The sequence below is a fragment of the Sorex fumeus genome, unplaced genomic scaffold (genome assembly GCF_029834395.1).
Source record: "Sorex fumeus unplaced genomic scaffold, SorFum_2.1 ptg000011l, whole genome shotgun sequence".
NCBI lineage: Eukaryota > Metazoa > Chordata > Mammalia > Eulipotyphla > Soricidae > Sorex > Sorex fumeus.
This window is the reverse complement of record NW_026606068.1, coordinates 4,902,221-5,025,534: the sequence shown is the minus strand read 5'-3', so window position 1 is coordinate 5,025,534 and position 123,314 is coordinate 4,902,221. Positions and strand designations below refer to the sequence as shown.

General features: G+C 60.0%; 2 protein-coding genes across 2 annotated transcripts; one reads left to right on the top strand and one right to left on the bottom strand.

The window, feature by feature from the left end:
• Positions 1–8,648: 8,648 nt before the first annotated feature.
• Positions 8,649–17,146, bottom strand: DFFA (DNA fragmentation factor subunit alpha). Its single transcript, XM_056110990.1, has 6 exons — positions 16,956–17,146; positions 14,236–14,397; positions 12,995–13,137; positions 9,686–9,875; positions 9,449–9,594; positions 8,649–8,939 (listed from the first exon to the last, which is right to left on the bottom strand). Exons 1-6 carry the CDS (start codon positions 17,089–17,091, stop codon positions 8,727–8,729), a joined length of 990 nt encoding a protein of 329 aa, XP_055966965.1. The 5' UTR covers positions 17,092–17,146; the 3' UTR covers positions 8,649–8,726.
• Positions 17,147–20,346: 3,200 nt separating this feature from the next.
• PEX14 (peroxisomal biogenesis factor 14) lies at positions 20,347–120,965 on the top strand. Its single transcript, XM_056110988.1, has 9 exons — positions 20,347–20,451; positions 33,039–33,086; positions 60,661–60,745; positions 106,779–106,895; positions 116,139–116,224; positions 117,815–117,917; positions 118,820–118,917; positions 120,024–120,115; positions 120,413–120,965. The coding sequence occupies exons 1-9, from the start codon at positions 20,392–20,394 to the stop codon at positions 120,837–120,839; spliced, it is 1,116 nt and encodes a 371-aa protein (XP_055966963.1). The 5' UTR covers positions 20,347–20,391; the 3' UTR covers positions 120,840–120,965.
• Positions 120,966–123,314: the final 2,349 nt, after the last annotated feature.

Sequence of the window (123,314 nt, the reverse complement as noted above, 5' to 3'; positions counted from 1 at the left end):
GACGAGGCTGTACTCATCTCGTCCTTAGAACTGGCAGAACGTGTGTCTTATTTGACACATTTGTGTTTCTGGGTGTGTGTGTGTGTGTGTGTGTGTGTGTGTGTGGTCTGTCTGTGACCTACACCAGAGGTATTTGAACTACACCTGACAAGTGCTCAGGGCTTGCTTACTCCTGGTTCTGTGTTCAGGGATCACTCCTGATGGGGCACAGAGAACCCATGTAATGCCAGGGGTCAGACCCAGGCTGACGGTGCGAGACAGCGTGCTTCCCACCGGCTGCCATCTTTCTGGCCCATCTGCTGTGTGGTTGGCCCCCTGCTCGCATCAAACGTGCAGGTTTTGCCAGCACGTGGTTCCCGAGTTGCTGCGTGGCGCCCAGGCACGTAGGAGTCAGCCCTCTCCGCATCCTGAATGGTCATGGTTTTTGGGGAGGGGTGGGGACCTTGGTGACAACGCCCCTTGATACTCGGCCTGGTGGTTCCGCTCTATGGCCTGACGATGTGGCGCGGGGGTTGGACTCGGGAGCATGTGCGCCTGGCACTCCGGCCCTCAGAGCGCTGTCAGTGCCCTCGTGATGCGGAAAACTCCGAAGGAATGTCCCCTCTCCCCGCTCCATGGGCCAGTCAGAACCAGGTTTACTCGGGCTATCTCAGGGGACACCTGTCACTCAGCCTCTGTGAGTCTGGCTTTGGTGACAGAGAGCATGGGTCCAGGTCTCTGTGGAGGCCTGGCACCAGCCTGGAATGTTCCGCCTGTTGGCCATTTAAGTAGGTGTCAGCCATCCAAAGAAGCTGGCGTCTCTGCAGTGACTCCGGCCCACGCAGCGTGGGCTGCCGATGCTCGGGGGTTACTCCTGGCTCATGCACTCAGGAATTGCTCCTGGCGGTGCTCACGGGACCATATGGAGTGCTGGGAATCGAACCTGTGTCGGCCATGTTGGCTGCATGCAAGGTAAACGCCCTAACCCACTGTGCTATCACTCCAGCCCCTATTTTTTAGTTTTTAATCACAGCGGGTAGGGATTTGCCTTGCACGTGTCCGACCCGGGTTCAATTCCTCCATCCCTCTTGGAGAGCCTGGCAAGCTACCGAGTGTATCCTGCCCGCACGGCAGAGCCTGGCAAGCTTCCTGTGGCGTATTCGCTAATGCCAAAAACAGCAACAACAAGTCTCACAATGGAGACGTTACTGGTGCCCGCTTGAGCAAATTGATGAACAACGGGAGGAGAGTGCTGTAGTGCTGATTTTTTTGTGTTTTGGGGTCATACCTAGTGATGCTTAGGGATAAGTCCTGACTCTCCATTCAGGAATTACTCCTAGCGGTGCTCGGAGGACTCTCTAGGATGCCAGGGATCGAACTCATGTCAGCCGCATGCAAGGCAAACGCGCCCCACACTGTACTATCGCTCTGGCCCCTCAATACATCTTCTCAAGCAGGACAGAGAGTACAGGGAGTAAGGCACGTGGCTGGCCCTGGTTCTCACATCTCAGCCTGCGGGCACTCTCTCCACACCCCACGGGAACATTCCTCCTCTGACTCTAGCCCACTGTGACAGTGGCCAGTGCCTGGGCAGGCCACACCCGGCAGTGCTCCTTGAGACCAATCCTGGTGGGGCTCAGGGGACCACACAGGCCGCTGGGAATGGAACCTGGGTTGGCTGCACGCCAGGCAAGTGCCTTACCTTAGTGGACCCCTCCCAATGGTACCGAGGACCTCTGGGGCTGTACCTTGTGGTGCCTGGGGGGACCGTGGGGCGCTGGAGGTTGGCCTCAGGGCCTCAGGAATGAAGGCAGTGCTCCAGCCCTCAGAGCTGTGTCCCAGTTCCCGCCTAGTAAAGCCACTGGGGTGTGTGGCTACTGGGGCAGCCTGGTCAGTAGCCTGCTGGTCAGTAGGTCAGGGCGGCCTACTTTGCCTTCGACTACAGGGCTGTGATGGGGAGCACAGGGCCAGGGGCACTCCCCTGCCAGGTGGCTTGTCCCGCAACATTGCCTCTGGTTCATTCTGCCCAGGGGTCTCCACACTCAGCCTTCTGACTCCCCGTCCCAGACTTACCCGCTCTTATTAGGTTCAATCACATGTGCTTGTTCCCCGGCCTCCTGCCTGCTGCCGGCGAGGAGGAAGCGGTTCTTGAGAATCACCCCGAAATCCAGCCGGCCCGCCCCGCGCCCGCCTGCCCTGCTCACGCGTCAGCGCAGGTTCATTCTGGTCCAGCTGCTTTTGTGCCAACTGGGGTGGCTGCGTCACCGCTTGGAGTGTGCGGAGAAAGAGGGGTTGTGCCCTGAGTCGGGAAAGTACAAAAAGGCCCAGCTGTGGCCCGTGCGGTGCAGACACCCACGCCCACAGAACGCTTGGCTCCCGCACCTGAGCTGGGGTGCAAGGCCAGGCAGCCCCCAGGATGCCTCTGCCACTGGCCCTCGGGGTGTCACTGCTGCTGCTGCTGCAGATCTCGGGGGTCTGTCCCAGAAGTGGAGCCTCCACAGCCCCCGCGGCGTGGTGAGTAGCCGGCCGCACAGTGGCCCGCTCTTGGCCCTGCGCGGACCCCCGCAGCCCCCTGCAGCCAGGGTCCCAAGCAGACCACGGGACTGGGTGACGGGGCTCGAGGAGGCTCCACCAAGAGGAAGTTTGCTAAAAGGCTGGAGACCCCCGGGAGAGGAGCACCCCCCCACCCCCCAGCTAGTGTGAGGCACCCTTGGCCTGGCAGGGCCCTCACGCCCACCCCTGGGACCCGAACCCTTAACTGCTGAGGCTGCCTGGCAACAGGCTCGGGTCTCCGATGCACCTTCCTACGGCCAACCTTCCATTTCCTTTCTTGTTTGTTTTTGGGCCACATCTGGCAGTGCTTAGGGCTGAGTCCCGGCTCTGCACTCAGGGAGCACTCCCGGCGGGGTCCAGCGCTCAGGGCTGAGTCCTGGCTCTGCACTCGGGGATCACTCCCGGCGGTGTGAGTGCTTAGGGCTGAGTTCTGATCACTCCCAGCAGGGTGCAGTGCTCAGGGCTGAGTTCTGATCACTCCCGGCGGGATGAGTCCTTCTCACTCCCAGTGGGTGCAGGGAGCGTTCTGTGGTACTGGGGGTTAAGAACCTGGATCTGCTGCGTGCCAGGCAAGCGCCTCACCCCTGCACCTTACAGCCCCATTGTCTTTTTTCTTTTTTTTCATTTTGAAAATGTTCCAAGAAGGAGTGCATGAGGTTGACCGTTAAAACTGGATTTTTCTCTGAAATGACTTCTGTGTTCCCACCACCCCCACCCCGAGGGTTCTCATCTTCTCTCTTTGATCTAAGATAGTGGGGGTGACCCAGAGAGGCCCTGCGGGACTCAGGGGCTTGTCCCGCATGTGACCCGTGGCCGACTCTGGCCCAGCCCATTGCCCCATGGTGCCCGGGCAAGACTGGGGGTAGTGCTATAGGCCCAGGGTTGGGGCAACGGCATGTCCTCGAACCCCAGGAATTGCCAGAAGGGCTCCCTCAGGCCTCCTCAGCACCTTTTGGGGACCCCGCAATAAACACGAAAGGAATTTATAATTTTGCTGGGGACTTCAGTGGGTTTGAAGCTGAGCTCTGGCCCCTGAACACCGCCAGGGGTCACTCGTGAGCACAGGGCTGGGAGTAGTCCCTGAGCACTGCTTGCTGGCCCCCAAGCAAAAATAAAACAACAGGGCCAGGGAGAAGCTCAGAGGGCACACAGCGATTTCCACAGCAGGGACCGTGCATGAGGGTGAATGGCGAGTTTCATTTTTCCGTGAAATGAAGCAACTGTGGAACCCCACTTGGGAGTAACCCCTGAGCACCCCCTGGTCTGACCCCCACCCCACCCCCAAAAAAGGTCCAATTTATCTCCATTTTGTATATGCATGTGTATGTACGTGTATCTGTGTGTATATGTATGTGTCTGAGTACATGTGTGTATGTGTGCTGTGTATCCATGTGTGTATATGTATTTGTGTGTTTTGTGTGCGCACACATGTGTATGTGTGTGTGTATTTGTGTGTGTGCATGCATGTATTTGTCTCATGAACGTAATTGTAAATGAGAGGAAAAGCTAAAATTTGGGGCCCCAGAAACAGAACAGTGGCCAAGGCACTTGTCTTGCACACGCCAACACTGATTCTTTTCCTTCCTTCCTTCCTTCCTTTCTTTCTTTCTTTCTTTCTTTCTTTCTTTCTTTCTTTCTTTTCTTTCTTTCTCTTCCTTCCTTCCTTCCTTCCTTCCTTCCTTCCTTCCTTCCTCCCTCCCTCCCTCCCTCCCTCCCTTCCTTCCTTCCTTTCTCTTTCAGCTTTTTGGGTCACACCCAGCGATGCTCAGAGGTTACTCCTGGCTCTGCATTCAGGGATGACTCCTGGCAGTGCTCGAGGGTGCTGGGGATTAGACCTGGGTCAGTCATCGTGCAAGGCAAACCCCCTCCCCGCTGTACTGTGGCTTCAGCCCCAACCCTGGAACTTTTCCCCGGCATCCCATGTGGTCCTCTCAGCTTCCCTAGAAGTGATCACTGAGTGCAGAGCCAGGAAGAAGCCCAGAGCACGGCTGGTATGGACCCCCAAATAAAATGCCAATCACAATAATCATAATTTTAAAAAAGCTAGAATTTTGGGCTGGATTGATGTATAGTGGGTTGGACACTTGCCTTGCATGCAGCTGACCAGGGTTCAATCCCCAGCATCCTATATGGTGCCCCGAGCATCATCAGGAGTGATCCTTGAGTGCAGAACCCGGAGTAACCCCTGAGCATTCTGGTTGTGCCCCGAAAAGCAGTAAATAACAGAAAGCTGGAATCTGGAGGGTGATAGTCCTGGCCCGTGAGGGGTCGTGCATCTGTGTGACGTGGCTCCCTTCACCCTGGGCAGCCTTGACCGCTGAATAAGGTCATGCCACGTGGAGCCGTGGGCCCCTTCGGTCTGCTCCCCGCCCTGAGGTTCCGCTCTGAGCTGTGTGGGGGGTGACCCGGCCCGACCCCTCTAAGGTCATCTTAGAGCAGCCAAAGCAGTTTCAGACAAAACCCTGCCAAGGGGCTGGAGCGATGGTGCAGTGGGAGGGCGTTGGCCTGGCACGGGGTCCACCCCTGGGTGCCATCCCCACATCCCATACGGTCCCCCCGGTCAGGAGTAAGCCCTGAGCACTGCCGGGTGTGACCCAAAACAAACAGAACGCCAAAATAGAGACACACCCTGGAGTTTAAAAACTGGGAGAAAAATAGAGTAATTGGAGCCAGCAAGATAGAAATGTGGGGTTGGCACCTACCTTGCACACGGCCAGCCCGGGGTCAATCTCCAGCACCCCAGGAGGTCCCCTGGAGGCATCTCTAAGTGCAGAGTCAGGAGTAGCCCCTGAGCATAGCTGGGTGTGACCCCCAAACAACACAAACACACACACACATGCACACTCATACACAGGCACACACATGCATACACGCAGACACATTCACACTCACACAACACACACACACATGCATACTATACGCACACACATTCACACAACACACACACATGCACACAGACACACATGCACACACAGACACTAATACGCACACACGTGTACAGCACATTCAAACACAACACACATGTACATGCACACATTCACAACACTCACGCAAACATACATGCACACACACACACAAATACACAACACACACGCACATGCTCATTGGGAAGTGGATAGCTCAACGATTGGATAGTTAAAGCACATGAATAATTCTTGTAATCTTCCCTGGCAGACTACCGTTAAGTATTCCTTTCTCTCCGGAAAATGAAACACCCGTTGCCCTTGCCTCTTGCTTCCCCCTAAGAGGAAAGGCCGGAGTGTGTGGTGTGGCCCCAGAGTCCACCCATGGTGGGGCAGGGGCCCCCTGCAGTCCCGCTGTCTGGCTGTCCCTTTGTAGTGGACCAGGATGTCCCCAGTCAGCCCCAGGGTCGGGGTCAGCCCCTCGCTGCGCCTCGGGGTCAGGGTCTGCGTCCGGACACCCCCAGCCCTTGTCCCTGCCCCAGGAAAATGGTGTTTTTGTCTGGTTTTGTTGTCTAGGCCACCGAGTCGTGGCCGACTCCTAGCTCCCCGTCAGGGATCACTGAAGCGGGATCGACCCCAGGTCCCCCTGCGTGAGGCCAGGTCCATCGGCTGGTTCTTTCCAGCCCTGAGGAAAGGTTCTTTGGGGTTTGTTTCTGGGGGTCTGGTGGCTCCTAGCTCTGACTCGACAGCTGCATTTGGGGGACACAGAATCCAGTGCGGGCATCTCGCTGGCGTGCCACAAGTACTTTTCCCTGACCTTGAGTTCCCAACGTCCACGTCGCGTCTTCCTGACAAACCCGGGGTCTCCCCAAGCCCCCAACAGCCTCGGCTTCTGAGAAATCCCTTCAGGGACCACCAGGCTAGGGCAGTGCTTGAGGGTCGGTCACCGGAGCGCCAGCAGTGAGATTCACGGGGAGTCCACGGGTGACCCGCCTCTCAGTGTCCGACTGGGGCAGCCTGGTGCGAGGCCCCTTCTCTGCACACTCGCTTCTTCCCAAGTCGGGTATTTGGGGTATCACGTGACTGCAGGAAGGAACTGTCGCTGGGGCTTTTAGAGAATGAAGAATAACGTTTTATAAGAAAAGAGAAGGAAATGGTGCAGGGGGGCCCTGGGCCAGAAACTTGGGGTCTGCCTCGCCCCCCGTGCCAGGCACATGCCCTGCCAATCGAGACACCTCCCCACACCCCCCACCCTGTCCCCAGTGTGTCTAATTTTGTTGTAGTTGCTATTTGGTTTTGGGACCACACCCAGAGATGCTCAGGGCTTACTCCTGGCGCTGCAATCAGGAATTACTCCTGGCGGTGCTTAGGGGACCATATGGGATGCTGGGGGTCGAACCCGGGTCTGCTGTGTGCAAGGCAAACGCCCTCCCTGCTGTAATATCACTCCAGCCCGTTGTTCTCTGGACCACACCCGGTGGTACTCGGCTCTGGTTGGGGATGGTTGGCCACGTTCGAGCCCAGTGCTGCAACCCCCCAACCCCCACTTCTCTCCCTTCCCTCAGAGAATCTCTTAACAGCTTTTTAAAACTCCAACCAAGTCAGTGATTACTACTCTCCCCCTGCAGAGACCAATACTGGGCATGACAAAACCTGGAGATCAAGTTTGTAAGAAACAGATTTGTGAAGCTGTAACTCTCAGCTCTGTCCCGGGAGTCCTATCGCATGGAAATCAATTTAATGACCTTTTTCCCCCCCTGCTGCTGGAGCATATTAGAAAGCTGGAAAGAATTTCACAGTGATAACAGATATAATTTTCAAAATACAGAGTTAGATATTAGAAATGGTGAATTAGATTCTCCGAACGTCCCTGTGGTCTACAAGCTTAATATGTGCCTTTTAACAAACAAAACGTTCATTTAGTAGAGAAACAAATTTGTGGCTATAATCACTATTGTGACTTTCTCTACAATTATTGTTAGAATTCTGCAGGATTTCTGTTTTCTTGTTGGGGCCTAATCTGACGGTGTTCAGGGCCCCATACATGGTGTTAAGAATGAAAGCAGATAATGGGATCCGTGGTGGTGGAAAATGGGCACTGGTGGAGGGATGGGTACTTGATCATTGTATAATTGAAACCCAAGCACAAAAATTTGTAAATCTACAACTGTACCTCGTGGTGTTTCACTAATAAAAATTAAAAAAAAAAGAATGAAAGCAGGGTCCGATGTGTGCACGAAAAACACTGCACCGCATGAATGGTATCTCTGGCCTCTCTAAGTCTATCTTTATTTTTTGGCTTTTGGGTTTTTACCTACACCTGATGGTGTTCAGAGACTACTCACGGCTCTGTGCTCAGGAGTGACGCCTGGTCATGCTGGTCCCAGGTCAGCCGTTTGCAAGGCTAGTGCCCTACCCTCTACCCTCTCCAGCTCTGAAATGATTTTTAAAATTATAATTATTATTTGGCTTTTGGGGCCACACCCGGAGATGCTCAGGGGTTCCTCCTGGCTCTGCACTCAGGAATTACGCCTGGCGGGACTCAGGGGACCATATGGGATGCCGGGGATCAAATCCGGGTTGGCCACTGCAAGGCAAGCACCCTCCCTGCTGTACATCGTTCTGGCCCCATCCGGCTCTGAAGTTGTCTTGAAAACAAGGGGAGTGAGGGCCAAGGACCCTCTCAGCAGGCTGGAGTGTGGGCTTTGCACGTCGGAGGCTGGCGTTCGATCCCCGGCACTTCACAGTCCCCCCATCACCAGAGAGTGACCCCCAACCACTGAGCCGAAAGTAGCCCCTTCTGCATACGGCCAGGTGAGGGCCAGGAACCAAGAGGGAAACAAAATCAAACTAAAAACCAAGGAGACCCAGTGTAAAAGGGACAATGATTTTGTTGTTCATTTTTGGGCCATACCTGGTGGTGCCTGGCTTTACCCTGGCTCTCCACTCGGGCATCACCCCTGGCAGTGCTCGGGGGACCCTCTGGGGTGCCGGGGATGGAACCCGGGTCAGCCGCGTGCAAGGCCAGCACCCTCCCTGCCTTGCTATCTCTCATGCCCCCACCGTGATCTCCAAGCATGGGGGCATGTGTGCCCGGAGAATGGGGGAAGGGCTGACAAGAAGCAGGTACGGGGGGCTCAGCTCTCCGGGGGGGCTTCCCAGAGGCCCCACCAGCAGGACAGGGGTGGGAGACAGGTGCACCGTGCTTCAGGAGCTAAAACAAGGCAGAAATGATTTATTGATAACAAAAAGCGAGGTGACTGGGCTTGCAGGGGCTCCTCCCCATTGGAGCTAGGTGGGGTCCGGCCGGGCACGCTTGGGGTCCTGCGGCTGGCCAGGGGGCGGGTCCCGCCGGGCAGAGACGCTCCTGAGGGCGTGCAGGGTCTGCAGCTGCTGCAGGCGCTCGTCCAGCTCCCGGGCACAGGCCTGCTGTACCGCCTCCGTCTCCTCCACTGCCCAGCGCAGGGCCGTGGCCAGCACGCGGGGGTCTTCTTTGGTGACCAGCTGCGGTGGGAGGGAGGGGCCTTGAGGTCTCTACGCAGTCCCCGGCTCTCCGGGGAACAGGAATGCGCAGTCCGTCCTGTGGCGCTCAGGCCCCCTGCGTGGAAACTCCAGGCTGGACGAGTGAGCCATCACCTCGGGCAAAGGCCCTGGGGTGGACAGGTCTGCCGGGAGGAGTCTCCGGCCCCCCAGAGCGGACACAACCAAGCCCGGGAGCAGCCCCGGGTCAAGATTCTGTCTGGGTCTGTCCCGCGACAGCACAAGACCAGGTCTGGGGCGTCCTCCATGTGCCGGCGGGCCCGGGGCCCCGCTAGACACTGAGGTGGACGGTCAGCAAAGCTGCTTGGCTTCAGGCTGGCTGTCCACAGTTAGGGCCTTGGGAAGATAACGGGCAAGTGGGCAGCGAGGCAAGGGGCTGTGCAGGGGCCAGCTCGCCTCTGTGGGGGGGGGGGGTCCCCCTCCCTCGGGGTGCGGTCCTTCTCTGTAGCTCAGGGCCCCGGGTTTTCGCCCACCTCCAGGTCCTGGCTGGACAAGCTCAGCTCCGGGGCCGCCTTCTCCCGCAGGGTGGTCAGCAGCTGGCCGGGGAGGGCAGATCCGGGCCGGCTCTCGGGGCGCGCACCCACGTCCACCGTGTCCACCTCCTCGGCGCCTCTGGGCTCTGCAGAATGGATTGCGGGGTGCTCAGGACCCGGACCTGGTCGGCTGGGGTGCGGGCGCCCCTAGGGCGGGCGGAGGGTGGGCCGGCCTACCTGAGGGCGGGTCCAGCACGCAGCCCTCCCTCTGCAGCGCCTGCAGGTACAGCTCCAGCAGCTGCCGGGACTGGCGCGCCTCCTCCCTCTGGTCCAGCGCCTGCTGCAGCGCCTCCTGCAGGCCGCGCGCCGACGCGCAGCTCTGGCTCAGCTCCTGCGCCAGGTCGGAGCAGGGGGCGTCGATGAGCACCTGCGGACGGGCCAGACCCTCAGCGGCGGGTGGGACTCGGACCCCAGCGCACCCACACGGCCCTGGGTCGGATCATTAGTACAGCGGGGGACGCACTGGCCTTGCACGCGGCCGAGCCGGGTTCGATCCCCCGCATCCCATAGGGTCCCCCAAGCACCACCAGGAGTAAGTCCTGAGTGCAGAACCAGGAGTCAGCCCCGAACAGCTCCAGGTATGGCCCAAAAACAAAAGCAAAAACCCAGAAAGGAAATTAAAAAAAAAAAAGCAATAAGGGAAATGACGCCTTGGTGTCCTGGACAGGAGGGAGAAAGGGAGGTGAGACATTTGCCTTACACAGCGGTGACAGCCATGAGCCTGGTTCAAATCCCGGCACCCCCTATGGCCCCTGAGTCCCGCCAGAAGTGATCTCTGAGCACCACCATGCTAGGGTCCAAAACAAGAACACCAAACCCAACCCTGCAAACCCTGCATGGACAAGGAGGCGGCACAATCACTTATACAACAAATAAAGATGAGGCTGTTTGAATGAGGCGATGCTCGGGACTTTCTCTTGGCTCTGGGCTCAGGAGTCATTCCCAGTGGTGCTCGGGGGAGGGGGTGGGTGCCCTACGGGATACCAGGGATCAAACCCAGGTCAGCCACGTGCAAGGCAAGCGCCCTTGTTTGGATGAGGCGGTTTCAAACCAAAAATTTTCTAATAATTGTTTTGTGTTTGGGGGTCCGCGCTGGGGCGTGCTTGCGGGTGGCTCCCTGCAGTGGTCCAGTGGTGGCAGTGGTGGCAGCGGGCTGACCTGGGCTCTGGCACAGCCGCGTTCCACCCTCCCACCTGGTGCCAGAGATTTCTTCCCTGGGCAGGGCCACGCCTGGTGGTGCTCAGGGATTTCCTCCTGGCTCTGCACTCAGGGAATCACTCCTGGCAGGACTGGGGGGACCATATGGGGTGCCGGGGGTTGAACCCGGGTGGGCTGCGTGCAAGGCCAACACCCGAACTGCTCTAGCTTCATTCCAGACCCTCTAATGATTTTCCTTTCGGTGTCCGGGCCACACCTTGTGGTGCTCAGGGCTGACTTCTGGCTCTGTGCTCAGGAATCACTGCTGGAGGGGCCCTGGGGACCCCGTGGGGTTGGGGTCTAACTGCCCCCCGAGGGAACTGCCTCAACCTCCGCACTAGTTCTTTGGTTCCATGTTCATATATGTGGGTATAGCAATGATTTATGACTTGAGAAGTCATAAATTTAGACGTCATAAATTTATAAATTTTTAAGCAGCACGAATGTAGGCGTTTCACTGAGATGCGACTGGCATCGGTTTTAGCAAGCAACAAAGCAACTGATGCTTGGACATCCTGAGAGACGCTCCCGGGGCCTGGGCCAGCCCCTTCTGCAGAGTCAGCATTTCTTTGTCGTGTGATGCAAACTACATTTTTTTTGCTTTGAGGACAGACCTGACGGTGCTCAGGGGTTACTCCTGGCTCTGTGCTCAGGAATCACTCCTGGCGGGGCTTGGGGGATTGAACCTGGGTTGGCTGAGTGCAAGGCAAGTGCCCTCCCTGTAGTGGTCTCTCTCCCGCCCCTCGTGATGAAAACTTTAAAGATCTGCTGCTAGCAGCTTCTAAATATGCAGTGTAGGGGCTGGAGAGATAGCACCGCGGGTAGGGCGTTTGCCTTGCACGTGGCTGACCCGGGTTCGATTCCCAGCATCCCATATGGTCCCCTGAGCACCGCCAGGAGTAAGTCCTGAGTGCAGAGCCAGGAGCAACCCCTGAGCATCGCCAGGTGTGACCCAAAAAGCAAAAAAAAATATATATATATATATGTATATATATGCAGTGTAGTTATCATCGGTCTTAAGCTGTACATTATACCATCTATTTCTATTTCTTAAATGTATTGTTTTGTGGGGTCCACTCTGGGCCCTGCTCAGGGCATACGCTGGCTGTGCGTTCGGGGATCCCTCCCGGCGGGGTGTGGGCGCCTGTGTGGAGAGCCGAGGATCAAATGACTCGGCCTGGCCTCAGCAATGCAAGGGCCTGACCTGCTGTACTATTATTTCTCTGGCCCCTATTTTAAATTTTAATGATTTTTTTTTTTTTGCAGTGCCAGGAAATGAACCTAGGACACCTATTTCTGAAATAATTATAAATCATATTCAGCTCAGCTTTTAAAGAGCATGTGTAGTTAATGTAAGGAGACCTTACTCACTATATCCTAAACCTGCGAGAAGGGTCATTCTGAAACCCGCCCCTTGGCATATGCGGCACGAGGTTAAAAATACTCGGGAAGGGAAGATCAGGGGTGGAGACTCTTCGCACGGTGATTCTAAACTTAGTCGCGCACTGGAGCTGCTCTGGGCAGAAGAGAAACGACAAGAGTGAGAGCCTGCATTGCCGCAGCGTTTGTTTCGTAACAGCGAAAAAACGGCGGCGGAGCCCCGGCGAGGGGAAATGAAGACCACGGGTGGCTTGGTTGGGTTTGTTCGGCCACATCGGTGGTGCTCAGGGGCTGTTTCCACCTCAGTGCTCAGGGTTGCTCCCACTTCAGTGCTCGAGGGCTGCTCCCACCTCAGTGCTCGGGGCTGCTCCCACCTCAGTTCTTGGGGATGCTGCTGGCAGTGCCGGGGGACGCGGTGGTGCCGCAGATCAAACCTGGACCTCCCACATGCAACGCCTGTGCTTGACCATTTGAGTCACTTCTCCAACCCGAGGAGGGAACTTCCGATTTAATTAATTAAACGATCGCCATACCTGGCGATACTCAGGACATACTCCTGGCTCTGCACTCAGGCATCACTCTTGGCGGTGCTCGGGGGACCATACGGGATGCCGGGATTCAAACCCGGGTGGGTCGCGTGTAAGGCAAACGCCCTCCCCACTGAACCATCGCTCCAGCCCCAGGTCACCTAATTCTTTGGCTTTCTGGGCCACACCTGGGGATGCTCAGGGGTTACTCCTGGCTCTGCACTCAGGAGTTAGTACTGGCGGTGCTCAGCGGACCATACGGGGAGCCGGGGATTGAACTCCGGTCGGCCACGTGCAAAGCAAGCCCCTAGCCACTGTCCTCTCTCGGACCCCCAGGCAGCTTGTGCGGGTGCGAGGGCAACAGAGGGGCGCGGGAGCCCACCTGAAGATCTTCCTCGGACAGGAGGATGATGCTGGAGAGATCGTCCTTCAGCTGCCGGGCCACGCTCTTCCACTTCGCGCCGACCCCACTGTCCGTTTCGTCAGCGTCAAAGGACTCCTGGGAGATCCAGGCCGTGCCTCCATCTGCGACGGGAAATGCAGTCACGGGGGGCGGGCAGCCCAGCAGCCCCCCTCTTCCTCCCTGCATACACGCCCCCACACGCCCTCCCTCCCACTGACACAGGAAATGACTGCAGGGTGAGAGAAGCACCTTTCCTGGAGGTTTTTTTTTTTTTAAACTTTAGGCGAATTTTATTGTACATAAACTGTGCCACCTGGAGAACTTTTTGGTTTGTTTTTATTTTGGGACCACATCTGGCAATGCTCAGGGGTTACTCCTGGCTCTGTGCTCAGCCATATACTCCTGGCAGTGCTCAGGGATTCTGAGCCTTCTGGGACTCGACCCTGGGCCCACTGTTCTCTCTGAAGGATTCTCAGGCTGAACCAAAGCCCCTGTTTTGAAACTCTGGATTCCTCTGGGGAGGGAAGCCATGGAGCCTCAGGACAGGGGCAGGGCCTTGGCCCTGCACAACCCAACCCCCCACCCCCTTCGCCAGACCCTGGTGAGACCCCTTGAACCCTCGAAGGTCTCCCAATCCCCCCAGAGGTGATCCCTGACCACAGAGCCAGGAGCAAACTCCTGAGCCCCACTGGGCGTAGCCCCAAAGCGATGTCAGGACACCCCCTAAGCCCCTCCTGGGTGTGTGAGAGACCAAGAGCTTCCCTCAGTGGTTCTCCACCGGGGCTGATGTGTCCCCGGGAACATCTGTGCTCTTGGCTGACACGGCTGCGGGGGTGCCACTGGCATCCATGGGGCATGCGGTGCTCCCTGCTCTGCACGCGTGGGCAAGCGGAGAAGCCGGTTCCCCGGTGCTCTGTGCTCTCATCCCGCCCACGCCAGGAGCCGGGGGAGGGCTGGCCTCAGCCCACAGAGGCCGGGTGGTGCTGGCCTAGGTCCCCTGACAGGTCAGGGCTTGACTCCCACCCACAGACCCGCCTCCCCACCTCCCTGCCTTTCAGTCTGGGAGCTCTTGGGGGAATGGGGCCTGTTTCTCCTTCACTGTCCCCCAAACTTGGCACCACTCCTGGCCACCAGAAGGCCTTCCGCGAGCCTGTGCCAGCCCGGTGCTTAACAGGGCGCTGGGCCGTGACGGAGGCGATGCCCATGTCGCCGTTTCTTACCTGAATTGCTGTACGTCCACTTCTCGTCACCGACCAGCGCCACAAACTTCGTGTTGGAGGGCAGGCACAGGAAGTAATCGTCGTCGTCCACGATGGTGCCATCTTCTGCCAGAACCAGGCTGACGGGCGCCAGGGACTTGTCAATGGCCAGAATGTCGCAGGCTGAGAGGGAGTAAACAGGTGACAAGTGACAAGCGTCCGTAAAGAAGTGACATCTGCTCCTGCCTCACGCTTTTCAACATGCACTCCCTCAGAGCCCAGCGTGATTCGTGGCAGCTAAGATCAGCCCCTGCGCCCGGCACTAGAGGCTCACGGGCTGCGAACCACGTGCCTGGCTGATCTGGGCTCGTAGCAACCACTGTAAGAAGGCCCTGTTTGTTATTCGCGCTCGGCAGGTGTCAAACCCTGGGCTCGGAGAGGTTCAGTGACAGGTCCCAGGTCACAGAGTCAGTGGCAGAACTGGCTCCTGGGTGTAACTGTCTCCCAGTTACACCCACAATGGAAGGTACTGATTGGGTCTTTGCTCGAATGAACAACAAATCAAAGTCTGATTTTATCCCTGGGAACAAGTGATCTCAACGGGAATCTTAAATTCTCATGTCATGGGCCAGGGCGATAGGACAGTGGGTAGGAAACTTGTCTTTTTTTTTTTTATTATTTGCTTTTTGGGTCACACCTGGCGATGCTCAGGGGTTCCTCCTGGCTCTGCACTCAGGAATCGCTCCTGGTGGTACTTCGGGGGACCATATGGGATGCCAGGGATCGAACCTGGGTCACCCGCATGCAAGGAAAACGCTGTCCTATCGCTCCAGCCCCTGGAGGATATTGCTATCGGCAGCTTTGCAGCACCTTTACGGTCAGTGGGAAGAGGCTTTCTCGGGGCTGCCCAGGTCATCTCTGTCTGCAGAGCTAGCGGGACGAGACGGAGCAGAGGCAGCCGGGGACTGAGTAGTTGGGGCGGGGCTGACTCCCTGTCAGGGCTCAGGAGACTGTGGGGTGCTGCTGGTTCCTCCTGTACCTGAGCTCTGCCCTCTAAACTCTCTCTGGCCCAGGCCTGGGAATGTTACTCCGCTGGAACCGCGGTGCCCAGCGTGATTCACCAGCGTGGGGTGATTCATTGCTTTCGATCGCGGACTCTGTGAGACTCTGGCCTTGTCCTGGGGTTATCCTCGTTCTCTTTAAACGCGGGGCCTTTTCTCTCTCCCCTTTAAAAAAATTTTTTTTTCTTTTCAAATTCTGGGCTACCTCCGGCGCTGCTCTGGGATCACTCCTGGAGGTGCTCTGGGGAGCCAGCCACCTGGGGTGCTGGGGATGGAAGCCGGGTCTGTGGCATCAAAGCAAGTGCTTCACCTCGGTACTATCTCTGGGGCCCCAGCTCGCTCTCTCTCTCTCTCCTCTTTTAATCGTTTCTTAAAAGACTTAAAAAAGAAATTTCTGGGGTTGGAGAGATAGCACAGCAGGTAGGGCGTTTGCCTTGCACGCGGCCGACCTGGGTTCGATTCCCGGCATCCCATATGGTTCCCCCAAGCACCGCCAGGAGTAATTCCTGAGTGCAGAGCCAGGAATAACCCCTGAGCATCGCTGGATGTGACCCAAAAAGAAAAAAAAAAGAAATTTCTTGGGGTAGGGGGAGATCCCTGCTGGTGGTGCCCTATGGTGATCAGGGGGCCCTGCACACAAATACTGGCTCCAGCCTGTCCCGAGCTCCAACCCCAAGCCACTAGCTGCAGAACCCACAGGTATGGGCGGGGCTCAGAAGGCGCCTTGGTGACTCCCCACCTCGGGTCCCTAGGCCCCTGTGGCTGCCCAGCCCTCACAGCGGGGCTCCCCCAGCTCCCCCCAGCCGGGCTGGGGGGCGGGGGGCGCCGGATCCCTGGAGTGGCAGGCCGGGCCCCCCTGCAGGGAAGGGTCCCTTCCCGGCTCTCCGGAAAGGAAGAACAAGGAACTGCAGATCGCTCTGCCCACCGGTCAGCGCTGCCCCCACCTCCACGCGCGTCCAGCAGCCTCGGGCGCGTCTCCTGCGCCGCCCAGCCGAGCCCCCGGCCAAAGCCCAGACGCTGACCCCGCGCCAGCATCTCGATCCCGCTGCACCCTGACCCTGACCCTGACCCTGACCCCCGACCCCCCGCGCTCCGACCCAGCGCCTACACCCCGCTGCACCCCGACCCCGCACCTAGACCCCGCTGCACCCCGACCCCGCTGCACCCCGACCCCGACCCCGCGCCTAGACCCCGCTGAACCCCGACCCCGACCCCGCACCTAGACCCCGCTGAACCCTGACCCCTGACCCCGCACCTAGACCCCGCTGAACCCCGACCCCGACCACGAGCCTAGACCCCGCTGCACCCTGACCCCGACCCCGTGCCTAGACCCCGCTGCACCCTGACCCCGACCCCGCGCCTAGACCCCGCTGCACCCCGACCCCGCTGCACCCCGACCCCGACCCCACGCCTAGACCCCGCTGCACCCCGACCCCGCGCCTAGACCCCGCTGCACCCCGACCCCGACCCCGCGCCTAGACCCCGCTGCACCCCGACCCCGACCCCGCGCCTAGACCCCGCTGAACCCCGACCCCGACCACGAGCCTAGACCCCGCTGCACCCTGACCCCGAGCCCCGGACCCCGCGCCCCGCGCCCGACTCCGACCTAGACCTCAGCCCCGACCCCGCGCCCCGACCCCGACCCCGCCCCAGCCCCCTCCCCAGCCCCGCCCCGCCAACCCTTGCTCTTCAGCTCCTCCAGGCACGAGGCCGCCACGCCGTGCTGCTCGCGGCTGTGGTTGCGAAGCAGCAGACACGGCTTCAGCGGCCGCAGCTCGCCGGCCTCGGGGGTCCCGGCGTCCCCCGCCGCCTCCATCCTCTCCCGGGTGGGACGCGACCCAGTCCGGAAAGTCGAGCGCGAGCCTCCGCGCACGGCATGCCGGGAGACGTAGTTCTCCGCGCGCGCGGCCGAGGCGCCTGGGAGACGTAGTTCTGCCGGCTGTCGGTCACGTGGGGCCCCGCAGAGCCTGCCGGGAGTTGTAGTTTCTGGGCTCCAGGCCCGCTCCCCGACCGTCTGGCGGCTGCTCCCCCCAGAGGTGCTCCGGGGCAGGTGCAGGAAGGAGGATGGAGCCGGGACCAGGGTCAGATCCAAGCCTCGGGTGCTCCAACCGCTTTGGGCCGTCTGCTCAGGCGTATGTGTCTCCTTCTTTCTTTCTTGGCTTATGTTTAGGACGTCAATCCTCTTAAAAAATGAAATTCTCGGGGCTGGAGCGATAGCACAGCGGGTAGGGCGTTTGCCTTGCACGCGGCCGACCCGAGTTCGATTCCCAGCATCCCATATGGTCCCCTGAGCACTGCCAGGGGTAATTCCTGAGTGTGAAGCCAGGAGTAAACTCTGTGCATTGCCGGGTGTGACCCAAAAAGCAAAAAATAAATAAATAAATAAAATAAAATTCTAGGGAGTTGCTTTGAGTTCCAAAGGCCACGCGTGCATTGTCCTTTGAGTTGTTAGAGCACGCCTGTTACAGAAGACGCTCAATTTCGATACTGAAATAAAACTGTCGCTGCCCTGTGTTCATTGATTTTCCCATTCCAAACTGAGTAAGATATCCTAACCTTCAGACTAATTGGAAGGAGGTCAATTAAAAATATTGATGAGAGCCGTTTCCAGTCTTGCACACAAAGAAGCATTAGATAAGGGCACGTTTCCACTCCTGGATTCCGTGTTTCAGCTGTGTGTGTGTGTGTGTGTGGTGGGGGGGAACCTCAGGAAAAAAGCTCCGATAAGTAGATTACACATTAAGCCCTCAAATCATGAGAAAGGGCGGGGAGGGGGTGGGGGACACCAACCACATCACTGAGACTGTCCAGATGCTGCTGACCCTATATCTGTCCTTCTTCTTATACTGCTCCTTGGGAAAAGTGTGACCTCCCGCCGCCCAAAACCAAAACCGGAGCCAATCAACAAAACCTAACATCTAGGATCAAAATAAGAAAAGAACCAAATTGGCTCTTCATTTAAAAGCAGGGATTTTATGCAAACAAGAAATAGCAGTTATATTCACTCAGGGACAATCCTCTCTTGTTTCGGAAAGAAATCAGATTATCCCTACTTAAGAAAAGTGCAGACAATTAAAGTCGCGTTTGGTAGGAGAGAGTGCTCATTGAAGCAACCCTTAGGAGTCTCCTTCTTCCCACACCCGTTGGTGTTCAGGTCTCACTCCAGGCTCTGTGCTCAGGGATCACTCGGAGGACCACGTGAGGGTGGCGGGGATGGACCCTGGGTCAGCCGTGAGAAAGGCCAGCACCTACCCTCTGAACTATGTCTCTGGCCCCAGGATCTAACCAGTTCTTCAGTGGAATTTCATAGTTATAAAAAAATCTAACAACTCCATGGTACAAAGTAATGATGTTCACCTAAGCTCCGACTCCCTGCAACCCCAATAATTCTGGACCCCAATAGTTTTATGCCTGTGATGGTGTGTGTGTGTGTGTGTGTGTGTGTGTGTGTGTCTGTCTGTCTGTCTGCTTGGGCAGCAGGCATTGAGTCCTGGATCTTTCTTTTTTAAATAAAATTTAAGTTTTTATTTTTTTAATGTGCATAAACTATTTTATTTTATTCATATATATATATATAGAGAGAGAGAGAGAGAGAGGGAGAGATACTTTAAGAGTCCTGGATCTTTTCATTTCTACTCGCCTATCAGTGTTCCTGGCAAACCAGTAGTCCCTCAACGTCCTGCTCTGTACCCAAACTTACTCATTTTCATGTTTCTTCACTCAGAATTGTGCGGTGCCCCGGGTACTGTGAGGGTGGGCAGAGCTCTGCACTCAATGCCACCCGGCCCACCGGCTCCCCTTGGGGGGCAGAGGCCAGAGGGAGACCTGCGAGGACCGGGTCCCAGCCGGTCCGCGCGCCCCGCCCCGCGCGCCCCTGTCCCGCCCCGCGCGCCCCCCGTCCTCGCTCTGCGCGCCCCCGTTTCCGCCCCGCGCTCTCCCGCCCAGCCCCACGCGTCCCCGTCCCGCCCCGCGCGCCCCCGTTCCCACCCCGCGCGCTCCCGTTCCGCCCCGCGCGCTCCCGTTCTCGCTCCGCGCGCCCCCGTTCTCGCTCTGCGCGCCCCCGTTTCCACCCCGCGCGCTCCCGCCCAGCCCCGCGCGCCCCCCTTCTCGCTCTGCGCGCCCCGTTTCCGCCCCGCGCGCTCCCGCCCAGCCCCGCGCATCCCCGTCCCGCCCCGCGCGCCCCCGTTCTCGCTCTGTGCGCCCCTGTTTCAGTACCGGGTGCTCCCGTCCTCGCTCTGCGCGCCCCCGTTTCCGCCCCGCGCGCTCCCGCCCAGCCCCGCGCGTCCCCGTTCTCGCACCGCGCGAGCCCCCGTTTCCGCCCCGCGCGCTCCCGTTCCCGCTCCGCGCGCCCCCTTCTCGCTCTGCGCGCCCCCGTTTCCGCCCCGCGCGCTCCCGCCCAGCCCCGCGCGTCCCCGTCCCGCCCCCCCATTCCCACCCCGCGCGCTCCCGTTCTCGCTCCGCTCGCCCCCGTTCTCGCTCTGCGCGCCCCCGTTTCCGCCCCGCGCGCTCCCGTTCCCGCTCCGCGCGCCCCCTTCTCGCTCTGCGCGCCCCCCGTTTCCGCCCGCGCGCTCCCGCCCAGCTCCGCGCGTCCCCGTCCCGCCCCGCTTGCCCCCATTCCCACCCCGCGCGCTCCCGTTCCGCCCCGCGTGTCCCCGTTCCTGCCCCGCGCGCCCCCGTTCTCGCTCCGCGCGCGCCCGCCCAGCCCCGCGTATCCCCATTCCCACCCCGCGCGCTCCCGTTCTCGCCCCGCGCGCCCCCGTTTCCGCCCGCGCGCTCCCGCCCAGCCCCGCGCGTCCCCGTCCCGCCCCGCTTGCCCCCATTCCCACACCGCGCGCTCCCGTTCCGCCCCGCGCGTCCCCGTTCCTGCCCCGCGCGCCCCCGTTCTCGCTCCGCGCGCGCCCGCCCAGCCCCGCGTATCCCCATTCCCACCCCGCGCGCTCCCGTTCTCGCCCCGCGCGCCCCCGTTTCGGCCCCGCGCGCTCCCGCCCCGCTCCGCGCGTCCCCGCCCCTCGCCCCGCCCCGCCCCGCCCCCGATCGACGCGCTCGGCCGCGGCTGCTCCGGCCTGGCGGGCGGGCGGGCGGGCGGGCGCGCGGGCCTCGGCCGAGCCGCGCGGCGATGGACTGGCCGGGCCTGGCGAAGATGGCGTCCTCGGAGCAGGCCGAGCAGCCGAGCCAGGTACGGGAGCGGGACCGGCCCTCGGGGCGGGGGGCGCCGGGCGGGGGCTGCGCGCCGGCCCCGCCCGCCCCGCCCGCGCCGCCGGCCCCGCCCCGGGCCCCGCCGGGACCCCCAGCCCGGGCGCGGGCCGGGCGGCGGGCGGGGCGGGGGGAGGGGCCGGCCGGGCCGGGCCCCGCGCCCCGCCGCAACGGCCGCGTCCGGCGCCCGGGGTGGGGGGCTCGGGGCGGGGGGGGGGGCTGGCCGGACCCCGCGCCCCGGCCCCGTCGCCGCAGTCGCCGGCCGGGGCCGGACGCTGCCCAGGCCCCGCGCCGCCGGCCCGGACTGCCCGGCCCGGTTCGCCTCTGCCCTCCTTTCGGAACCGCGCGGGGCAGCGGTTGCGTCAGAGCCCGCGGGCCGCCGGCGAGACCAGCCGGACCGCGGCCCCCGGCCCGGACCCCCGCAGCTGTCACTCAGCTCCCGGCCCCGGCCCCCGAGCACCGCGGGCCGAGTCCCCGCCGCGGCCGCGTGGGTCGGCGCGGCGCGACCTGCTGCTCGCCGGGGGCTGCGGGGCTGGGGCTGGGGCTGGGGGTGGGGGGCGGCCCGGCCCCGCGCCCGGACCCGCTGCTGCGGAGCACGCGACCACCCTCTGCCTGCCGAGGGGCCCACCCAGACCACCGCGCCGCCGGGCCGCCTGGCGCTGCTCGGACCCGTCCCGCCCCGCCCCGCCCCGCTGATGGGGAGTTGATGGGGACACGGCTCGGGGGACCCCGGGAGTGCCCCCCCGCCCGCCCCACAGCACAGAGCCTGCAGGCGAGTCCCCGCCCCCCACCCAGCATCCCGCGTTGCGCCCCCCAAACATCGTGCTGCTGCGCTGCGGTTTCAGGGCTGTTCCAAGGAGTTAACTTGCTGTAAACATTCGCACGTGACCAAGACTTTCTTTTATTTTTTTTTGCTTTTTGGGTCACACCCGGCGATGCTCAGGGGTCGCTCCTGGCTCTGCACTCAGGACTTACTCCTGGCGGTGCTCGGGGGACCATATGGGATGCTGGGAGTCGAACCCGGGTCGGCCGCGTGCAAGGCAAACGCCCTACCCGCTGTGCTATCGCTCCAGCCCCAAGACTTTTTTCTTAAGTCCTTCTATACCATCTTTAATGGATGGACTTTCTCTTTTTTTTGGGGGGGGGGAGGGAGGAATACTTTTATTATTTATTTTGAGTTTTAGGGACCACTTTTTTTTTTTTTTTGCTTTTTGGGTCACACCCTGCGATGCTCAGGGGTTACTCCTGGCTCATGCACTCAGGAGTTACTGCTGGTGGTGCTTGGGGGACCATATGGGATGCTGGGAATCGAACCTGGGTCCATTGCCCTCCCCGCTGTGCTATCGCTCCAACCCCATGAGGGACCACTCTTAGCTGTGCTCAGGGCTCAGTCCTGGCTGTCCTTGGGGACCCCGTGCGGTGCTGGGATGGAACCAGATTCAAGGTGCCCCAAGCACCTTGCCCTCTGCACTCTCTCTGGGCCCAGGATTAGGACAAGATCAAAGTTGTCGAGCTGAAACTGGTGATACGCACGGCGATCAGTTCAAATAATACCAGAACAGCAGGCCCAGAGAGGGCACAGGATCGTGAAGACTAGGCTCAGGGCCAGAGGATGGTTTGGCCACTTGCCTTGCCTGGCTTCAGGCCCCAGCACCACGGTGGTCCCCAAGTACCACCAGGAGGGACCCCTGAGCCCCGCTGGGTGTGGCCCTCCAACATCCAAGGCAAAAAACAGAGAAAAAACACTGAAGACTTCCAACAAAACCTATCTAGACCTTCAGTTCTCCTTCCCACTACTTGGCGTAGCCTTCTAGAAAGATCCCAGGCATCTGCTTGAGAGATGTGTGCCAGTGTAGAGAGAATCCTTTCCCTCCCAGAACATTTTTATTGGGGGATGGAGAGGTAGTACTGTGGGGAGGGTACTTGCCCAGCATGTGGCTGATCTGGGCTCAATCCCTGGCACCCCAGAGGGTTCCCCAAGCCCCATCAGGAGTAATTCCTGAGCTCCACTGGCTATTCCTCCCGTCCCCCCCCCAAAAAAAAACCCCTCAATTTTGTTTTCTCATTGAAGTAATGTTGACTTTTAAGACTGTGTGTGTGTGTGTGTGTGTGTGTGTGTGTGTATGTGTGTATAGCACTGTATCACGGTCCTCCCGTTGTTCATCAGTTTGCTCAAGCGGGCACCAGTAACGTCTCTATTGTGAGGCTTGTTGTTACTGTTTTTGGCATATCGACTATGCCACGGGGAGCGTGCCAGGCTCTGCCGTGCGGGCGGGATACTGTCGGTAGCTTGCCGGGCTCTCTGAGAGGGGGCGGAGGAATCGAACCCAGGTTGGCTGCGTGCGAGGCAAATGCCCTACCCGCTGTGCTATTGCTCCAGCCCGTGTGTGTGTGTGTGTGTGTGTGTGTGTGTGTGTGTGTGTATGTACTATATTATTTGTTTTTGGTGCTCAGGGATCCCTTCTGGCCGTGTCCGGGGACTGTGTGGGCCGCCAGAGACCCAAGCCGGATCATTCACATTGAGAGCAAACGTCCTACCCCTGGACTCTCTCTGCGCCCCGCCCCCCCCCCCCCCATATGTCTTAGGAATACGATTTCAGTTTCAGGCTGTTACTCCCCTGTCCCCACTTCCACCATCGCCACCCCCCAGCCCGCCACCTCCCCAGCGCGGCAGTCTGGAGCGAGGCTTCCCTCTGCCTCCGCGCCCTGCTGTGGTTCCTTGCCCCACGCCCCCACCGCGAGGTCTCCCGTGGCGTCGTTCCCTTCCGCCTCACTCGGCCCTTCCCACTGAGTGAAGGGAAGGGTCCGTTCTGCCGAGGCCGTGTGCAGTTCCTTGCGTTTGCCTGGTGTTGGTTGGGGCCACACCTGCTTGCCCGTGGCGCCGTGCTCAGGGCTTTCTTGCCAGTGCTGGGGGGGTGGGTGCAGGCTCGACCTGACGGGGGGGGGGGGGCAGCCACGTACGAGGCACGCGCCTCATGCCTGGGCGTCGGGGGGCTTCTCCTAGCTCTGTGCCTGCTGGGTGAGGGGCCTTGGTGCTTGGGAGACCCCCGCGGTCTGGGGACCAAACCAGGCCTCCCACCTGCGTATGTTCTCTGCGGAGTGCGATAGGGGTGCTTCTGCATCTGGGCTGTCGTGAAGGGTGCCGCGGAGAATATTGGGGCGAGGGGGGCGCTTTTCATCGGCTGACACCCCGCAGCCCACTGCTCTTCCTTCTGTTGTTTTTGTTTTTTGGGGGGGTGACACCCAGCAATGCTCAGGGCTTACGCCTGGCTCTGCACTCGGGAATTATTCCTGCTGGATTTTGGGGACCACAGGGGATGCCTGGGGAGGCCGGGGGTCGAACTCATGTTGGCCGCTCGCAGGGCAGACGCCCTCCCCACTGTGCTGTCGCTCCGGCCCCCCACCTGTTCTTGTTCCGCTGTCGTTTCCTTGAAACGTGCAGGAACGCTGAATGCTACTGAATGTTCATCCTGCTTGTTCCTGGGCTTTCCAGGTTTCCTGAAGACACTGACAGTCTCCCTGTGGTCTGTTCGCCTTGGGCCACACCTGGCTGTGCTCAGGGTTTCCTCCTTCCTCCTGGCTCTGCACTCAGGGACCCCTTCTGGTGGGGCTCGGGGGACCCTCTGGGGTGCCGGGGATCGAACCCGAGCCAGCCGCGTGCACGATCAGCGCCCTCCCCGCCGTGCTGCCTTCCCGCCCCAGCACTGGCGGTTTCTCAATGGCGCTGTTTCAGCCCAGTCATCCGCGTCCTTGGCGGAAATTCAATCAGTTGCCTCCTGTCTTGCCTGTGCTCATCCCGCAGTGCAGTGCGACTCACCTCTGAGCAGAGATTTGCCGGGACCGGACTGGGTCGGGTGGTAGGAATGGGGGTGTCACCGTGCCCACGTGGGCACGGGGGAGAGGGTGAGCGCTCGTGCCCCCTCGCTCACTCCGTGGGGCATGTCCCCCCTCCGCTCGGACACTCACTGACCCGAGAGGGCTGGGCACGGAGATCCCTGGTGGAGAGGCCTCTGGGTCCCGGAAGTACCCAGCTGTCCCGTCACCCGGAGATGGCAGGGACCTGCAGACCCCGGGCACCCAGTGCTGTCCTTCGTCAGCCTCTAGGCTGCAAAGATCCTGAACCTGTAAAGGAGTTGTGGACCGGAGAGAGTACGACGGATTAGGTGCTTGCCTTGTTGGCAGCCAACCGGGTTCCATCCCGGGCACCCCTGAGCACCGCCAGGAGTCATCCCCGAGTGCAGAGCAAGCCCTGAGCACGGTTGGGTGAGGCCCCTTCCCCTGCCCGTTGGAAAAAAATAACACAGATAGTGCTGGAGATGTATTCAATATGCCAGACACAGTAACAACAAGTCTCACAGTGGAGACATTGCTGGGCCCGCTCGAGCAAATCGATGAACAACGGGAGGACAGTGACAGTGGCAGTGCTGGAGAGAGAGTAAGGGGTTAAGCTGCTGGCCTTGCATGCCGTCCACCCAGGTTTGACCCCTGGCACCACACACACAGTCCCCTGAGCACTGCTAAGTATAGTCAGCCCACTCCTACCCCAGTAATAATAATAATTCCGAGAGCTCCTACTCTCCTGTGCAGTACCCATAGAAGCCTCCCAGGGGCTGGAAATGTGGCTCAGTGGTCAGGCATCTGCGTGAGACAGCCCAGGGCTCAGTCCCCAGTGCTGGAGGGAAGCCCAGGAGATGGTGTCCAGCTGCTCCTGCCGGGCTCCTGGGGCGTGGGGAGAACTGGGTCAGTGTCCTACACGGCGTGGGGCTCAGGAGCAGCCCCCAGCCCACCCCTCCCTGTTTCCTACATTTCTTTGATGTTATCCCCATGTTTCTAGTGTGTGACAGATTGGATGGCAGATTTTGAACTTCATGCCCGGCTATCCTGGGATTTCCTTTGTTCGTTTGTTTAGTTTGTTTTGAAGCCCCACCCAGCAGTGCTCAGGGGCTGACTCCTGGCTCTGCACGCAGGAATCACTCCTGGTGGAGTTCGGGGGACCCTCTGGGTGCCGGGGATTGAACCCGGTCAGCTGTGTGCAAGGCAAACGCCCGGCCTGCTGTAACGTTTTTAAAAGTGTCTTTGGGTTGAGTATCTTGGTGAGCCAAACAGCACTGTTGGCACCCGGAACTTCACTGTGGGGTGCCAGCGGGTGTGTTGCGGTCAGTCGAATGGGCCTTGAGGCGAGTGCCTGTGTCCAGGTGGCCGACCCCTTCAGGAGCCGGACGGGTTCGGCTTCTTTGACTCTCCCTTGCTCTGCTTCCCGTAAATCCCGGCTGGCCTCCGGGCCCCGCACTGCTTTCTCTCACTCTAAATCATGCTCGTCGGTGAGAATGATTTAGGAATGAATTCATCGTATATGATTCTGTGTCTCGCTTCTCGAACTGAGGATACGTGGGAGATTCATCTCGAGTGTCTTTTGCACCCGTGATTTATTATTTATTGTTAATGCTTAGTTTTTTTTTTTTTTAATTCTGTTTTGTTTTGTTTTCTCTCTTGGGCCACACAGGGGACGCTCAGGGTTCCTCCTGGCTCTGCACTCAGGAGTCCCTCCCGGGGGCGCTCTGGGGGCCACATGGGATGTCCTGGATCGAACCCAGGCCAGCCGCGTGCAAGGCAAACGTCCTCCCCCTACCCGGACCATCGCTCCTGCCCAGGAGCTCAGCCTCTGTTTGTGTGGCTGTCCCACCCTTCGCAGGCCAGGGGAGGACGTTTTGTCCTTCAGTGCTGCAGGCACAGTGGCCATACCGGCACGGTTCCTGCGCGTGGGTTGGGGGCCGGGCAGGGTGGACCCTGTCCCGCAGCTCCGCTGGCCACGGCGGGAAGGTCCTGCCCCTCCTGGGGCGAGGCTGAGGGTCTTGGTGGCCGCTCACTCGCTCTTGTAGAGATTTTGGTTCGAGCCACACCCCGCGGTGCTCGGGGAGCACTCCTGGCAGGGCTGCGTGCTGGGGATTGGGCCCTTGGGTGCTCGGGTCCCTGGAGAAGCAGGTCTGATTACTGCGCGTGGCTTATTCGTGTTTCCGCCCGGCACAGAGCGGCCTGGTTCTCGCGGTCAGGCTCACACCTGTTCAGTTTTCTCTCTCAAAGTTTGATGATTTATTTTGCACGTCATCGTAGCTTTGAATTTTAATGTTTTGTTTTATTCTTACCGCATTTTGGTTTTGGGGTACACCTGCTGGTGTTCAGGAGCTGCCCCTCGCTTGGGATGTGGCAGGTTGATCCTGCTGGTGGTTGTACAGGGTACTGAACTATGTGGTACTGGGTGCTGAACTATATGGTATTGGGTACTGAAGTATGTGGTACCGGGTACTGAGCCATGTGGTACTAGGTACTGAACCGTGAGGTACTGAGTACTGAACTGTGCAGTCCTGGGTACTGAGCCGTGCGCTACCGGGTACTGAGCCATGTAGTACCGGATACTGAGTCATGTGATACCAGGTATTGAGCCATCTGGTATTGGGTACTGAACCATGCGGTACTGGGTACTGAGCCATGTGGTACTGGGTTTGAGCCTGGGCCTCCTGCAGAGCACGTGCTATCTGTTGTTTTATTTGACTGTTTCTGGGGTGCGAGGGTGGGACCCAGGCCTCACGCGTGCAAGGCTTATGCCCTTGTGAGTGTTCATTAATGATGGGCTTGGGGGCCGCCCGACAGTGCTCAGGGTCTGCTCTTGGCCCGGAGGTGGGGGCCCCCCGCCGTGCAGTGCCACCCCTCGACCCTGCTCCGGAACGTTCTCCTCTCGCTCACCTGCTGCTGGGGCTGGCCTGGCAGTGCCCAGGGAGCGTGTGGGGCCAGGACGGGCCTGGGGCTCACTCAGGGCTGTGTAGCCCCAACCCGCTGTCTGATGCCACGGAGAGGCAAAGTGGGGTTTGCCCGTCACCAGGGTCTGTAATTCACTTGCAATTCTAATAGCTTTTTTTTTCTTTTTGGGTCACAGCCGGCGATGCTCAGGGCTTACTCCTGGCTCTGCACTCAGGAGTCACTCCTGGTGGTGCTGGGGGACCATACGGGATGCTGGGAATCGAACCCGGCTCGGCTGCGTGCAAGGCAAACTCTCTACCCACTGTGCTATGGCTCCAGCCCCTCTAATAGCTTTTTAAAAAACAGATTTCCTGGGGCCAGAGAGCTAGTACCATGGCCAGGGCACTTGCCTCGCACCAGCCATCCGGGGTTCGAGCCCCTGCACTGCCCAGAGTGATCCCTGAGCACAGAGCCGGGAGTAAGCCCCCAGCTCTGATAGGCACGCCCCCACCAAAACAAAAAAAGAAAGAATTTCTTAAGATTTCTCTAGATAGTTGTGTCACCTGCAAATAAAGAGCTTTAATTCTTCCTCTCCAGTGTTTATGCAGTTCTTTTTCTTTCTCATTTTATTGCAGTGTCTAGGATTTCCAGTTCGAAGGGATAATGAGGGTGGATTTTTCTGCCGAAGTCCTGAACTTAGGGAAGAAGCGTTGTCTTTCCTCTCAAAAGGCTTCTTGCGTCTCCCGTCTCCCTCTCTGTCTTCCCCTCTCTCCCTCTCCCTCATTCCCTCTCTCTGACCCTCTCTCCCTCGCCCCCTCTGTCTCTCTGTCTGTCTCTCTTTCTGTCCCTGTTGATTTTCTTTTATTGGGTTTTGTGCCACACTTGGAGGTGCTCAGGGCTGACTCCTGGCACTGTGCTCGGGGATCACTCCTGGTGGTGTCTAGGGGACCGTAAGGGGTGCCGGGATCGACCTGGGTCAGGCGCCTTACCCTGTCCCCCAGGCCCTGGGGAGTCAATCCTGACTCCTTCCTCCTCCTCTGTTGTGTTGATATAGTGATTTTTGTTGATTGATTTTTATTGTATTTTATTTTTTTCTTTTTGGGTCACACCGGGCGATGCACAGGGGTTACTCCTGGCTCTGCACTCAGGAATTACTCCTGGCGGTGCTCGGGGGACCACATGGGATGCTGGAATCGAACCCGGGTTGGCTGCATGCAAGGCCAATGCCCTACTCTCTGTGCTGTCGCTCCAGACCCTGTTGATTGATTTTTTTTCCTTCAAATTTTAAGCCTATCTTGCATTTGTTGAAGAAACTTCAGTGGTATTATCTTTGATGTGTGATGTTCTGTTCATTTATATATTGCAAGATTTGCTTTTTTTTTTTCAATATTTGTTGAGGAATTTTGCATTTATGTGTGAGGGAAATTGATTTACAGTCTTTCTTGTTCGTGCCTTTTGGCCGTGCCTGGTTGGTGTTTGGGGACCACACGGGGCTCCGGCCGGGGACCCGCTCATGGTGGTCTTACCTGCCGACTCTCTCTTCAGCCCCCGATTCACGGCATTTTTTAGTGTGTGTTTATGAAATCTTAGTATAGTTTTGGTGCCAAGGTAATGTTGGTTTCGTAGTGACTTACCTTCTGTTATTTCCTTCTGAGATAGTTGAGGCCTGGCAGCTTATTTTTCCATCTGAATTCTTTTTAAGTATTTTAAAATCAAGTCTTCATTATGTATTAAAAGAAATATATGGCAGAAAATAAATATTAGGGGTAAAGGCGCACGACTGACCCCAGTTCAGTCCCCGGCACCCCGTAGGGTCCCCTGAGCACTTCCAGGAGAGATCCCTGAGCTCCAGGCCAGGAGTCAGCCCTCAGCATGCCCGGTGGGCTCAGCTCTCCCCCGACCCTCCCCAGTTAAAAGGCTCTTAACTAGCTTCAGTTTTTCTGGGGCTAGTTTTGGTAATTAATTCCTTATTATTTCAGTAACAACAAGTCTCACAATGGAGTCGTTACTGGCGCCCGCTCGAGCAAATCGATGAACAACGGGAGGACAGTGCTACAGACAGTGCAGTGCTAATTGGAAATTTGTGTCTTCTCTTTTTTTTGGGGGGAGGGGGGTCACCCCCGGCGATGTACAGGGATAACTCCTGGCTCTGCGCTCAGGAATTACCCCTGGCGGTGCTCAGGGGACCCTATGGGATGCTGGGAATCGAACCCGGGTCGGCCACGTGCAAGGCAAATGCCCTACCCGCTGTGCTATCGCTCCAGCCCCGTGTCTTCTCTTCTTAAGTTATTATTATTAGGTTTTGGGTCACACTTGGTGATGCTCAGGGGTTAGTTACTCCTGGCTCTGCACTCAGGAATTACTCCTGGCGGTGCTTGGGGGACCCTATGGGATGCTGGGAATCGAACCCGGGTCAGCCATGCGCAAGGCAAACACCCTCCCTGCTGGACTATCACCCTGCCCCATCATCTTCTGCTGTTTTAGCTAGAAGAGTGTGAGTATTAAAATCCTTTTCAGACGAGCAGTCTCTAACCTGTTGGCTTGTTCAGAACCGGTCGCTGCCTTCTCGTTTCCTGGGGTCCCACACCCCCAGAGGGGGCTCCCGTTCTTCAGCTCATAGTAGCTTCTGAGTTCCCCGGGATCTCTTCTTCAACCCATGTGTAGAAGGTTCTAGTTTAAATTTCAGACATTCATGATTTTATTTTTCCTGGCGCTTTTTCTCGTGTCGTCGGTTCGAGCTCATCGGGGTCAGAAAACGCGCTGTGTATGACTTGGGTCTTTAGTTTTTATTTTTTTTTGGAGGGGTCACACCTAGTGGTACTCAGGGGCTCCTCCGACACGGTGCTTGACGGTTGTGGCCAGTGGTGGCCAGGGCACCGAGGTGTCCGGGACGCGCGAAGCCTGTCTCCGGGGTCCTGAGTTCAGGCCTGTTTAACTGGAGGGCCGGAGAGACGGTTCAGCTGGCCGAGGAGTGTCGGTGTTGGAGGCCCACTTGGCCGGCCAGCACCACACAGCCCCCCGAGCATGCTGGGAGTCGCCCGAGCACAGAGCCAGGAGTAGTACCAGGCGCCGCTGGGGGTGGCCCCCGACGGAAACATTGGCGACCTGTTGTTCTTTGGGGCCACACCCGGAAGTGCTCAGGGCTGCTGACTCCTGGCTCTGTGCTCCGAGATCCCTCCTGGAGGGGCTCAGGGACCCCGTGGCGTGCCGGGGATCGAACCTGGGCCGGCTGCGTGCAGCCCAGCGTCCAGCCTGCTCACTGCTCCGGCCCCCTAACGCGCAACTTCAGAGGCTCCAGAGGGGACTTGGAGGGGCAACCCTGAGCGTCCTCGGGACTGTCGTGACTTCCTGGCGGCAGCTGTCACTGTGCAGGTGACCCGAGGGGTTCTGGGTGCCCGGGAGGCCCCGGGGTTTGTTCTCTCTCGGGACGTCCGTCGGGGGCGAAGGCCTGACTTGGGGGCAGCCACTGTCGTCCCTCACTCTCCTGCGCGCCCCTCTCCCGTCACTTTGGAGCATGCCGGTGGCTGTGGGCTGGCCTGGTGCCCGTCGGCTCAGGTTCCCCTGGGCCGTCACGAAAGGGCCTGGGTGCCCGGCCCTCAGTGCCTCGGTCCGTCCCTCGGGTCATTTTCAGGCGTTTCTGGTGGGGGTTAAAGGAGGAGCGAGCAGGGGAGGGGCTCATGCAGGGAGATGAAGGACGGCGTCTGCCGCCCGGGACCCCACAGCCTGGCCACCGTGAGCCCAAGTCCAAGGTGGGGAGGTTCCTGTGTCTTCCGTCACTGCTGCAGCCTCCCCGGCCCAGGACCTGCGCCCCCCTCCTCACTTTCCTCTTTACCACTCTGCCCCTTCAGTGCCCAATGCAGTTCTCCCCGGCACCCCCACCTCACTCTCCCCTAGAACCACTGTGCCCCTTTAGCACCTGATGCAGTTCTTCACGGCCCATACCTGAGCCCCCCACCTTGCTCCCCCCTCTGCCGCTCTGTCCCTTCAGCGCCTGGTACAGTTCTCCCCGCCCCATGATCTGCGCCCCCCCCCCCCGCCCTCGCTCTCCCCTCTACCACTCTGCCCCTTCAGCACCTGATGCAGTTCTCCCTGGCTGTTACCTGCGCTCCCCTCCCTTCTTCGCTCTCCTTTCTATTGTTCTGCCCCTTCAACACCCGATGCAGTTCTCCTTGGCCCATGACCTGCACCCCCCCCCCCCATCCCCGCCTTGCTCTCCCCTCTACTGCTCTGCCCCTTCAGCGCCCGATGCAGCTCTATGCGGCAGGGATGCGGATTCTGGCGTGTGAGGTTTGTAATTGAGCGGAAATCAATCAGACTGTGGCAGGCGTGAGTCCAGATGGACTCCTGGACTCGGTTCCGGAACAGAAGAGGCCAGTGACGTGGGTCAGAGAGTGTGTGTGTGTGTGTGTGTGTGTGTGCGTGCGCGCGTGCACACGTGGGCCCTTGACCCCGTGCTGGGGGTCAGGGAAGGGAGCCTGTCCTCATGCGCCCCAACTGGGCGCCCGGCGGGGAGGGGAGGGGAGGGAGCGGTCCCCCACCCCATCAGAGGCCAGGCTGCCCAGATCTGGGCTGCACCCCAGTCTCTGACTGGGGGTGGGGACAGGCCATCTCTCCTTCAGGGCTGTGAGGGTGCTGGTCGCTGTTCTGTGGGCCCGGAGGGCACCTTTGGGTGCGTGTGGCCTTCGGGAAGGCGGGGACCTGCCTGGCAGGGTCCGAGAGGGCGGCCGGCTGTCTGGGTCGCCGTGAGCTGGGGCGGGCAGGAGGTGGGTCAGCCTGCCTGGCCTTTGGAGTCTGCTGTGTATTTTGGTGGCTGTGCAGAGCTGACGGGGGAGGTGTGCGGGCACGGGGACACCGAGTCAGATGGCAGAGGCGGCCGAGGAGCGCCAAGAGGTAGGGCCAGGGCCCAGGGCAGTGGCAGGGTCAGGAGCCGTGGGTGGGGGCAGGAAGACGAGGACACGTGGGCCCGTCCCTGCCACTCCGCCCCCGTGTCCTGGCACGTGGACGAGGTCTCCAGGCGGCACTTCCCGGCCCCTCTGGCAGGTCCTTGCCGGCGAGAGGAAATCCTCCGGATGCCTTTTGGGGGAGAGTTTGTGCCGCGCCTGGCAGGGCTCGGGGCTGACTCCTGGCTCTGTGCTCAGGAATCCCTCCTGCTGGGCTCGGGGACCTTGGGGGGGCGGGGATGGAACCGGGCTGGCCGCCTGTGAGGCCAGCGCCCTCCCCGCTGTGCCTGCTCCAGCTCACCTGGCAGGCTGTGGACACTGCCCCCCCCGCCCCCCCTCCCCCGCGTTTCTGCCGAGCTGAGCCCGTCTGGACAGTATCTGCCGATAATTGCCAATTGACTTGAACACACCGCCTGTAAACTAATCCCGCTCCAGACCCTGCCCTGCTCTCGGGGGTGTCTGCAAGTGGCCCCCGGCTCTGCCTACTTTGTCCTTCTCTAAACCCTGGGGTGAAGGCCAGTGTGCTGGGGTCCAGTGGGGACCCGAGGGGAAGAGAGGCACTGACGCTGGCTTATTCCCAGGGAGGATTTGAGGAAACGCCTGGGCCTGGCCCCCTTCGCCACTGTCCCGGGTGACCAGAGGGACCCTTCTCTGCTAATTCAGTTCCTGACCAGAGGCTCGTGGGAGGCAGAGTATGGGCAGACGGCGCCCCCTGGTGGCGATTCCTGGCAGCGCGTTGGTCCGTCCCGGTTCCCATGCAGCTCAGTGGTCAGGCCTGGGGGGGGGTTCCTGTCCAGTCCCCATCCCTCCCCCCCCCTGCGGGCAGGGACAGGTCTGTAACGGGCAGGGCAGTGGGCACCGTGGGCTCACTGTTGTCTCTGTTTCCCCCCTGCAGCCCAGCTCTCCGCCGGGAGCTGAGACCGTGCTGCCCCGGGAGCCACTGGTAAGTGCCTGCGTCCGCGTGGTGGGAGGCGCTGGAGGGGGTGGACAGTCCCTCGCTTCTATCGGGTGCGGCGGGAGACCCTCCTCTGGTTGGAGCCGGGCGCCCTGCCCCATAGCCGCGGCCCTTTGGCCAGGGCCCAGAGCGGGGCCAGGGCCCAGAGTGGGCATGTGACGTCCCCCTGGCCTACGGGCCTGCCCTGAGGGGTCCCTGCCCTGCTCTCTGCTCCTTGCCCAACCCCTGCCCACGGCCCCTCGCCCGGCCCCTTGCCCGGCCCGTGCCCTGCCCACGGCTCCTCTTCCGGCCCCTGCCCTGTCCACTACTCCAGGCACCCCCTGCTTTCCAGGCCTCCGAAGGCCCTGCTGGTGTGACGGGTGGCTTGTACTACACTGCCTCTCGGGCGGTGCAGTTTTCCTGGCTCTGTGCGGGTTCTCCAGGTCCACCAGTTTCCTGGGCGCCAGAGAGGATGTGTGTGCCCGGGTGGAGCCGGGGTGAACCAGGTGGCACCCCCAGACTTTCTTGGGCACAGGCCTGGGGGCGCCGGCTGAGCTGCAGTGACCTGTCCTGCGCCCCCTCCCTTCCCCGCCGGCCACAGTGCCTCTTTCCTGCGCCCGGCCCCCATCCCTGCTTTCCTCTGGGCGTGGCTGGGTAGGGACCGAGAGCTGCTTTGCTCCCATGGCCCAGGGGCGTCAGGGGTCGGGTCCGCAGGCTGAGGTTGGGGAGACCCTGGGGCTCCAGGACCGCGTCCCTCCTGCAGACGCTCCGCAGACAGCCAAACCCTGCTGGGCGCTCTGGGCCCTGGACGCGCACTCCCCACCCCCGGGCAGGGCTTTTGTTTCCTGCTTTTCTGGGAGGCCCCGAGCAGTCCGCAGAGCTCACAGCCCCGAGTTCAGGCTCATTCTCTCCAGGCGAACTCTACAATTACCTTATATTTAATTAATATTTTCCCCCTCTTTACGTACTTGCTGCATAATTGCTCAGAGGAAAGAAAGCACATAGCAGCGATTTATATATATATAAAAAAACACAATAATTAAAAAAAAAAACCCGAAATAAACTCCCATCTCATTTGGGCTGATCCTACGAGTTGGGTAATTAGGGCCCTATTAAAAGGTAGACCCTTTCTCCTACCCCTCTTTTTTTTTTTATTAATTTTTTTATATTAAACTCCCACAGTCTCGCAGTCAGGCCCTTATTGCTTTTGGCCGAGTCTTGGCGGCGTTCTGATTAAACGAGGGTACCAGCCGCGCGGCGTGGCCTGGGAGGCGCCGGTCGCTGGGGGCCCGTGGGGCCTCGTGGGGGCTTGCAAGGGGGTGGGCCGGGGGTCCACCTGGGCTGCTGGAGTCGGGAGTGGGGCCCCCATCCCCACAGTTCAGCGGCCCCCGCCTTCCGCCAGGCGAACACTCAGGACCGTGCAGGGAGGACACAAAGCTGTCATCCCCGCGGTGCGGGGGCCGGGGAGGCCGTGAGCACCGTGATGGCGAGCGCAGCCCCCAGTGTGTGATCTCAGCCAGGCGTCCTGGTCCTGCCGGTCAGGGGCAGGGTTGCCCGGTCAGTGGTGTCAGAGCCTGGATTTCCAGGGCTGCAGGGAGAGTGGGCACAAGCGTGTATGTGTGTGTGTGTGTGTGTGTGTGTGTGCCTGCGCGCGCGTACTTACGTGTGTGCATATGTGTGTATGTGTGTGTGCATGTGTGTGCATGCGTGCATTTCTGTGTGCATGTACACATGTGCGTGCGTGTATTTGTGTGTGCGTGTGTGCATGTGTGTACGTGTGTGTATATGTGCGTGTGTGTATATGTGCACGTGTGTGTGTGTGCGTGCCACACTGGGTGATGGTGTGTGTGGAATGGAGCCCAGTCTGCGGAACTCGCGTCCCGGTGGTGGCCCCCTCCCAGTCCGCTGAGGGCCGGTTCCCTGTGAAGCCCCTTCCCGGGAGCTGCGTCTGCGCTGAGGGTGCCGGCCGGTCCTGCGCTGTCCCCCAAAGTGTACAGTCGCTTTGGTCTCCCTGGCACCGCGGAAGAGGCCTGCCTGGTCTGGGGATGGGCACCCGCTTTCCTGCTCAACCTGAGAGACTGTCCCCGGGGTTCTGCGTGGCCACAGGTGAAACTCTAGTGAGTGGGGGTGCACTGATGGTGCCAAGTCAGGGCGCCCCCGATCGGAGAGGGTAGGAAACGAGGTCGGAGGGGGCCTCCTGGTGCTGGGGGCAGGGCGTGTCAGCAGTGTGTGTGTGTGTGTGTGTGTGTGTGTGTGTTTTACTCTCGGGCCCCCAGATCCGACCCAGCACCCCTGACTGTGTGTGTCTGGTTGTGTGTCTCGGCCTCATGTGGGGGCTGGTCCCCTTGGCCTGGTTCCACGGCTGCTCCCTTTCCTTCTTCCCAGCTCACTGAACCTCGCCCTGCGCCCCGCCCCCCCCCCCAGGACTTTAGAAGCTTCTAGAAGCCTCTCTGCCCCGTGGGGCTCTGCTCCAGCTCACAGAGACGCCCTGCCCTGCCCTCGTGGGGGCGACGTCTGCTCCGGCCCTGCCTCTCTGGGCGACAGGACCCTCGGGTTGCCTCCAGCGTGATTCTGAGGGCTGGGTGTGTGGCAGCCCCCGCTCCCTGCCCTCGGCTCGGCAGAGCCAGTTTCCTCCTCAGCCCTGGGCCCCACGGCCACCCGTGGAAGGGGTGTGGTGGCCTGGTTTCTCCCCGCTCCCTGTGTCTCTGTGTTCGTGTGTGTGCATATGTGCGTGTGTGTGTCCTTGGCTCTGAACCTCAGCACTGTCTCTGGCTCCTCTGGGCCATCAGGGTTCGGGGAAAAGCCTCTCCGTGCCCGCAGATCCTGGCTGTGTCCCAGTGTCCCCTGGACCCCCCTGTTCTGCGGCCCTCCCTGGGCTTCTTGCCCTGGCTGGACTTAGCCGCTGTCTGCAGCGCCCGAGCCCAAGACCCTGCTGTGTGTCCGACCTCCGTCCTTTGTGCCGTGGCTGGAGGGTCCCCCAGGGAAGTGCCTGGGGTGCTTCTGTTATTACCGGACCTTGGGGGACGCCCTGGGGCTCACAGAGGCTGTTGAGAGGCGCTCGCTGGCCCTTGCAGGTGATGCCTCACACCAGCATGTCCCGGCGCGGGCACGGGCGTGGCAGAGCGTCTCGGCACTTTGGGTTTGGTTTCTGGTCTTGAGCGGCACCCGGGTGCTCGGGGCTTCCTCTCGGCTCTCTGCTCCTGCTGGTGCCGGGGGTGGGGGTGGGGGTGGGGTGGCAGGCCTGCGGGGCGCTGGGGATCAAATCTGGCGGGCTGCACGCAGAGCCGGCCCGTGCCCGCTGTCCTGTCATTCGGGTCCTGAGCACCCGGGATGCAAACCTGAGGGTTTGTCTGGGGTCCACGTGGTGTGGCTCAGGCCTTACTCCCGGCTCTGTGCTCAGGGATCACCTGCAAGGCGAGACATGTGTGCCCCCACCGAGGCCAGAGGCTTCTCGTAGTCTCTGCAGCACGCGCACGACAGAGCAAGCCTCGCTGGGGTTTCAGGAAACCGGCCTCTGTTTTTCTCTCACAAGAACTGAACGTGGCCCGTCTCGGGAGTGGTGAGCAGCGCCAGTGGCTCCCCTGGATGGACGTTGTGGGCGGAGCCAGGTCTGTGGCAGCTGAGACCCCAGCACTGCCCCGACCCCGGCTCATCCTGGGCTGCACGGGGTCGACTTTCTGGGCAGAAGAACCCCGGCCTGCTCTTGCCCTGCTTGCAATTGGGGGCTCACCCCAGTGGCGCTCGGGGGGAACTCTCAATTCGGTGCTCGGGGGACTCAGTGTGGTGCTCGGGGGACTCTCAGTCTGGTGCTCGGGGGACTCTCAGTCTGGTGCTCGGGGGACTCTCAGTCTGGTGCTCGGGGGACTCTCAGTCTGGTGCTTGGGTGACTCTCAGTACAGTGCTCGCGGTCGCTCCTGACTCCCCTCACAGCCGCTACTGGGAACCTTGGAGCTGGATCTGAGTGTGACAGGGAGCCCGAGGGCTCCTGCCTGGCGGAACCCTGCTGTCCTCCCTCCCCCGTCCGTCCCCTGCTGGGAGGCTCCTGGGGTGGTGACAGCTGGCGCTGTCCCTGGGGCCCACTCGGGCCCCCTGCCGCTTCCTGCCGCCGCCCTGCCCAGACTGGGGGGCCAGGCGGGGCCCGGAGTCTTTTCCTCTTCCAGGTAGATGAGGAGGTTGTTTTCTCAGTTCTAAGGTATCCTTTTACAAATAATTATTAGATGAATCGAAACTCCTGGGAGTAATAATTAGGGAAATGGAATTTGAAACAGTGTTTCAGCTTTGTTTACACTCGGGCTCCTGGCTCTCCCGGCCCTACTTTGCCTTGCCCGAGTTCCTGTCACCCGGCCGTGTCCTCCCTGGGGGGGAAGGAGTGAGCGCGGGCTTGTCCCCCGCCCCCGTGTCCTTTCTCGCCCTTCGCCGCGCAGGGGACCCCGGCGACCTCACCGGGGTGTCGGCCGCTGAGCGTTGTCCTCGCTCCCTCAGCCCAAAAGGGTCCTTTCAAGTGTGACCCTGGGGGGGCAGGTCCAGGCGACCTCCTCGTGGCCTGCTGCCCGACCGAGCCAGGCCCGCACTGGCCCCCGACCTCCTCTCTGCTGCTCCCAGGGACGGGCGGGTGGCGTCCAGCCTGACACCCAGAGTCCGTGGGGCGGGGCTGCTCCCTCGTGGCCTCCGTGTTGGTGGCTCTCCTCCTGCCTCTCCGTGTGTGTCACGTGGATGGCCGGGCCACGTTCCCCACAGCTGCTCACGAAGGCCTTTCTCTGCTTCCCCTGCACGTGGCCTGCGTGTGGCCTGAGTGTGGCCCTTGGCGTGGCCTCTGTGACCTGTGCGTGGCCTGTGTGTGTGGGGGGGCCTGGGTGGAGGGGCGCCAGTGTCCCTCCTGCTCTGGCCTTGCAGGGCGCTGTTCGCTGTTCAGGCGGGTCCTGCGAGCTGTTCCGTTTTCCCATCAGAAATGGGCTTCGCAGAGAGGGGACAGGGAAGGGGCCCCTGAGCCATCCTCCCCCTCCCCGCCTCCCTGCCCCGTTTCCTTGGCCCCGTGCATCCTCTGAGAGTCATTTCACCCGTGTGGGGTGGAAGCTCAGTGAAGCTGCCTTCTTGGGCCGGCGTGTGCGGTTCTGGGGACCCACCACGGGCCCGCACAAGCCCTTCCAAGCCTGCTGCCCTGCGCCACACCCTGGGTCCTGAACGCGGGTTTCTCTTGTGGTTTGGGGGCAACACCGGCAGGCTCCGAGGCTACTCCCGGCCCGGTGCTCGGAGGGCCGGCGTGGGCCGGGGGAGACTGCGGCCTCCACATCAGAGCTGGCGCCCCGCCCTCCGGGCTTTCGGTGCCAAGCGCAGGGCTCGAGCAGACGCCCCGGGAGGCGCCTGACTTGGGGTGCACGGCCCTCCCTCCGCGCAGAGGAGCCGGGCACTGGGCCAGCCGTGCCCCCTCTGCTGCCCCCGTGCCAGCCCCAGAGGTGGCCGGTTTGGCCCGCCATGTGCACTTGCCAAGTTCCATGTGTTGTTTCTGTTAGAAGGTATCTGAGCGGGCGCCAAGCGGCCCGGCCGTTAGGGTCTGTCAGTAGCCGCGGGGGTCCGGGAGGACGGGCCCGAGTGCCGTGGCTGTCCACCCGCTGGGTCGCAGTGAGAAGCCAGCCAGGCCGGGCAAGGAGGAAGACGGGTCGGGGGGCGGCGGCAGCACCCCAGGCGGGGGCCCTCGCCTGCCTGAGAAGTCGGACGGGTGTGTTCGGGGTGGGGCGTGCGTCGGAACCACGTCTGGGAACTGTGGTCTCGGCCCACGCTCAAAGAGCAGCTCTTGGCGCGACATCAGAAGCCCGGCAAATGGCTGTGCGTTTATGGTCTGGTCGGTGCGGAATGCGGGGGGACGGCGAGCAGGCCCCAGTTTTAATGATTCCCTGCCTTAACCGACTTTTCGATTAGCTGACCAATTACCAGCTCTGATTAATAGGCCACGAGGGCGTCCTGCGGCCCCAGGGCTGGCCTCCGGGTCGCCGTGTTTCTGTCATCTTGCTTGATTCCATCCACCCGGGGGGGGGTGCGTTCCCGGGCCTTGGTGTCCCCGGGGCTGGCGAGGGGGACCCGGAGCGGACTGGCCCTGCCAGGCCGGCCCCGCACAGGCGACGGGCAGTTGGGGCCTGGGCCGCGTGTTCTCCGGGCTGCTGGAGACTTGTGTTGGCCTCATCGCCGGTGGGAAGGCATCTGTGAGTTCAGCACAGGTGACGGGACCCCCGGTGCCCGCATGAGGGTGACGTGGACCCCTCACCACTGCCTGCCGGGGATGGAGACGGGATGATGGGATGCTCGTCTCGGGTGCTCTGCCGCCGGCCGCCTCCAGGGGGCAGCCGCGGCTCACGCTTCCAGCCCTGCTGGAGGGGCGCCTGCCTCTGCGCTTCCCAGGGGCCCCAGCCCCGCGCACCCCTCCCCTGCTACCCCCTCCCGCAGGACCCGCCTCCTGCACCCCCTGGGCTCTGCCTCGCTCTGCCCAGGCGCTTTGAAGACGCAGGAGCTGTTTGAAGCCCTTTATTTTCTGGCCTTCCCACGGGCGCCATCAGCCCCCTGTGCAGTGGACGGGCCCTTTCCCGCGTGGTCCCTCGCCGTCCCTCCCCACCAGCCCCCTGCCGGGCCTGGGTTTGCACGAGGCCACACAAGGCTGGCGTGTGCTCCCGGCCCCCCAGGCAGGCCTTCCTCCCGCTGTGAGCTCTGGCTCTGGGGGGCTCGGTGGTGCCCCCGGGTGGTGCTCTCCAGGGTGGGTGTTCCCAGCCCCTGGCGTGGCTGAAGACGAAGCCGCAACCTCGCCTCCCGTCCCCCTGACAAATGGCACTTAGTAGAATCCGCTAATGAATGGAAGAAATAGTGTGGAATCCCGGCAAATCGTCTGACAGCCGAGTACTTTATAACTCCTGTTTATCAAATGGTCATCATTAGCGCCGCCGTTATTCCTATTGGATTTTTGAAGAATTCAGCCTGCCCTCCAGAGCCCCGCGGAGAAGACGTTTGATTTCTCCCCTTTGTGATGCCTCGAAATAACTTTATTCTGCCCGACACCCGGCGGAGGGGCCCCCCGCCCGGCTCCGTCTCTCCGTGCCTGGGCCTGTCCCCCGGGGTCCCCCTGGGCTTCGCACATGGGGCACCCCCTCCCGGCCCGGCTGGCGCAGCTCACGCTGGCTGAGGGACGCTGCGGTGTTTATTCTCGCAGTTCCTGGATTTGGTTTAATGTACAATTGATTTTTTTAATGTATTTAATCATTTTTCTCTTACCTCATAAGGATTAACCTGCACAAACCTCATTTTATCCTAAGTGTGGCTTTGGGAGGAAGGGAGAGGAAAATTGAGTTTCTCGAGCTGATTTTATTCTTTCACTTTTTATTTTCCGAATGGCTTTTCCTGCCGAAGCAGCTCTATAAAACACAGTGTATTTTAGTGGCCATTACTTACTCATTACTAACTGGTCTCTCCTGCTTCCCTTGTCTCTGGACTAAACACAGGCCCGGGAGGTAATTGGTGGCTCCATCACGGACTGGCTAATTATAGATCAACAGGGCAGGCGGCCGCGCGGGTTTGTGGTCGGCCGGCTGCCCGCCTCTGAGGGCCGGCGAGTGTTCCCTGCTGCCCGGCCTGGCCCGGCCCGGCCTGGCCGCTTCCCGGGATCCCCGGGGCGTCCCTCTCCGCCCGCCCGTCCCCAGGCTCCATCCTTGCGCCCGGGACCCTCCTGCCCGCGTGTGTTCCTTGTCTCCGCAGGGATGTGCACAGAGACTCGTGCGGGGATGTGCTTGCAGGGTCAGGGGGGCGGCGTCTCCCCGGCCACTGGCGCCTGCGCACAGGCCAGTCTCGGGACCAGCAACTTCCTCTGGAGTCCACTGAGGCCCAGCAGGGCACGTGCTGTGGCTCCCGGAGAAAGCCCCAAGGCCTCGCTCTATTCTGTCCCTGATGCCCACGGCACAGCTGCAGTCTGCACACACTCAGTAGGATGGCACACACAACGTATGCATGTATGTACCCGTGTGTGCACGCATGTATGCACACACTTAGGGAGCTGGGGGTGAGGCGCGGGGGGCTGAGGGCGTGACTGCGTGCCCAGGCCCGTGTTGGGGGTCTGCCAGGAAGGCGGCCTGGAGGAAGCCGCGTGCGCGGCCTTTCTGGCCCTTCCCTGAGTGTGGCTCAGCCCCCGACGGCCGCTCCTGCAGGGACACAGGCCGCAGACGCTGGCCCTCCCTCCCGTCCCGCTCTGCAGTTGGGCTGCAAACGGCCCCTTTGCACTCAGGAGTCAGAGGAGCGATGACTCACCTTCTGTTTGTTTTATTGCAACTGCCGCTTCCGGCGCTGCCCGAAAGCCTTAACCGAGTGCCCGGCGAGGCCCTCGCCCTCCTGAGGCGGCTCCTCTCGGGGGACCCGGCTCCTGGCTCCAGCCTCGCTCTCCCCTGCCCTGCCTCTCCTCCTCCTCTCCCTTCCCCGCCCACATCTGGGGGCGCCTGTCCTTGCCCGGTGGTGCCTTTGCCCTGCTGTGTCCCCGCCGGGTCCCTGTCCACGGGGGCCTGTCCCAGAGCACCCAGCTGCCTCAGCTGTAGCTGCCACGTGCTGTGGCTCACGTCTGTGGCCAGCGTTTTCCGAGTTAGCGGGTGAGTCCCGGGGTGTCCCTGGCCCCGCAGCCTTCTCTGGCCTTGAAGGACGCCCCAAGCTCCCTCCCTTCTGTGTCCGCTGCCCGCTCCCTGCCCCTTTCTCTCCCACACCGGGTTCGGGCGGACCCCGGAGGGTAGGAGCCCTGCGCTGGGGGTCGGCTGGCGGGCACAGCCCTCCCCAGAGCCCGAGTCGCTGATTGACGGCTTGTGCCTCGCTGGGAGCGACTCCTCTGTCTCTACCGAGGATGGCAGACAGACTGTGGCATCCTAATGAAGGGGGCTGGAGCCCCGTGGGCCTTGGCGGTGTGGAGGGAACAGAATCCCACCCCAGCGCCCGGCCTGGCTCCGTGAAGTTTCTCTCCTGGGTGTCTGTGAGTTGGCGGGGAGGATCCGGCGTGGCCACGGTGCATCCTGGGACTGTGATGGAGGCTTCTAGAAGTGAGTCGCGCCTCTGCTGGGCAGAGAACAATTGTGCGCCCAGCCCCGGTCCCCAGGCCCAGAACTTCTCACCTTCCCCTAAGGGCGAGCACCTCACACCCTCCCTCCGGGCAGGGGACCCTGGGACAGTGAAGCCCGTGTGCCTCCCCCCCTCCCCCCGCAGATGGGTGCGGGGTGGGTGTCTTCCGCCTCCTGCGCAGCTCCTGAGGCTCCCTTGGCCGTACCGACAGCGCTCCAGCTGGGTGCCAGTTCTTCCATTTAGCTGACTATTATACAGCCCTTAAAAGGGAAGGGTTTATTTTAGCGGGCTGTGATATTGATCGCTATAGGGACGTTGCTATTTTCATGGCTGCGATATTGACTGGGGGAGGGAGAGGGGCCGTATTGCCGGGAGCTGTCATATTGACTGTTCCAGAAAAGATCTGTATTTAAGCAGTACCAGTGCGCTGGGATCTCCCAGGCCGGATATTAATGCTAATTCATCCGCTCACCCCCTGCCGTGAGTGTTATTTGTTTAAATCTGTAGATTCCCACAGCGCGTTTATATCCTCACCAGAGTGAGCTCCCAGCTCCCTGTAATTATTTAACATTATATGCTGATATAAATTGTAACAGTTAAAGAATGGTAATGAGTAGCCCAAAAATGAAAAGAAGAGGAAATCAGAAACGAAGGGATTCCGGGGGGAAAAAAATAGAAAAAAAAAAAGCAAGGGAGAACAAATATTAAATAATATGGATGGTGTGAGTGCGTGGGAGGGAGACACAGAAAAAGAGAGAGAGGGGGGAGAGAGAAGGAGGAGGGAGAGAGAAGAGAGAGAAAGAGAGGGAGAGGGAGAGAGACAGAAGGAGGGGGGAGAGAGAGGGAGGGAGAGAGAAGGAAAGAGAGGGAAAGAGAGAGGGATAGGGCTGGAGTGATAGCACAGCGGGTCAGGCGTTTGCCTTGCACGCGGCCAACCCGGGTTCGATTCCCAGCATCCCATATGGTCCCCCGAGCACCGCCAGGAGTAACCCCTGAGCATCGCTGGGTGTGACCCAAAAAGCAAAAAAAAAAAAAAAAGCAAAAAAAAAAAAGAGAAAAGAGAGAGGGATAGAGAGTGAAGGAGAGTGGGAGAGAAAGAGGGAGAGAGGGAAAGGGAGGGAGGGAGGGAGGGAGGGAGAGAGAGAGAGAGAGAGAGAGAGAGAGCGCCGGAGAGAGTGGGAGAGAGAACGGGAGGCTGGAAATGGACCGGTTCTGAGGTACTGGAGGAGATCCCGAGGCAGCAGTGGGCTCGGCTGCTTCTCCATGCACACACGTGCGTGTGTGCATGTGTGTGCGCGCGTGTGTGCATGCCTGTGTGCGTGGGAGCACTCTCAGGCCCCTCCGTGGAGCGAGCAGCCTGTGCCGGCTCACCGCTCCCTGCCCTCTTCCCGTCCCTGAGCTCGGCCGCTGGGTGTCGCTGTGGTGCTCTGCTGCTCCCTGGAAGGGGCTTTTCCTCCGCAGGAAGTTTCCCGGCGGCTCTGGTCTGCATCCCAGGCGCCCTTGGCCGCTGATTGGCATCGTGTTTGCTCTGGGGGACGCTTGGACCCGGGGCCTCACCCGCCTGCCGCCCGGCCCTGAGCCCCACCCCGCCGGGCATCCCCGCCCAGTGCCGGGTCCTGCCGGGTCCTGGAGGTTCTCAACGTACCTTGTGTGGGGACCGCCCTGGGGCAGCTCCAGCGCCCTGAGGACCAGCCCGGGAGCCGGGGAGCAGGGGCAGGGGCGGGGAAGGGGAAGGCCGGCAGGGAGCCCTGCAGGGGGAGCGCGCCGAGCCCCCGGGCCCGAGCACGGCCTCGCTCTCCGCCAGCTGCTCCGGCAGGCAGCGTGGAGTCGTGCCAGGCTTCACCACAATTCATACTGTGTCAGTTTAATAAATGCACTACTTAAATTATGAAATTACAAAAGAAAAAAGAGAATGCACTTATTCAGACTCTTAATACATTAAAAATAAGGCATTAAAACTCTGACTTTTTTTTTTTCTTCCAGAATCAATAATGAACAGGAAGGGTTGTAGACATTAACAGTCATGGACATTCAAACTCTTATACATAAATTATCTGAGAAAAATGCACATAAGACTTGAATAATGTAAATACATTAATGCATTTAATAATTTAAACATTAAAGCGCAGGCAGGAGTTGGAGGCAGCGCAGCGCGGAGGTCAGGGATTGGTCCCGGGGCGTGCGTGTCCCGGGATCGATGGGCGATTTCCCCTTGAGACACCCAGGAGAGAGCGGGCCTGGCTGGCGGCGGTGGGTGCCTTGCCAAGAATCCTGGACATCCCTGAGCTCAGCTGCTCCCGCCCTCACCTTCCCCGTGGCCCGACCTTCGTCCCCAGCGCCTGTCCAAGCCTGGCCCGTGCTTCTGAGCGTTTGCCGGGGGAGAAGAGCAAGCGCTCCCACTTCCTAGAAAAACCAACTTGGAGGAAGTCTCGGTTGGCAACGCCAGTCCGCCAAGACGCCCCTGCCCCCGTCTCTGGCTGCGGAGGGCGCGGGAGGCTGGAGGTGGCCAGGGCCGGTGTGGCCGGCGTGGCCGGGGACTCCCCTGCAGGGAGAGCAGGGGTGAGGCTCCTTGGGGTCTCTGGGTGTGGACATCCTCACTTTGATCAGAGGCTTAGCCACTGGCTCGGTCCCTTCCCCTCTGCTTGGAAGACCCGGTCAGCAAGACCCAACGCAAGTACTGTTTGGTGTCCCCCGGGAAGGGTCCCGGGAAGATGGGCGAAGTCTGCGGGGCCCCTGCGGTGACCGAGACCCCCACCCCGCCAATCTCGGGGAGCTTCCGGCCTGCTGGGGAGGTGGCGGGACGTGGGTTAGGTCGGGAACACGCATCGGCGTGGGCCAGGCTCAGGGCCCCAGCCCCTGGGCAACGTGGCCACTCAAGCCTCTGTCCAGCACGGCCAGATCCGGCTCTCCAGCCCCTCCTGGGAACCCGACCTGGGTCGTCTGATCTGACCCAGCCCGCGGGCTGCGGTGTCTCTCACGGCTGCTGCCGAGCCGGCAGCCTGCCCGCCCCGAGCGCCCAGACCAGGCCCATGGCTGCCCTGGCACCAGCCGCAGACGTAAACAGTCGGCCAGAAGCAGAACCAGTTCTGTACACACCGCGTGCGCCAAGCCCCGGGCGGGGGTGAGGATCCCCCACCCAGGACGCAGGCGGGGCGCTCAGCCCCCGAAGTCATCCGCCTCTCACGTAGGGCGGTGGGCTTTGGGGCGTCCATCCCCCACGGGAGCCGCAGGTCCCCTCCTGCCCCCTAGCTTCCGGCTGGCAGGGACCCGGGGAGCGGGCAGAGCCTTTGATTTGCTGGCCTGCCCAGGAAGCCTCCGCCCGCCCCCTGGGGACATGCTGGCGGGGATGGGCGGGGGCGGGGCCGATGGGTGCCATCAGGCCGGGGGAGCAGATAGGAGCGAGAGGGGGTCAGTCCCCATGCCAAGCCCCGCACAGATCCCCTTTGAAGCGAGAGGAGTCAGCTTCATTAATTAAAGGAGCCTGGCTCCAGCGCCTGTAATTAGAGGTGCAAGAAATCTGAATTTTAAGAGATCTCTGCAGCTGCAGTTTGAAAAATGCAGGAGGCACCGAGGAGAAGTACGGGCTGTGGGCAAGAATGTGGTGGAACCAGATTTGGGAGGTTCAGGTTTTGGCAGAATTCCCCTTCAAATTCATATTTATTCTTTTTTTTTTTTTTCAATGGGAAGTTGAAGGCCTGGGGGGAACAAAAAGTTGGTCCCAAGGTTCCGCTGCCGGTGACTTGCTGGCGGGGCCCAGCTGGTGTCCTCACTGGAAGGCAGTGGGCCCTGGGGCGAGCTTGGCCGGATCCCTTTTTCCTGGGGGGGGGGAGTGGCAGCCCCTGCAGGGCCTGGGGCCGTCCTCTCGGGCTGCCCCCCCACCGCCCCTCCTGGTCACTCTCCACCTGCACCGACAGCCCCTAGGCTCTGGGAAGTCGAGGCCAGCAGTTGGCCAGCAGCGTCTCCACCAGGCTCTGCCCCTCAGGCCCTTTGCACCAGGTGCTCGCTGACTCCTCTCCCTCTCTCCCTTTCCCTCTCTCTCCCTCCCCCCACCCCTCCTTTTAAGTGGCTCTGCCCTGTGAGTTTGGTGGGTTTTGCACTTGTTGCTTCATTCCTGGGTCTTGTCAGGGGCGACTCTGTTCATTGCCCGTGGCAAATTGGTTCGTGGCGAGGAGGGGACAGCTAAGGCCTTGGGGGTCTCCCCAGAAGGAGAGAGGAGACTTGTGGTGGGGGGTGAGCTGGGCCCCTCCTCTCCCCTCCGTCACCTCCGCTCCTTTCACCTCCTTGGCCTCTGCCCACTGGGGGTCCTGCTGGGCTGAAACCCCTCTGGGTCTGTGTGCGATGTGCCGGTGCGCGCGTGCATTTGTGTGTGTGCGTGGGTATGCGTGTGTGTGTGTGCATGCGTTGTGTGTGTACATACGTGTGCGTGTGTGTGTGTGCGCGCGCGTGTATGTGTGAGTGTGTGTGTGTGTGTGTGTGTGTAAAGCCCACCCTCTGTACCCCACCTCCTACTGTTTCTCGGACCACACCCCGCGGTGCTGGGCCTGAGTCCTGGTTAGGGCCAGTCTCTGGCGTTCTCGGGGGCCGGCTGGGTCCCGGGACTTGGGCTGGGCCTTCCCCTCTGGTCCTGCCTCTCCTGGTGTGAGCTGGGTCTGGGGGCGTCTGTGAGTGAGCCCAGGACCCTCGTGAGCAGAAGCCCCCCGGCCCGTGCGGGCGCAGGGACAGTATACAGACGGCGGTTCCGCTTCGGTCGCAGCCTCTCGTTAGCAGAGTGGTCTTGAGAAATAAATAACTTCTGAAGGAGGCCGGCGGCCCCAGAATCCCACGTCTTCTCCCTCGAGCCGCGGCCCCGGGCTGCCTGCCTGCCGGCTGAGCGCGGCCCTGAGACGCTGATTCGGAAGCCGGCGCCGTCACCGACTCCTACCGGAGAAACGTTTCTCCTTGGCCTTCCCCGTGCAGGATCGGCCTGATTTACAGCGCCCGGCTTGTTAGCTTCAGTGACCGGGAGATGGTGTGAAGGGCGTCTCGGCTGTCCGTTCCGTCCTCCAGGGTGGGAGGATGAGAGAGAGAGAGAGAGAGCGAGAGAGCGAGAGAGAGCGAGAGAGCAAGAGAGAGAGCGAGAGAGCGTGGTTCTCCCTGCCGGCTTGCCGCACCCCCTCTTCTGTCCATCGGAACTCCAGTGCCCTCTGCCCTCCATGTCACCCATGGGTGGGGGGGTGCCAGCATCTAATTCCCGAATAGCAGCGTGCACTGTGGGTGGGTTGAGCGTGACTCCCACCCCTGAGCCTGGTTGTGCCTCCTGACAGATCATTAACAGACCAGAGCACCTCCAGAGGCGAGGCCAGGCGGGCACTGCCGTGAGGGCCGGTGGGCAACAAGTGCCCTGGGCAGCAGCGGTCGCTCAAGGGGTGCGAGGTGGGGTGGGAGGGGGTCACTCGCCAGGACCCGGCGGCTTGCGGTCCCGAGGCTGTGGGATTGGTGGGCACAGGTGGGCAACGTGCCGGCCCCTTCATCCTAGGCTGGCTGCCTGTCACACACGCGGGGTCCCGGCGTGCCCGCCTCCCCGCCTTCCCTTTCCCCCGGTGGAAAGAAGCGTCTGTCGCCGCCCGAGAGGCGTCTCAGGAGCTTCCCGGGGACTCCGCGCCCTGCTCCCGGGGCGCCGGCCTCATCTGCATGATCTGAAATATTAACGCGCGGATAAATATAGCCCTGCGGGGGGCTGCCCACGGGCGCGGGTCCGCGGGCCGCGGAGAAATTCCTAATTGCCTGCAAACCGCTCAGAGTTCACGGACGGGGAGCCCATCCGGCTGAAAGCCTGCAGACGGCAGCTGCCGTTATCAAATCACTCGTGAATCCGGCTAATTAAAATAGAGCTTCATTTTTCCGAACCATTGTTTGGCAGGAATTCGAAACGGGTCTAACCCAATTTCTGCGTGTTTATGAGCCTTTATTCTGTCAGAGGCGCTTTTCTGTAAGTGTGCAGGGCAGCGTTAAATGGATTGACCCACACGGCATCGCGGGGCCGCCCGGCGCACTTGCTAATGATTTCTCCCGGCTCTCGGCTTCCCAGACCCAGACCCCCCCCCCCCCCCCCCCACACACACACACACACCCCTGCTCCTTGTCTGCCTCCCACCGCCACCGACAGAGTCGAACTTTCTTGCACGGCAGGCCTGTCCCTGCGGAAGCAGCCGCACTTGGGCTTGCCCTGGTGAAATTTCCCATTTCTCTGGTTTTTGCTTTTCTCCCTCTCTCTCTGATTTTGCTCTTTTTTTTTTTTTAAGCAGTGGGGCAGGCCTGCCTTTCCCCCTTTCTCTCTTTCTCGCTGCCGCCCGGCTTTCCCCCTTTTCTTTCGTTTTCTCGTCTCCCCACCCCTTGACGTTTTTATCAATACCTTCCTTCAGCCTCCTCTTTCTCCTGCTCTCCTCCCATTTTTTTTTCCTCCCCCTAATAAAATCTCCTGAAACACTTTGTCTCCACATGTAGATCCCGAGCAGGGCAGAAGGTGGGTGCCCGTGGGGCCGGGGGGCGGCGGCTCCCGGGGGCCGTGTCGGCTGCGCTCGGCTCTGAGTGTGCTTCGTGCTTTATTTCAGCTTTTTTTTTTTTCAAAGACTTTTTTCAAACCACATCTACTCTCGTTTATAGTGTAATAATCCTACTTTGAAGATCAAAAGTGGGACATAAACGCGAACTAATTATTCCTTGGAACAACTTTGGTGCGTCTAAGGCAGCGCTGGTTCCATTTCACAGATGAGGGAGCAGAACCGAGCCCGGTCCGGAGCGCACGGGGGGGGGGGGTCAGGTTTAGGATGAAGAGCCCATGCCCGTGGGAGGGAGGGGCTTGAGCCAGGACCCCCGCTGGGAAGACCATCCCCCCTCTGTGAGGGGAGCGCGGGGCGTGGGGGGGAGAGAAAGCCCCCTCCCGCCTCCCCCCTCCCCGTCTCCTCCCTTCTCCTGCACTTCTCTTGCAGGACTCTCTCGATGTTAAGTGAATTTCTAGGTAATTCCCGGGAAAGGAGGATGCCAGGGCATTTATGGGCCGGTCAGACCCCCGTCCATTACGCGCGGCCAGCAGCGGGGCCCACTTTGCGTCGCCAGCAGCTTCCAGTAAGTGGCCGCGCGTCACACGCCCCGGCCCCCCACGCTCGCGGCGCTGGAGGCGGCCACGCTTGATTGGATTTGGCCACTCCGGAGTGACGTGGCTCGGGAGCCGTCCCGTGCATTACGGGGGCCCGTGATTGCGGCTAATGCATGCTGACATTACAGGTGTGGGCCCGGCTCGCCCGGAGAGGGCCGGGCCGCTCTGCCCAGGCCTGAGAGCCGGGGCCGCGGGCGCGCGCATTTAGTTAATAAGCGGAGGAAGGGAAATGCTTTTAGGGAGACGAGAGCCGAGTGACGGGGCCTCTCCTCACTCCTCGTGGCCGCAGTATTTCAGAAAGTGCATCAATTAGTATTGTTCTCGGACGGGGAGGCCCAGCCGGCCGGGGGGTGGGGGTGGGGGGGTGGGAAGCTCGGAAAAGGAGGCGGCTGCCGGGTTTGAAAGGCCCCAGCCACCTCGGAGGGAGGGGCGTGGGGGAGGGGCGCGCGTGGGGCCCGGACTCGGGCCTCCATCCTTGTCCCCCGCACCCGCATCTCCTGGTCCTCGGCCCGCCGGTGACAGTGCGAGCTGCCGCCCTGCTCCGTCGGCCTGGGCTGCCGAGTGCCTGGCGCTGTGTGTAGGAGACCCGGTGAATGCTTGCTAACTATTCATTATTTAATCTCTGCCTTCCTGCTGCTTAATCTAACTTGAATAAAAACGGTGTCTGTGCAGTTCAGGAAAACCGCCGCGGCTGGCGCCCCCCGGCATGACTCACTCGGAACCTCACATTCTCGAGACAGTCCTCGGGATCCACCGGCAGGCAGCGGCAGCACCCGGGAGAGCTCTGGACGGGGAATTGGGGAAAAGTGGATTATATGCTCCCTGGCTTTATTGGGCGCAGGCTCTGTAATATAATGTCGTCCAGATGACTCAGGATCGTCTCGGGCTTTCCACTGCGTGGGGGAGGGGGACACGGCGGTTTCCAGATCTGCTGAAATAGGGCCCTGGACCGCCCCGCCCTCCTCGCCGGGGCCAAGTGACCCCAAACTAATCAAGTTTTGGTTTCCTACATACAGATCATTTCCCCCCACCCCCGTTTGGCCTCTTTTTCCTTTCCTTTTCTTTCTTCTTTTTTTTTGTTTTGGATTTGGGCCGCACCTGGCAGTGCTCAGTGTTTACTCCTGGTTCTGTGCTCAGGGATCACTCCGGGAGGACTCGGGGGAGTCATCTGGGGTGGCAGGAATTGAACCCCGGTCAGCCGTGTGCAAGGAAAGTGCTTTAGCCTCTTCCCTTGTCTGTCTCCACTGGGTAGTTCGTTGGTGGTGCTGGTGGTGGTTTTGGGGAGGCCACACCCAGGGGTGCTCAGGGTTTGCCCCTGGCTCTGCGCCCGGATCACGCCTGGCGGGGCTTGGGGGACCCAGTGGGGTGGCAGGGCTGGAACCCCAGTGAGCACCCTCTCCGCTGTGCTGGGCCCACTGGGAGAGGCGCGCAGTGGGACTGAGGCTGGCTGTAACATCCATGGTGGCGGTGGTGGTGGCGGCAGCCGGCAGGCCCTGCTCTTCTCTCCCTGGCTTTTCCCCGCCTTGCTGTTGGTTTTCTGTGTATCCCACGTGGTGAGATGGGTGCTGAGTTCCGGAACGGCCGCATCACGCGCGAGCTGAGAAGTGGTGGGGAGGCGGATGATACCGCCCCCCCTCCCGCCTCCTGAGCACGAGGCCTCGAGTCGGATCCCAGCGCCGTCCACACAGCTGGGTACGATCCTGGCACCTCTCCTGTCCTCTGCATGGCACGCCGTCCCCCAGCCAGGCAGGGTCCCAGCCACGTCTGCGCGCTGGCATCTGGGCAGGGGAGGAAAGAGAAGCCACCCAGGGCAGAGCCGTGGCGGCCGTCGGGGCTGGCCCCTCTGAGCCCTTCTTTGCTAGGAAACTGAGGCAGAGGGCGTTGTGCAGCCACGCGAGGCCAGGGTGGCACATGGTGTGCGCTCAGGGGTCCTGGCGCCCCTCCCGCTTCTGCCCCCGACCCTCCGGGTCTGTTCCCTGCCAACTCCAAGCCCTAGTGGGTGAAGGCAGAGGCAGCGTCTTGTGGGAGGTAAAAATCCTGGGGGTTGGGGGGGTAGGGGCAAAGGTCACTGGCGTCGGGGCAGGCTCAGGACGGAAGGACGCGAGCCAGGGAGCTTCCGGCGGTGGCCGTGTCGGCACTCGGGGCTGATGACATTGATACTGCCGGAGCAGCTCTCATCCGTTCATTCAAATTTACAAGAAATGCTGCTTCCTTTTAGTTAGGGGGATTGAAAAAAAAAAAAAATGAACTCCAAGCAAGCATTTGATTTGAGGAACCAAAAGTCTAGAAAATGTATCCGGAGTCCTCGGCAATTTGGGGCCTAATGAAATATAAAAATACTCAATGAAAGGCCCTTTATTACTTTAACCGTTTCGTGTGGAGTTTTTAGCCATCAGGTTAATGTTTTGGTATCATTTTTTTATTCGATTGCGAGCACTTTTCCAGGTAGTGCCGCCGCCCGGGCGCTAATCGGATTCTGTCAGACGAGCGGCGGCTGCGCTGACATCACCCGGCGCTGCTCCCGCATGATGTTATTTGGTTTTCCTGTAAGAGTTAATGACGCCGCGTCCCCGCGTGCGGGGGGCACGGCACGGGGGGTCTCGGGAGCCGGAGCACCGCGGGGGACGGAGCCGAGGGAGAACTCGGGGCGGGGTACGCCCCTCTGGCGACCCGCACCCTTCGTGGGTGTCACCGGAGACCCCGGGGCAGGCAGGATCCCCCAGACTCACTGGCTTTGGGGTGCCCATCGTCTGAATTTGGGGTTGGCTGTGACTCCCACGCTGGTGTTAAGGGGCTGAGCACCCGAGATGGTCCCCCAGACCCTCTGTCTCCTCTCTGCCGGAGCCTTGGGGCCAGCCTGGGGCTGGTCAGTTCAGTGTGTGCTGACTGGGGATTCTGCTGGTCCATGTGGTCAGCAGACATGGCAGTGGAGTTCAGTGGGTGGTGCCGACTGGTTCCAAGAGGGGGCCTGGGGGGGCTATGCCTAGTGGTCCTTAGCCTGGCCGTGCAGGCCGGGCAGCTCAGTGCTTGGCCCAGTGGAGCTGGGCATGACCTGGATGCTCCAGGGTGTCTCCCCAGCCCTCCACGCTGGCTCTTGGCATCTCTCTGTTCCGGCTGAGCGAAAAATCCCCTTGATTGGGGTTTATCAGTGGAGGCAGCTAGATTAAGCTCTCTATTAAAAAAAAGTTTTTTTGGAGGGGGTCCAGGAATCTAACCCGGGACCTTACTCATGCAAGGCATGTGTTCTACCCATTGATTGAGCCACATCCCAGGCCACGGACTAATGGTCTTTTTTTTTTTTTCAGTTTTATTTATTTTTTATTTTATTTATTTATTGAATCGCTGTGGGAAAAGTTACAAAGCCTTCAGGTTTAAGTCTCGGTCGTGCAACGATCAAACACGTTTCCCTTCACCAGTACTCATTTTTCACCACCAAGAACCCCAATATTCCTCCCCTTCCCACCCCTCCCAATGCCTGTGAGGCAGATGAATTCTAATTAGCACTCTATCTACTTTGATGAGATTGATTGTTTCGACAAAAGATGCACCATTATTGTTTAGAGTTTACACCCCAAAATCAGACCTGCTGAAAAGGCATTGCGAAATAATTTGTTTCCTACAGCTGGTTTAATGGTCCTTTTTGTTGCTTGTTTCGTTTTTGGGGCCACACCCAGCGATGCTCAGGGGTTCCTCCTGGCACTGCACTCAGGAATCACTCCTGATGGAACTTGGGGACCATGTGGGATGCCGGGGATTGAACCCAGGTCAGCCCTGTGCAAGGCAAGCGCCCTCCCCGCTGTAGGACCACTCTGACCCCAGACTGACAGTCTTAGATCAGCGTCTCCTCCACACTCATCCCTGGAGACTAGAGACCTGACACGCGGGCACAGGGCTCCGAATGGGCATGAGAATCAGTGCCAGGTTCTTATCCCAGAGGCCAGGAAAGATGTAGAATAGTGAGACAGAGGGGGCTCAAAGCCTGGAGCGGACATTTTCCACGAAGGAGCCCTGCGTCCCTTCCCTGGCATTGCCTGGGCCCCAGCGACTGCAGGGAGCGGCCCCCAGCCCGTGATCCCCGAGCACCACCAGGTGTGAGCACCCCCAAACCCGCCCCCCGCCCCACCCAGTCTCTCTGCCCGAGGCCCGCCGGCCTCGCTTTTCTCTGTGCCCTGCTGGCCTTTTCGGATGCCCTTTTCTCAGAGGCCACGTTTGGAAGCCGTCCTGCACTGGATGTCGGGCTGGGCCCGGGGACACGAGCCCAGTGGGGACCCCTCCTCTTCGTCACTTGCTGGCGAGGCATCTAGAACGCCCAGCTCCGCCTCGGCCCCTGCTCCCCAGCAGAGGCCAGTGACCCAGGGGCCATGAGTCTAGGTTTCCTCTCCCGGGGGCGGGGGGGGAGGGTCTTCCTTGCTCTCTGCTGCCCTTCAGTCCACGTACAGACCCTGCACAGGCCACCACAACTTCACGCTTTCTTTCTTTTTTTTTTTTTAATTTTTTTTCTTTTTGGATCACACCCGGCGATGCTCAAAGGTTCCTCCTGGCTCTGCACTCAGGTTTCACTCCTGGCGGTGCTCAGGGGACAACATGGGATGCTGGGAATCGAACCCGGGTCGGCTGCGTGCAAGACAAACGCCCTCCCCGCTGTGCTATCGCTCTAGCCCTGTCTCCCGCTTTCTTGTCTGTGGCATTTGGGCCATTTCTGGGTCAAGACAGCAGCTTTTTTGGTGCTCTGGTGCTCGAATCTTTTTTTTTTTTTTTTTGTTCTGGGGTCACATGGCCGACCCGAGTTCGATTCCTCCGCCCCTCTCGGAGAGCCCGGCAAGCTACCGAGAGTATTGGATATGCCAGACACAGTAACAACAAAGTCTCCAATGGAGACGTTACTGGGCCCGCTCGAGCAAATCGACGATCAACGGGAGGGCCTTCTTCTTCCTTCTTGTTCTGGGGTCACACCTGGTGGTGCTCAGGGCTCACTCCTGGTTCTGTGCTCAAGGGTCACTCCTGGTGACATGTGGGGTGCTGGGACAAGATCCCAATCAGTCAAGGCACACCGCACTCCCTCCCTCTCTCCTGCCTGGCCTTCTTGTAGGCTGTCCAGCAGGAAAGCCACTTGGTGACTCCCCACAGGTTCTAATTTGACCCCCTCTGCGGGGTGTGTGTGGGGGACCCGGGCCTCCGCCTGCCGCCTTTAGAGCAGAAGGTGCTGGACCATCAGCAGGAAGCCTGGTGCCCATCTGCCCGGGGACAGGTGCGAGCGGGGGTCTGGTCACTGTCCACCACTCAGCCCTTCTTTGTCCCCTTCCTGGTCTCCTACATCCCAGTGGCAAATCTCCCCAGTATCTCCGGGCTGAGCACGGCAGGTCTCGGGGTCCTGGTGCTCGGGAGAAGGACCTGCAGCCAGCACAGTGAGGTCTGGCAGAGGGAGCGGGCGGGATGTAGAGGTCGGGGTGTCATCCGAAGGTCGGGGGGGGACCGGCGTCACCAGGCCCTGTCACCGGCCAAGCTTACGTGGCTCTCCTCGGGAACACCCTAGACGCGGAGTCACTGCATTCCTGCCATGATGCTGCACGGCTTGACACCTGTATCAATTTCCCTGCATGGAGCCTGCGTCTCTGCCTCTTCCCTCACCGTGCCCTGGCGGTCTGAGGAGGCGAGAGGCCAGGAAGTGGGGGCGTGCCAGCCACGCGCTGGCCACAGCCGAGGCTTGTCCCCGGGGACCAGCCGCGCGCGTCCCCTCCACGGAGCCCTTTGATAGCCTCGGAGGCCGCTGGGCGGGTCTCCCGGCTGGGCCGAGGTCGCTGCGGCGTGATCCGTGGATAATGGCTCTTCCCTCTGCTTTTCACTGCGGAGGCGATTACGGCTTCGTCTCTCAACGGGACTTCAAACGACTTGCTGCCAGTGGATTTCAAAGCCACGGGAGAGGCAAATGTCACCCTTTCTCTCTCCCCTCTTCGGGTAACTGCTTTGTCGGGCGCATCAGAGAGGCGAGGGGCCGCATCTGAATCCAGGTGGGCCTGCTCGGGACGGGGCATTCACACCCGCGCTGCGCTCTCTCTCCCCCGAGGCTGGCTTCCCTCCACGCCTGGGTGGGTGCTCGCCTCTCTCTGGGCCAGAAGTTGGCCCCCAGAGCCCTCTCGGAGTTACCCCCATGCCCTGAAGTCCTCTGTTCTTTGACACCAACCAGGGTGCGTTGGCTGACATCGCTTTGAATTTCCACCGTTTCTGGAAGAACTAGTTTCATAAAACAACAAAAACCAGTGACATGGTGACAAGCGTAGTTACAGGCTGTGCTCGTAACGGGGGCCTAGCAGGAAAGTGGAAATGCTGAGATGGGGCTTTGAAAGCGTTTTTTTGGTTTTTGTTTTGTTTTTTTGGTGCCCACAACAGTTGCCACTTTGCCGACACCGCAGCTCGTTGAGACTCATGTGCTGGGAGCCATCAGGGCAGGGCCACGTGTGCACGTGCTGAGCCCCACAGACCCCGGAAATGACGGCATCTGTCCGCGGCCTCCTACCGGAGGGCCTCGGACTCTGAATATTCTGGAAGGAGCAAAAGAACCAGGAAAGCAAAACAAAGGGCATCCAGGCCCAGGAACTTTGCTCCTGCAGGGCTGGAACCCAGACCAGCTCCAGGGAAAGGACACTTGACAAACCCGGGAAATTCCAGCAGGACAGAGGGGCCCTTCCCGGTAGGGAGGTGGGGACCCCAGGTGCGACCCCTGTCTTTATTCTCGCACTTCCTGGCTCGGCTTGACTTCCTCTCCTTCCCCGCACCACGCAAATGAGGCAGACCTTTGTGTGTGTGTGTGTGTGTGTGTGTGTGTGTTAATTGTAGATAAGTGGGCGCCAAGTGCCTCTTGATTTTGTAACCCTCAGAGAAGGAGAAAGAGTGGGGGGAAAAAATTTCCTGTCACTGTCATCTGTTCATTTTTAATGAGCAATTTTAAAAAATTGAAAATAAAAGAGGAAAATGAATAGGTGTTGAACCAGCCCGTGATATGTAAATGCCAACTAGTAATTACCTAAAACCTCAATTTTCATTCTGTTTCATCTTGCAAAACATTTCATTTTCCCCGAGTGAAAACACTTCATTTGGGCTGTGTGAGTTAGCGGGGCGGCCGCCCGGCCTGCGCCCCCGCGGGCCCCGGCTAGGGGGCGCTCTGGCTCTGCTCCGGGGCGGCCGGCGGGCGCGTGTCCACCTCAAGGTTATCCCCGCTCCCTCCCCCGTGGCGCTGGCTGGGCCGGGGAGCCGGGCTGCCGTGTCCTTGCGAGGAGCGTATTGAATTTTGGCTGACCGAGGCTCCCTCTGCATATTAACTTTCCCGGCCCCTGCCTGTTGGAGCCGCTTTCAGCCTCCGCGAGAGCAGCTTCCCGCCCGCCCTGCCCCCTGGAGACTCCGGGCACGGTGCTCTGTGTGTGCATGTGTGTGTGTGTGTGTGTGTGTGTGTGTGTGTGCGCGCGCGTGCAGCCGGCGGCATCACCTTCTTTCACACGCACTGAGGTTCTTCTTTGCAGGGTTCCCGGGCTGCATCTAGGAACGAGGCCCGCCTGGTCGGGCGTCCCTGCTCCCGGGGCCGCCGCAGCCCGTCCCCCAGGTAGACGGCAGGGAATCCGGGACGCCCCGACCCCTGGATGCCCGAGCGGCGGAGAAGCGGGGTTCCCCGGGGCCGACGGGCAGACCCACACTGCCCAGGCCCCCCGAGGCGTGCGCCCCCGCCGCCTGGAGCCCGAGGAAGGCGGCCTCTTTAGCGAGATCTATAGCTTCATAATTAGCCCGTTGCATTTTTTTCCCCGAGTGCTGGCATCAGCGTTCTGCGATGTGTTTCTCTGATTAACAGCTGCTTTGCAACTATTTCCTTGTGCCACGGATGACCATATTGTCAGGGAGCTTCTGACAGGGCCCTGATTTCTTACTGAGACGCAGCGTTCCTGTGCGAAGCGGGCGCGCTCCTCCGGGCAGGGCCCGCTGAAGCGCCGTGCGGGAGTTCGGGAGTGCGTCTCCCCACGGGCCAGGCCTCGCCAGTGGCCGGGTACAGCGCCGGGCGGGGGACGCCCAGTGAGACTCAGGTGGGGCCACCCTCAGCGCAGAGCCCAGATGGGGACACTCAGCGTGGAGCCTCCCTCCCCCTCTCTCTCCCTCCATGCTCTCTCTCTCTTTCTGCCTCCATCCCACCCCGTCTGCCTCTCCTTCCTTCTCTCTCCCTCTCCCTCTTTCCCTCTCTCTTTTTCTCTTTCTCTCTCTCTCTCTCCCTCCCTCTCCCCCTCTCTCCTCTTCCTCTCCCTCCTTCTTCCCTCTCTCTCTTCCTCTCTCTCTCTTCCTCTCTCTCTCTTCCTCTCTCTCTCTCAGTGTGGCACACGCTCAGGTGGGGTGAGGCGGCCGGTGCTGTCTTGGGGACAGGGACGCCGTGGCCACCCCACGTGCGACCTGCCCCTTCCCCCTTTGCACCCGACACTGAGGCCAGAGACTCAGCCTGGTTTCATGCGGCTGCTGGAACACACTTGTAGCCCACAGACAGTCACGTTCAGCCCTAACGGGAAATCTGGTGATGCCCAGGCCAGGCTGCAGGCACCGTCACTGCCCAGCGAGAGTGTGTGGGGCTCCCAGGGGCCAGTGAGCGGGTGAGGGGACAGGTGCCAGCGTGCTTGGTGGGGAGTGACCGAGCCTGCCTGTCCCCATCAGCTTTATGCTCAGGCACGTGTGTGTGTGTGTGTGTGTGTCTGTGTCTGTGTGTGTCTCTGTGTGTATGTGTGTGTGTGTCTGTGTATGTGTTTATGTGTGTGTCTGTGTGTATCTGGGTGTGTGTCTGTGTGTCTTTGTCTATGTATGTCTGTGTGTATCTGTGTGTCTGGGTGTGTCTCTGTGTGTGTGTGCGTGTCTGTGTGTGCGTCTCTGTGTGTCTGTTGTGTGTGTGTGTCTGTGTGTGTGTCTGGGTGTGTCTGGGTGTGGTCTGACCCCCTGCACTTGGATCCTGGGTGCACAGATACTGGGTGCCACAGGCCTTTCCACGGGCTGGGCGGCCTCTGAGCCGACTCCGGGGAGAGACACACTCGGGCCGAGGCGGCGGGAGGCTGTCCACTGTAGGGGCCCGTGTGAGGCGCCTCTCACCGTCTCCTTCTTATTCAGCACATTAAGTTGGACTGTTAGTTTGGAAGGTTTATCTTTTTGCATCTGGCGTCACGATATCGATGCTGTTAAATATGTGATTTGCCTGTCATCCGCATTTTCCGACCAAGATCAAGAGGAGCATAAACAAGTCCGGGATATGCTTTATGTAGGTGCTTGGCGGTATTATTGTATATGGCTTGAAATTAGTGAATGGGAACTTTAAAAGAAATTGTCCATATTTTTGCAAGTTTGAAGTGTGCCGGGACTTTGTCAAATTCCCGTTAAAATAAATACGTCAATTTCCTCTCCCTTCCGAATTCATTTATCTTGCTTTTTTAAAAGGTGTTTTCTACTTTACCTGCCGCTTAAATCGGATCCGCTCGTCTCTGCTGTTCTCTGCGCTCCCCCCACGTTCTCCTTAAATGAATTACTAATGACAGAGCCCTCCATCACTGCCTCTCTGCAGCCACTTTAAGGAAAGCCTGGTGATCTAAACCTTTTAACCTATTAAAGATGATTTTTCCCAATTGAATCAGACCCACCACAGGTGTAATAACTAATCATTTAAACTACACCTGCTATTATGTATTTTTAAGCCATTATGCGTGTTGGATAGATGATAATTCATGTTTATTGCATTGTCCGATGGATCCGTTTTGCCTACACTAGGCTGATTAATGTATTTAAAGAAATAAGAGATGCAATTTTTAAAAAAAAAAAATTGATGGAATGCGCCAAGCACTGCATTGAGTGCGCCATTAAACCCATCAGAACTTTGCTCTCTGACCAGAAATGCATATACCAAGGACCGGATTCAGAAAGCAAGGTGAAACCCGGGCGTTTTAGTGGTGGGATTCTGTTTTCTTTCTCTGGCGTGGAAAATTTTGGAAGCGGGGAGGAGTGGCCCCCGCGGCTCACGCTGCTGGCGTCCACCGGCCCTGCCGCTGCCTCCGACGCCTCCGCCGACGTCCCCGCTGGCCGCGGTGCCCCTGGCGAGGGTCCCCCTCGCCTGCCCTGCGCCCACGCCGCCGCCCTGCCCAGCTGCCCTCTCTGCCGTGTGCCCGTGTCCCTCCTTCCCCCATCCCTGTCTTCCTCCCTGTCCCCCCTCGCAGTCACTCCACTCTTCGTGGAGGGGTTCCGGCTCTCATGGAACGAAAAGGTTCTGCACTCGCCAGGCCTCTGGGGTCTCTCGGCACAGGTGGCCCCGACCTTCGAGTCGGTGAGCCTCCCGTGACACGGGGACAGGGCCTCCGCTCACGGCTTGTGTTGGTTCTGCATCACCCTCGGCCCAGAGCTTCCGCCCATACCAGAGGGGAACGTCTGGAGCAGAGGGGGTCAGTGGGTCCCACCTGCTTCCATCCGTCGGTCCAGCGCCCCCCTGAGCTTGACCTTCCTCATGTCTGTCTGGCCCCTGGAAGTGTTTGCTCTCGAGGCTCTGCCTAGCCTGTTGACTCCCCTGTAACCCGAGACTGCAGCACGCCCAGGTTTGTGGGGGTGCATAATGCCAGCCCCTCCCAGCAGGGCAGCCCCGTTCTGTCCCCTCGGCCTTGGCCCCAACAGGCTGCGCAGCCCCACGCTGAGTGAGGTGCCGCTGACGCCTTCAACAGGTCCCCCCATCCATAACCGCGGCTTCATCCAGTCACGCTATAGCCCAGGCTGCCGGCTAATCTGTCCCCCTGTCGGCTTCCAGCCGGGCCGCCCCGAACTCTGCCCGGGAAAGGCCAGTGCCGCTCCCCTGCCCGGGAGGCCCGGCTGCTGGTGCGCCCACACCCCCCCTGCCCGCAGTTCCCGTGTCAGGCGCCTGCCGCGTGGCCCGGAGCCGCCAGAGGAAGACAGCCCAATTATGCCTTCAGTTCCACGGCAAAGGCTTGACGAGAGCAGGGGGGCTGGGTGGGGACCAGAGGGGGCTTGTTGATTCAGGGATGGCTTCAGGGGGCTGGCACAGGTCGCAGGAGGGCTGGCGGGTGCCCGCGCGGGCACGTGGAACACATAGATGGGCAGAGCCCCCAGGGAGCTGCTGCAGGGGTGTGTGTCCACTGGGGCAGGGGGAGTGGGGGGAGGTGCGGTGGTCCCGGTGACCTTGGGTCAGTGGGGTCGCCCCGGGCTTTGTGCAGGTGTAAAGATCAGAAGGAAACCCGCACCACGATTCGGCTACTGCAGCGGCCAGCGCTTGCCTCTCCAGGCCGGGCCTGGAGGGTTTTTATTTTTTGCACCTTGGAGGGTGGGGACTCCGGGAGCTCACTGTTCATCTCCGTTTTTGTCTCCCCGCCCCAGATCGCCACCGCGGTGAAGTTTCTGCAGAATTCCCGGGTCCGCCAGAGCCCGCTCGCCACCAGGAGAGCTTTCCTGAAGAAGAAAGGTAGGGCGGGCCCCTGGCCGGAGGGCAGGGCCAGGCGTGCCGCTGGCCAGCCCCAGGGGCAGGGCCTTCTCGGGACCTTGCTCCGGCTGCACGGCCGAGGGCTGTAGATTAGGGGGTCCCTCAAGAACGAGGAAGAAAGAAATGAAGGACGAGGGAAATACAGGATGGAAGAAGGTCAGGTGAAGGTCAGGCCCCGGGCCCGTCAGCTTTACGGATTGAAGTGGTAAATTACTGGTTTTATGGCATTTCTGGAAGCAGGGATTAAATGGGTCTTGACAAATTCAATATTGTCTGTTGAAATTTAGGACGTTTTTCTTTTTTTTTTTTTTTTTTGTAACACACACACACACACACACAAATCCCCAAACAAAGACATCCGACCTTTTGCTGTTTCAGAGGCAAACTTTTTAGAAATCTGGGAGGTTGTTTCAAGGCCCTGCGCACAGTTACGGCAGGAAAGCTCATTTTCTTCTCCGCCCCCAACCTCCTTGGTGCAGGATTGCCACCTCAAATCTCCCGGGTGGGGCTCTCAGCCATTTGGGGCCTGGATAGAACATGGGGGTGGGGGGCTTGGTGACTCCAGGTCCGAAGTGGGCCTGGACCCCGGCTAACATGCCCCAGTGTGGGGTCAACAGGCGTCCTCCCCCCACACACTGTGTGCTCGTCGGGGGGGAGCCGGGGCATCCTCCAGTGGACGCCCCCTCCCCCCATCACTCGGAGATTATGAAAATTTGGAGTGCCTCGGCCGGCCACTCCACTCCACCAGCGTCAGGCTGTAAAGGAGTTTTTCCTTGAAATATGTGTGCCTACGGGGAGTAATTAATCACCAAGGCTTGGGGATTTCGGCGCTCTCATCAGAGCCCGAGGCCGGGGGAAAACTGAGCCTAAAAGCTGTGCTGATTACCCGGGAAACCTGAGCCCATCGAGCGAGGGTTGCCCAGAGATCCTGTGCCCCGCGCCTCGTAGCGCGGTTCCATAACTGCCTGATCTCCTCCTGCAACCGACAGCGACCAGTTAGGCCTCATTTTCTCTCACACGCAGCTGGGGTAGAATTTCATTTGCAGAAGGTATTTAGAGCAATTTAGAGACAAATGTCTCTGGTGTTTGCTCTGCACTTCCCCACCGCAGGCTTTGCTGAGCAGTTTAGTATCAGGAGCTCCATCTAATCTGTTTAATTTTAATAAATCCCTGGCTGGGAGAAGGAGAGGGAAAGGGAGCGCGCGAGAAACTCTGTACCAAATATTGCTGCTTCTGAGTTCGTGGGCCAACGGCCGCCGCGGAGAGGTGCGCTTAGTCTTTGTTGCGCCTTTAAAAAAAAAATCAACAACCACCAAGAACAACAGGGTAGTCGCCTCAGTCATTTGTCTGGATCCCCGTGCTCACCGTTCCCGGTTTGGGGGTCCAGGAGCTCTGGGAAAGGCCCCCAGCCCCGAGCTGGCCGCCCCGATCGGGGACGAGTGCCAAGCACGTGGCCCACGGCTGCGGCTGTGGCGGGGAGCGACCCACGTGGCCAGCTGCTGCAGTGGCTGGCGTGAGTGATCAGGGCTGGGCAGAGCCCCCCGGACCCCTCGGGCAGGCGCACGCGCTGCTTCCTCCGTCGGAACCGCAGCTTCCCCGAGGCCCGGCGCGGAGAGTGTCTGGCCTTAATCTCCCGTCTCCATTATCCTCTGAAACGCCTCAGTCAGTAATTATCCATTTCCGACTCGAATCCCACTAGAGTCAGTCCTGCCAGGACCTTTTCTGGGCAGAGAATCCCGAGGTTTGATCAGCGTCGGGGGAGGCAGAGCCCCTCCGTGGGGTTAAACTTCACTCCTGTCGTTTCCGGCCGTGCTCCGTGGGGCCTGGCGCCCTCCCCGTGGGCTGCGGGTGGGACCCCCCCCTCGGGTCTGGGGTGGGGGTCGGGGGGGCTGCTTCTGTCACCTTCACTCTCCCTCGCAAACGTCACTTCAGGGAATCGCCGAGCGGTTGCGCTGACTCGAATTATGGTCTCGACTTTCTTTCTTTTTTTTTTTTCCTCCCTCTTTTTAATAAACATCTCTTTCCTGAAAAGGCAAATCCAATTTTGTTTTTCTTTTAAGATTATTTAGTATTTAATACAGGGATCGAGGTCCCTGCAGTGCACGTCGGTTCAGCGGGGACGAGGGCTGCTGTCAGCGTCGGCCGAGTATTTCACAGTTTCTGACGGGGCCACGGCCCTGCTCCCGGCCGGGGGCCCAGGGGTCCTGCAGGCCGGGCGAGGGGGCGGGGTGGGCGCGCACCAGGGCTCAGGGCTCCGGTCGTCTGTTTCTGGCCCTGCTCTTGCCTCTCTGAGCCTCTTCCGGACGCGTTCCGAGTCTGACTGTGGAGTCATTAATGAGAAACATGAAGTTATTAGAATCATTTATCATTTTCTTTGAAGTTTGCGCTGCCATTCTGGGTGATTTGCATGTCTTTTACGGGGGGAGGGGGAGATGGTTCTTTTTTTGGGGGGGGCAGTGACAAAGCAAAGCCGCTGTTCACCTTCAGCCTGAGAGTCCGGCCCTGCCCAGCCTCGTGCTGTGGACACTGCACCTCTCGCAGAGCCGGGCTAGGCAGGCCAGTGCGGGGGTCCCGGGAGGGGCCAGAGAGCTGTGCCCAGAAGCTGGAGGCCGCACTTCGCTGTCCGGGGGTCGGCTGGGCCGGCTGGGTGGCGGGCTGCCGTGCCGGGGCTGCGGTTGAAAGCGAAAGAGGCATCTCCCCTGCACCTCTGCATGTGGTCACCGTGCCGGTGGGTGTCTGGTCAAGGCAGGGGTGAAGGCTGGCCACTCACTCCCCCAGCTGGCGGGGCAGGGGGTGAGTCTGAGGGTCTGTGGTGCCCCCCCCCCCAACCTCCCCGCTGGAAGTGACCTGGGGGCGGCCACAGGAGGGGGGCCTCGAGGGGCCTCGCACCCCGGTTCCCGCCGGCCCCTCGCTCCCGACTCTTCTCCCACCGTGGCGTCCGTCCCGCGAGGCGGTCTGCGTGTCCTTGAGTGGGCTCTCGTTACCCGGAGAGCTTCTTTAAGCATCGATTTCATAACCGTCTTAATTTAATGGCCCCGTCATTACCGAGAAGCTCTGGGAGGGGTCCCCTGCTTTCCAGGTCACTGACCTTTTAATTACAAGCCGTGTTCCGGCGGGCAGGGCACTGACCGGGCAGCTCCCAGCGTGTGCCCGGGATGGGGACGAAAATGACCGTTTCCTCCCCCGTCTTCAGGAAAAAAAAAAAAAGATGTCACCTCATGTGTTTCTCAAATTAATTTTCTTCCTCAGCTCTATTTCATAATTAATTCTTTAGCGTGTCGCCGTGGATCAGCTGCCTTCTCAGAACGCGCGTGGTGTCCCTGCCCACCCTCCCCGCCCGGGAGCTCGGGCTGGTGGATGGCGGTGGGAGGCGGGGGCTGGACGCGGGGGGACGAGGGTCCGGCCTGGCTGTGGAGGGCCCCGCCTCTGCCCCCGGGTGGCGCCCGTCCCTGCCCCATCGCCCGCTTTCCTGGTGCTCCCCACCTCCGTGCCCGCCTCCGGGCTGGGCTGCGGGGGTCAGGCTGAGGGCAGCGCCCGCGCCCAGTCTGGGTCCCTCCTCTTGGCCGGGAGAGGACGCAGGAACAGAAGGGACAGTGGCCGAGAGGGTCCCCTTTGGCCTGGCTGTCCGGTTTGCCTCTGGAGCTCCTGGCCCTGGGCAGCCCCCCAGAGAGACCCAGGGCAGGGCAGCCCATCCCGGTCCCACGGGCTGGTCACGCAGCGGCCAGTGCCTGTGGGGAGGGCGGCGCCGGGCCGGCGTGCCGGGCCGCGTGGCCGCCACGAGCCGTCCTGGCGATGATTGAGGACCTGCATCCATCTGCCGCGCGGCCCCTCCCTCCCGCCCGGCTGCCATCTGCCGCGCTGTTCCCCGCTGCTCCGGACCCGCGATCCATCACGCTGACGGCCGCGGGGTCTCCCCCTCGCCCGCCAAACGGTCTGGACGCGTCATGGGGGTCTCGGGGCCCGCGCGCGGGGCAGCCGGGAGGGGGGCTCGGAGAGGGTCCTTGGCACCAGCCCTGAGTGCGGCGGCCGTGCTCTCCGGGATGGCAGTGCAGAAGCCACCGCGGAGAAGTCTCCAGACCTGCCTGTCGAACGGATGTTCCTCCCTCCCCCCCCACCCCCAAACACCCTCCTGTAAGAACAGCGGCGGGATGGCGAGTGTGAGCACCGGTTCCCTGCCGGGCACTGCCAGGGCTCGCCCCTGAGCACTGGGCCCTGAGTACTGGCAGGCATGGCCTCACGAATGAATCCCACGAATCAATCTGGTAGCTGCAGCTGGTGTGGTCGGGCACCAGGGCTGCCCCTCGCAGGTGGAGCTGCGGGTGGAGCCGCATGGTGCCGTGTGCCGTGTCCAGGCACGCGGCGGTCAGGCAGGGCACTTCCTGCTTGACTGCTGGACACCGTGTCCCTCCCTTGCCCGAGTGTGCAGGGCCGAAGGGCTGAGAAGGAAGGATGGTGTGACCCGTCCTGGTGGTGGCGACTGTCCAAGAGGAACCTCTTTGGGCCTGTTTTGGAAGGAATCCGAGCTTGTAGATTTGACTTTCGGTGTGTTTTGGGGCCACACCTGGCAGGGTGCCAGGGATGACTCTTGGCCCAGAGATCAGGGTCACAGCGAGTCCCTTCCCTTTGGTCCTCTGGATGTGGCTGGGGGCATTCGGTAGACGGGCAGCTGCCGGGTGCATCCGTGGTGTCTGGGCTTTTGGCCCCTCTCCTTGGTGCTGGTAGGGTGCAGAGCCTCCAGGGAAGGGAAGGGGCTGCACCCAGGCCGAGGGGTTCTTTGGGAGTGGGGGAAGAAGCACCAGGACGTCCCCGTGTCCCGTGCGTAGCCCTGGCTCAGTTCAACATCGCCAAAACCAGCCTGGGGGAGACAGGCCGCTTTCCAAAGCAGCTTTGCCTCCCTCCTTCCCTCCCTCCCTCTCTCCTTCCTTCCTTCTTCCCTCCCTCCCTCTCTCCCTCCCTCTTCCTTCTTCCCTTCCTCTCCCTCCTTCCATCCCTCCCTTTCTTCCTTCCTTCTTTCCTTCCTCCTCCCTTCCCTCCTTCCTTCCTCCCTCCTTCCCTCCCTACCCCCTTCACACCAGTCTGCGGCTCCCCCATGCAGTTCCACCTGCTCCAGCCCTTGGGCCTTGTCCGCCTGGCCCCATAGCCCCGTCTCCCTTCCATCATCTGCAGTTTCCTCGTCAGCCAGAGAGGAGACGTAGGATGATGGCCCGGAGGTGCTCGCCCGATCCCCTTGAGCAGCTCGGTGTCCTCCGCTGAGCGCAGTGTCACACTCGGCTCGTGTCCTTCTCCTCAGACTGTCGGGAGACGCCTTCCGGGCCCTCGGGTCAGCAGGTGGCAGTTCCTTCCTGACTTGAGGGGGCTGCGTGGAGGGGCCAGAGGGGAGGGGGAGGTCAGGGGGAGGGCAGCAGAAGGGACGCCTGCATGGGAGGGAGAGGCCAGTATGGTCCGCGTCGCTCCCGGAACTCTCAGCTGGGTGCTCTGACTAGCCGAGACGGTGACCACGGCCTGATCCCTGCAGAAGTGGAGTTGAGACCAGGATGGCCTCAGGGCCGAGCACACCTGCTCTGCGGCCCTGGTGCTGCCTCCACGGCCACGCGTGACCCCACAGAGGCTGTGTAGGAAACGCCGTGGAATGAGCCTGGACGGAGGCCCCGGGGGCGGTCCCCGGGAAGCTCGGGGGAGGGTCTGGGCCGGGCAGGGGCTTGGTCGCGGAGACGCTCAACTCAGGAGCGTTGGCACAGACTGGGAGCACTGGGCTCCCTGTACGCTCACGGCATCATCGGCCCGTTGGTAGTTGTGGAGAGACACGGTGACTCTCATCCAGACTGACTGGGAGCTCGGCAAGGTGAGGCTGCCCGGAGAGGTGCCCTGTCTTGGCGTGGTGCTGCGTGCTTTGGGCCAGGACCCCGGGCGGCAGGCAGGCGGGGGGGGGGGGGTCGGGGGCAGCCGTCGGTGGGAGGCGCTCGGGGCCCTTCGCTGGCTCTTCTGCAGCTTCCGGGAGAACCAGAGCCCCTGCGACACCCGGACACTTGCTGGGTACAGCTGCGCATGTCATGATGCGGGCCCGTGCCATGAACCTGCCATGGCCATCCAGACAGGGCGCACACCCGGCACCCCAAATGTTTCCCCTCCCGCCTTGGTGATTCTTCCCTCCCACTGAAGCCCCCCAGCCCCCAGACCCACGTGTCCCCCGGCACCCTCACCCTGTGTCCAGGCAAGAACTGAGGTGCGGGGGCCGGAGCCATAGTCCAGCGGGGAGGACGGTGGCCTTGCATGTGACCAACCAGGGCTCGATCCCCAGCATCCCAGGTAGTCCCCCGAGCACCCCCAGGAGTGATTCCTGACTGTAGAGCCAGGTGGAAGCCCTGAGCATCGCTGGGTGTGACCCCAAGCCGTCCCTGCCACCAAAAAATATTTTAAAAAAGAACTGATTTGCTTTTCATTTTCACTGCCCATTCGTTTGCATGTTCTTGAATTTCCTCTAAATGAAACCGAACCTTTTTAGGGGTCTGACTCGCCCCCACGCTCAGTTGGGTCGTCTTTTTTGGGTCACACCCGGCGATGCACAGGGGTTCCTCCTGGCTCTGTACTCAGGAATTACTCCTGAGGGTGCTCGGGGGACCATATGGGATGCTGGGAATCGAACCCGGGTCGGCCGCATGCAAGGCAAACGCCCTACCCGCTGTGCTATGGCTCCAGCCCCCTTGGGTCGTCTTTTTTGAGGATCACGGGTGCGGTTTTGCACGCTGACAGCTCCCCCCCACCTCTGTGGCTGACCAGCATTCCTGTCCGTCTGTCCTCCCAGCCCACGGTGGGCACTCGACCCCCCTGTGTGTGGGTGCAGCCTTCAGGCCCCCGCGTGTGTTGGAGCGACCCACCCCTCCTTTCTCCCGGGCAGACCCTGCATTATAGTGGGGGCCAGGGGGTGTCAGACTCAGGAAAGACACTTCCTGGGGATGTGGCGGGGGGCGCGGCTTGAGCTGGGGCCTTCGTGGATGCGTCGCGGCAGGAACCAGCCGAACCAGCGGAGAAGTCGCTTGCTCCATGGCCGCGAGTGTGTCCACGGCTACTCTCGCTGTCCCCCCCCCCCCCCCGCCCAGTGGCCAGGTATTTCAATTTTCATTTAATTTTTAGAAAGTAGCTCACAATATTTGATTACATTTAATATTCGAACACCAATCCCACCACCCTTGCACCTTCCCATCACCGTATTTTGGATGTTTCCATCCTGAACCCCAACCCTGCCCCAAAGCAGAACCGCAGTACTTTAATTTTGTATTGTTTGTTAAGAAGAAACCACTGAAAATGCTCCAGAAAACTTTTCTTGGGGGAGAATGTGTGAAGATTGCTGTTTTTCACCCAGGGGCCATTAAGCCCTTCTATAAGAGATTCCTAACATGTTGTTAAGGGTTGAACCTTGTGTGCTTATAGATGTGTGTGTGTGTGTGTGTGTGTGTATAGTGAAATATATTTCTCTCTGCTGGAGCGATAGCACAGCGGTAGGGCGTTTGCCTTGCACACAGCCAACATGGCCGACCCGAGTTCGATTCCTCCGCCCCTCTCGGAGAGCCCGGCAAGCTACCGAGAGTATCTCGCCCACACGGCAGAGCCTGGCAAGCTCCCCGTGGCGTATTCGATATTAACAACAAAATCTCACGATGGAGACGTTACTGGCCCACTCGAGCAAATCGATGAACAGCGGGAGGACTGTGACTGTGTGTGATATTTCCCTCTAAGATTGGTGCCTTCTGCTTTAAACCCATCAGATGTGATGCGCTGCTCTTGAGGTTTGAGTGGTGTGAGGTATGAGATGTCACGCGGTTCAGGGGTAGGTTTACTTGTGGGTGAGGCTCGGCCCGAGCCTGTGGAGAGTGGCCGTGAGCATGGCGGAGGCCGAGTCCTAGAGGTTTTGGCTTGCCAGGGCTGGGTCCCCTGGGATGGGGAGGGTCCTCATCTGCCCCTCTCCAGGGCGCCCCAAGTGAAACAGCCGAATGTCAGGTATTTGAGCCTGGAGAAGAGGAAGGTGGAGTGTCATTTTGTTGGTTTGGTTTGGGTTGTACCCGGCGATGCACAGGAGTTACCCCTGGCTCTGCACTCAGGAATCACTCCTGGCAGTGCTCAGGGGACCATATGGGATGCCGGGAATCGAACCCAGGTTGGCCGCATGCCAGGCAGAGGCCCTCCCCATCACCTTGTGATTTGTGTCTAATTGGGGAAACCGCACACTTATGGGCATTTTGCTGTGGGTGTTGAGTTGGGGGCCGCGCCTGTTGGTGGTGTCACTCCCAGAGGTGCTCCGGGACCGGAGGAGGCGGGGGCCGAACCCAGACCTCCGGCAGGCAGAGCTCCTCCCTGGAGCCGGCTCCTAGCCCTGGACGTATCTTCTTTATTAAAAAAAAAAATCCTAATTTTTAACTTGGGGCTACACTGACCAGAGCACTGTCCCCGCGGCGTTACTGCGGGGCACTGGGTCCCCTGCTGGGCTGTAGGAGCGCAGGCCTGGCCAGCCCCTGGCCGGCGTCACCACTGTGTCACCAGGGGGCTGGGTGAAGTCTCCTGATCTGCAAAGAGGCTCAGTGATAGTGTTTACCGCAACAAGTTCTTGTGAGAACGAAGAAAAAAAAAGTCGCGAAAATTGTTTAGCAGATTGCCTGGCGCTAAGCAGGGCTGAATTGATTCGGCGCGATTCCCCGAGATGTGTGCTCTGGGAAGAGGGACCATCCCCCCCAACCCCGCGATCCCCCCAGATGTGTCCTCTGGGAAGATGGACCATCCCCCCCAACCCCGCGATCCCCCCAGATGTGTCCTCTGGGAAGGTCGGTCCCCCCACCCCGTAGCTTTCCCCTGTCCCTACCCCGTCCCTTTCCCCGGTCCCCTTCCCTGGTGCTGCAGTGGTAGCCAGCGGCCGCACACACTGGCTGTGGGGCTCAGGTTTGGGCCTCATGCGGGTGCTCCGCTGAGCTACCCAGGGTCTTGCCCCCCAGTGATGGCACAGGCGGTGACTCGCAGAGCCGGGGGTCACACAGCTCAGCAGCCAGTGTCAAGCCTGGCACGTGCCGTGGTGCTGGAGACCGAACTCACGACCTCAGAACTGAAGGCATCACCGGACCCCCCAGCCCCGAGAATCCTTCCTGCTCTTTTCATCCTGGTGTCCGACCCCTTGGTGCTCAGGGTTTCTCCTGGTTCTACACTCAGGAATCACTCCTGACAGTGCTCGGGGCACCCTATGGGATGCCGGGGATCGAACCCAGGTTGCCTGTGTGCAGCCCTCCCTGCTGTGTCACTCCAGCCCTCGCTGGCCCTGTCTTCCCAGAAGCATCTGGGGCGTGGGGGCGTGGGGTGTTGCAGGCCAGGCAAGTGGGGGGGCCTTTCCTTCCGCCCTACAGCACACTTCTGAGAAACGCAGCCTGAGGGGTCCTGTTTCTGGCGGCCAGCAGGTGGTTCTGGATTGTTTATGATGCTCAGGTGACCCTTTCAGCAGCGCAGACCCTGGGGGCGGGGGCAGGGATGCTGCGGGGAAGAGCGGGGCTGTCACTGTTACCAGGAGCTGGTGCTGTATCACCCACCAGCTGGAGGTAAATATTGATACATTGTGTTTTACCACAGGCTCTCTGGGAGGGTGGTAAGACGTGGCCTGTCACCACCTTCAGGAGCTCTTTGCAGGAGAGTTTGGTGGGAGATTGTCAGAATCGGGCTTCTGAAGCTTGGCCTCAGCCGGTTGCTCTTGAAAAGTCGTTTCTAGATCAGACTGGCATTAGGAATATTTAAAAATAACCTTGGATAGTAGTTACTCAGTTACCAATCTATTGTTAGAGGAATGTTTCTGAGCCTGTGTCTTATATAAATAAGTTGACCTCCTGGTGCTGCTGCTGCTGGTGTGTGTGTGTGTGTGTGTGTGTGTGTGATGTCCACATCAACCTTGCTTTTCTTTCCAATTTAGCTTTCATTGTGAGACTGGCCCGGACGGTCAGCCAGTCGCTTCCTCTTTTCATTTGTGAGTTGAGTCGAAGTTGCACATTAAAGGTGCCCGGGAAATGGAGGGGGGTGGGCAGCCTCCGTTCGAGTTGTGGGAGGGCTGAGCTGCTCAATTCATTTTGCCTCCAACTTTGAACAGCCTCGTTTGGCTGCTCCGACGACGACGTCCTGATAGCAGTTGGTCCTCTCAGATCTCACGTCCCCTTTCATCACACAGAGGACTCGGCAACGCTCTGGTCGCTTACTGTTAATTATTCTTTTTAGTTGTAAAGCCTTTTAAAGTAATCTTTCTGTAATTAGGCCGCGGCGTAGATGTCTCTGGTAATAGAGCGGTCCTTAAATTTTGTGTCGATTTTCAGTGTGCTAAATGACAACAATGCTTTTCATTCATAAAGTTGAAGTATACCTTATCCTGGCATTTCAGGCCGGAGAAAAAAAAATACAAACGCATGACCCTCTGCTATAAATTAAATATCACAAGCACATAAATGTCATCTTTTCAACAAAACCGAAGGTGCGGAGGGGCGGGACGCCCCTGCCCTTGGTTTTGGCTTCAAGCTCTGGCCGGAGCCGCGGGCGCGCCAGGGTGCAGCACCTGGGGTGGGCGAGATCCTGTGAAGCTGCAGAACAAAGCCGCCCCCCCCCCAGTCACCCACAGAACCGTCAATTAAATTATTCTAATTGCGAAATTGGGGGTCCTGGCCGGAAGAGCGATGGGTCCAGTTGGAAGAAGAGGGTGTTCGGGGAGTGGGTCTGGCTCGCAGACGGGGGCCGTTTGGAGAGAAGGCGGGAGTCCAGCCTCTCCGGCCTCTGCTTGTGGGCCCCTGGGCCCCGTCTCTCCACTGGGCTGTCCTGCCCAGAGCCCCGCGCAGGCAAAGGGAAGAGCCAGCATCAGGCGGGGAATTGCGGGTCATGCAGGAGCCCAGGCAGTGGGCGGAAGGCACCGGCACCGTGGCGCTCACTGCCCTCGACTGATTTCGTTCCTCCTTGACTGATTTTGTGCCTCCATCTGACAAACGTGCATCATCCCTATGCCCGCCCTGGGGCCTGTTCTCTTCATAAATGGGAAAGGGGCCACATGCTGTGCCGCCCCCACCGCTTTCCCCCAGAGTGCTCAGTTAGAGTGCTCAGTTAGAGTGCTCAGCCAGAGTGCTCCGTCAGAAGGGGCGCCATGCCCCAGGAGGATGGGGGGGCGGTAGAGGGAGGACCGGCTTCCCAGGAGGCAGTGGGAGTGGAGTCAGTCCCTGCCAGGGCCCCCAGGGAAGTGGGGGGCTGCAGACGGGAACCCAGAAAGAGCCGTCCCCCAGCTGGGGCCCGAGCGGGTCAGCCCTTCACCCCAAACCTTCCTGGCCTGCTCCTGTGGACGCCCCCCCTCCAGCCGTAACAGGCAGGATGAACGTCCCTCCCCAGAACTCAGCAACCAGATGGTGGCTCCTGGCGGCTCAGTTGTGGTCATCTGCCCGCGAGCCCACAATGACGGCCGGCCACTGGTTTCGAAGCATGCCCACAGCGCACGCACTCCCGGACTCTTCCGGTGTGTCCATGTCTGTCCACCACTGTGCCCTCCAAACCCGTGGCCTGGGGGTGCAGGCAGAGACGGGGCACGTCCCAGACCCCGGCAGCCCCCACGTGGGGGCCAGGTGCTTCCCGGGGTGTCACGTCCTGCAGGCTGGCCCTGCACAGCAGAGTCCAGTCTGGGACGTGAGGTTCTGCCTCTCGCCCCTGGCCGTCGGGGTTCTCACTGCCGTCCCTCCCCCTCGCGATCCCCCCCCACACACACTGCTCACCCAGGGATTGGGCCGGGCTTCACTGCCTCCCCGACGCCCGAGGCTCAGCCCCTAGCAGCTCCTCATGCCTGCTCAGGGCAAGCGGGAGTAGCCCGAGGGGTTGGGCCGGAAAGGGTGAGGCGTGGCCCTGCCCCCACCCAGAGGGCGGCCGGGGCATCCTGCGGCAAATACATGGGTTATATTAAAAGTTGCAATCATATCATTTTTTATCGTAAATTGCTGACCTTACGCAGTAGAATCAGCTTTATTGAATTTCGCCAAAAATGCGTTTATAATTCTGCCGTGCACACATGATACGCACGTCCTTGCTGTCCACGTGAAATGTCCCTTTTTATGATATTAAACAAATTAAATCGGCTTCCTCCGGGCTCACCTTTTCAGATCTGCTTCCTCCACCTCCCTCAGCTAAAACTCCCCGGCATTCAGGTGTCACTCGCCCTGCGCGGGAGGGAGCCTGTGTACGGATGGATGGATGGATGGATGGATGGATGGATGGATGGACGGACGGACGGACGGACGGGGTGGGAAGGAAGTTCCGCGTGTGTTGCTGACACTGCTGTAGGCTTGGGGGCCACCGTAGTGACTGTTGGCTTGAAAGAAATGATGGATATTTCTTTAAAAGGGTTTTCATGGAGAGGCCCAAGCATCGGCTCCCGCACAAATCCCCGAGACTCTGTGTCACGGATGCCCCCTCTCAGACCAGTGCCCCTCCCCTGCTCTGGCCACTCCAGGGCCAGGAATTGCCTTTTAGTCTCACAAAGCACCGGCAGAAGCTATAGTGAGTATTTATACTAGAAATTGGGAAGGGCCCGTGTTTCCGAGTTGCGCCCTGTCTGTTATTTCTGTGTCTGTGGGTCATCATCGGTCCCCCAGCCCTGCACACAGGCAGTGAGGCCAGGACGGTGGCTTGGCCATTGCAGCCAGATGGGCCCTGGGGCAGGGAGGAGGGTGAGCAGGGGGGCCCAAGGGGCCAGGTGTGGAAAGAGCCAGCGCTATGCTTGGGCCCAGGAGGTGATCCTCATTTGTGGGTGACGAAGGAGCATCCACGAGAAGGATTGGCCAAGGCTTCTTCAGAGAGCAGGGCCCTGTAAGGACCCCCCAGTGACCTTCCTGAGGGGGGCGTTGGAGCTTCAGGGACTCAAATGCATGGGTGAGACCACACTGCTGTGGGGAGCGGCCGTGACCGGGGCACAGATGGGTGCTGGTGGAGGTGGGCTTGGACATGGCACCTCCCGTGAGACAGTTCACAGGGATGAAAGGGGTGTCGGGGCGGGCTGGGGGCCCTGCGGGGCAGTGGCGGAGGAATGGGAGCAGTTGCGGGGGGAGAGGCTGGGTCCGGCAGGACTTTGGGGGGGGCGAAAGTGGGGTCCTGGTGATGCTTGGCCCAGGGCCAGACGCTTGGTGCTTGGTTGAGTGCTTGGTGCTGCACTGGTGCCCTGGAGGTACTGGGGGTGGGATTGGGGGGCCCTGGGCCTCCCGGCACTTTCCCACTGCGACCGCCCCCGGCCCCCTCCCCTGGCTGGATGGGTGTATAAAATAGGCCCACAGGTGAAACATGCACTGAACACAGAGAGAGGAAATTGATTTTCAGACACAGTTTTAAGGGGCCCGAGAGACAGTGCAGCAGGCAGGGTGCTATAATTCCCGAGCACGGAGCTAGGAGGAAGCCCGACCAGACGACCAGCAAACCAAAGGCGCGTCATTATCAAAACACTCACAGCCCGGAAGCGAAGTCGGAACGCAGGAGGCCGAGGCTGTGGGTCAGGGGCTAGGGGAGTGGAGGAGAAACAGCAGGGCAGGGGAGAGCCCAAGGGCCACCCCCGGCGCCCCACACTCGACAGCGGGGTGACCCCTGCCTGCAGAACCGCTCTGGAGGCCCCACAGGGCCAGGGATGCAGAGGAAAGCAGATGCCACCTGGCGCTAACTGGCCGGACCCTGGCAGCCCGGCCCGCTCTCTGCCACCCTGACCCCTCCACAAGCCACGCCCCTTCCACAGCCACGCCGCAGCCCCCGCCCACCCAGGCCCCGCCCCACCCACCATAAGCCACGCCCTACAAGTCACGCCCCTCACGAGCCCCGCCCCACAAACTCTGGTCCCACGTAAGCACTGCCCCTACAAGCCCCGCCTCAAGCCACGCCCATGCAAGCCACACCCATCACCCTCTGCCTGCACCCCCAGCTCTGCTCCTCGGTGGTGGCTGTGACTGACCGGATTGGCCTGGCCTCTGTGCCCCTGGGACTGCTTGTGGCTCAGGGGGCCGAGGAGGCTGAGGCCAGATTATTGGAAGCCGGGGTGGGTTGAGGGGACCTTGGTGGGAGACCCCCGCAGTCGGGGTTGCACTGCAGGTGAAAGGCCTCCCCCTCCTGCCCCCTTTTACTGGGGTGCTGGTTATTGTGCCCTTACACCTGGCCGTGGTGCTCTCTGGGCTGCCTCCTGGCAGGGGAGCACCAGAGACCACACTCCTCCAGCACCCAGACACAGAGGTGGGCTCGGGGAACCCCGTCAGCGTGGGGGGAGCCCCGCCACCCCCTCACCGCCTGTGCATCTCTGCCGGTGGGCAGTTTAGTGTGGAAATGTTCGCTGTAGCTCGGGCATCTGCCATTGTCCACGAGAGGTGGCTACCGGGGTCTTCCTCCTACCTCCGGCTCGGGGAGGAGAGGGAGTCCGCAACGACTTTCAGCGGGAAACCGAGAGGGGGGAAATTCATGTTTGAGGAAACCCAAAAACAGCAGCTCTCATTACGGTAATGAAGTGGCGGCACTTAACCTATCAAAGCGTCCTGCCTGTGTGCGAGACAGCCCGCGCCGTGGCTGGGAGTCGCGGCTCTCATCCTCGGGGAAGAGAACACGGTTAAATCGTTGGTTTTGGAGGTGCGGGAGGGAGTGTGCGTGCACCGCGTGTGTGTGCCTGTGTGCCCGCGTGTGCACTGTGGGTCTGTGTGCACCATGCACAGGTGTGCACACGCATGCCCTTCATGCAGGTGTGTGTCTATGCCTGTTGTGTACCACACACGTGTGGCGTGTGCACGTGTGTGTTCCATGCGGGCTTGTCTGTGTGGTTTGCATACCATGCGTGTATCATGTGTACACACTGTGTGCGCGTGTGTATGTGTGTGTGCGCGCGCACGTGTGTGTGTGTGTGTGTGTGTGTGTGTGTGTGTGTGTGTGCGCGCACGCCTGCGCCTGCCTGCCTGCCCCGGGAGGGTGGGGGCCGGGAGCCGGTGCCATGCTTACCGGGAATCCCCTGGAGGGGATATTTATCGGCACCTGCGTGCTGTCAAGCCGCACGCCAGCCGCTGCTGCCCGTTCATTAGGGTTCAGGAGGGGCCGGGCCCCACCTGTGGCCAGGCGTTGCATCAGAATGGGAGCGCTTGCTTCACGCTGGCCCTCTGGGACCGCCAGGAATAGATTTGAGAGACAGCAGGAGACAGACGGAGCGAGCCCCAGAACGAGGGGAAGCAGAGCGCAGACGGGCTTTGAAGAGGGAGGCGGCTGTTTGCCTCAGTCAGGGCTGAGATCCCCCGAGTGGGAAGGGTGGGGGGCACTGGGCTGGTTGCGGGGGGGGGCCCTCCCTGTCCAGATAACAGCATGTGATGTCCACTGGGGGAAGGGGCCACCCCGTGCTGGCTTCTGCCTGGTGGGCCGAGCTCACGCCCCACCTGAGCTGCGACCCCAGCTTCCCGGGGTGGATTGATGGGCAAGGGGGGCTTTGCAGGCCTTCCCTGCCCCCCTCCTGTCGGCCCTTCTGCCAGGGGTTCCGGGGGCCACCCACCAGCCTCCTCTTTAACTCCCTGCCGGGGTCTCAGAGAGGCACCAAGTGTTTCTATTATGCTAATAAGGAGCCCAGGGGACATGGGTTCAGCGGCTAATCGTCCCCCTGGAGGCCTCGGTCGGGGTGCGCTGACCTCATCCTGGGGGAGTGCTGATGAAACAGCCTGCCTGGGCCGTGGCCGTGTGGCTGTTACTCCTTCGTGACGATCCGCTGCCTTGTCTTTGGGGCATTTCATCAAATCTTTACTTTTGCTGCAGAACTTTCAGGAGCTGATGAGCCTGATGGAAAATTTTCTGTCATAACTCTGTAGAACAACACGCTTCACAAATACCCACTAATTAATCCTCTGAGCACTCAGGGACAGCTGAGGAGGAGGTGCTGCCTAGCCCTCATTCCCCCCATTTCAGAGACAGACAGACTGAGGCGGGCCGTGGATGGCGTCCTTGTAGCATCTCCATTGGGTTCTCTTAGAGAACAGTCAGGGGTAACGGCCAGCTGCACAGAACAGTGAGCTTGTGCCTTGCTTCACTGTTTTTTTTTGTTTGTTTGTTTGGTTTGGGGGCCACAGGTGTTGGTGCTCAGGGCGGACTCCTGGCTTTGTGCTCAGGGCGTACTATTGGTTTTGTGCTCAGGGATCATTCCTGGCTGTCTGGGGAGACCCTGTGGGATACCAGGGATCAAACCTGCGTCTGCCACTTGTTCTGTCGCTTTGGCCCCCGTTTCGTGGATCTTTATCCCCTTCCCACGGCCCCTGCCTTTTTCCTTGCTTCAAGGGGGTGCTTCCAGGGTGGCAGGCCTGGCTCCCTGAGGACACGTGCCAGGCTCGGTGCTCTCCTGCCGGGTGTGCCCACTGAGGTGTGGATGCCCTTTGCAGTGCTCCGGTGCAGGTTGGGGCGCACTTGGGGTCATGCTTCTGGGCCCTGGTGCTGACACGTCTCTTGTTATGGTGCCCATTTGGCGGGTTTGCAATCACACACCTGACTCTGGTGTGGCCGGAAATTGCTCATGGTCCCCGGAGATCTCAAACGGTAGAGCTGCCTGAATCGTCCTTAGCACACGCGAGACACCAGTGATTTGAACTCAGGACCACATGCCTGCTAGCCAGGCGCTCTTAAGCCCCTGTGCCCTTCCTCCCACCCAGCCCTTGATTGTTTGGTTTGGGGGCCACCCCCGACGCTGCTCAGGGCCTCCTGGCTCAGGGGTCTGTCCTGGAGGTACTTGGGAGACCGTTTGCGGTGCTGGGAGTAAACCTGGACCAGCCTCAGGCAAGGCAGGCTAAGTACCCCTGGATTCTCTCTCTGGACCTGTTGATTTTTGTGTGCTGTTTCCCCAACCTCGGGAGTGGGGGGCACCCCAGCAGGGCCCAGGTTGTGGTCTGCGCAGGGTCACGGGTGCCGGGTGGAACCCGGCCCCTCTGCGTGAGAGACTTGTACCCTCTGCTTGAGCCTCAAACTCCAGCTCTGAAGAGATTTTTGTGTTTTTAAACATTACCATGTTCTTTTTAATAATCCTAATTATTCTTACTGGTTCTCTTAGGTTTTTCTAAACAGCATCTCAATGTGAAAATAACAATAATTTCCCTTTCCAATGTTAATGTGACTTTATTATTACTTTGGCTGGGTCTTTCAGAACAGTATTAATTAAGCGAGTGTCGAAGGGGGGGATGCTGGAACAGTCTCGCTGCCTCGCTCTGGGGTGAGCAGCCAGAGAGCCAGGGCCAGACCCGCGTCCGTTAGCCACAAGCAGTGGGAGAGGCGGGGCGGGGGGGGGGGCGTCTCTGGAGGGGCCTCCTGGCCTGGCCCCAGCCCTGCCCACAGAGGGGCAGAGCTGCCAAGTGGCCGGGTCTCTGAAAGGGGGGTGGGACCCGCAGACACGGAGGGGTCAGTTACGCCACACCGGTGGCGACGCGCCCGTCTCGGGGGCCAGAGCACGACGTCTGCGCGGCCGGCCCTTCGCTGGGGGCCTGGCCCCTCCCCAGTTCGGTCTTTGCTGAGCCTTGCACCAGCTCTGCGCTGGGCGTCTCTGCCTGCAGTCTCTCCTCCCATCTGCTCACACTCCGCCTCCGGCCTTGGACCTGGTTTCGCATTTTCAGAAAAGCCGCACCACGAATGAGTCCACAGACAGCCGGAGCCGGCAACACATTAACCTTTCCCACCTTTGCTTCATCTTCACGGTCACGCCACGCACAGACACAGAACACGCGTGCTGTCACACCTGTAGACACACAAACACACACACACACACTCTGCAGACACATACACACCACCCCTACAGACACACACTACAGACACACACATGTACTGCACACCTACACACACTCAGAGACACACACTGCACACATACGCACACATATACACCACACCTACACCACAGACACGAAACACACCAGACACAAAGCATACCACAGAGACATAGACACACACACATACTGCAGATACACATCACAGGCACACAGACGCATACACACCACAGCTACAAACACCCCATAGACACACACACCCACTGCAGACATACACTACACAGAGACACCACAGACACACACCTCACACACATATACATACACTGACATGAACTTCACAGATGCACCATGTATCACAAATATATATTCCACAGACACACCACAACATATCCAAACCACACATACACATACACACCCCACAGACACACACTGTAGACATACATATACACATCACACACATACATGGACACACCACAGATACTCATGCACCACAAACAGACACACACACAGACACCAGGCCCACACCCCATGCTCTGACTCCACACACAGGCACGTAAGGCACATATCACTCAGACACACACATGCAGGTGCCAGGCCCCCACCCCGCACACACACGCCTCCACGTCCCCTTCCTGACTGGTCTAAAGTCAGCTGTGGGCCGCGCCACTCTGCGCCGTCTCCCCTGCTGGCAGGAAGTGCCAGTTCTTCCTCTGGGGCTGCTGAAGTGATCACTGTGTTCACTAGGACCCCCAGATTCCTATGGGCCGACCCCGCTCACAGTGCTCAGGGCCCCTCCCTGCTCTGTGCTCAGGGGTCACGGCTGGAGGCGCTGATCCTTGTTTCTTCCCGTGGCAAGTTGGGCTCAATTAGCTTGAGAGACCGTCACTTGTATCCCATGAATCAGTAAAGCCATTTTTAGTCTTTGTTTTTACCTTGGGCTCCGTGCTGGGGACCCAAGTGTGCCAGGCTTAAGTTCTACCCCGTGAGCCACCCCCCGGCCTCAGCAAAGCAGTGTTGTATTGTGATGCGACGCTAACACCATTTATCTTTCTGAGTAAAGGCTAAGAATTTTTCCCCAAGTGTTTTGTCCTTTGAGTCGATCGGCTGTCCTCAGAGTGTGGGCTGGTGAGGTTGGTGCCTCCCTGCGGCGAAGGCTGTGTGAGATCCTGGGTCTGACACATGCCCCCGGCCCTACAAAGGTGGACAGGAAAGGTGTATGTATGTGTGAGTGTGTGAGTGTGTGTGTGTGTGTGTGTGTGTGTGTGTTGGGTGGGGTCTCTGTGAGTTCAGGGAGCCTTCCCACCCACAGGAGACTCAGCCTCCTGTGTGTGTGTGATTGTGTGTTTATGCATGAGTGTGTGTGTGTGATTGTGTGTGTGTGTATATGTGTGAGTGTGCATGTGTGTTGGGGGGGGGTCCCTGTGAATTCAGAGGGGCCTTCCTGCCCAGAGGAGCACTCAGCCTCCTCTGTGTGTGTATATGTGTGTGTGAGTACGTTTATGTGTATGATTGTGTGTGAGTATGTGTGATTGTATGTCTTGTTGGCCCTGTGAGTTCAGGGGGGCGTTCCCACCCACAGGAGCATTCGGCTTTCTGTGTGTGTGTGCATGTGTGTGTGTTTGTGTGTGTGTGAGTGTGCGTGTCTGTTGGGGGGGGTCCCTGTGAGTTCAAGGGAGCCTTTCCGCCCAGAGGAGGATGTCAGCCTCCTTTTCCCAGCCTTGATCCTGGGGTGCTGGCGGATGTTTGTGCTACTCTTCAAAAAGTGCTCACCCGAGAAAGCCAATGCGCCCCGTTCCAGGGCTCACGCTCCATGAGGAGGCGGCCTTCGACGTTAGAAAATGTCCACCCCACGGTGCATGTGCCCATCCTACCCAGCAGCAGGCCCAGGTGTCCTTGGGGTGTCCCGCACTTTTTGAGTTGAACCCAACTACATTAAAAAATTGATTTCCTTAGAAACATTTTCAAGTGCCCCCGCCCCCGGTGGTGCCCGGAGCCGGGTCCCTCCGCTGGTGGTTGGCAGGGCAGTGCCCATGGTGCTGGGGGGTGCGTGCTGGCACCTCTCTGCCCCCCTCCGCCCCCCAGCCATGCTCACAGCCCTTAGAACTCGCTTCCCCCCGACGGGAGGAGAAACCGTGGCCAGCCACACTTTCAGTGTTGGGGCGACACTTACTCAGGAATGGGCTGTCACCGCTTTTCAGGGGAGACGCGTGCAGCGTGTCTGTGCACATCTTAAGCTTTCGGTGAAGTGACAGCGCTGGGTTTGGTTTGGCTTTGGGGACACACCCAGCGGTGCTCAGGGGCTGTTCCTGGCTCTGTTCCACGGGGCCCTTGGCAGTGCTGGGACCCGGGCTGGTGGGGTGCCCGCCTGTACCATCTCCCGGCCCGCAGGATTGCTGGGGTTTGTGGGGTTTTTGTTTTTTGTTTTTGTTTTTGTTGGTTTTTGGTTTTTGGGCTACGCTCAGGGCTCAGTCCTGGCTCTGCGCTCAGGAATCACTCCTGGCGGTGCTCAGGGGACCCTGTGGGATGCCGGGATCGAATCCAGGTTGGCTGCGTCCAAGGCAAATGCCCTTCCCGCTGGATTCTCCGCTGGACACTCCCCGCTGGACTCTCCCCTCTGGAGTCTCCCCGCTCCGGTCCAGGAATGCTGCTCTGTCTTATTTTAGCCATGTCCAGCCCTGCTCAGGGTTCGCTTCCCCTGGCTGTGTGCTCAGGGCCAGACGCTGTGCCAGGGATCGAACCCTTATTGGCTGCGAGAGGCGCCTTAACCCCTGTCCTGTCTCCAGCCCTGAAACGAGAGTTTTGGATAGGGCCCGGCAGCCCTTACTACTGATACTTGCCAGGTCTGTGCTGTGTATCACTGCGTCAACGTCATTAGTCCCGTGACACTGCTGAGGGGCCCAGGGGTCACGCCCCGTGACCTTGGCCTGGCCCTGGGGCCTCACTATGCTTGACAGGGCTGAAGCGACGCTGCCAGGCCCGGGGGTCCTGGGGGCCATCAGGGCCGCGCCTGGGAGCCACGTGGTCCTGGGGATGGAACGATCCCCCCAACCTCCTGAAGGCAGCAGCCTGTGAGGTGAGCTCCAGTCCTCTGGCGCCTCCGCCCTGTGTGTGGGAAATATGTTTGCATTTGGAGCTTCCGTGTAAGGAACAGATGCTATTCCTTAAATGATCAGCGCAGGAGTTGGTGAAGCCCCATGAGCAAAAAAAAAAAAATTTGAAAATAATATATAAGGGGCCAAGTGGGGAGGGCGTTTGCCTTGCACGTGGCCCACCTGGTTTGGATCCCCAGCGTCCCATCAGGCGCCTCTAGCACTGGCAGGAGTCAGAACCAGGAAGAACCCCTGAGCACCACCGGGAGTGGCCCCCAAACAGACAAAAAACCCAGGTGAATAGTTGGGAATCTCTGCATGTTTCCTTTTGCCCCAAAGCCTCCCCTTTTTTTGCCAGGCAGCTGTCGTTGGGGGTCCCTCCGAGGAGGAGGGCGCAGCTTGTTTTCTTGGCTTCTCGGGCGTGGCCCTCCAAGGACCTCGGCTGAGAGGCTGAGGCGGCTCGTGTCCTGGGTGGGGGCGGCCCGACTTCTCCAGTCCACACGAGGACTTCCCTGCCGTCCGTCTCGGGGCCCGAGCCGGCCTGCACTCTCTGTCCATCCGCTGTCAGGGTGGACCTTCCCACTCCCTCGTGCCTTCAGGCAATGCTCAGGGCTACTCCTGGCTTCATGCTCAGGAATCACAACCGGTGCTGCTCAGGGGACCACCCAGGATGCCAGGGGCCAAACCCAGGGGGGCCCGTGTGCCAGGCACACACCGTCCCGCTGTACGGCCCGCTCCTTGTTCCCAGTTACCGGGCGCCGTCCCATGCGACTCTTCTGGGCGGAAATGCTGCATCACTCTGACTTGAGTCCCTCCCTTTCCCCCCCCCCCTTTTTTGTGCCGCACCCCGGGGTGCCCAGGCTCTGTCCCCTCCCACAGTGCCCGGGACCCATGAGGCCTGGGGGATCAGACGTGGGGCTCCCCGGGCAAAGCCTGCGCTCGGCCCTTTGGGTCTCTCCATCCCTTCGTCTGGCTTTTCATGTTAGAGCCTTTTGTAGTTCCCCTTCTGCAGACTTGCTATTCATATTTGTTAAATTATTATTTATTTTGGGGCCTCCCGTGTGTGTGTGTGTGTGTGGCATGTGGTTCTCGGGGCCACATAGGTCCTGGGGGTTGAACCCAGGGCGTCAGCAGTGCCAACCTCAGCGCCCTCCCCTGAGCTGCGTCCCGGCCCGCTGTTGATGTATTTTAACCCCTCTCAGGATGAGGTGATTGGTGTTATAAAATTGATTCATAACTTTATATGGCGAAGGAATTAGCTCCGTGTCTGGGATGTGTATTCACAGATATAAACCGTTCATTTGAAAACTGTCTCAGTTTAGAGCACGACGCTTTTGTCCAGGCAGAAATTTTGAGTACATGCAATTTTCCCTTCATTTCTTTAATAGAGTCTGAGGTTTTTTATCTTTATTTTTTTTCCCCCGTGAAAGCAGGAGTTGTGTTTCGCCGGGGAGCTGGTGTATGCGGTGTGGGGATTTGACTCCATTTCCCCCGGCTAAAGTCGCGGGCACGTCGGCTGGCCTGTCCAGCGTGCAGGAGCTCAGCGCATAGCTGGGACTTCTTGGCCTTCCTGCCCTGCCCGCCACTGCACACCGGCGCTGAGCAGCACGCCTGGCTCACGAGGGGTGCTCCCCCGTCCCCTTCCCACGGTGGAGGCGTTTCAACCACTGTGATGAGAGCAGACGTGACTCACAGGTGCAGTCACATGTGCAGGCGTGACTCACACATACAGTCATGGCTCACACGTGCAGCTGTGGCTCACCCGTGCAGTCACGTGCAGTCACGACTCATGTAGCCATACTACATGCACTACAGTCACATGTGCAGCCGTGGCTCACATGTGTAGCCGTGGCTCACACATGCAGCCGTGGTTCACACCTACAGTCACATGTACAGTCGTCGCTCACATGTGCAGTCATGGCTCACACCTGCAGTCACATGTGCAGTCATGAGCAGCCATGGCGCACACGTGCAGTCACATATACAGTCGCATGTGCAGCTGCGGCTCACACGTGAAGTCACATGTGCAGTCACACGTGCCCCCATGGCTCACACGCGTGGCTCTGGCACGCTCAACCAGTTCTCAGCAGGGACCGCGGTGCTTGTACGCTTCTGCCTCGGTGCTTGTCAGGAACTGCAGGTTCTAGCTGGGCCCGCAGGCAGCTGGCCGCGAGCACTGGAGGGTCGTGTGCTGTTGGGACGCTAGAGACGCCCGCCTGAAAGCAGTCACAGGGCCAGTGTGGGCAGGTGACGTGGCCCCGAGCCTCTTGGTCCTTCGTTCTTTCCTTCAACGACATGACCGTGGAGCTGTCCTTGGCTCCAGGGCGTCCTGCGTCTGCGTGTGGGCCTGGTGGCTCCGGCCTCTGGCTGTGGCCTGTCAATTCCAGTTTTCCCCTTAGACCCGCAGTGACGCCGTGACGATCAGCCGCCTTCCTGTGTGCTGGGCCACCCGCCGTGTCCCCGTCTCTGTCGGGTTCGTCTCCCCTTTCCTTCTCATTTATCCAACGTCTCCCTCTCCCAGGCCTGCACTTGAGCCCAGGCTGCGGGCCTGCGAGAGGCATTTGCTGGCCCCGAGCCGCCTCCAGCCTTCACCCTCTAAGCCTGCCTTGAGTCTGTGCTCCTGGCGTGGGGCAGGTTTGCAGAGCAGAGGAACAGGGATCGTGTTTCAGAGCTGGCGTCAGGGCAGCCGGCGTCTCCGTGACACTGACAGCACCTCATCCTTTCCAGTTCCTGAGCAGGTGCCCAGGATCGTGCCCCGCCCTGCCCACACATGGCCGGGGAGTGACCGTCCCACAGCGTGCTGGGACCTCAGGCGGGCTGAGGGGCCTGACCCAGGCTGGCTGTGCCCTCCCTGCTCTGTCCTGATCCACCGCAGTGTCACAGTCACGTGCGTGGGGCCCTGGGCCCTTGGTGGCCCTCGCAGGGCGTTCTCGCCTCCTTTCTGTTCTGGTTGTCCCTGGGTCCTGGGTGTGATTTCCTGATCTGCATGGCTGCTAACAGGCACCCAGTCTCTCTTGGCCACACCGACCCCCAGAGCGTCACCTCCGTCTGCGATGTCCCGGGGAGTCTCCACTCCCCTCATTCCGCCTCCAGAGAAGGGTCTTCTCTGAGGGCCTTCCCTGGAATTCCCTGGGATTCCGTGTCTTCTTTTCCTGAGGATGAGCTGCTTTTTGCCTGTCCCCTGTGTTCTTTCCCTCCCCTCTGACTTCTCTTCGCCTTGTTTTTCCTCTAGAAGGTTTTCCTCAGACATCTGGTAACCTCTTTGCTTTGGTCTTGGGGTCACGCCGGGTGGTGCTCAGGCTTTTCCTGGCTCTGCTGTGCTCAGGGCTCATTCCTGGCGGTCTGTGGGGTGCCACGGATGAAACTGGGGCTGGCAGGATGCAAGTCAAGTACCCGAGCCCTGATTAACTCTGGCCCTCGTACTCTTTAGTAAGAGGAGAAATCCTTTCTCATGTATGTGGTGCATCAGATTCTGTTCACAGCACTGAGATTTCACTCAGCTCTTGCCCCAGTCACAAATGGTTTGAGGGGGCTGGAGCGATAGCACAGCGGGTAGGGCGTTTGCCTTGCACGCAGCCAACGTGGCCGACCCAGGTTCGATTCCCAGCACCCCATGTGGTCCCCTGAGCACCGCCAGGAGTAATTCGTGAGTGCATGAGCCAGGAGTAACCCCTGAGCTGAGCATCACCGGGTGTGACCCAAAAAGCAAAAAAAAAAAAAAAAAAAGAATGGTTTGAGGGTAAGGCCAATTCATTGCAGGTCCCTCGACTCGGAAAGCAAGAATGGTCTTTCTCTAGACCAGTTCACCTCCAGCTCTAGCATAATATCTGACTGAGTAGGCCCCTGCTGACTTCATTTATTTATTTTTTGCTTTTTGGGTCACGGCTGATGATGCTCAGGGGTTACTCCTGGCTCTACACTCAGGAATAACCCCTGGTGGTGCTCGGGGGACCCTATGGGATGCTGGGAATCGATCCCGGGTCGGCTGCTTGCAAGGCAAACGCCCTGCCCGCTGTGCTATGGCTCCGGCCCCTGAGTATCTACTTGAACAGTGGGCCACGGCTCTGAGAAGTGGGTGCAAGAGTCTTGACCCATAGCTCACGGCACCCTTGGTGGGGAAGCCAAAGTAACTTCAAAAGTTCTAGACAAACAGGCGGGTCTCTTCATGACCTTGGGGCCCACAGAGATCTCTCATTTAGCTCACGGGACCTACCACCGTAATAGAGGAAGAAGCTGGAGCGGAGGGGGAGTAATGTTCTGTTCGTGGAAAGATGACAGTGAAGGTCAGGTGTCGGTAATTTGTCGATACGACAAACTCCCAAAGCAGGGAGCAGAAGCTGACCAGCCGAATCGCGAAGGCGTACAAAAGACACGTGCTGTACGAAGGAGCGTTCCCAAATGGTGCGTGTGCGCATAGAGGTGGCTGACATCAGAATTCATCGGGGTGACGTCATTTAGGACCAGGGTGGGGGTGGGAGGCTGGGAAGGGCTGTCACCATCCCCCCTTAAGACAATGACCGGAGAACCCAGCATCGGCGTGTGGGCCAGAGGGAGGGCAGCTGTGACGCTGGCTGGTGGGCGGGCGCGCTCCGCCGAGTGGCACTTTCCAGAATGTGATGCCCTCGCCTGCTCCGTGAGGACGAGGCAGAGGACGGAAGGAGAGGCGGCGTGCAGGGCCAGGCGAAGGTGCCGGTTGGCGGCCCCAGAGGAGGGGACGAGTAGCACAGCAGGACGGGAACCAGCGAGCGTCTCCTGGCATGGAAAAGAATCGTGCCAGAGAGTTCTGTGCATCCCTCGAGGGGGGCGGGGCTGGGAGGACAGCCTGTGGGCCGGGGAATGGCCCTGCCCCCCTCCCACGGTGGAGGCCCAGATGTCTCCAGGGGTGCTCGCTCCTGAGCCTGTGTGCTGGGCATCACTGCATATGGAAAATAAGCGGGGGGTGGGAGGCTTAGCACTGCACTTGGGGAGCAGGAGTAGAACCTGATTCTTGGCAGTGCCCTGAGCCGCACCGAGATCCTTGGACAAGCAGGATCCTTGGACAAGAGGAGATGTCACAGAGCCCCATGGTGGCGCCCTCAGAGGGACGGAAGGACCAGCCCATCAGCAGGCCAGGGAGAAGGGAGAAAGCCCAGAAACCTAGAGTCCTGAACACAATGAATATTCATGGCCTTTAAAAAAAAAAGAAACCTATTAAAAGGCAAACCAGTAAAACCTGAGGGTGAAAAAAACCAAAATCAAGACAAAGGCCAGGGGCCGAAGCGATAGCACAGACGGTAGGGCATGCGCCTTGTACGTGGCTGACCCGGGTTCAATCCCCGGCATCCCATATGGTCCCTTGAGCACAGCCAGGAGTGACCCCTGAACATCACTGGGTGGAACCCAAAAGCGGGGAAAAAAAAAAAGACAAAGGCCAGTGTTATGCTGTTTATTAGACAGCCTGGAGCTTGCCCTGCTGGCTGGGACCCTCCTGGGAACCCCGAGAAGCAGAGGCCGGGTCCCAGGCTGGAAGAGAAATATGGCAGCCGGTCACCACCAGCCTCACTGTCCCCTCCCAGAAGAAATAATGAATAGGAAACTTGATGCGTTCAGAAACAGCCTATCCTAGTGTGTAAAATAAAGATAATAGAAATATAAGATATAAATGCCCCACAGTTGAGAATATTAACATGCCTTTAGAATTTCATAAATCAGCAGACCAGAAGGAAAACCAGGTAGGAAGTAAGTGGCCAGCACAATTAAAACACTTGCTGATGTGTATGGATAGAGTTTGTGCACTCGAAAGAAGGTTCCTTCAGTCTCTCTAGTACCCTTGGCACATTTATAAAAAAAAAAGGACTTTTAGTTGGGGCTGGGGTGACAGTACGGGGGGAGAGGGCGTTTGCCCTGTGCACGGCTAACTGGGGTTCCATCCTCGGCACCCCATATGGTCCCGAACCCTGCCAGGAGTGATCTCTGAGCTCAGCGCCAGGAGTCAGCCCTGAGCGCCGCTGGGTGTGGCTCTGAAACCAGAAACAGAAGAAAAAAGAAAAATAACCTGTAGCTGCCTCTTCACCCACCACAAGGCAGTAAAATAAAAATCCTCAGGATGGAGTCTTGCAAGAAAAAACGGCCCATGTGGGCCCTCTGCCACCGGTTGCTCTAGAACCCTCCCCCTGTGGCCTGCCCTTGCCGGCTGCTTTCTGAACGGCCAGGGGTCTTGCTCCCTTCTCCTTCCCGATTTCGCCCTTTTACAGGGCACAGGGGGAAATGGTGCACGAACATCCACTGCCCCCCCCCACACACACACACATATCGGCTCCTGGGATCCCACTTTGTCAATCCCTTAGACTCGGCACGGCGGTTCCCTGCGACCCTCCCAGCCAGGAGCGGCTGACCTGTGTGCTCGGGGCGCACCTGGCCACGGGCAGACCAGGGAGCAACACGACTGCGTCCCCGGGTCGCTTTAATTTGCATTTATTTGATTAATGAGCCGGTAGAACTTCTAACATCTGTTTGTTTCTTCTCGGAAACGCTTATTTAATCCTTTATTTTCTACGGGGATATTAGCGCTTTACTTAGTGATTTTTAAGTGCCCTTTACATATTAAGAATATTAATTCTTTGTCATGTTTGCAAACATTTTCCCCGGTGTTCCTTGCTCTTTTTTTTTGTTAGTTTTGTTTTTTAATATATAAAAGTGATTATTTTCACATAATCAAATCTATCAATCTTCAGATATTTCCCCTATTATTTTTATGAGATTCCTTCATAATTATTCGGTAATAATAATCATGGTTACAACAGAAGCTCACATTTGTTGAGGGCTGATTACGTGTCAGACAGTGAACTAAGTGCCTTTATTTGATTTCCTCGCGAGACCCTCCGAGATGGAAGTTTTTATCACCTTTTTGCATTTGAGAAAGAAACTCGAGGAAGTGTGAGGGTCACGGCTCTGTCCGCCAGCAGCAAATCAGTAACTAGTGGAATATTCCCTCACCTTTCATTTTCATTTTTATGGCTTGTCCTTATAATGAGCTCTTCAGCACTGAACTTAATAAAAGTGATACGCAGTAAAACAACTCCAAACAGCTCTCTTCCCCCAAACTCCACTCACGGGGGAAGACTTACCCCGCTGTTCTGCATGCATCCTGGATTCTGCTCTTCAATCTCGAGGTTCTGCCGAGTCCTTTCAAGCAGGGAGGCCCAATTGGTTCTCACGGATGCCCACCACCATGTCTTTGTTTTGGGACCACACCCGGCGATGCTCAGGTCTAACTCCTGACCCTGCACTTAGGGATCACTCCTGTTGGGGCTCAGGGGACCATATGGGATGCCTGGGGACCGAACCCAGCTTGGCCGCATGCAAGGCAAGTACCTTACGTGCTGTGACTCTCGCCCTGGCCCTGTGCCACACTGTCTCAACTGTGATGTCTCAATGGCAGGTTCTGTGTGTACGGAGCCACGCGTGGTCCCTATAAAGAGTGGAATTGTTGGATTGGAAAAACCAGCCAGTGGCTTGACATTGTAGGTTTTGCATGCCAGAGGCCGGGGGTTCAATCCCAGGTAGCACCTCATCCCCTGAGAATTGCTGTGCGTGGCCCCCAAACAAAATGGTTATCACCAGTGCTCACCAAACGCCGATATCATAGTCGGCTTCCTGTGAAGGTTCTCGGTCTGCAAAGGGGTCTCGGCTCGCACCGAGGAGACAGATCAATGACGGGTCTCTGGTAGAATCTCTTGAGGAACTAGTTTTAAAAATGCGATCCATTGGAATTGCGCCAGACCTTCCAAATTAACATGAAGGGCTTCCATTTATTTCAGTAGCCTTTTAATTTCTCTCTGCAAGAGCTTCTTTATAGCTAACATACTTTAAGATTATTAATAGCAATTTTATATTTCTGTTGGCTACTTGAAAGGAATTTCTTCGCTCTTTTGAGGGGAACAGTTTGGGCCACATTCGGCGGTGCTCAGGGGTTGCTCCTGGCTCTGCACTCAGGAATCACGCCTGGCGGGGCTTGGGGGACCCTGTGGGGTACTGGGGATCGAACCTGGGTTGGATGTAGGCAACGCAAATGCTCTACCTACTAGACTATCTCTTGGGCCCCCCTCTTCACTTTATTTCTTTTTTTAATTTAATTTTATTTTTTTATTCTTCTTTGATTATATTTATTTTTTTTAATTAAAAATTTTTAATCGTGAGACATCATGAGGTACAGTTGCAGACTTACACATTTTTGTGCTTGGGTTTCAATTATACAATGATCAAATACCCATCCCTCCACCAGTGCCCATTTCCCACCACCACGGATCCCAGTATCCCTCCCACCCCCCATCCCACCCTGCCTCTGTGTCAGGGTATTCCCTTTTGTTCTCTCTCTCTTATTGGGTGTTGTGGTTTGCAAAAGAGGCAATGGGTGACAATCATGTTTGGTCTATAGTCTACTTTCCGCATGCTTCTCCCATCCTGGGAGGATCCTCCCAACACCTTTATTTGGTGCTCCCTTCTCTATCTGAGCTCCCTTTTCCCCTAGTATGTGTGGCTGGCCTCCAAGCCATGGAGTAAAATTCCTTCACTTTATTTCTTAAGTATTACTGGTGCATAGGGTTGCTCCTGTTTTTTTTCCTTTTCTGAATGGCAGTGCTTGAAATCGAACCCAGGTTTTATGTGTGCAAACTTGCTTTATCATTGGACCACATACTGGCCCCTGATTTAAGGGGGAAAAAATTACTGAATAGCCCAGTCTAGTTCTCTAGAACTAGACTCTGGAATTCTAGTTCTAGAATCTAGAATAGGCTCTAGAATCGCTTGTGATTCTTTCAGTTCTTCTAGACATAATTGCACGCTCTACTGACGGTTCTTTGGTGATCATTCCGGTTTTAGATGTGCCGGCCTTAGGTCCTGCCTTATTGCGTGGGGTAGTATTTCAGGAATGTGAAACGTTGAAAGTGACAGCAGCAATGAGAATAACGCGTTTCTGAAAAGAGAGACAGAGGCCGTCAGTGAGGTTCCCGCCGGGCCTCCTGCCGGGTGCGGGAGAGCCGCAGTGGGCAGAGTCCCAGGCCTTGACTCACGGTCACTCACACACAGAGCCGAGCTCGCTGGAGCCAGCTCGGGAGTGGTGGGGGCTTCCCCCCTGGGGACCAGCGAGGCACGGGGCAGGCAGCAGAAGTCCAGCCCATAGAGAAAACCATGCAGGACACAGAGGGTGCCCCCCGCCCCCCGGTCATGGGTGGCAGCGAGAGGCCGTCTGTGGCGCCTCACCTCATCAGCAGTGAGCTTCTGGTCGGCATGAGCCAAGGAAGCATGTTGGTGGTGGGGAGGACCCGAAGGTGTGACCTCAGGACCCTGTCTGGGGAGCTTTGGGAGAGCTCGGGAGGGGGCTGGCTGGGAGCTGGAGGGGGTAGGATGTCGGGCAGAGCAAAGGGAATATGAGTCTGTGTGTGTGTGTGTGTGTGTGTGTGTGTGTGTGTGTTTTCTATGTGTACGTGTGTGTCTGTATTTTGTCCATGTGTATATGTGTGTGTGTTTTCTCTGTGTACCTATGTGTGCATTTTTTCTGTGTCTGTATATTTACTGTTTGTGTATTTTCTGTGTTGTGTGTGTTTTCTCTGTGTCTGCATTTTCTCCATATGTTATATGTATGTGTATTTTTCTCTGTATATGTGTATTTTCTCTTTGTGTGTATTTACTCTGTGTATATATATTTTCTCCCTCCCTCCCTCCCTCCCTCCCTCTCTCTCTCTCTCTCCCTCCCTCTCTCTCTCAGTGTGTGTGTGCGTGCGTGCGTGTGTGCATTTTTTGCTTCAGCTGGCCCCGATCCGAGCAATAGCTCTTTCATCCGTTTGCCTCTGTTCTTTTTCTCCATTTGGAGCTTTTTCAGTGGTTCTGGTTTTTCTCGTGGTGCCGGGTGGAGCTGCAGCCTGGCTGTCGTCAGCCACCCGGGCCCGGCCTGCTGGGCGCTTCTGGAACCTGCCTCCCGCCGTCCCGTGTCCTGGGGTCCCTCGAAGGGCCCCAGCGCTAAGCAGCGGGAGTTCCAGGAAGGCTGCGACTGTCATGGGACTGTTCCGAGAGGCCCCAGCGAGGTCACGTCTGAGCAAACACGAGGGAATAAAGAAGCCGGTGGGCAGATTTATGGGGAAGGAAGGCTTCCAGGAGGAGGTGGCACCTGTGAGACCTGGAGAGGAGGGGGGTCTGGTCTGGTGGTTTCTAGGAACCAATGGCGGAGCCAGGCGGTGACAGTGAGGGCAGAGGCAGTGGGCAGCTCAAGGGACCCAGCGATGACCTGGACAGGGCCTCAGGGGGCAGGTGGGGGCCATCTGGGCTACAGATAAAGTGGGAGGCAGGCCATCGTCCTCCTCTTCTCTCCCCAAATCTGGAAACGAACCCCAAAGTGTTTCAGGGGACGGTGGGGGTTGGGGAGAGGGTGGCTGGGACAGAGTGGCCGCAGTGACCACTAGCCCACTTGAACCCAAATAGCAGAGCCAGGAGAGACTTTCTGGGGTTCTTGTCCCTTTTCCTTGAAATCTAAAACAGTCCCACAGTGGCTATTAGACTTCTTCATTATTATTCTCTTGTTTGCTTTTTTCTTTGGTTTTTGGCAGCACTCTGGGCTTCCTCCTGGCTCTGTGCTCAGGAATGACTCCTGGCGGTGCTCGGGGGACCATCTGGGATGCCGGGATTGAACCGGGTCAGCTGCGTGCAAGGCAAGCGCCCCCCTTGCTGCACTGTTTCTCTGGCCCCAAGATTACACTTCTTTAACCAGAGGCAGATCTTCCAGACAGGCCTCCTGAGAGGCCCCGTTGGCCTGCGCTGCCCCAGACAGACAGATTGGACCCAGCGAGGTGCTTTTGGTGAAAGCGGGAATGTGGGTGGGCAGGGGGAGGGGGCTGAGCTGACATGTGGGTGCTCCCAGCAGTGACCTGGGTAGGGCTGTGGCATGTGATCATGGGCACAGTGAAGTGTCTCACCTGCAGGCAGCTGTAGTAAGTGCGGGGAGCAGTCAATCCATGAGCACTGGTTTCTGAGCACTGCAGTGTTGGACCCTTTGCTCTTCCAGCCCGGGGATCCCCCAGGAGGCAAATGCCACAGAGACCCTTGTTGCTGACGATCCTCCAGGCTAACAGGAGAAGGTGGGTGTTTGAGGAGAAATAGCTGGGTTCCTCTCCCAGCTAGAACCTAGGGAAGGAGAGAGATCCTTCAGCCCGGGAAGTGGAGTCGATCTCCTGTGACTGCAGCTAATAGAGCCCGGGAGGGGGAGAGAAAGGAGAACATTAAACTGATCAAACGGGGATGGCGCAGAGAGATAATACAGAGATTACCGGCAATTGCCTTCCTTCTTTTACTGAATCACCCTGAGATACACAGTTACAAAGTTGCTCATGTTGGGTGTCAGTTATACAATGTTTCAACATCCTTCCTTTCCCTTGTCAGTGTAGGATTCCCTCCACCACTCCCTGCCTGCCTCTGTGGCAGACACTTTTCTTCTGTCTCTCTCTCTCTCCCTCCCTCCCTCCCTCCCTCTCTCTCTCTGTCTCTCTCTCCTTCGCTCCCCTCTCTCCCTCCCTCTCTCTCTATCCCTTCCTCCCCCCCTCCCTCCCTCCCTTCCTCCCTCTCTGTCTCTCTTTCCTTTTGGTCATTATGGTTTGCGATACAGGTGCTGAAGGGTCATCGTGTCTATCCCTTGACCTCCTTTCAGCACTCAGTTCTTGTCCAGAGTGACCGTTTCCAACCGTCATTGTCCTGGTGGTCCCTTGTCTGTCCTGACTGCCGTCCCCGTGCCCTTGTGGCCAGCTTCCAACCATGGACCGGTCCTCCTGGCCCTTGTTTCTGCTGTCCTTGGGTGTTAGTCTCATGCCGTGTTTTTTATATCCCACAAATGAGTGTGATCATTCTGTGTCTGTCTCTCCCCTGATTCATTTCACTCAGCATGATACTCTCCATGTCCATCCATTTATAAGCAAATTTCGTGACTTCGTTTTTCCTGGCAGCTGCGTAGTATTCCATTGTGTAGATGTCATAGTTTCTTTATCCACTCATCCGTTCTCAGGCACTCCAGTTGTTTCCAGATTCTGGCCTTTGTGAATAGTGCTGCAGTGAGCGGAGGAGTGCAGATGGCTTTTCTGCTGTGTGTTTTTGGGCCCCCAGGGTATATTCCCAGGACCGGTATTGCTGAGTCGTGTGGAAGCTCAGTTTCTAGTATTTTGAGGAATGTCCATATTGTTTTCCAAAAAGGCTGGGCCAGTCTGCATTCCCACCAACAGTGAATCCGAGTCCCTTCCCCCCCACATCTGCACCAGCACTGGTTGTTCTTGTTCTTTTTGATGCATAAGACACTTGTCTTGCATGTGGCAGACCCTAGTCTGATCCCAACTTCGCATGGTCCCCCCAGGTATTGTTGGGTCCAGCCCTGGAGACCTCCAGCACTGCCAGGGTGGCCCAGTACCCCAATGCTACAAGGACCAGGACCTGGGAGCACTGTGTCCTGGAGTTCTTGCATTGAGCTGCCAGGAGGGCACCTGCCTTGCACGTGGCCAACCTGGTCCAATCCCTGGCACCCCATACGGTCCCCAGAGTCCCCCCAGGGGTGATGTTTGAATGCAGAGCCAGGAGTCAGCCCTAAACATTTCCCAAAACAAAACAAAAAGAATTATAGGGGAGAGACTCTCTCTCTCTCTCTCTCTCTCTCTCTCTCTCTCTCTCTCTCTCTCTCTCTCACACACACACACACACACACAAACTGAAAGGAAACCAGGTGAAAGATGCGAAGCCCCAAACGTCAGTATTTGCATGAACCATCTGAAGCAGTTATCCCACTCCGGGTCCTGAGTCCCAGTCAGCAGCAGCCCTCTGAGGCTGGAGCCCTGGGGCAGGGGGGGTTGTCCTGCACGCAGCCAACTCAGTTCGATCCCTGGCACCATATAGAGCCCCCACTCCCACCCTGAGCCCCAGCAGATGTTATCCTGAGCACAGAGGTGGGAGTATGCCCTGAGCAGGGCTGGGTGTCCCCTCCCCCCCAAACAAGACGACAACAACAACCCAGTTCCCGGGCGATCCAGGGGACTTCGCTCCACACACAGCATCAAGACACAGGACTGCCGGCGCGAGGCAGAGTGGAGGCATCAGCCCCCACCCAGACAAGACAGGCTCCGACGGGGAGTAAGAAGGCAAAACACCGCAGGATGTTGCCATTTCTTTTTTTTTTTTTTTTTTTTTTTTGCTTTTTGGGTCACACCCGGCGATGCTCAGGGGTTCCTCCTGGCTCATGCACTCAGGAATTGCTCCCGGTGGTGCTCAGGGGACCATAGGGGATGCTGGGAATCGAACCTGTGTCGGCCATGCTGGCTGCATGCAAGGCAAACGCCCTACCCGCTGTGCTATCGCTCCAGCCCCAGGATTTTGCCATTTCTAAGTATGTGTCCTGACAGCGCTGCGCCGCCTGGCAGATCAGCCCCAGGGACGTTTAGGGCCCCTTTCCCAGGCTGCGCAGTTTGGACAGAAGGGTCCCGATCCCACCAGCACTGCTGGCTGATCTACCACGGAGACTCTAGCAGACTCGTCTGCGAGACGCTCACCCAGTACAGGCAGAAAACACGCAAAAAGGTGTTCAGCCTCATTAGTCATCTGAGAAATGCAAATTGAGATCAGAAAGAATGAGAAGTCACTCCACACCCACCGGAGCAGCTCAGGCGAGCCCCTGGCAGCAGGTCCCTGTGCCCGCCCACCGCGCCCCACCCCCACCCCAGCTGGGTCACGTGACCGTCGGGACAGTGGTGACTGTGTGCTCCGGCTGGGAGTGTGGCCCTGCAAGGACACACACAAGGTTGCTGTGAGCCCTCAGCCCCGTGTGTCCACAGCTGGACACAGACATCAATTCAGCCCCGACCCACGACCGAGTCCCCGGCAGCAGGTGGAGTGAGGCCAGCTGGCATGGGGGTGGGGGGATCCCCATGGCTCTGAGCACAAGAGCCTTCATTAATTGGAGTCACCCCTAGGTGCTGGGGGGCAAGGGTCAGTGGGGGATGACCACATCTGGCCCTGCCCTGCCTGCAGGGGCGGACCGGGCATTGTGGGGGTCTCCAGGACCTCGTCTGGTGGTGCTCGGAGGAGTTCTGCAGTGCGGGGACGGAACTCCGAGCTTTGAAGGGCCCCCGCGTGTGTCTGCCCCACACGGGTGATTTTCCCATCAAGCGGCCAGCCGGGGCTGTGAGAGAGCCACGGGGGCAGCTCACGCGCTGGGCAGGGCTGGATGGGCGTCTTCCCCAAAGGCGTCTTCTCATTTGGGTCCATCGCCCCCAGTGAGCCCCTGCATGTCCAACGAGATCGTTTCCCACCCTGAGAGTGACGAAGGCCACACTCTGCGTGGAGGTTTCTCATGGATGAGGCTCAGAGCTGCCCCTTTCCGTTCGCACGCGGGAGTTGGGGTTCAGTGTCCAGCCCCAGCGGTGGCTGCCCCCAGAGGCAGCCCCTCGCTGCCCTTTGCAGTGACCGGTGTGTGGCCCCCATGCCCAGAGCACCTGCCCTCCCCGAGTCTTGCAGAACACAAGACTGTGGACTTGCGGATGAGGGCGTTGGCGCTCTGTGGTAACGGGTGGCGGGGTCTGGTGTCCCCCAGATAACGGGCCCCGCACTGTTGGGGAGGCGGGAGGAGTCGCGCCAGGTACTCTGCAGGGACCCGCTCAGGGCCCTGCCTGCCTGGTGCAGCTGAGCCTGGCCCCTCCACCTCCAGCGTCCAGAGAAAGCCGCTGCCCCTGCCCTTCCCTGCGGCCCCTCTGCAGCTGCCACCAGGCCCAGGATGGTCGGGACCCGTGCCCCGCCAGGCCTCCCTCTCGTTGACTGGAGCAGAAAGAAACCCATGTGCCAGGCTGCTTCTGCGGGGGACACACGCACGCGCGCACACACACAACGCATGCACATGCACATGCACGCACGCACATGCATGCACACACGTGTGCACATAACACGCGCACGCGCACACACACACGTCTAGTGGAGAACAGAGGCCTGAGAGCCTCGCCTCAGAGTGCTCCTGCTTGGGGAGGCAGGTGGCAGTGGTGTAGGAGGCTCGGGGGGGCGTGGGGGTCGCGGCCTGGGAGGTGTCGTCACCCCTCGAGACAGGAGCTCGGCAGCCTGTCCACCTGCCCAGGACGGAGCTCTGCTTGGGCCCCAGACAGCCCGGTTGGCCGTGCGCCAGGTCCCACGAGGTGGGGCAGTACCTGTGCCAGGTGCCAGGGTGCAGGGGTGGGTGGTGGGGGCACCCAGCGTCTGCTCCGGGACCCCTCCCTGCCCCCGCGCGCCCTGATGTGAGAACCTTGGGCGTCTCTCCTGTGCCCTTTGTTCCTGTTTGACGTGTGCTTGGCGAGGGTGACACGCAGGCAGTGCGGGGGGGTCGGGCGGGTGTGGCGTGGACGCCGGCACGCGGCCTGCCTGCTCCTTCCTCTCGGGACCCTGAGCCGGCCACGGTTTGGGCTGCAGAGAAATGGGGGCGGGGGACCTTTTTGGTTCCTGCGTCTGGGGCGGTGGCGTCGCTTTATCGCTTCTTAGAGGTGCAATTAGGGAGTCAGAGGGTAGGTGCGTTTTCAGATCCGCACGAGAGCGTGTCAAATTGTCTCCCAGAAGTTCCTCACGTTGCCTCCCTGCAGCCCCCACTGTCAGCCTTGGTTATTCTCAGGGGGGAAAAAAAGTCATTTTTCATTTGAGAGGAGGGGGTATGAACTCCGCCCACTCGGCTGACTGCACGGGGCGGGGCGGGGGGCACACACTCGCTTCCCCGATCCCGAGGCCTGGGGACCCTCCCGGGCGGGGCCCGCACCCCCAGGCGCTGGCCCCCTCATGCTGGTAAAGGGGCAGAGTGCTTCCAGGGGGTCCGTGGCCACCTGTGGCCATGTGGGTTGTGTCCAGACCCACGAAGTGCCACCGATGCGGAGGTGCAGTCGGGGCCCCTCTGGGCTGACACTTGCTTTAAGCCTCCCGGCGCTTTGTTAGGGTGACGGGGAGGTACGAACCTTCCCCAGTTGTCTCTGCCCTCTCCCAGGTTTTCCGTGGCTGATGCTCCACTGACCCTCGCTGTCTTCCCAGGGCCTCCTGGGCTGGGCACGCGCGGCACCCTCGCCCTTTTCTGCTCTCCTCCGCTCACACGTACCCCCTTTCACAAAGCTCTGTGGCCCCCCGATTCTGAGCGAGTCTCTTGGTGTCATTTTTCCTAAGCACATGCTCACTTGGCATCCTACTTTTTCCCCCCAAGCAGTGGAACTGTTGGTGTCCTTCAGGCTGCACCCGAAGCCACACCCGAAGGCGCGTGCTCAGAGGGGATGGTCAGTGCTTGGAGGTCAGTCCCCGGTCCTGGGAGGACCGTGTGGTACCAGGCTATGAGCCTGGGAACTTGGGCAGACCGAGCACGGATGCCTATCTCTGAGCCATGCCCCAGGCCCAGGAATATGCGATAGCACGGCGGTAGGGCGTTCGCCTTACAAGCGGCCAACATGGCCAACCCGAGTTCGATTCCTCCGCCCCTCTCGGAGAGCCCGGCAAGCTACCGAGAGTATTCGATATGCCAGACACAGTAACAACAAAGTCTCCAATGGAGACGTTACTGGGCCCGCTCGAGCAAATCGACGATCAACGGGAGGGCCTTTACCTTTTACCTTTAAGGTAGAGGGGGGCGGGGGGGCGGCTGGAGCAGTAGTACAGTGGGGGAGGGTGTTTGCCTTGCATGCGGCCGACCCGGGTTCGATTCCCAGCATCCCATATGGTCCCCCGAGCACGACCAAGAGTAATTCCTAAGTGCATGAGCCAGGATTAACCCCTGTGCATCGCTGGGTATGGCCAAAAAAAAATAATAACGTATGCGTGTGTTTTTCCGACATAATGCCATCGCACGGGTGACAGACAGCGATTTGGTGTCAGCACAGCTTTCCTGGGTGTTCGGGGGGGGGGGGAACGTGCGCGTCTCCCTCAGCTGTGAGGTTCCCTTTATGGTGGCGACCTGGCCCCGGGCTGTGCCCTCTGAGGTGTGCCTGTGTGGGATGCAGAGGGGGGGACGCCAGGGTTGGGGGGAGAGGGGGCTGGGGCCTTGCTTCGCTCGCTGTGGGGAAGGCGGAGGGGTTCTGGGAGGCGCCGTCAGTCAGGTGGCGAGAGGAGGCCTCCTCGCTCCCACGTTCCTGGCAGAATAAGCCCTGAAAGAATGTAGAGATTTGGTTGAATGCTAATTATTTATCTTTAATAATTTAGCAGCTAATAATGCAGGCGGTGGCAACCAATACCAGATGCATTTGGGCTGTACAAACAGGTGGTGACAAGGTAATTTGTATGTTTCAGTGTGTTAATATCAGGTTAATGTGGGGACTTTCTGAGAATATGATAGTTGCATGGTAAATTACACTCTGGGAAGTAAGTCAGATGCCAGCCAGCGTTCTGATCGTATACCCAGGACGCACGCCCATGCGCACCTCCCAGGCGCTGAGCAGGGACGGGGCCCGGGCCCCCGCACCTCCCTCGAAGATTTTGTTTGGTTTCAAGGGCCGCACCTGGCAATGCTCAGGGGTTACTCCTGGCTCTGCACTCAGGATTTACTCCTGGCAGTGTTCCGGGGACCCTCTGGGGTACCGAGGATCGAACCTGGGATGGCCACGTGCAAGGCAAGTGCCTTAGCTCTTTTTTTTTTTTTCTTCTTCTTGGGTCACACCCGGCAATGCACAGGGGTTGCTCCTGGCTCTGCACTCAGGACTTACTCCTGGCAGTGCTCAGGGGACCATATGGGATGCTGGGGATCGAACCCCGGATCTGCCGCATGCAAGGCAAACGCCCTCCCCGCTGTGCAGTCGCTCCAGCCACTTAACTCTTGTACTGTCTCTCCAGCCCCAGGATTTTCTCAAAGGGACCGAGCCCCCACCCGCCTGTCCCCTCCCTCACAATGCCTTGCCCTTGTTGGGGGCACCCCACCCCAACACTTCCCAAAGCGAATGAGTGTCTTGTTGCCGTGTCAGGAGCAGCCTCGTATGAGGTCAGAGCCGAGGGGATCGTCTGCACGAGCAGGGAGGGCGGAAAAGAGCCCATCTCGGTTTTTATTTTTATCTTTTGGGCTTTGTGGGTCCCTCCCTGCAGTGCTCAGGGCTGACTCCTGGCTCTGCACTCAGGAATCACGCCTGGCGGTGCTCAGGGGACCCTCTGGGATGCCGGGGATCGAACCTGGGTCGGCCGCATGCAAGGCAGATGCCTTCCCCGCCGTGCTCTCGCTCCGGCCCAGTAGATGCCCACCTCTTAGGCACTTTGTTGTTTTCTAAAGTCAAAGGAAAACAGCCGCCGTGATCTTGCTGCCGAGGCCCGGCCACAGCGGGTCACACTGGCCACTGGAAACTGGGGGTGTCCTGCTGCTGTCCCCTCCCCTGCCTTCCCCTCCCCCTCAGGAAATGGGGTGATTTTCAGGTGCTTTTGAGTCATGGGCTGCTCCTAGGACTGTTGACTCAGCAGGAGACTCCGACGGAGCCCACCCCGCACCCGTCCGTCCTCGCCCCCTCTGCAGCCACCCTCGGGCCTGTGCATGTCCACGCCGCCCCCCCCGCCCCCCCCAGGAGAGACGTTGGAACACAGCAACCTTGGAGACGGTTTTCACACGGGGACCCTGTGGCCCCTCCCCGCTCCCCGTGTTCCGGGAGGTCTTCTTAGTTTTCCTCCTCTCGGAGCGGCTGGTGCCCCGAGGTTGCCGGTGCCAAGCGTGCTGGCCGTCGGGCACGAGAGCGGCTGTACCCGAGAGCTTCCCCGCGGCACCTGGCCCCGCCCGGGGCATGCCCTCTCCCCTCCATCTGCAAGCGCAAAGGAAGAGCGAATTAAAGAAGAACAGGACCCCGGCCAGGCGAGCTCCCACCTGGCGAGCGCCGATACCTTTGTTTCGTGGCCTCTGCTCCCGCAGGGCGTGATGCAAGTGTCGTCCGTCCGAGCCCCGTCATTTGGCGCTTCCAGGGCTGAGACTGGCCAGGTCTGTTCTCGAGGCTGCGCCTGGTTTCAGGACCCAGAGCCGCGTCTCCTCTCCTGCCCATCTCACCACCGTGGGCCGTTGCTTTTTCATTTTTGATTTTTTTTTTTTTTGCCACCGTCACGGGCACAGTTCATAGGGGGTGACACTCAGGTTGCTAGGGAGCCCGGGGGTCTTCTTCGCTGCGCCATTAGTCACACCCCCTGCCCGCATGGTCCGCAGAGCAGCCGGGAGCCCCGCTGGCCGATGCTGCTGCCGTTTTGTCTGTCTGTCCCAGAGGACGCCTTGCGTGTTTCTCCGCACCCCTGCCCCCACCAGAAGCAAGCCCGGCGTGTCACTAAGGCGGGGGCCACCCGGCTTACCTGACCTCGAGCACTGCAGCTGCCACTCGGCCTGCATCTCTCCTTCCCTCCGGCTGCTTCAGGCTGGGCCAGACCCGGCGGCTGCAGCAGCGGTATGCGAGAGCCGACACACGACACACCGGTCGCGTGTGAATCCTTTGGCAGGGATGCTCTCCGCAGAAAACTGCTCTGGCTGTTTTTGTGTTTTTGTGTGTGTGTGTGTGTGTGTGTGTTTTTAATTTAGCAGAGAGGGATTAAAAGAAAGGGGTGGGGGGGAGGAAAAAAAAATCACAGCCCTTGACTCTGAATCTAAAAATAGAGCTCCCGGCTGCCGGCTGGAGCCCTCCCCGCCTTCACGGGCGGGCGAGATCTCAATTCGCGCCGCGTGGAGGGGCCCCGCACACTTTCGTCTTGTTCACCGCTCCTACTACTCCCCAGAGGAGCTCAGTAAATTTTATAGGGAAGTTTCCTGCGTGAGCGGAAGGAGCCGAGCTCAGTGGCGTGGCTGAAATCATTCAGGGCTCCGTCGCAGGGGCCCGCATCTGCCTGGGAGGGAAACGGAGAGGAAGGGAAGGAACGCTAACTTTGGCAGCCGGGCCACGCGTGGGCCCCGCCTGCCGTCAGCCCGACTGGCACTTCCTTAGGCCCGTCTTCCCCACGGGGGGTCATTTGTCAGCTCACCACCCCCTTTGGAACTGCCCCGCGCGGACCTTGGCAGAGCCCTGGCCTCTCGCCTCGCCCCTGCCCGGGCCCGGCAGGTGCCTGACACGGGCTGGGAGTCTGCAGGGAAAGTGCGTTTCACACCGGCTTCTTTGCTCGGTGATTTATCCCCCCCGAGACGTGGCTGGGTGATCGCCAGTGTCCTTTTGTCTTTGTGTTTATTTTCCTCTCGCACATTCAATGTATTTAAAGGATATATTGTCTTTCTGCTTCACTGGGATACGGAGGGGCCCAGTGCAAGTTTTAATGAGAGGTCCCGCTCCCGGCGCCCAGAGGAGAATTATCTCCCGGGCGGGATATCTTTCTTTCTCTCCTTAGGTGGCAGGAGGCAGTGTTTTGCAGCTTTCGGAAATCCCATTTCTCCCTAATGATTTTCAGGAGGAAACCGAGGTGACATTCCGTGGTAGGGCCTTGGCAACTTTTCCTCCTCCCCTCGTTTGGGCGTTTTCAGAGGAGAGAGGCAGCAAGCAGTTCGGGGCTCCGAGTTCACCGTCACTGCCAGGATGGCGGGGCCCGTCCACCAGGGACTCAGTTTTTTGCACAAACCCGCTCGCTCAGGGCACTGCACTTCGGAACGAGTTTTCTCAGAAACGGTCTTCCCGGCTTGGGAACGGTTTCCTCCGAAGAGCCACAGCCGTGGGGCTTATTTGCTTAATATTTTAACCAAGTGAATTACATGGGGGGGGAGGGGGGACCTCGGGGAGGGGGGCAAGAAGGTGGGTGGGGGAGACCCCATAAACAAGGTGATATATAATATTTTTTTTTGTTCTCCTTTTAAATAAATACCGATCAGCTTTATGTTCGGAGACAATAGGAGCCGTTGGCTTAAATTTGCAGTTTACTGTATTTATGGCTGTAATATCAAGGTGCTGCCGTCGTAATTTCATGCCCCAATGAGAAGAGCAAGGTCGAAGCAAATGCTTCCATTGCATCTGTTAACACACTAACTCATAAACAAGGCCCGGCTGGATCAGGTGGCACGGAATAATACAGGCTAATGAAATACAGCACAGCTTTCCATTACTGTTAGTTTTTACAGTGTCGTCATTACGTGTAATTTATGTTTAAAAAATTCAATTTTATACAAGGCACCGGGAAATAGGGGTCTGCAGGTCACCCGGCGACTTTCAGAGGCTCCAGACTCTTGTAGACCACGGGCCCCACGAAATGTTAATACACTCGAGCAAAAAGACTTTCCTTTCCTTTTCTTTTTTTTTTTTTCTTTCCCTTCTTTTGGCCTTTCTCTGCCCCTCCCCTTTGCCAGGAGAGTTGATCTTTTTTTTTCCTTTTAATTCGGGGAAGACGTCTAGCCTGGCAGTTTCCTTTGCTCCCTGCGCACCCGGTGGTCCCCGGGAGAACAGACCCCGCCCGGACCCTGGAGAGTCACCGGGCTGGCAGGCGGGAGCAGAGGGTGCCCAAGAACTGCCCCCCTTGGCCGCCACCCCAGCCAGCCCAGTCCCCCAGACTCCGTGTCCGTTCCTAAGCTCCAGTGGGCTGGAGGGGCGGCCAGGCCTGTGTGTGTGGCGGCGGTTTCGCTGGTGCCCAGACTGCCCAACGAGGCCAAGGCCAGTGGCCGCCAGAGCCCGGACAGGTGCCCGGTGCGGCTTGTACTGAAAAACCCCCACTGCCCTTCTGTCAGTTTGTCCGTCCAGCCCTCAGAGGCCGGTTGGGCAGTCCTGTTCCTGTTTGCCCCCTAGTCCTGGGAAGGGCTCTGTGCGGGTGGGTTTTTGTCTGTGTTTTCCCCATAAAATTCTTAGAAAAAGGCCACAAAGGTGGGTCTCCAGGGGCTGCACTGGGGGAGGTGTGGACCCCCCCACACACACCTGGGGCCGCCGGGCACAGCTGCCGCCCAGTCACACTCTTCGGGTCAGGTCAGGTGTGGCTTCCCTCGGGCCCTGCTGGGTGGGGACCCCACCCCACCCCACCCCAAGTGTTGGACAGAAACTTGGGTACAGTTCCCGTCATGGCGCCTCCTAAGGGGAACCGGGCTGGGGGGGCCAGGCAGCCGGAGAGCTGGGGGGGATGGGAGCAGAGTGGACAGGAGAGAAGCAGGGTGCCCAGCAGCCAGGGGCCGCCCTCACTGCAGGGGGGCTGCCTGCCTCGGGCCGCCCCTAGTCCTGTCCCCTTCCCGGCCAGCTCTCGCCAGGACCGCGAGGCTGCGGGATCCCGTGTGGCCGTCTCACCCCGGGAAGAGAATCCTCGCCTTGCTCCGGAGCGGCCCGTACTTCCGACGGCGGCGGCAGCCCTGGTGGGTGGGGGAGGAGGGCGGCCAGCCAGGGGACGTTGACCCTGACCTCCCCCCCTGCACCGCCCAGCCTGCGCGCGGTCCCTCACTGCTAGATTATTCCTCCCAGATAGCAATCAACTGGAAGGAAGTGTGTGTGTCTAATTTGCATGAGATTATTTAAAACAAACCAAAAAAAAAAAAAAAAAGGTCTGCATTAGTCAGGGTGATGGTAAACAACGTGTAGATGCCTTTTATAATATAGCCCCAGCACTGGAGCCAAATATAATTCACTTACAATCGGCACCTTGCTTGCTCATTCCTTTTAACCTTTTGGAGTCTGCAAGGTCTCGGCTTGTGTTCCCGGCGTCGCGGTCTGCCAGCGTGTGTGCGTGGTGGCCTGGGGGGCGGCAGGACCTTGCCCCCAGGCCGGGCCGCTTCTGCCCAGGGACCTGGGAGGTTGGTCGTGCCCACAAGCACCGCACACGAAGCCCTGGCAGTTTTCTTATCTGTCTCTCATCTCCTGGGCTCTGGTGGGGGGTGGTTGGGGGGTTTGAGGGTGTCTCCCAGGGCTCACCCGGGGTGGCATCGAGGGTCCCATGTGACAGCGGGGTGCCCCCTGGTCAATGGTGCTTGACTCTTGGCTGTGGATGGGGAAGGCATTTTCGTTCGTTCCTCAACCTCTTCTGCAGACTGGGGACTTTTCTGGAATCTGCTGACATCCAGAGCTTCGTGCCCAGGCAGGGGTCAGGCCTCAGGGGTCACAGCCCCGCCACCCTCCTGGGCCTCAGTTTCTGCTCAACGTGGCTGGTGGCAGGGATAATGGTCTCTGAAATCCTATTATTTAAGGAGATCATTTAAATGTTTACTTTTTTTTTTTGAAAGGAAGAAAATGATTCATTTCACGTAACTAAATCAAAAGCTGACCCGTGCGGAGAAGCATGGATATCAGAGTTCCAGCCAGTGTAAATTTAGAGCATCAGATGATACGGTTTCCGAGTGGCCGGCTCGGGAGGCGACGCAGGCGCCCTCTTCTGCGGCGGCCCGGCCGTGGGCTCGCGGCAATAATGCGGGAACGTGTTTTATTAGGAAAATCAGCCTTGCCCGAGCCCAGGGCCAGAGGGCAGTGCACCAGGCGGGCGGCCTGTCCCTTTAAGCAGCCCCCACGCAGGCCGACGGCCCAGCCTGTAACTTACTGTATATCTCCCCAGCGTTAGGCATTCGTGCACTTGTTTATATTTGAAAGAGCCAAAAGGGAGAATGAGAGGCCGCTGAATGCTCCTTTTGGGAAAATTCTCCTCATCTGCAGCCGGCGGCTGACGAGGCACCAAACCGTCGCTTGCAGAATCCCGCGGCGTCCCAGTGACCAGCCGCCAGTGCTGAGGCCCGTCGTCGTCATCGTCGTCGTCGTCGTCGTTGTCCACTCCAGCTGCATTCTGCAGGAGCTCTGCGTGGGTTGGAGGGGGGACGGGTCACTACCCCAGCTGGTGCCCCAGCGACCCGCGCTCTCCCCGTCCTTGGCTCGCCGGGTCTCTGCTCACACTTGGCATGTGTGATGGCGCCCGGGCACCCAAGCCCACCCGCATGGTGCCGCCCGGAGCCTGGTCTGCCCAGGACCAGCCCGTGGGCTCGGACCTCGCGGAGCTACGGAGGGAACCGCCTCCGTGGACGTTGTCCAGATACCAGCTGTCGGGCGAGGGGACGGAAGGGTCCCCTGGCGGGCGGGCAGGCAGGCAGGCAGGCGGGCGTCAGCAGGAGCACAACCCTCCAGCTCCCTCACTCGGCCCTGCGGCCAGCCACGCTCACTCTCACTCTACACGCTCAGGTCATTAGCACGCATCTATTGGCCCCGGGGCTCGGAAGACGCTGATCCTCAAACCTCCAAGTGCTTCATCCTCCCCCAGGGGCGGACAGACGCTGCGTGGTGCTGGGCCAACACGGGGGATTCCTCGAGCCTCCCACCCGTCGCCAGGTCACACAGAACTCAGTGCCTGTTCTGGCCTCGGGGGCAAAGTTCTTCACCCGGGGGCCACACCTCGGTCCTATTCTTGGGCTCGATTGTCAGGCACTGACTTGGTGTCCCGGCTGCCCCCACCCCGGGGAAAAGGTCCCAGCTGTGGACCAGCCGGACACGTGCCTCCACACTTGCCTTTTATTCCCCGTGGGCAAACCCCCTCCACGGGCGGGGGCCTCTGCAGACACGCCACAATCTCCCCATGTCCCCCTGCACTGCGCGTGTCATTGAGGGCGTTGGGAGGAGTTCGAGTTGCCCAAGAAGCCGCTAGCCACAGGCGCCCGCCCGCGCCGCTGAGAGCCCGCAATCATCATTGGAAAGTTTGGGCCCGGCCTCGTCGTGATGTTTTCTTGTTTTATTTTCTCCTTTACATTCCATATCCCATTCATACTAATCACAGTCAGGCCTGATTTTTCTTTTTATTTCTGCATTTGTCATAAAATAAAGCAAATTATTCCCGTCTTCGGAAACGATCTAGACTAATTAGTCGTCTCACCCAATAATTAGTTTTTTGTTTCCCTGTCTGTTTTCATGCATTATTGTTAGTTTTTTCCCCTCTTTTTTTAACACCATTACGGATTAAAATGAGCCACATTTGCAGTTGATGGTATCTGTTTTCGGGGAAGAATGGAGAATTGCAGTACGGAGCGACTTCAAAAGCAGCAATAAACTCAAGGATAAATTAAGGAAATTGAATGAGCCACATTTGGAAGCAGTGTTGAGGCTAATATTCTGTCGCTTAAGGTTAAATTGCAGCTGAGAGAGGTTCCGGAGAATCCGAAATCGGGGAGGCAGCCGGCAGGCAGGCTGCGGTGCGCGCGCGGCTCTGGCTCCGTGGGGCGCTGCCCGGGGCCCGGCCACGTGCGCGGTGGCCAAAGCCCCTCACCCCGACTCTGTCCTCTGTCCCCAGGGCTGACGGATGAAGAGGTGGACCTGGCCTTCCAGCAGTCGGGCACGGCCGCCGAGGACCCTGTTCCCGTGGGCCCGGTCACACACGTGGTCCCCCTTCAGCCCCCGCACCTGCACAGTAAGTCATACCCGACCCCTGCCCGACTCACCTTGCCCGTCTCGGGGTCCGCACGGCCGAGAGGGGGGCCAGGAGCTAACACAGGCACAGGGAGTGTGTGTGTGTGGGGGGGGGCCAGTTTCCAGGAACAAACCTGAGCCGCATCCAAGGCCTCGACTCCTTCGACTCTTAAGTCAGTGACAAGCGGCTTAAGAAGCGACGAGAAGAAATGAGTTTATTGGGCCGTTTCGCATACCAGGGCTCTGGGCAGGATCTGCCCTGTTCCACTGCTGGGAACTTGTGAGCCCGGTCTGTTCACGTTTGCTCCCTGAAAATAACCTGGCCTCCGAATCTTATTTTTACTTATTTGATTTTCTGGGGAGAGAGAGAGAAAGGGTTTGGGCCACACCTGCTGGTGCCCAGGGCTTCCTCCTGGCTCTGCACTCAGGAATCGCTCCTAGCGGGGCTCCGGGTCCTGTGTGGTGCCGGAAATCGAACACCCTTCAAGGCAAGATCCTTCCCCACTGGCTCCTGATTTGATTGATTGATTGATTGATTGATTTGGTTTTGGGGCCACACCCGGCAGTACTCAGGGCTTACTCCTGACTCTGCACTCAGGAATCCCTCCTGGTGGTGCTCGGGGGACCATATGGGATGCCAGGGATCGAACTCAGGCTGGCCTTGTGCAAGGCAAGTGCCTTACCCACCAGCCCCTCCTAATTTTATTTTTAAAAAACAAACAGGAGTAGAGTCGGGGGTCTCCTCCCTTTCCTCTGTGTTCCCTCCCCTTCCTTCTGATCCGGGCGATATCATATGTGTTTATAAAGTGTTTGTCAGTCTCAGAGAGTTCAAGATAAAAGTATAAATGTTCCCTTTGAATATTGCTTTGTATTATTCCACAAGACGATGATCCACAGGAGTTTCTAACCAGACACTCCGGAAGAATGGTTCTTAAATTTAGCGCTATCTGCGCACCTCCAAATTACAACCAGGCCCCTTCCGTAAATCACTTAGGAAAAGTCTTGTGGACTTAAAAGTAGACTCCATATCTGCAAAACAACTCGTGTTGTTTCTTTAATGGATCTCAGCCCGAGATCTTTCTTTCAAAGTGCCTTTTCTCTTTTTTTTGGTCTTCATTTTGTCTGTCTCCAGAGTCCTTTCCTGTCCCCCCCCACCCCCCCCACACACACATACTTGAGAAGAGAGTATTCTAGAGCAGATTTGAAAAGGCGCAATTTATTTAGTTTGTTTCTGGGCCATACCCGGCAATGCTCAGGGGTTGCTCCTGGCTCAGCACCCAGGAATCACTCTTGGCCGTGCTCAGGGGACCATATGGGATGCTGGGAATCGAACCCGGGTCGGCCGCATGCAAGGCAAACGCCCTACCGCTGTGCTATCGCTCTGGCCCCTGGCAGTTTAGAACATCTCCTCGGTGTGACCACCCCCTCCCCCTCCCCTCCCCCCCACCCCCCCACCCCAGGCCGGAGCTGCCCTTTCACCCTCCTCTCTGACCTCCACCCCCAGCCCTGCTGAGTGAGAGTGAGCCGGAGCTGCCGGCCCCGTGTTTGGGCTGAGTGGAGAAGGAGAGGGAGAGTGTGAGGGGCCGGGGCACCCCCCTGCCAAGTCGCTGTAGCCCCATTTTCTCCCGCGGGCCTCCCATGGCCCAGAGCACGGGCCCGTGTCCCGGGTGACCGCAGTGGCGGGCTGCAGAGAGCCGTGGCCAGGTGGAGCCCTCTCCTCTGCCACCAGCTTTCTCAAGCAGGCCAGGGACCTGCTTCCCGTGTTGTCCTCTGACCCAAGGCCCCGCACCTACCTGGTCTGTGCTGGCTGGGTTGGCGGCAGGAGCCTCTGAGCTGCCTGTCCGTTCAGTTCCGCCTTGGCTCTGGGGCTTCCTTCGAGGCTGGTCTCCTGACATCCCAGAAACTTCTTGCTCAGGACAAATCGTTCTGGCTGGGGACAAGGCTCCCCAGGAACTCCCATCTCGGGCACAAAGGGTTAAGCGGCCAGTCTCTCCCAAGGCGTCTGGGGATGCGGGAGGGTCTCTCGGGTTCCTGCAGATTTCTGGAGCAAGGGCATTTCCACATGGATGTATTTAGGGGGTCTCCCAGCCCTTCCCGGAGACGGGCTTTTTGCCGCGTGCAGGAAAAACATGATGAAGGAATCTTATTTTTTAGTTTGGGGGCCATACCCAGTGATGCTCAAGGGTTCCTCCTGGCTCTGCACACAGGAATCCCTCCTGGCGGTGCTCAGGGGGACGCTCTGGGGTTTCAGGGATTGAACCCGGGTCACCCGCAAGCCAGGCAAACGCCCCTCCCCGCTGTCATATTGCTCTGGCTCCAGTGAGGGGAATGTTAATACCTGCAGCTTCCTATTGTCACCGTTGGTTCCCAGCTTCTCACCCGTTCTGCGGGGGCCAACGCTACCTCTCACTTCTGTACTTTTGCCAAGAGGTGTCAAAACTGCTCCAAAAAAAAAAAAAAGCTTGATTTTGATTAATATAGAGAAACAAGACTTTGCCTGACTGATAATAAAACTGATAAATGACATTTGAATTACTTGTAGCGGTAATTTATTACATAAAATATCTTTTATTTGACATGCGATTAGTTGCTAGAAGCATCACTCAATCTGACTAGTTTAAACATGCTCTAAAATGAACCCAGTAAAAACCCGGGCTGTCTGCTGCTGGCGTTATGAAATATACTAATCCGGGTGCCGGGAGGAAATCTGACTTTAAATATTTAAATGATTAATTGGGTTTATATATTTTTTTTACCTTTCTAACCCCCTTAATTACAAGCAAACTCAGGGGAGTTTCTGAACTAGGTGTGCAGTCTGCACGCCTATCAGCGGGGCATTGTCTGCGTCCATGCGCGATTTATGGCTCGGGGAGCTGCCGCGTACGCACAGCCGCGGCCCAGCCCGGCCGACCGGAGCCCACGCCGGGGAGACGGGGGGTCCTCCCACCTCTGGGCCCCTGTCCGCGGGGGGCTGCTCTGCTGAGCGCCCACGGAACCCCGAGCGCGGGGCTGTCCCCCTCAGGCTTGGTGGCCGTGCTCGTCCCCGCGGGGTGAGCGCCCGTCTCGCCGCGTGAGGCTGGGTGCGTTAGGGCCCCGCTCGCACTCGGGGTGAGCCTGAGCTTTCTGACTCCCGGGCTGTCGGGGAGAGAGAGCAGCAGCTCGAAAGGAAAAAAAAGGATCATAATAAGAGACATTGTGATTTAATGCCAAAACTTAATTATACAGACAAGAAATTCCCCCAAGAATTCAGAAAAGAGGAAAATTCTGTGGGCTCGAGGAGTGGGGGGCGGCTTTGTGCTGGGGGGGGAGGTGACAGCCGGAAGGATGACGTGGGGTGACAGGAGACCTGAGCGCCCAGGCCTGGCATGAAAGTCAGGGGCGCGGTGGGAGACAGCCTCTCCCGCCCCCACTTGCGTCGCTCTCTGCTCACCGCAGAGGCCTTGCGCGCGTGGAATGCGTGTGTCTGTGTGCCTGTCTGTGTGTGTGCACGTCTGTGCTCACTTTTGTGTGCATGTGCCTGTGTGTGTGTCTGTGTGCTTGTGCCTGTATATGTGAGTGTCTGTGTGTGAATCTGTATGTGTGCACCTGTCTGTGTGTACAAGGGTCTGTGTGTGCATGTGGCTGTGAGCTCGTGGCTGTGAGCTCGTGGCTGTATTTGCTTGTGTCTAGGTGCACATGTCTGTGTGCATGTGTCTGTGTGCTCGTGTTTGTGTGCCTGTGTCTGTGTGTGCGTGTCTGTGCACATGTCTGTGTGCATGTGACTCTATGTACTTGTGCATATATCTGTGTGCATGTGACTGTACATGTGTCTGTGTGTGCACAGTGTGCCTGTGTGTGCGTGTCTGTGCACATATCTGTGTGCACGTGACTATGTGTACATGTCTGTGTGCATGTGACTTTACAGGTGACTGTGTGTGTACATGTCCGTGTGCGTGTATCTCTGTGCATGTGTCTGTGTGTGCGTGTCTGTATGTGTGCATGTCTCTGTGTGCATGTGCTTGTGCATGCTGGCATGTGCCTCTGTTCATGCTTATGTGTGCACGCGTGTTTGCGTGTGCGTGTGTGTGTAGGCCCATGAACATACACGTAGTGGCTGCCGGTCCCAGCTTGAGCGGATTTTTGCTGAGTCCTCCCGGGCGGGAAGCCCTCCTCCCCCTGGGGAGTGGCGGTGGGATCTGGGCACAAGCCCGTGTCCTCTTAGGCCCCACGTCCCCACACTGCTGGGAGTGACAGACTGGCCTGTCCTGGGCAGCATCCCTGGAGAGCCTCCTGTGACCTGTCCACATCTCCGATTGCTGCTGCACGGCTGGCGCTGTAGGGGACCCAGGGGAGGCCGGGGGCATCTCTGAACTGCCCCTTGCTTTGTCCTGTGGGGGGGGGCAGTTGTGGGTTCTCTGGGCGGGGCTTGGGGTGGCACTGATGAGAGCAAGTGCCTCTCTAGAACTGGGAAGGAGGTCGCGGACCCTCCTGCAGGGTCAGAGTGAGCACTGCAGGCTGAGGCAAAGGTGTGTGATGTGAAACAGGCCCAGCAGGAGAGGAGGCCAGCAGGGGGACCACGGCAGGGGCAATGTGTCACTGCAGACCATGCCCCAGACACAACCCAGCTCCTGCACTGGCCCCCTCCCCCCCACACACACATACACATTCACCCCAGCTCATGCACCAACCCTCTGTGCAGATGTGAGTCTTTCGAGCAGAGTCTGAGGCTGGGCCTGGCTGGTGTCCGAGGTGCATTTGTGGGCTGAGTGGTGAGAGGCCTAGCCAGACCTTTGCTGGGGTCACTGGACCCTGCAGTCTGGCCTGAGTCGCTGAGTGCCGGGCATGGCCTGCAGGAGGCTCCACACAGTGACAGCCCAGGCCCGGTGCGCACCGCAGGGGGTCTTGGAACGGAAGAGGATGTGGCGGTGGGAGCCGGCGAGGAGAGACCTCGGCTGTGTGGTTGGGGCAGCCTTGTCCGTCCCAGAGAGGCGGGGCTGACTCTGGAGTTCCGGTCACTGCAGTGCCGGGGACCCTCTGCCTGGGCTCCCCTTTGGCTCAGGGGAGCAGCTTCCAGCCAGCCCCGTCCCAGCCCTGCTGTGCTTCCTCAGGACAGCCCATGTGGACAGCCCAGTTGGGGGCACTGTGGGGAGGAGCGAGAGCCTTGGGCATGGTGGGAGCTGGCCCCTGGCCTAGGGGAACACCCAGAGGACTATGGCCCATCCCCCAGAGTCTGGGCACTCCCGCCACTAAAGGCCTTGCTGGCCTTGCCGTGATGGGCCCAGGGCACTTGCATGTGGCCCCAGCCCTGGCTACAGCCCAGCACCCACAGTTGAGGCCGCATAAACCTAGATTCAGGGTTAGGGACACTTCTGCAGGGAAGGGCCCTCGGGGCCAGAGTCAGGCCTGGACCGTGGAGCCGCTGGAGGCCGCAGTCCTGGGTTTGCCGGCATTTTCGGAAATTGGTTTTGTTGTCCTTGACACAAGAAAACAGAATGCAGAGTGTCTGCATAGTTGTAGGTTTGCAGTTGGGCTCGGGTGCTGCCTCCTGGCCACCGGCGTGGGGCCCAGCCGAGTGTGTGCAGGGGTCTGCACGGGGCCCAAGAGGTCAGGTAGCACTGTTGATGCCCAGGGCCTTGCTCCGTATTCCCCTGGCCATGTGTCCCCAGGGCCTGTGCAGTACTCGGGGCCATCCTGGGCCCATGCTTGGAGCCTCACTGGCCCTTACTGTTTTCTCCTTCCCACTGATTACTTACTTTTTTTTTTTTTTTTTTTTTTGGACCACACATGGGGATGCTCAGGGCTTACTCCTGGCCCTGCAGTCAGGAATTATTCATGGTGGGCTGAAGAGACCGTACGGGGTGCCAGGGTCGAACCCGGGTCAGCCGCTTATAAGGCAGACGCCCTCCCGTCTGTCCTATCGCTCCTGCCCCTTTTCCTTTTTTTCTTTCTTTCGTGTGTGTGTGTGTGTGTGTGTGTGTGTAAATTTTATTGCAATTTCCCCATTCTGTCGACACACACAGCACACAATTTGGGGTTGTGGCTTCCCATCCCTAGCACTAAAGTTCCAGAGTCGGACCCCACCCCACAGAGACCCCTCTGCTCAACCCCCCTGCCAGCAGTTATTTGGGGGGTGGGGGTGTCATGCCCAGCAGTGGTGTTCAGGACTTATTCCTGGCCCTGCACTCAGGGGACCAGATGGGATGCTGGGACCAGTCCCGGGTCTGGCGCCTGCATGGCGAGCGCCCTGCCCCCTGCTCTGTCTTCCTAGGGAGATGGACCAGGGGCCTGCGTCCAGGCCAGACCCTTACCTGCCTACCTGCAGCTCAGCTAGCACCACCTGGACTGCCCCAGGCCCCCGTGCCAGCCCAGGCTCAGTGTGGGGTCCAGCAGCTCGAGGCCGGGCCCATGTGCCTGCTCTGGGCCCCGAAGTCAAGACTGTGAGGCCCAGACGGTGGCCGTGCAGGAGCGTGGGGGCGGCCCAGGACTGGGCTGGCAGCTGTCGGCTCTGTCGGGTGGGTCTGGGGATGCTGGCGGGGACCACGGGGCAACTCCCGGGGCCTGCAGTCGTGTCTGAGCCGGGCAGGAGAGGCCCCTTTGCACCTGGTGCCCGGGAAACGCTGGCCCCCGACGGCCTTCCCAGGGCACCATGCGCGGCTGGGGGCTGAGCCGGGTGGACAGAAGGGCAGACGGGAGTGTCCTCGCCGCCCCGGCTGGCACCGCTGGATCCAGGCCGTGGGAAGTTACCTTCATCTCAGCGTCTCTTCTTTCACTTTGCCACGAGACAGAATTGAATCACACATCTCCGAAACGAGTGAAATGGCATTTCAGCCCCTTGTCTTTATAGACTCTCTGAACTTTCGGAAAGATCATTCCAGTCCCTTTTCATTAATAATGAAAACCAGGGGCCAATAAAATGTTCTTAGTGCGAGGCCGGCAGGAGTGGGGGCAGCGCGGGCGCGAGGCGAGGCGGCCGGGACCCACAGGTGTTTGCCACGCTCACGGAGTCAGGGCGCGGGCAGGAGGGTGTGGGCAGGAGGGCAGGGGCCTGGGCATGGGCAGAGGGTGCGGACAGGAGCTCAGATGGGGGAGCGGGCAGGGGCACGGGCAAGGGTGCGGGCAGGGGTGTGGGCAGGGGTGCAGGGAGAGGGTGCAGCAGGGGCAGGGGCAGAGGTTGCCGGCAGGGGCGCAGGCAGGGGGCGGGTAGGGGTGTGGGCAGGGGCACGGGCAGAGGTTGCGGGCAGGGGTGTGGGCTGGGGCATGGGCAGGGGTGCAGGCAGAGGGTGCAGCAGGAGCAGAGGCCATGCGCAGGGGTGAGGGCAGAGGTGTGAAAAGCGTCTCACAGCATTTGAGGTGAACCACTGGGCTGTCCAGACGTGGCATTGTCCACAGGGAAGCGTCCGGGCCCTGGTCATAGGTGTCCTGGGTGGCAGCTGTCTCCTCCAGGTGGTCAGCAGAGGGCGTTTGAGAAGTCAGCGGGGCGTGGAATGTTCTGGAGCGCGTGGTGAAACGGCACTCAAGGATCCTGGCCACGTGGCCGGCTGTTGCGGTTGAGGCGTGGCGAGACGCCAGCGGCCCGAGCACTTCCCCCAGAAGGGATGGGGGTCCGGGACCCAGGCCCAGGGCTGGGCGCGGGGGAGCCTCTGCCTGCGCCCAGGGGAGGGGCTGCTGCGGAGCTCTGCACCCCCCGGGAGCCCCAGCTTCTCCTCCGTGCCCGGAGAGGGCAGCAGGAAACCAGGGCCCAAAACTCAGGTCCCAGCAGAAAGGGAGAAGGGAGGACGGTGACACCGTGGAAAGGTGCCTGCCTCGGGCCGCCCCGGGGAGGAGGAGGGCGGAGGCTGCTTCCTTCCCGGGCACTGCCTGGGGAGGCAGGAGGGACCGGATGGAAGGACACCCATCCTCAGGCAGCAAGGCCTCCGCTGGGATTGGCAGGAATCTCGGCTGTCAGCCCCTAAGACTGGGCCGAGGCGGGAAGCCGGTGCTGCTGGCCCTGTGGTGGGAGTGACCAATGGTCCCTGGTCACACAGCTGTCCCCAGCCAGCCTCCAGATGTCCCTGCGCGTGTACCCGTGTGTACCTGGGTGCACATACCTGCATGCCTGAGTGCCTGTGTGCTCATGCCCATGTGAACCTGTGCATCACATACCTGTGAGCAGTACCTGTGTACCTATGTGTATGCGTGCCTGTGTGTGCTCACCTGCATACCTTTATGTGCCTGTGTGTGACTGTGTACCTGTGCATGCCTGTGTGCTCACCTGTGTCCCTTTGTATGTGCTCACCTGTGTCCCTGTGTGTGCTCACCTGCGTGTGCCTGTGCACGTGCCCACCCACGTGTACTTGTGTGCCCTTGTGTTCCCGTGTTCAGAGCTCTGTGTCTCATACCTCTAACATGCCTTGTGCGCCCCCACATACGCCTGTGTGTGCTGGGTGCACATACTCGCCAGGTGCAGCAGTGTGTCCGGCCGTGAGCACTGGGGCCCGAGCCAGGCAGCAGAGGGAGGAGGTGACTAGGCTAGCGTGGGGAGAGGCGGGGAGCAGGGGCGGGTCCCTTCTCTCTGTGAAGCCCTCGCCCGTGCGCATTGCTGGTCAGTCACGCCCACCGGGGCCTGTGAGCTGAGGCTGCCCGAGGGCCTCCCGCTGCTGGCTCCAGCCTGGACAGGACTCAGGGCCATGGGGCAGGAGCCTCAGTGTCCGGTTCTGCCGCGCAGGGGAGGGGCTGTCCTGTTCCCTGGCCGCCTGCACCCGCTCCTCCCACACGCCCACATCCGGCCCCCCCCACTGCTCCCCTGGGGGCATCAGAGTACCCCAGGGGCACAAGAAAAGGCCACGCTGAGCTGCACCAGCTGAGCTGCACCAGTGACCGTCACCCGCAGAGAGGGCAGCATGGTGCTCCCGCCCCTCCCCGGCCGTCCCCAGGGGACAGTCTCTGCTGCTCTCACAGAGCCCGTGGGCACTGGGGGCAGGCGTGACCCCGACTCAGGTGCAGAGTAGGGGCCTGCAGAGATACCTCCAGGCTGTGGTCCTGGCCGCTCCTTGCCCCCTAGGCGCAGGCGTGTGTGTATATGTGTGTGTGCGCGCGTGCACATGTGTGAATGTGGATGTGGGTGTGAATGTGCACGTGCACGTGTGACCGTGTGTGTGTCGTTCATTCTCGCATGCATGTATCCACGTGTCTACACACGTGCACACATGTGCGTCCGCGCACGTGTGCATGCGTGTGCTCTTGCGCGTGCATGTGCGGGGTCCCTCTGACGAGACTCTCGCCCTAGGCCCCGGGGGCTCGCGGTGGAGAGATTATGGTGCCTTGGCTATCATCATGGCAGGGATCGCCTTTGGCTTTCACCAGCTCTACAAGGTGAGTCTGCCCTCCTGCGGCTCCCCATGTCTCCCCGAGACCCAGACGCCCACCTCGAACGCGGCACGCCCACCTTCCCTGCTGGCTTGGCGCCTCGACCCTGGGCATGGGGGCGCGGAGCAGGGACACCAGAGCCCACCTCCAAGCCCAGCCTGACCTGGCCACCTTGGGCCCGTGTGGCCCCGGGCTCGGTGGCTGCACTGTGGAGTGGAGCCCAGCTGCACTGCCCCCGAGGGGCGGGGTGGGGGGCACCCGAAATGGGGCAACCGCGCGGAGGCCCCTGGTGTGGGCGAGTCATGTGGAGTCGGGGTGATGCTGGCTGTGTCCACGCACAGCTGTCACCACCCTGGGCCTCCCAGTCAACCTCAGGCCTGGGGGGATTGTGGGCATCCCCCACCTCCCCGCCCGGGCCCCCCTCCTCCCCACACAAGCGTCCCGGATGCAGCGGCTGGGTTCTGGTGGGACGGGAGTGGAAGCCCCATAGTCTTTTCTGGAAGAATGAGGCAGGTCCCGGGGCAGAGGTCAGCCTTGGCCGCAGGTCAGCCCCGCTGCTCCCACTGACGTTTGCTCAGATGGCATCAGCGGGCCCTGGACTCGCTGCTGGGCATCCGGCGTGTGACCCCGGGGTTCTCCGTTCCCAGTCGGTGCAGGAGCTGACCAGGTCCGCGGTGCTCTAGGTTCCGCCAGGGCAGACCCAGCCCGGGCTGGGGGTGTGGAGTGCAGAGGCAGATGGGTCTGGACACACACACACACACACACACACACACACACACACACACACACACCAACCCAGATGGGTCCGGACACACACACACACACACACACACACCCCAACCAACCCAGTCACCGTGCACTTCTGCCCAGACCCAGAATTCCAGAGCAGTGCCGGTGGTCCCAGCTGTGCCCACTTGGCACGTGGCTGCCTGGCACCCCCCGGGCCCTGGTGGCTGTGGTAAGCGCCCCCTTGGCCCCCTCCTCGGCATGGCCAACCCCAGCACGGACTCAGGCCCCGTTGCTGAAGGCAGTTAGACGCACTTTGTAAACTGGGCCTTGCCTCAGGGGTCCCGGGAAGCAGTGTCTCCCCAACACCCCCAGAAGTCCCTGTGGGATCCTTTCCCACAGGATGTGTTCCGGAGGGAGCAGAACCAGCTTCTGGGCTGCCCCCACCCCCTGGCCTGTGCCCGGGCCCGTCCCGGGCACTGCTCACAATCAGACAGCTCCAGCCTCAGCCTTCCCACGGCCCTCCTGAAGGAAACTTATTCTGAGGGTTCAGGCCTTTCCCGAGTGGGAGAGGCCCCTCCTGCTCTGGTTTCCCCTTCCTTCTCCCCGGCACTCCCTGGCCCCCGGCGCGGCCCTGGCCCAGGCCTGGAGAGGTGCCGGGCAGGGGTGAGGGGCGCCCCGTCTGTGCGCTCAGCTTCCTCAGCGGACCGCCAGCGCCGCCTGCCGCCGCCCGGGTGGCTGCCTTCCGGAGCATTCCGGCCACTGCACGGCTGGTCCCCCGCCTGCCCCGGCCCAGGCCCAGGGGGACGGGGAGAAAGTTGGTGGGCAGCGGGAGCGCCTGCAGGAGCCAAGCGCACCCCCTCCTTGCAGAAGTATCTGCTCCCCATCATCGTGGGCGGCCGGGAGGACAGGAAGCAGCTCGAGAGGGTGCACGCAAGCGTCGCGGAGCTGAGTGGCAGCCTCGCGCAGACAGGTAAAGATTAATGACTCCATCAAGCCGCCCTCCGAGCCTGCTCCGAGCAGCCCCGGCCCGGCCCCTCCCCGCGCCCCTCCGTCGCCACTTTATGTGGTGACTTCATTTATCTGCTCTGAGAATCTGTTCACATTTGCAAATGAAGCCGCCGTCATTTCGGTTTAATTTGAAATTGCTTGTTTACTGTCGGCGCGGCCTCAATTAATTATGTTTTTACGGAAAGGCTCCCAACCTCAGAATATTAATAAGGGGAATAAAATGACAGCCTTTCTAAGGGCTGTAAAGTTCATTTTTAATTTCTGCGTCTATGAGGTTTCTAGGGGGGTTTCCAGCACTCTCCCCCCTGCCCTCGAAGGATCCCACACGGGGTCAAGAGAGGCTGTAATCACCGCGGCTCCGGGGACCCCCGGGCCACCTCCCTGTCATCGACTCCCCGGGACGCGTTCATTACCCGCTGCCCGGTGGTGGCCCTATTAGTCGAGACCAGCGGGCGGCTCAGCTCCTGCCGAACTTGGCCGTGGGGAGGCGTCTGTACCGTCCAGGGAGGCCTGTCCCTCGGGGGCACCGATGAAGTTACCCCAACTTCCCGTGCTCCCCGGGCAGGGCCAGCCCATGACCCCTGGGGCTCGGCCGCCTGGACACAGCAGGAAGGTCAGAAGGAGCAGCGCCCCGAGGGGTCCAGAGGTTGGGAGGGGTGAGGGGGATGCAGACCCCCCGGGGGGCAGAGGGAGGGGGCGGGTGGCTGCCTCCTGCACCCCCAGACACCTGAGGCGTGGGTGAATCCGTGCACTCCGGTGCAGCTCGCGGAGACCCGCGCAGCGGAATGAGGGGACGCTGGGGGGCTGAGGGTGGGAGCCGGACAGGGCGGGGTCAGCGCAGGCCCCTGACCCCCCTCTCCGCAGTGACGCAGCTGCAGATGACGCTGGCATCCGTGCAGGAGCTGCTGCTGCAGCAGCAACAGAAGGTCCAGGAGCTGTCCCATGAGCTGGCCACGGCCAAGGTACCACCCGGACATAGTCCCCGTCCCCTGTGGTGGGGACCCTCCTAGACGGCACCCACAGGACCCCCCCTAGGCCAGGATTCACGCTGCTGGGGCCTTGCTGAGCCGCCCCTGGCCTGGGCTTCCCCTCGCCACTCCCTGCTCACTCCACAGTGCTCCTGGTCTCGGGGCAGCCCTGGGGCACTGAGGGGTCCAGAGCTCAGGGCTCAGTGACCCCCCCCCCTCTTGGGAGGAGCCGGGCATCTCCTGAGAAGAGGATCCCTGGGGAACGGCCTCCCACCCCCACAGAGCCGGGCAGGCGTATGCCCACCCCCTCCCCCGCTGACCCCCGACCCCACCACCCCGCTGTTACCTTCTGGTGGCCAGGGGCCTTTCTGGAAATCGGAAAACCATTTGCAGAAGTTTGGTTTTCAGATGAAGTGCATCCAGTGCATGTTGGGGGCGGGGGTGGGGGGGCTGCCCACCCCGCAGGCCCGCCCTCTGCACCCATGGCGGGCCCCCTCCTCCCCCTAACCCCCCCCCCCCCACCCGCTAAGCCTAAACTCCCGTGTGTGAGCGCTTCACGGGTGCCCATAAACCGGCGCTGTGTTTTCTCAGCTGCCATGAGAGTTTTTATATCTGGCTTCCAAGCGCCTACTGCAGGCCTGTAAAAAATTAAAAAGAAAGCGTGTTAAGTAATTAAAGAACCAACAGAAAACTCGGGCGGAGTGCTCGGCAACTGCTTTTTAAGGAGACTTGGCTGGAAAGCCCCAGATGTTTCGCCGGTGCCGTGGCCTGGCCTGGGGCTTGCTGGTCAGTGGGCTGCCCCGACTGGCGGGTTGGGGACACCTGGGCAAGCGGCCCCCCTCCCCTGCGTCACTGTCCCACACCCATCCGGCCCCCTCACCCCGGCTTTGCCTTCGCTGTGGCCCAGCCAGGACAGGGAGCCCCAGGGGAAGGACTCAAGAGCCGCAGGACCCCGTGGGGGGATGGGGGGCAGCGGTGGGCGTGTCGTGGGGGGACGGGAACATCCCACACCCAGAGGTGGGAGGCCGCGGTCTCCCGGGGGAGAGCGAGGGTGCGGGTGGCCCCCCTACACGCCGCCGACCCCGCTCCCCGTGACCCAGGCCACCACGTCCACCACCTGGATGCTGGAGTCGCAGAATCTCACCGAGCTCAAGTCAGAGATCACGTCGCTCAAGGGGCTGCTGCTGAACCGGTGGGTGCCCGCGGCTGCCCGTCCCCCACCCCCGGGCCCGCCCATGGTGGCGTGGGGCAGCTGGTCCCACCTGGACCTTCGTCCCACTGAGTCAGGGGGCCCAGGAGCCCTGGGTACGGGGAACCTCGGGGCGCCTGGCCCACCCTGGCCTGGCTCTGGGGGTGCAGGCCTGCTGGCCGCACCGGGGCCTGGTCACCGCTGCCCCATAGACGGTGCCCGGGACCTGGGCCCGGAGTCAGGGGTGGGGTGGGCCCGCCCAAGAACCGCCCCCAACCCCCGCCGTGTCCCGTCCCCCAGGCGGCAGTTCCCTCCATCGCCCTCGGCCCCGAAGCTGCCGTCGTGGCAGATCCCGGTGAAGTCCCCGTCGCCGCCCAGCCCCGCGGCCGGGCCGCCCCACAGCAGCAGCGACATCTCCCCGGTCAGCAACGAGTCGGCGTCCCCCGTCAAGGACGGCCACAGCCCCGAGGGCGCGGCGGCCGCCTACCGCCTGCTGGGCCCCCAGGACGAGGCCGCGGGCGCGCTGGACGTGGCGGGCCAGGTGCGCATGGAGGTGCAGGGCGAGGAGGAGGTGCGGGAGGACGACGAGGACGAGGACGTGGGCCGCGTGGACGAGGACGCCGGCCTGGGCGTGCAGCGCGAGGACCGGCGCGGGGGCGACGGGCAGATCAACGAGCAGGTGGAGAAGCTGCGGCGGCCGGAGGGCGCCAGCAACGAGCGGGACTAGCCGCGGAACCACCCCACACACACACGAGGCGTCCATCCCGCCCTCCCGGGCGTCCACCCGGCGTCCACGCCCCGGCCCCCTCGCAACCCCCTCACGGCGCGTGGGACCCAGGGGGCCTGTCTCCTGCCGGGGCGCGCCCTCCTCGCCCGTCCGCCCGGCACGCGCTGATGCCCGCCCCCCCCGCTGGCCGTGGCCCCCAGGCGGGACCTGGCTCGCCCCGTGGGCGCTGGGGTCGGGTTCGGGGCTCCCGTAGGCCCCACTGTATAGATTGTAATAAAGTCGAGCTGCCGCTGTCTGATCCCGCCTGGCCTCTCTGCTCTGGGCCCCTGCACGGGGGCGGAGGGTGGGGGGCGTCCAGCCCGGTCCCTGCGGCGGCCCCCCTGCCTGTGCCGTCCATCCCACACAGAGGGTCCGGCGGGGTGACCCGGCTCCTGTCCTGTGTTCCGGCCTGCAGAGCACGAGCTCCTTAAATGGACACGTGCTCCCAGCCGCCCCCCCCACCCCCCGCCGTTCCCTCCCGCACCCGAGCCTGTCCCCAAGCTGGGCACATGGCCGGGGCTGTGGGCAGCACTGCTGTGAGGGGGCGTGCAGGATGCCCTGCGTGTGGTCCACCCCGTCCCGCAGCCGCCTGGGCCTGGCCACGTCCACCGTGTCGACCTCTGCCCACCAGGCCCCACTGCAGCAGGTGCCTCCATCCCGGTCACCTCCACTCTGGGCAGCCCTGCAGAGGGAGGAGGCTGGTGGACAGCCGTGTGACTGTCCATGTGGCAGGCTGCCAAGCGTGCCCCCTCCCCGTCCCCCTAGCACCTGTCTGGTACTCCTGGCTGGGCTGGGCCGGGTGCTGAGGGCTGCGGGGTGCCCTGGAGCCCCTCGGCCTTCACTGGAAGAAACTGAGCCAGCTCCCACCCACCCCGTCAGTGGGGTCGTGGGGGTCCAGCCCCCAGGAGGGTGACCATCACAGGGTGGGTAGAGGGGCCCACAGGTGAGCACCCCACGCGGGGCTCGGGCGCAGGGAGAAGGGCCAGGAGCAGCCCGCGGGCCAGGCCTCACCGTGGAGCTCTGAGGACGCGCCTGGCGGGAGTTCAGGGGGGAGAAGCCCCTCCCCAGAACGGCGTGCGCACTGCCTAATAAAGGCAGCCGCCGGCCAGGGCACACGGCGCTCTGAAAAAGCCTTTCATTAGAAAAATAATGCATTTCATCCAAATAAGGTAAAAATATTTGGAATGGGGCAGAAGTGAGCAGCGGCCGGCCTGCGGAGGGAGCGCGCGTCGGTCTGCTGGTGCTGCGGGGGCGGGGGAGGGTCCTGTGCGCCCCCCAGCGGGACTGCCAGACCCGAGTGGCTCCAGGTGCTGGGGACACCCACGGATGCTCGGACCCCTGGGGGAAGGGCGACCCCTGCCCCCTTCCAGACACCGGGCACGCGCCCTGCGTCTGGGTGAGGTCGGGGCTCACCTCCGGAGCACGGCGCATGGTGCCCCTCCGTCCTCCGTGGGCTTCTCGAGGCCCCTCTCGGCCACAAGCTGCCTTCCTGCAGCCGACCCGGCCAGCCCAGCCCTGAGCCACGGCCACGGGGACTTTGCCCAACCTGCCTGTTTCTTGTCTGTTTGTTTAAAGGCGTCTCTGCCCGGCACCGCCAAGGCGCGAAGGCGCCACGGGGCCTGCTGTGGCCGTACCTGGGGGCCCTGCGGGACCCCTCGGCCTGACTGCCTCCCCCGTCCCTGCACCCAGCCACTTGGCCATCTCTGCACTGGGGTCAGGGGGCACCAGCTGGCGTGGAGTCAGCCCAGGTCACTCCCAGGGCCCCTCCGATCCCAGAGCAGCCTGGCAAGCTCAGAGCCTCCAGGGTTCCCAGAGCCCCTGCTCCCCCCAACCCACACCCCCGCCCCCAGCCTGCAAGCCTCTCCTGGGGTCTGCAGGAGCATTCTCGCAGCCGGAGGCGGGCCCTGGCTCTCCCGTTCCGAGGGTGGAGAGAAGGGGGACAGCTCTGGATGCCCGGACCCACCGCCGTCCTCTCTGAATCCCAGAGGGTTCCCTGGCCTGGTCCGTCTCTCGTCCTGGGTCTGAGCAGGGGAGCTGATCGGACAGGTGGGGGCACATGGGGGGGGCACAGGTGTTTCTGGCAACCTGGCGGCAGTGACTCAGCCGCGAGAACCCTCACGTCAGGCGTCCAGCCACTCAGTGCTAGCCCTGGAAGTTACAATACTCTTGAATCTAACCCAGTTTGGAGCAGATGCGTCACCCCACCAGAGCTAATGAAGTTCCACACTGAAAACGCGAGTCACCCATCCACGCACTTCCTGCTGAGCCCCACCCTCCCCAGGGCGGGGTGGGGCGGGGCAGGGCGGGGCGGGACTCAGTCTGGCAGCACCCCAGGTGGGGACAGGCCTTTGGCCGAAGTGAGACGCCTGGACCAGGCCGAGAGCCACTGCACTGGGCTGGACCTTGGGCAGCTTTGGGAGAAGCTGGTCCTGCCTG

Excerpts from the sequence above, each read along its gene's own strand:
- PEX14 (XM_056110988.1), top strand. The coding sequence starts at position 20,392 with ATGGACTGGCCGGGCCTGGCGAAGATGGCGTCCTCGGAGCAGGCCGAG. Across the intron at positions 117,918-118,819 it reads TGGCAGCCTCGCGCAGACAG|TGACGCAGCTGCAGATGACG; the intron begins GTAAAGATTAAT and ends CCCTCTCCGCAG. Across the intron at positions 120,116-120,412 it reads AAGGGGCTGCTGCTGAACCG|GCGGCAGTTCCCTCCATCGC; the intron begins GTGGGTGCCCGC and ends CCCGTCCCCCAG.
- DFFA (XM_056110990.1), bottom strand. The coding sequence starts at position 17,091 with ATGGAGGCGGCGGGGGACGCCGGGACCCCCGAGGCCGGCGAGCTGCGG. Across the intron at positions 13,138-14,235 it reads GTGGACGTACAGCAATTCAG|ATGGAGGCACGGCCTGGATC; the intron begins GTAAGAAACGGC and ends TTCCCGTCGCAG. Across the intron at positions 9,876-12,994 it reads TGTCCGAGGAAGATCTTCAG|GTGCTCATCGACGCCCCCTG; the intron begins GTGGGCTCCCGC and ends GCCCGTCCGCAG.